Source organism: Mustela lutreola, chromosome 18 (genome assembly GCF_030435805.1).
Source record: "Mustela lutreola isolate mMusLut2 chromosome 18, mMusLut2.pri, whole genome shotgun sequence".
Lineage (NCBI taxonomy): Eukaryota > Metazoa > Chordata > Mammalia > Carnivora > Mustelidae > Mustela > Mustela lutreola.
Window position 1 is genome coordinate 16,084,708 of NC_081307.1, and position 144,179 is coordinate 16,228,886.

General features: G+C 37.8%; 1 long non-coding RNA gene across 1 annotated transcript; it reads right to left on the minus strand.

Annotated features, from left to right (window-relative positions):
• Positions 1-34,346: 34,346 nt before the first annotated feature.
• LOC131820548 (uncharacterized) lies at positions 34,347-120,084 on the minus strand. The gene is made up of 3 exons (XR_009349684.1): positions 119,887-120,084; positions 107,321-107,446; positions 34,347-35,166 (listed from the first exon to the last, which is right to left on the minus strand). It is a non-coding gene; the product is annotated as an uncharacterized LOC131820548 (long non-coding RNA).
• Between the last annotated feature and the right edge of the window lie 24,095 nt (positions 120,085-144,179).

The following is a 144,179-nucleotide window of genomic DNA, read 5'->3' on the forward strand; positions in this document are numbered from 1 at the left end:
TCAGAAAATCACCATTTTGTTAATTTTAATGAAACATCTAGAGGAAGAAATTTTATTTTTTTTATTTTTTTTTTTTTATTTGTTACATGAGTGTATAATAATAGTCACAAATGTGCCAGATCACAGAATGGTGGGTAGTAGAAGTAGGATTCCAAGCCAGGTTTCCAGAGGCTAACATCATCTTGCTCTATCCCACTAGAGGAAGAAATTTTAATGAATATGAACACTTTCTGGTGAAATGTTGGGAAACAGAACCTATAATGCTGGGTATCTCTTCACAGATCACTTGTTAATTGCAAAGGAGGAAACATACATTTCCAGTGGAAAGTTCTGCCTGTAACAAAATTAATCCTGTAGCACTACTTACTAGTGAACCACTCAGACATTCTGTAAATGAAATGCAACAAGAAACACCAATTTTCTCCATGAACTATTCTTGCCAAGAGTGTTTTACTTATATTTAATCAAGATGCTTGTTTTAACTTTTGGTTTACAAAAAAAATACAGGGGATAGAGAAACACACAAATTACATCATGAAAACGCAATCAGACAAATGCAGAATGTAAGACATTCTAAATGGCATCTGGTCTGATGCCTTTAAATGCTATTACTCCTGGAGAGAAGAAAAGGAGGAAGCTATACTTGATTTAAAAAGACTTAAGAGACATAAACAAATATATCAAGCACTTTGTGATTGAATCCTGATTAGAAAAAAAATAGTTATAACAGACATTTGGGAGAAATTTGCATATAGACTGAGTATGTGATATTATTAAGGAATTGCTGTTCATTTTGTTAGGTGGGATTATGCTAGTGCGATCACAGAGGAGTGAAAAAGACAGGGATTCTGAGGTGGCTGTCTGGAAAAGCACACCTTGGAATAAAGTTAATGTAGGCCCTCCCTGAACACCTTGCAATTTCGGCCTATTTTATTTTATTTTATTTTAAAGATTTTATTTGTTTATTTGATAGACAGAGATTACCAGTAGACAGAGAGGCAGGCAGAGAGAGAGAGAGGGAAGCAGGATCCCTGCTGAGCAGAGAGCCCGATGCAGGACTTGATCCCAGGACCCTGGGATCATGACCTGAGCCGAAGGCAGCGGCTTAACCCACTGAGCCACCCAGGCGCCCTCGGCCTATTTTAAAATGAAAGCTCTTTAAATATCCATCTGCCTGTTTGTAGACCTCTTTTCTAGGCATTTCTTTTACAGAATGAGAATTTGCAGAAAACCTCGGGGTCTCTCAGATGCCCATTTCCCTAGCGGGTGTTACATCCAATCAGGAAGCCAAAAGCCACAACCATGAAGCAAACTCCAGGGCCCATCTTACCTAGGTGGTTGGTTTGTTCCTGCAAAGGGAGGACCAGCCAAGTCAGAGCCACCATGAACCCAGCCCTGACCTTTTCACTGACTTTTCTCCTCATTATAATGCCCAAAACCACAGCGTGGTGAAGACCTAATGCGCAAATAAAATGCACAATTTGAGGAAGAGTGTCCTATCGACTGCACCTGCCCGCCCAGCACCCTGTGCCTCCCCACCCCCACATGCCTAGACACCACTCCTTTCCTGCCTCAGCCCCTTTAAAACCTTTCCCGGACACTGATCAGGGAGCAGCCCGGTGTCCCCCTGACTAAGGCTGTCGACACCCTCATGCCTGGACATGACCTTGCAATAAACACTATCCACACCATTCTTGGCCGTGTCTGTTTCTACACAGGGGAGTCAAAGGATCGGGAGATTGCTAGCAGGAGAGCATTTCTTTTCATACTGGAGAATTTAGAGGAAAGTGCCATGATATCTATAAAAGATTTTAAATGATAGAACTAAACAGATAGACATAAGTAATGGTCTAAGTATTGATTTATAGAGTATAGAGTTAGATTGACACAAAATGCAAACTATTAACCGTAGTTTAATGTGGATAGTGAGTTGATGTCTTTTTTGTAGCATTCTATTTTTCTATATGTTTTAAAATTTTATGTTTCACTTTTGTTTTTGTTTTGGGAATGTGTATAGTCTTAAAAGCCTGAAAAGTACAATAAAAAGTGTTTTAGCTCCATGCCCTCAGGGCCTTTGCATCAGAGATTCAAATACTTTGCTTCCATGATTGAAGTTCAAAGAGAAAAGAAATTATTTGGGGGCAAATCAGTAGTTCTAAAGGGAACTCCATTATTACATAGTCTGGAATAGATATCTGTAAAATAGGTAGTATATAATTGCTTCCATATGTGTCATTAGGAGTTGAGAATATCCTGGAGGATTCTGGAATCCAGAAATTCTCTGGGTGTAGTTTCAAAGTGGGATAGCCCAAATCAATCTATGACCCTCTCTCTGAGCTATTTTGGGGCCAGCAGTGCTTGTAAAAGTCCTCCAAGCCCATACATGTCTGGGATCCCACCTCCCAGTCCAGATACTTTTAAGCCAAAGTAAAAACACTGTCTTGGCATTTGCTTTGCTTCCAGGAGGGCAGAGGAGGACCACTAAAGTTCTCATCACTGGGCCATTCAGTGTCCCCATATCAAAATTCCTTGGGATGGCAGGTCAGTTTAATAAATTCATCAGCTCAGCAACACTTGGCTAATCTGTAAATGCCCTGTCACTGGGAAAATGCATGACAAAAGATGTCTTGTCCATAAACTTCCACCTTGAGTCCAAGCCCTATAAATCAATGGTGCTTTCAACAGCCTCTTTTCAACCATTCCAGTCTTATGACGGATTCTCTGCTTCTTAGTTCATTAAAAATGAATTTCAACGAGAGTCAATTATTTCATAGGGAAAAATGTTTTTCACCAGGCAGGAAATACTTTTTATCTTACAAAAGTTGGACATAATAGTTTAGACATTTCCATTCTCTAAAACATAAAACATGTATCTAGTGCATGGCCATCATGCTAACCACTAAATCAAAATGCTCTTCTAAGGTAGAATGTGTTGGTACTTAGAAAACTCATGAAATCAGAAAGTATTCATTGAGCTCCTACAGCCTGAAAAGTACAGGGCTGGTCACTTAAGGAAATTGTCAATATTAGCCTAACTCCATCTCCTTAAGGACTTAAAAATATTTAGGGGAGAGAAGGTAATCAATGTAATAGGTTTTTCTTGAATTTGGCTATAAACTACTAATTTTTGTCATATAGATTTTATGCATCTTTTCTTTAAAACCTAAATTCTAAAAGTGAAAACAATGACTGTCATTTCTGATCATGGTACGTATACACGCTCTATAATCCTTTCTTTTTAAATGTTATGAATGAAATCTTAACAAGTATTACATTTACTAAAAGAACCTATGAATAAACCATCAGTTTCTGGCATGCAAAAGCGTGCATTAAAAAGTAAAATCTGAGTCTTCTAGGCCAAAGTGGTTGAGGTGAGGTTACAGACTCAGAAAATGGATTGCTTCATCATTACATGTTGCCTTTCAAATAACATAACTCTCAATGTTTGCTAGATCCTATTTATCGAAGCTTCTAAGCAGTGTCTATTCAATATCTAGTGTAATAATTTCTAAATAAAGACAATAAATTGTTAATGTTAAAATGCTTTCATGGATTTCTACTGATAGTGGGATGGAAATAAACCTCTTTAACGCAGTCTGTGGATATTCCGCCATAGCTGTGTCCCTGACCATACCAGGGACACTCCCCCCTCTCACTACCCGGCTTCTCTCTGACAAAGATAAGCACAAGGTCTCTGAACAGAATGTTTTATCTGCTTGGAAGACGTGCCTCTCCTTCCTTCACCTCCTTAGTTCATGCTTATTTATTTGCTATCCACTGAGTTCTCTTTTCTTCCAAGAACCTTTCTCTGACCACTCTAACTGGATCAGTCCCCCATAATACATACTCTCAGAGGACTTTATCTTTGTGTCATACCAACTTTTCATACTTGGAGTTTTACTTTTCTATTGTGTGATTGTTAATAGGTCTTCCCTGCTGGAGCACAAGCTCAATGGGTAGAGAGCCCTGTGTCCAACGGGTTCACCATTGCACCCAGCCCCCAGCATGGAGTATGGCACACAGAAGACAGTCATAAATCCTTGTTGAATGGATAAATTAAGAACCCTACCCATCTCCTTAAACACACTGAGCTTATATGCTCTCCACACTTCCTCATGTCCTGCAGGTGTGCACCATTTTCTTCTTTTAGGCCAAGAGAAGGGATTTGGAGTGGTGGTGATGGTAGTCATGGTGTCTGTGATGAAGGTTCAAAAAAAAAAGCCCTCAGTTATGGCTTGGCAGGAAATGACATCATATGACACTCATGGGTTTAGAGGGTGAGACACCTCTGGGTCTCCAAGGAAGCTCATAATGTCACAAACAAAATTCTCGTCCTGAGTCTGCTTCTCTTATGGTTTATATCAATTCCCATTTTACTATATTTAGATTCCATCATACATCATTTGGGTTAAATTTCAAATTCTAAATCTGACTCAATCTATAAACTTCTTGCAAGAGCCTGAATGTGTAGATGTCCCCCCAAATCCATGTTTTGGAAACTTAACCCCCAATACGACGATATTAAGAGGTGGGGTCTTTGGGAGGCAAATAGGTCATGAGGGTTGAGCTTTCACAAATGGGATTAGTATCCTCATAAAAAAGCCATAAAGTTATTTTGTCCTTCCTCCATGTGAAGGTACAGTGATAAGACAGCTGTTTATAAACTAGCAGGTAGCCTATCACCACAGATCAAATCTGACAGCACCTTCATCTCGAACTTTCCAGCCTCCAGAACTGTGAGAACTAAGTGCTCATTATTTAGAAGCCACCCAGCTTGGGTATTTTTGATAAAAGTAGCCTGAATGAACAAAGATCCTTAAATAATACATACATAACCTCTCAAATATTCAAGTTATTATATTAAAGCTCAGTGGCTTTGGGGTGGGCAGCTGGAAATCCTCTTTAAAATCTTGCTTAAGACATTTCAAATATTATATATTTTGGCTAATATTGTAGTGTTGGTGATAAAAGTCTTTGAGAAACTCTCCATTTCTAAACACAAGTCAAATATCTTCAATTCTATCAGTGAAGAGTCTATAAAAATCTCTTGATTATACTAGAAATTGGCTCTCCCAATTTTTAAAAAAATATTTTATTTATTTGAGCACGAAAGAGAGCACAAGGAGGCAGAGGGCAGAGGGAGAGGGAGAAGCAGAATCCCTCCTAAGCAGTGAGCCAGACTTGAGGCTTGATCCTAGAACCTTGGGATCATGACCCAAGTGAAGCTAAAGGCAGGCTCTTAATCATTTGAGCCACTCAGGCACCCCTGCTCTCTCAAGTTTTAATCAAGCATCATTATAGTGAAAATAACTTTGACATACAGAACTTTGCTTTGATATTATCTTGATAACTATTATGTAGTATCTGTCTCCCAGAATTTTTTAAGTAAATAATTTGAAATTGATTTACCATGTGGTTGGTCACTTTGTTCCAGGTACCTCACAAATTCAAAAAAAAAAAAAAAAAGTTTTCTGAAGGATGATATGAGACACGTCAATCAAGAGTGCTTCTTGGGAAAGTTTTCCATAGAAATGCCTTGTGTTGGGAACTTTGGGCAGAAGTTGTCTGTATAAGGTATCTGTTTTTTAAAGGAATAGTTTTATTTGAGAAAAATTCTTCAGTCAGTAGAAAGGATATTCCATAAGACCCTATAGAGACAGGAGTTGATAAGAAGTCCTGTGAGACTCTGTCCTAGATAGAAGAACTTGTTTTATCCACAACGTAACTCCTAAGGCCTGCACTGAGATTGCTTCCCTGGAGTCAGGGAGCTGCTGTTCATAGGAATTACCTCTGAGGGAGGGCACCCCAGCTTTATGTAGAGGCACTAACGCTGACTTTATGGAAAGCTTCTCCTTTCTGTGCTGCTGTTGAAAGACTTTTTGCTCCCCCACCCCCAACTTCCACTATAATAAAATGAGAAATTTCAGGTCCAGTTCATGAACGCAGTTAATGACAGGGATAATTACTCTGTTGCATTCCAAATTCCTCAAGTACCTAGTGAGAACTTAATGAAAAGCAGAATTATTCTCGATGACAGATACAATTGTGATCATCTTGAGAATATCTAATAAGATAATATCTACTAGGATACGTCTATAGGACAGTATCTAATAGGATACTTGCTAATCTTAATTGTACAGCAAGAAGGAGAATAAGAGAAGGGAACTAATGATAAAATTAAAATTTAATTTTGAAATCTACATGTGCTTTTTTAAAAGGTGAAAGGGAAACTTTAGTGCTCATCAGATGAATTTCTCAATCAAGAATTCAATGAAAATATGTATGGTTAATGTTTTGGATTTTTTGGGTAAAATAAAATATATCCACACTTCTCAAGAGTCTTAGGGGATGCTTGGGTGGCTCAATTGGTTAAGCATGTGCCTTTGGCTCTGGTCATGATCTCAGGTCCTGGAATTGAGTCCCACATTGGCAGAGAGCCTGTTTCTCCCTCTGCCTGCTGCCACAACCCTCCCCCAACCCCCGGCTTGTGTGCACTTGCGCTCTCTCTCTCTCTCTCTCATTCTGACAAATAAATAAATAAAATCTTTAAAAAAAAGTGTCCTAAAAGATATTTTTCTACTGCAAAGCAAATATATAGTATTCTGCATGCATTTACAGTGTAAATAATTTCTGTACTGTGGAAGAATGTTTGATTTTTATACCAATAGGTTTATAAATTTTTTATTCTTTTGAAATGTTTATAAAGGTTTGTAAGAATTCAATTACTTTAATCATTAGAAAATCAACCGAAACACAAAAATTTTATCTATGATTCTTAATAATAACAGCAGTTATACTTTCCTACTCCGCACGGACATTTAACTCTATTTCATTCATGTCATTTGACTGTTAATGTCCTTGTTTTCTCCTAATGTGTCCTTCATTATTAAGATCCTCTTTTTTTATATTTTATTTATTTATTTGACAGAGAGAGAGATCACAATTAGGCAGAGAGGCTGGCAGAGAGTGGGGGTTTGGTTCTTGCATTCACCATAGCCCTGTGGTGACCAGGAGGGTGACGAGGCAGGGCGATGATTCGGCTCCACGAAGTTACTCAGGGACCTAGATTCCTTCTATGCAGTGAATCTGAAATCTTTAGACTCCTGCACTGGAAGGTTCTACCTCTGCCCGGATGTAAATGAAAGAGGTACCCTAAGAGGACCTCGTAAGATCTTTAGGGGCTGGATGTAGAAGCAACATCAATCACTTGCACACACATTACACAACGAGAATTCAGTCATATGGCCCCACCCTAACTGTAAGCAAGGCTGGGAAACAGTCTGCTTGTGCCCAGGAGGAAAACAAAAGAAGGTCTGGTGAACATATAGCTTTGTCTCTGCCCCAGCAGGCAAAAGACGTCATCATCAAAATCGCAAGTGGGGACTAGAGTTTTTATGGTTGACACTGAAACCCCAGCAATTAGGGATAATGTAAGAGGTCAGCAAAAATTCCTCAGTTTGAGAAGAAACTGGTTCCAAAATTATGAGCAACCAAGGGTGATTCATTTATTTTAGTATTAGAAATATGTCTTACTAGCTTGCCTCTTTTGCCATGCCAGGGTGAGCAAAGCCTAAGTGTTTTCATTACAATAGTGATTTTGTGGCAAATTTAAATATAACTGGAGTGTTTCATATATTTCCAAATTATGACACCATTTTAAGGCACTATGAATTCACACCTTATTAAATGTGAAGATTATGAAATTAGACTCATTTTTAGGAGTAAAGAACTAGTTTTCCTAAAACTGTAAATTGTGTCATTCTTGAAGGGAAGAAAAAGACTAATGATACTATCTCATGCCCAAATATAGTAGAAGCAGCAGTTGAAAAATTGTCTTCCTCCAACTTTGCCAATGTACACGATTCCTGAGATATATTACCACATCCTATTTACTGTCCTTGGCTCGACTTCAACTGGAGACTGCCAATTCCTTTTGAAACAGCCAGAAATTTGTGGCAATCTTATTACAAATGGTCTATTTTTTTCCTCATGGAAATATTTTACTTCCTCTATTTTTCCATACTATGACTTTGAGAAGGACTTCTTCCCAATATGGTGGCTGTTTGTCAGTTCTACCGTTACACCTAACCACTAAACTCTCAAAAAATAGTTTCTAGAAAGGAATTTGTAATTTTAGTACTGTTGATATTTTAAATTCCAAATCCAAATTTTATTCATCCATGCATTTACTCATTCACTCTAGAGTGTTTTTGGCTTATCCTCTAGATGACCAGCATGGCACTTAGTATTAGGAATCAAACTTATAACAAATCTTGACTTCCAACTCACATTCTTGTGGGGGAGACACACAAGTAATCAGATAAATAAAATCCAGACAGTGTAAAGTGTTACAAAGAGCAAAAGCGGGGCTTCTGAATTTCTATGAGATAATAACCAAGTCTCTGAAATAGAGAAAAAATTAAAGAGCTTACTTTAAGATGGTTTAGGGTGATGACCTCTTTATTGTAGTGAAGTTTAAGCTAAGACAATTGTTGAGAAAAATCCACTCACACGAAAGGACAGGAAAAGAATAAATTTGAAGGCTCTGAGATGGGTGTATGACTAGTGCAGTGAGTCCAGGGGCTGGAGAACTAAAGGATTGGAAAGGGAAGCAAGGGCCAAGCTATGCAGAGCCCTTTTAGTCATGGAAAACCAAAGATTTTATATAGGAAGTGTCTTGCAGCATTTTGCTCCTGTAACAGGATTTACATTTTCAGATCATTTTTGTGGCTTCATGGGAGAGTAGGTTGAAAGGGTAATAGCAGAAATTGAGAGACCAATTAATGAGTAATCTAGGCAAGGCATCACTGTGACTTGGATCAGGGTAATGAGAGCAGAGATGGAGAAAGGTAAGGATGTATATGGAAGCTCCAAGACACGATGGTGAGTGGAACTGAGGGTTAAGCGAAGGGAAGGGTCAAATGTGAATCTTAGGTTCTTGGCTGGTAACTGAGTATATGATGGTACCATTTACTGAAATGTGGATGATTACAACAGGAATATGACTGGGAGGGTCAAATAACATATTTGGAACAACCAAGCTATATGAGATGTGTAAGAGTCATTCAGCGTAGATTTCAAATGACAGCTGCGTGTAAGCCTGGATCTAGGAGGAAAGTTTGGGTTAAAGGAACATTTATCATCTCATGGATGGTATCTACATTCGTAGAAATGGTTGAAATCAACTGGGAAAGGGTACATATGAGTAAGAAAAGAGTGCTTAGAACCCAACTGGGAGAGACCTCAATATTTAAAAGGTGAGTAGAGGAAGAGGCTTATGCGTAGAGTCTATATCCTCACGGTAGTACTTGAAAAAAGGATTAAAATCAGTGAAATGTTCTCTTTACCAGGAACTCTCTAAATTGTGGACACTTGAAAAAAAATAGAAGAGATGTGATCATGCGTCCTTACCAGATATTTGGGTCAGGTTCTTTAGTGCAAAATTCATATATAAGATGCCATTTTAATGTTCATAACAGACTTCCTACCAAGTGTATCTTATAATGTTCGTGTACAGAGATTTCCACAAAACTATTGCCATCTTTATTTATTTTGTCTAGATGTAAAACAGACAGCATGTCACATTACAAATATTGCTAAAATTCCTGCAGCTTAATATATACAGATTGGTGAATTTTGAATGATTTGAAGTTCATGAATATATTGAAGTTTTTGTTTTGTCTTGTTCAAACTCTGGATTCATGTTTTTGCAGTTTAATACATTTCTTGAGAGGAAAGAAATGTTTAGATTTCCAGCTAGACATAAAATTGTCAGAGAGAATAGAAGTTAAACATAGGGAAACAAAGGTAACACATCTTGGAAAATATTAGGAAAACCTTTAAATGGTCTAGGCAAATTCAGTCAAGGTGTTTTATTTTTAATCAAAACTCTAGAGAAAGAAAGGTTAGCTTTTGGGAAAATTAATGAATATTGTGTACTTAGGTGAAAAATAACTGCTAGGTCCTCTATTTTTCAGAAACTTCTAACAATTTTTTTTGATCAGCAATACCATAGTAATATCATATAGAGATAAAAATGTATAGACATTTTTATAATTATTTTTATACCTTATGCCATTTCCATAACAACATGATTCTCCACATCTGTCAGGCTTGTGGGTAGATAAATCAACATGCCCTTAAATGCTAAAGATTGTTTTCAGACCCTGGAGTTGTCCCATTAATTCAATCCATTTGCATGCCTCTTACATGCCACTTGGAAGGCCAATTTTGCTTACGTCTCTTTCTTTCTTTCCTTTTTTTTTTTTTTTTTTTAAGATTTCATTTCTTTATTTGACAGAAAGATCACAAGTAGGCAGAGGGGCAGGCAGAGGGGGAAAGGGAAGGAGGCTCCTTGCTGAGCAGAGAGCCTGATGCAGAACTCCATCCCAGGACCCTGAGATCATGACCTGAACTAAGGCAGAGGCTTAACCCACTGAGCCACCCAGGCGCCCAACTTACGTCCCTTTCTTAACAACTATTAACTAGAGTCCTCATCTTTTATCTTGGCATTCAAGGCCTTCTACAATCTTGCCATATCTAAATCTTAAATCTATTTCTCCCACTACCCCTTACATTGGGAATGTAATCCCTATGTTATGACTAATTTACCCATGCCTATTTATGTATTTCATATAATTCCTATCTGAAAATGCTTTCTATGTATTTCTAACTCTACATTGTGATTACCGCATTGTGTCTTCTACTCAGTGACATGTTTCCTTCTTTTCACAAGAGGAAGGTGGGTTTGAGTTTTACGGTTTTTTTGGTCTCCCTTACACTGTCTGGACAAGGGACATATAAACTGTATCAATAAATGTTTCTTGTTTAATTAGATGATTCATATACAAAAAGCCCTGATAAAAAGGATGAATAAACATGATCAGAGAGGTTAATGTAATTAGATTAATTCTGCCTTCAAAACTCACATCTTTGATATTATTCCATACTAAACCCCACAAAGAAACACAGTGCTGTCAGTAGTCACTTTCCACGGTCTTTTTTTTTTTTTTTCCCTCAAATACTTTCATGAGTAAAGATTTCTTGGTCAGCCCCTCGTGTTTTACGAACAGAATGATTTTCTAATGTGTGTGATATACATAAAGAGAAGCTCATTCGAAGATTTAGTGAGTTGGCAATCATAGATTCCTGGGAGACTTTCAGGAGATATATCTCCTTCCCCACTTCAGGCTTTCCAAATACATTTGTTTATGACCGAGTTTCTAGTGGCTAGGTAGTAAGGAGACCCACCTCACCAAGAGATGGACTGTTTAGCAGATTCTGTGGAGACCACCCAGATCCCTCGTTAGGATGGAGAGAAATGATTACCTTAGTGGCTGGGGCTACTGGGTGCTGACATCTCGCAGCTGAGTCCTGAAGTGAAAATCTGTCTTGGCGGAAGGAAATCACTTGGTCCAGTGCTGTATCTGCAGCCCAGGGAGAGCCTGCATCCAATGCTGGTCAGTGGAGGGATACAGAGGCCTGCCCCGCTGCCTCAGTAAGCAGCAGGTCTGCAGGGGAGCTCAACTCTAGGGCTCCCTGAGGAATCGCTTGAGGTCTGTGTTGCAACTCCATCGCGGTTCAGCCTTACCGTGTGCTTGCTCTTGCTTCGTTCACTGCTTCACATGTATAATCCCCAAGAACAATCCCCAATAAATCTTGAGCACACAAATCTCCAATTTACACTCCGTTTCCAGGGAACCAAGCTAAGACAGCATATATTCATAACAGGCCTTAATAACAGCCTGTCCTCACTCTCACTCCTGCGTGGAGAGAGATTTGTAGGTGTGATATTTGGAGCCTTTCAGAGCTCCGTTTCTTTCTGTTTTCCGCCAGCTTCCTCAAATTTACTGGAACTGATCTCAGCATTGTAGGGACGCATTCAATGTTTCTTTAAAAAGTTATTTATGTTTCTCGTACCTCAGAAGAATCAGCATGGCACTGAGAGTCAGAAAACTTGGATTTTGCATCTGGGTCTTGTACTTCTCAGTCTTGGAGCTTTTCCATGGCTCAGTGTCTACACTTAAAGTTAGTTTAATGACATCTACCCTCCAGATAGCTGATGATGTTCCAAATGAGATTAGATGAATAAAAAATTAAATTAGAAATGCATTTCCATTTATAAATGTAATATTTTAAAAAGAAAAATGCCATTATTAAAAATAATCAGTGACTTTTTCAAAATCATACCCTCTTTAACCCTCCTGTTTGTTTGTTTATTTGTTCTGCAATGGAGTTTTTAAAATTGACTTAAATGTACATACCTTCAGGGTCTCAGAAGACTTTAGACATCGTCTCATTCTCCTTTTCCCACATAAGAAAGTGGTGGTAGCATACAGCTGAGAAATTTGTCTATCATATGATTAATTAGAAAAAGATACACAACTAGTACCTAGGGCTCCCCATTTTCTTAATGCTTGATAGGTATTTTTTTCATTTGTAAGGCTGACAGAAATTGAGTCCGATTAATTTTGACTTGTAATCCCCCCCACCCCGTACCAATATTTGTTGTTTGGTAAAAACTTATTCCATCCTTTCCATTTTGAGTAATTCAGCTTTGTTTTCTCTCTTTTCATTTCCATTTTTCCTTTTTGATTTAAATGTAGCCCATCAAAATGAGCTTACATGGGATTGTCCCAAAAAGAACATGCAAGCCCCTTTAATATAAGATGGAGGTCGTACTAAATATAGACTTAATTCAGTAAACTGACATCTCAGCAAATGGTCTTTTTACCTCTTGTAGACAAGTGTGTGCCTGTGTGTGCATGTGTTTTAAAGGATGGCATTTTCACATTGCCACCAAAGCACTCTCTAGAAGAAAATAACTCACATTTGTCAGGTAGAGTTGGGAGCTATGGGACTGGTTATGGCTGACTTCTGTCTCTGATTTTTCCTTTCCCATTATTCTGTTTGACATTTCTGAAGCCAGTTTTACATTTTAGTAGAGCCATAAATAATGGTGATCCGCTGGAAAGGCTGGACTATACAAGAATGGAGAAAAGAGATAAATAACATACATATGTTCTGTTACATGAAAGGGCAAGGGGGCATTAAATGTTAGGTAAGCCCAATTCTAAGCAAAACACTCTGAGTGACCAGGAAAAATACAGGTCAGTTTCAAGCTCTTCAGTTCAGTAATTGGAAGTAGACTCTTCCAGTTAGGAGGCTTCTTTCTGGGTGTTCCAGAAGGGTCCTTCATTAATTGTCCTTCAGGCAAGGTTAGGTGAGAAGGTATCCATCCCCACCTGATGACTCCTCTGGCAGCTCTTCCCCAAGACTGCCCCAAAGGGGAGGCCACTGCTCCCAGCACCTCCAGTGAGAAGCACCCGTGCCCCACGAGACCAGCGCCTTCTTGCCTACGAGCCCGCAGCCACAGCACGGCTCTGCTTGAGACCTTGTAGGAAAAAAACAATGAACTTCCTTCACCTTACACTTTTTATTTTTTCATGAGTATTCTTTCTCCTGCTTATTTCTGAGGAGTGGATATTTAAATGCTAGGTCTTCCTCATCCATGACCACGCAGAACATACACAGGTCATTTACAATTTATAAACTCAGCCAAGGTCGGCACTTCCAGGCATTGCCAGGCTTTTGTTTTCAAAGGCGCTTCCGGTTGGGCTTGGAAGGCAGCAGGATCTCTCCTCTGTGCCCCAACAATGCAGCTAAAGGTTTTAGGGCTTCTAAGCTCCATGCCAAGAAGTGAGGGATTTCGGGGCAAGTCGCTGTTTCCGTGTGAGAAATAATGGCAAGCAGATATACAGCTAAAGGCAGGCAGGGTGAAGGCTTGGATTTCCTTGGACTCCAAAGGTCTCACTTGCCAGTTGTTTACAGAGGGGCTGGGATCAAGATGGTGGCCGATTTGCAGATGGCCCGAGGAAGAGCCTGCCAAAGTAGAGGTGATGAGTAGGGAGAGCCTGCGAGAATCTCTGACTGGTAAGGATGAAGACCTTCCTGGTAAATCTCAAGACTGACTTTCCAGGATTCCAGAGTAGAAGTCAATGATTATCAAGATTATAGACAAATCAGGGGTTCTGCTTTAAACAAACAAACAAAACCCCCCAAAACACCGCTACTTTCCTGCCTGAGTAATGCCAAGAATATTAAATCTGGAGAATCGACCACACTGACATTCCTGTCCTGGCGGGCGGAAGAGGACATGGATTCAAGTTCCTGCCAAGCTTGGCCACTGTATCTTCACTGCACTGGCCTCTGAGGCCAGAGAATTCTACTCCCTCTCTTCTTAACCATTCGTCTTTCATTACAAAGCTGCATGACCCATCCTGTCACTAAAGCCAACCAACATGGCCGGGAAGGAAGTGACCAGACGTTGCAAGCCTTCCCAAACCGAGGAAATTATATATTTCAACAACTAGTACTGGTTTTTTTGTGTTTTTGTTTTTTTTTTTTTTTTTTTTTTTTTTTTAATGCCAAGCTATGCAGCTTAGCTGTCAGAGCAGTGAAGTGAAAATAAAATTAGGGGCCAAATGCCTACGCCCTCAAGAAATGTCATGGAGAAGAAGCAAAAACAAGGAAAAGGCTTACCTTATCATTAATTTTTTAAATGTTTAAATATATGGATTTTGTTATCAGTGCACTGAAAATGGAATCAGTGACCCATTGGACCCAATGCTTATATTTAAGAAATGCCTTGAACTTTAAATAAACACCGTTTCCCTTTCTCTTGGATTAATTTACTTGCAGATGTGTGACATAGCTTGGGAATATACACCCAGCTGAAAAAGACAGACAAGGGCCGTGCAGAGCCCTGTTTTCTTACCATTCAGCTTTATTGAACAGACAACATAGCTTTCAAAAGAAACATGAACTTTTTTCTTATCCACTTCAGGGACAGAGAAATTGAACTGAAGTCAGAATTCAGAGTTACCTCCAGTAACTTTTTAAAATAGCATTTTAAAATCTTGTAGTGTTTTGTTTTTGCTATTTGTTTTTTTTTTTTTTTTCTTTCCTTTTCCTTTTCCTCTGCAGGCTTGTGAATTTCTAAGCAGCCCAGTCCTGCTGCCTCCTCATTCCCGCACTTATTAGCAGTAAAGATCTATCAAGCAGCTACGCAGCTGTAGGGAATTCACATCACCTTGCTGGGCCTGAGCTTTTTCTCTGGAAACCAAGAGAGTTCAATTAAATCATTTCCTGCTCCGGTGTTTGGGTTGATTTTCTAGGTCTAGGTGGATTTGATGTTTGCGTGTGTGTGTGCGCGCGCGCACGCGTGTTTTGGGAGTGGAATCTCTTACCATAGCTGGAAATACTAGAGAGCGGCCCCTAGCCAAAGAGAGCATTCCCATCCATGTGTGAAGGAGACGGTGGGTGGTGATTGCCACGGACAGTCTTCAGAACCTCTTGCCCCAATTCTCTCTCCTGTCAGAGGAGCTTTTTCCTGTTTTCAGCTAAGTATGCTATAGATTTGTACTGCACTTTGGTATATAAAGAAAAAGCAATTATTCCCATAGATGATTAGAAAATATCACTTTGAAAAATGACATTCATGCAAGAATATTCACGCCTTTGAATAGGAAGGAAAATAATGGTATTGGATGTGAAGCTGGTGTCAAATGGCCAAACCCACAATCAAAGGAGGTTACCGTTCCAGATATAGATTATCTCCTTGGTATGATTCAACAGTCGACTAAATATTTTAACACCACGTTGAAGTTTTTAATAGTTCTACAATAATTTTCATTGCCTCCATAATATAACTTATTTATGCATAACCTCTGTCTTAGTTAAATAGCTTTTGTTTACTGGTAAAATTAAATTTAACTCATGTTAGTCAGAGCAGGATGAATTACAAGATGTACAGGGTACATTAGCTTCTCCAGGCTACCGTAACAAACCAGCTGACTTAAAATGACAGAAATATATCCTCTTCCAGCTCTGGAGGCCAGAAGTTCCACACTGTGTGTCAGCAGAGTGGCACTGCCTCTGAGGACTCTGAGGGAGAGTCCTTGCCTGACCCTCGCCTAGCTTCCGGTGCCTGCCCAGCAATCCTTACTTCTCTTGGCTTATCTAAACACCACTGTGACCTCTGCCTGTCTTTACACGTCTTCTCCTCAGTCTCTGTCTTCTCCTTTCTAGGCTCTTAACAGGACACCCATCGGTGGCTTTAAGGCCCACCCTAAACAAGGATGTTATCATCGCAACATCTTTACCTTACTCATATTTGCAAAGGACCTAATTCCAAATAAGGCTGCATTCTGAGATTTCAGGTGGACACATCTTTTGGGGGTCACTCTATCTCTTGATAAGATTGGGCTGCTATAACGAATTACCACAGGCTGGGTGGTGTAAACAACCAACATTTATTTCTCACACTTCTGGAAGTTGGAAGTCCAAGATCAAGGTGTTGACAGATTCAGGGTCTGGTGAGAACCTACTTCCCGGTTTGGAGATGGCCATCTTCCTCACAGGACAGCGAGCAGATACAGAAAGCAAGTTCTGGAATGACTCTTATAAAGGCACCAGCCCCATCACAAGGCTCCACCCTCATTACCTAATTACCCCACCTACCGATGCCATCATGTTGCAGACTAGGCTTTCAACACTGGGTTTTGTAAGGGGCACAGACATTCAGTCCATATGTCATTCAACCCGCCACATAGGGGACAGTCATGGAGCTCAAGCACAGAAATCGCTGCCGGGCCTCAGAAGCCACTGGAAATATCAACTCGGAAGCCCTGTGGAAACAAAATTCATTCTCTCAGGCATCCTCTCTCTCTCCCTCTAGGGCTGCCTGGATCCTGATTCTGCTTCTCCATGCATATTAGCTTCAATCATTTTTCTCTGCAGAAGTATTTCCTACAGATCTTTGACTTCTCTGCCTTTAGCTCAAGAAGCCCATAGGGGATGACTAACCTCTCAGTCTCCATTCTAAATGCCTACAAACAAAAACAAAAACAAAACACAATAACCTCATGGACCAGTTTAGTTCAAGCCTCTATCATGAGTCCTTCAGATCTAGTCAGGAGAAGGGTCAGGTAAGTGAGATCTTAGAAAGGAAAGGCACTGAATAAATCACAATAACCTGAAGATGATTAGTAAATAAGAGATGTTTATGCTATTTCCAATGTTGCTTGAGAAACCATTTAACCTTTTAAAATAATTCTTGAAATACCTCAGAGCCATCTAAAATGACTTCTAGGTTTAGACTTCTCAGACACGTAAGATCTTTGTCATAAACTATCAATTTCCATGTTCTACCATCACAGTAGCACCAGCCAGGCCTGTCAAGGTAGTTTGCAGTTACTTTTCTGGAAAATCTTCAAGAAAGCCCCAAGCTATAAGTCCTTCAATTAGGACACTAGTCCTGGATCTGACAGCTTCTCTGAATTCTGAGAAATTTTCTAAATATATATAAGGGTGGAGGTCTATGTGGTCTGTGAGATATGGTCTCTTTCTCCTGAAGAGAGGTCACTACATGGCAGTAAGGAATGAACAGACCCTGAAAGGAGGGTGTTTATGTGCTTGGAGGAGAAGGGATGGGGGGGGACTGTGCATGTGTTCATGGGCATGACAGGACAGGAAAGACTTCGTGGTAAGTGGAGGAATGATATACTGGTTGGAAAATGAAAAACCTCAGAGAGAGTGAGTAAATGCATTGACCACAATTAAATAAGTTCTCCTTTTCCTTGACAAATCAGGGAGCTCGCAGAAGTGTGGGAAACTGGGCTTCATACATGAAATGACAACGTGGATAGAAGTGAGGTGGCCAACACGTGTAATACGGCTTCCACATCTCAGAGACAACATCAGAGATCGTAGTGTGGGGGGCACATACCGTGGGTACTCCTGAAGCCTGAATAGGAAGAGTGCCACAAGGTCCAAGTGTCATAAAATAGAACTGGCAGGTGCAAGGTAAGAAATTGGCTGGTGTGGGAAAGGCAGGATTGTTGATTTTATATACCCACCGCTGAAATAATGCTGGATGTGTTCACTGAAATCATCAGAGGAATACGTGATAAGAAAAGCTATCCTGTTACTGAGATGATACACCTAGAAGTGAGAGAGTGAGTGAGTGGTACGGGCTATAGGGTAAATAGGATGACTTCAGGGGCGCCTGGGTGGCTCAGTGGGTTAAGCCGCTGCCTTCAGCTCAGGTCATGATCTCAGGGTCCTCGGATCGAGTCCCGCATCGGGCTCTCTGCTCAGCGGGGAGCCTGCTTCCCTCTCTCTCTCTCTCTACCTGCCTCTCCGACTACTTGTGATTTCTCTCTGTCAAATAAATAAATAAAATCTTTAAAAAAAAAATAGGATGACTTCACAGTTGATTATAATAGATTATGTTAATTTCCTGAACACATTGTTAGGAGTGATGTCCGTATTATTGTTATATGATCTGGATAAATTTTGCCCCTCCCTCCAAAGCCCTAACCTTCAATGTGACTGTATCCGGAGATAGGGCTTTTAGGTAAGGTGAAGTGGGGTCATAAGGGTGGACCCTCATCCTGGCAGACTGGTGGTCTTTTTTCCAAGAAGAGGAAGAGAGATCTCCATGGGCACACACACAAGAAAGGCCATATAAGGACACAGTTGTGTGTGTGTAAGACAGGAAGAGGGTTCACATCAGACACCAACCCTGCAGGTCCTCGATCTGGGACTTCTCAGAAGTCATCCAGTCTATGGCATTTTGTTACAGCAGCCCCAAAGGACTAATACATCTAACCACAGTCATAATCATAATCATAATTGCATGCATGTATAACATAAGATTACATATTATTTCTTTAGGACATGAAATTACCCTGGCCAATGCTTCTATCTGCAGTAAAGATATCACCTACTGCAATTTTCTTTTTGGATGGGTATAGCATTTTGTGGATAATTGGATTTTTGATTGGACAAAGTTCAGAACCAAACTGCCAATACCATGCCAGAGTAAGAGATAAATAGGGGTTGGGGCAGGGCAAATGGGTATGCTGTGAAGCTGGAGATAGAAATCAGGAGCACCGTGCTGACAACTCTTTGTTCTCCTCCTAGATGCCTGTGGAGTCTTGTTGGTCATTGGTTTCCATCAAGAGCCAAGAAGGGCACTACATCTGCCTACCCATGCATCAATGTTCAGCATGTTTTTCCTGAATGGGTAGGAAGAAGTTGTGAAACAGAGAGAAGCTGAGGTGCTCTGGTTCAGCAAGACCCCACCTGCTATGAACTGCATCTACCACTTCGGCTAAATATATCAGGAACTCAAGGTAACTTTATAATGGTTGTTTATTATTTGTAGCTTCTTCTGGTGAATGCTGAGCCCACCTTACATAATAAACCTTTCAAATATTTTTTCCATTCTGGATTCAGTGTAGGGCCAAACAAGTGTTATTTTAATAAAGATAATGTAGGTGTTTTTTGGAGAAAAGTGAAATATTTGTTTTGCATGAATTCTGGAGATATTAGTTTCTAAATTCTCCTCGTACTAAAGACATAGGAGGAAAATGGGGATCGCTCAGGTGGATTGAAGAAGGGTTGGGAGGCACTGCAGACTTGGTACATGTGAGAAGTTGAGAATAAGGGACAAAAGAACAAGTTTGTAAAACCTGTTTCAGAAGTTAAGCAATGAAAGAGCCTAAAAGAGAAGGTTTACAGCTTTCTGATACTAGAATCTGAGTAGAACACAACTTACTGAATAAATTTATTTGGAATTTACTGAATTTGCATCTCCCATTTGTGATTTAGATATTGAAAATATCTGCCATATTCTTACTCTATGAAGATAGACTGAATGTGCTTTTCTTCCAGCATATATCTTTACTCACCTTGAACCCAGTCAGTTACTCTTCTAGCAATGATTCATGCTGATTCATTTCATTGTTATTTGCTCCAGTAATGGTAGCATGTAGGACTTCTTGAGTGCTTTTATAATCACATATTAATTCATTAAATCCTCACAACAATCAGAGGGAAGAGTCAGCATTATCATTTCACAGTTAGGGACACTGAGGCTTGGAGAAGTTCTGGAACTTGCCCAACATCATAAATATGTAGTAAAAGTAGTAGAACCAGGATAGGAATGTAGGTAGCCCAGTTCTAGATTTCTTCCTCTTTTTTTTATTATTATTTTTTAAAATTTTATTTGACAGATAGAGATTAGAAGTAGGCAGAGAGGCAGGCAGAGAGAGAGAGAGAGAAGTAGGCTCCCCACCGAGCAGAGAGCCCAACGCGGGGCTCGATCCCAGGGCCCTGAGATCACGACCCAAGCCGAAGGCAGAGGCTTAACCCACCGAGCCACCCAGGCATCCAGATTTCTTCCTCTTAACTGCTTTACTAACCAACTGTCATTGCCCAATATTTTCCTGAAACTATACAAGAATTTGCAACTTACATTCAGGATGCCATTTCTTTTTTCTTAGATCGTGAATTTTTACATTTCTACACATCAGCATCCTCCTGTAATAATGTCAGTGCGGCATCTAGGCATGAAGAATGTATTGCCTTGAGCCACCCAATTTTGGCCAGTGAGTTGAACAATAGTATGGCTATTTCCCTGTTTTCTTTTGACTCTCTAGCCCAGTAATTTAAGGTATAATAGGACGTCGGTGTTGGCATATAGCCAACTCACAGATGTCTTACCTTTTCCTGAATGCTCTCTAATGCCTCAACCTTGGCCAGAACACAACGTGAGCAGAGTGACACTGCAGGCATGCCATAAGGAGCGGGCAGGAAGTGTGAGAAGGCTGATGTGTATGTGAAATGTACACCAAGAACGAGAAGCCTGGGGTCACAGTCGACATCTGGGGTGGAAGTTTGCCGCAGCTCCTAGAGATAACAAGAAGGCAATCATTAGAATGGAAGTCTGTCATGTTGTTCTATGACCTGCAAACACAGTTTGGGGTCAGAAGTTCTGGTTGGTGGGTCAGCCCTGGGACCCTCTTAGGAGGGCAGTATTATCAGATCTGTGCTTGCTTTGGTGCTAGGGGAGACTTCTTTGTTAGTCCAAATCTCATCTTCAGAGATCTCGAGTGGATTCCACTGAGAGTTTGCATGTGCCAGTTCAAACTAGAAGCTCCTGGTAATAAAAAATGGGATGACATGACTGGGGGACTGGACTTTTTATTACACAACAGACTGCTTGGTATCCACCAGCTCAATCTCATCCTCTAGTAGGTCAGGTAGGCTAGAGTGCGTCTTAAACAACAGGATCTGTGTTCAGGACATTTTCTCTTGCTCCTGATCTTCAGATGACATACTTCCTTTGGAACCACAAATGCTATTTGGCATCTTAGGTCATGTGGACATAATAGGTAAGGATGTAGAGTGGAAGTTTGGGGTTGAAGCCATGTAATATGGCTTCTGAGTTTTGTTTCCTGGTTATTCATATTTTCAAGGTTGCCACCAGAATGCCTATCTGGGGAACAAAAATAGGGTGCCAAGGAAGAAATGACAGTGACAAGTCCTTATAAAAGTCTAAAGTCACTGACAATCCAGTGGGATAAAAGACATTATCAGCTGCATACATTAACAAACACCCACTCAGGTTTTGAAATATCTACTTATAATAACTTAATTGAAACCCAATTATAGAAACTTTCTACACTAATGATGAAACATCTATATTATCATCATTCTGCATGTTAGTGGCCTTTAAATTTTTGAAATGAACTGCAGTGCCTTTTGAAAAAGGAGCACTAAAAGGGAAAACCTACATAATAATCATGGTTGCAAAGATGTGTTTCCCTCAATTTGAGAACATGAATTTCAGTTGTCCCTTGCAATATGCGAATAGAGGATGTCTGTGTATTTGTCCTGTTTAAAGAAATATTAGTCATTGGCACATTAAGCAGGTAAACTACAAAATCTGAATTTTGAGAAACTATAAATTGATAGAATAAAACTATCTAAAAATTAAGAAAAAATACATATTTGCCTGATGTTTTATAAAATGCTATCCCATTTTAACCTTTTTAAAGTACTCATTTATAAACAGTTAATTTATTAAGCATTTTAGAAACCCTGAGAAATGTAGTAACATGAATTTAAAGTAAGGTTTTCAGAAAGTCATCTTCTATTTTTCATCTTTTGGCCAAAGTCCTCTTTCAGCAAATATAAGGTTGAACCAGGCCATACAGTGTGATGGTGACGTGTTTGTTCCGGGCTCACAAAGCATTTGGTCCTCCTGCTCCCCTGCCGATTGTAGCCCTAAGTTGGGTCCAGCAGCCACATGCATGCCCTACGACAGCTCCCCTCCTGGGAACCTCTGTCCATCCTGACTGACATGAATGGCAAGGTTTTCCAAGGCTCCTGTCAGATTCCATGATGTTGTAGCCACCTTTAGATTTCCTTAGATCGTGTGTCTTAGGACCTCAGAAATAAGGTTATAATTTCAAACCAAAAAGAGCGAACTACCAGTGGCTATCTCAGCAAACCACCCACAGATACGATCACTGCCTGGCTGTCTACCTTTGCCATTTTCATTTTGTAGATGGAGCTGTGGCAGCCACTGCTAGAATTAACAAGCGACTGGAAGAATTATGAGCACACTTTGAAAGGAAGAGCCTATGCTGTTAATACAAATGTTAACACAAATTGAGAGATTATGAGTTTCTCGCTGCAGCATGTCAATAACATCTTCATTGATTTACACCTTCCCCCAAACAAATCTGTAAAATGTGAGCGTACAAGCACTTCCATGTTTACACACTGGAAAGTGGAGGTTTGAGTATTAATGCTGCCATATGGCTTATCATCAGCTTTTCCCCCTACTGGAGTTTTTCCCGTTTTCTTTAACTTGAAACCCAGACTCCTCTGTTGCTGCGCAGTGTCCTCCGCAATCGGGCTCTATCCAACCCATGTGGCACATTAGACAATATACTCTTTGAGTTTCCCATGTGGATGCTCTAGTTAAGAACCCCTTCTCTTCATCTATGCTAACCTTAACTAATTTTGAGGCAACTTTCTCAATTTAACGATCAGTCTCTTGACTATATCTCAGTCCTTCCACACTCAACTACCTAATATTTTTTAAGATTTTATTTATCTATTTGACAGAGATCACATGTAGGCAGAGAGGCAGGCAGAAAGGAGGAAGCAGGCTCCCCGCTGAGCAGAGAGCCTGATGTGGGGCTTGATCCCAGGACCCTGAGATCATGACCCGAGCCGAAGGCAGAGTCTTAACCCACTGAGCCACCCAGGCACTCTCAACTCCCTAATTTAGCACTGAATTTACTACCTAGGTATACACTACCTCAATTTGTAGTGGGATGCTATTCTTTATTTTCTGTGTGCCACTCTACTCCCTTCAACTGTTCTAGAGGCAGGAAACAACTAAATAAGGAAGTCCAGAAACAATTAAATGCCATTTTCCGGGTCAGACACCAAGTGGATTGGGATGTCTAAGAGTCAAAACAACTCTAGAACCAGTTGATTTCTAGCAAGGATAGCAAAAGCAACCCATCCTTTACCAAAAGCCCCATCCTACAGGTCCTCAAGCCCTCACCCTACTGAGAGACAGTTTCTGCTGCGATAATCTCTCTGTCCTAGCTGGGAAATCAGGGCTGAGAAAGTAGAGAGGAACAACAGTCTATAATCAACTCAGGACTTTCCATTGTTATAATCTCATTACCTGAGGAGTTATTTTCAAAATACAGTTCACTGGAATGAAACTGGCCCTCATTTGCAACCCAGATTTTGAGAGGGAAGAAATAAGTTAAACATTCATGAAATACAAATTTAAGACTATTTTTTTAAAGTTGTATTTTCTTTCTGGAAATGGCAGAGCAAAATCTATAATAAGATGTTTTCAGAATTTTAACGTATTAAACTGTAAGTAAAATGCTTTCAATTGAAATGCTTTTATTGTAATTTTTTATAGTTTTGTAAAGTTAAGCATATCTATCTCTGTATTTATACAGATTTCTTTGCATGGATCTATTCAGCAGATACTACCCTTTAAACTTTTATATATCTTAATCTCCAGTGAGAAATACCAAAGTGAAATAGGTCATTTCTTTCCATGGTGGAGCTGATGGCTGAACCCAAGCTGTGACCAAATGATCTCTCTTTGACTCCAGATGAGAAATATGAACATAGTCTTATTTTTCCTTATGTGTATGTTCAAGAGCCCATTAATAATTCTATTTTCATGATCATGAGAGTTAACTTTTAGGACCATTTATTTTATGCCAAAAAAATAAAAAAAGACTAAGAGAAGAACACTTTATCTCTTAAAGATGATATAACTTTGGCTATGGAATTTTTTAAAATCTTAAAGGATGATTATACATTTGGAAAGATATATAGAGACTGACTTGGACTCTTATAGTTAAAACATCTCCAGTTTCCTCTATAAAATCTACACTCTGAAGACAAGGAAACATGTTCCAACTGTTTTAACTTTTAATTGAAACCAATTTGTATTTTTCTGTTCAAAGTCATTAATTCAGTTTGTAGAAAAAAACAAACTTTTTTTTTTAAACAAAGTAAAACATAAACAACTCAGCCTTCCCTAAGAAAATTAAAGAGTGGTAGAAGGTCCTTCTACATAATTCTAAATATTTATTGATGCTTGCTCTATATCCTGCATTGGGCCAAATTCTTTGCATGAATCATCTCATTTAACCTTCATAGAAATCCTATGAGGTACATACAATTACCATCACCATTTTCTGAGGAGAGAACTAAAGTTTAGACAGTTTAAATTGCCTGTTGTCATGGAATTTTGGCAGATCCAGAAGTCACCCCTGGGCATTCTGACTCCAAAGCTAAAGCTTTAAGTCACTCTTCTATTTTGCTCTATTTTTGAGTTTATATTCAGCTAAAGATGAGACTTTTTTGGAAATCAACAGTTACAGAGTGATAGCCTGGATAGGAGCCCAAGATTTTGCACCCAATTTCCACATCTGGGTTAATTATCTATCTATCTATCTATCTATTTATTTATTTGTCTTTTATACCAAGCAGTTTTCTGACACTGGCTGGGTTTCCTACCATTCAACTCAGTTCTGATGCTACCTATTTGGAAAGTCTCAGATCCCACAGGTTAAGGCTCAGTCCTATAAGACCGCCTCCCTCCTTCCGGATACCACTGCAAACCCATCCTGTCACCTGTGCTTCTAATGCCTGGGCTATAGGTTGGAGGTTTCCATGCCCCCCTCCTTGGGTTTGGTTCATCAGCCAGAGCTCTTCACAGAACTCAGAAATGCAGTTTACTTACTAGACTGCTGGCTTATTATAAGAGAATATAACTTAAGAACAGTTAAATCAAAAAGACACACAGGCACACAGGCATGGGACAGCGTTTCCATACTCTCTTAATGAATGACTCTCTTAATTAATGACTGCAAATCTCCATGTATTCACCAACCAGAAGCTCTGCAAACTCCAACTTTTTTGAGTTTTTACGGAGGTTTCATTACATAGGCATGGCTGATTAAATCACTGAGCATTGGCAACTGATTCAACCTGCTATCCCCTCCCTTCCCTGGAATTCAGGGAGTAGGACTGAAAGTTCCAACAACCCTCCAATCTCGTGGTTGGCTCTCCAGGCCGCCAGTCTCCAACCTCAGGTTTGTCCAAGCTACCTCATCAATATAGCACATGGCCTTCACTGTTCTTATCACTTAGGAAATTCCAAGGGTTTTAGGAGCTCTGTGCCAGAAAAGGGACTGAAGACTATATATATATATATATATATATATATATATATATATATATATATTGTTATGAATCACAATATCAAAATCACAGTATCCAAAAGCCCCATGTTTCCTAGTCTTGAGCACAAGAAACTTTTTCCCCTTAGAGAGGATGAGAGGCAGCTGGTTAAAGACTCTCCAGCACATAGACCTAATGGTCTGCTTGCTTGAGACCAGGATCTTTGGGGAATGGGGTGTCTCTCACTGAGCTCACTGATTTTGGGGGTAAAGATATGTGACCTAGCCTGTTTGTTTCTCCTCACCTTTAACTCCTTGGCACAGGGGTGGAGGGGTAGAGGGAACTCAGGATATTTTACAAATTTCTTGAATCTTTAGTGTCCTCGAGCACTGAGCCAAAATCTCTCTGTTCTTCCCTGAGTGGATGTAATGACACGTTTGAAGACTTTTTGAGAGAACAAACAAAACCAAAATGCTGTCCAACATTGATTTTCTTTGATATTCCACTAAATTAGGGGAGTAAGGACAAGACCATTATAAGAAAGCATCAAATATGGTCCATGGAACTTCTTAAAATGAGGAAATTTCACAGAATGCACACTTTAATCTTTAAATGGCTCAAATACGGATCATGGCAACACGTCAGTGTGATCACTTGTTTTTGTGTGATAGCTCCAAGGATGACCTAAGTGAGAATATTTCAGATGAAGAAGGATCCTGTGCTGCCAAATAAAGTACCAGGGATTCTGGAGTTTGCTAACGGAGGTAGGCAGGTGTGGTGAGGAGGACTCTGGAAGGGTAGATGGACGGAAGGAAAGAGGGACAGAGCAGGATGGCAGGACTCTGGACCCCCGGCAGGACACTGGCAATGACATTTCCTTTAGCAGAGACTGATCAACACATAAAAAAATAAATTGTTCATTCCAAACATTCCCAGTAAGACACACAGGGTAACCCACTTGCCTTCTATTGCTGGGACTTTGGGGAGGGCAGGAAGGGGGCAGGACTCCTTGAGTCAGACCCACCAGTAGCTAAGCCAGCAGAGGCCGGAGGCTGGACCTAGGGCAGTGGTCAGGGTGCAGGTAAGAGTGGAAAGGCTAGCCGAAGATGACTCTCAAGTAGATAATAGAAAACCAATCCTATTCTCAGGTCCTCAGGGAGGATGATCCACTACAGAGGAGTGAAAAAAAGATTTTATGACGTGGAGGGTTGAACTTTAGTTACTGTGCTTGGATATTAAAAGGGAAGGGGCCATCCATAAGGAAGACCTCGCATGACACCTATTTCGGGCCCTTTGTCCTGCCTGTGTGGCATTTGCAGCCTCTGCATTTATAGTGACTCACAGTTAAGCACAGATGCTTCTACTGTATGTCTACAGCTGTTTCTAGTAACAGTTGCTGATGTGGGCTCTGAAGTGCTATAAAGGCGTTCTTTCTGTGCACCTGCAGATCTGGGCCACAGCTTCCGGCTCCCCTGGTAGAGATGGCTTTGTCCCTCTAACCTGGGAAGAGACTGCCACAGTCCTCTGCTCTAAGCATCTTCGTTCCTGGGGGTCACCATGTCACCAGGAGTGACTCTATGGGCAGTCTTGCTGTTTGGGGGCAGAAAGCTGAGCCATTTAGGCTGAGGACAGCTTGAAACCCTGGTGGTCGAGGTTGTTTGCTACAGCACTTGGGTGAATGACTCCCATTCCGTCTTCACCCATCAGACTACTGGCTCATGCTGCACAAGCTACACCAGTTTTGTTTGCATTTATTCCTGGCACTCAGCTCTGACTGCCTTAGGAAAAAGAACAGTCTTTTTCCTCCAGTCTTTGTATATTTGTGTGTTTTGTTCTTTCTCTGTCTGAAGTATTGCGGTTTCTAAGTTATCTTTCTGTATCACTTTATCTACAGTAGATTTTTTTTAAGTTGCAGATCTTTCATATATGGCCTTTATGATATTGAGGCATGTTCCCTCCATCCCCATTGAGGGGGTTCCTGGGTGGCCCAGTCAGTTGAGCGTGGGACTCTTGATTTTGACTCAGATCATGATCTTGGGGTCATGGGATCGAGCCCTACCTCGGGCTCCACACGCTTAGCATGGAGTCTACTTAAAGACTCTCTCTTCCTCTCCCTCGGCAACCCCTCATCCATGCACACACTCTAATAAAAACTTATTAAAGTCATGAGTGAGTAAACACATTTCCGATCCTTAACTACTTGGGTTTTTCTGCTTTGTGATTGTATTCCTACAATATGTGAGCTACGGTTAGTCTCCTCATTTTGAGAACCTGCTCAAAGGAGACAAATTATTAAAATGAATATTATTCATGGAAGAATGAAAATTACATAACAGAGCAAGATAGATCATGCAATGGATAGGTGATGTTTTTGAAAGCATCTATTACATACAATTCTGTTTTCCCTTTCTTGAAGAAAAGTTTGTTAATCAAAACCAAAAACTTACTCGTAGAGCAGATAAAACTGGACTAGCAAATGCATTTTTTACAAGCTTACAATAGGACTTCGGGATGGGTGTTATCAATAATTAATCAAAGTTCTGACATTATTTAGTAGTAAATAGAGAAAGGTCATTGTATTTCTCTGGTCCAGAAAGTTCTTCCACAGATTTCCATTTTATTTTTTAAAAATTTGTTTGGACTCCTAGTGATCAATAAAAGTACAGCTTGGATATACAAAGTAATGGAAATGCCACAGTGCCTTTTCTTTCTATTTTGGCCTTTCTTTTAACCAAATAAGTAGGCCTTTTATTATTCAACAAGCAAAAGTCAATTAGTCACACTAAAAAAAATTAAAATTAAAAAGTTCTTGAATTATAAAAATACTTACAAACACGTGAAAATAAATTTGGAAGACCTGAGGAATTTTCATTCAGATTCATTGCATCAGTCTGCCTTTCAATTTTGGATCATTGGTTTATTTAAAAACTCATAATCACACTTATTAATGATAAAATAAAATAAAGATATGTTTTTAAAAGTAAATCTCATGAACCATTCATCACCATAGGAGGCCCTTGTAGGAATCTATATTCTAGAGTCAAATTGTCGAGCATTCTATAACAAAGAACATGTGTAAGTGGAGGTAGGAAAGATAGGGCAGATCTCATGACTTAGGATATAATCTTATCAGTTGGGGGTGTCAGGGAAGCATTTGTCTTCACTCCTGTTATTACATGATGACTATGCTATTTGCATGACAATTCTTTTTTACCTAGTCTCAAATTTCAGGCACTGCTTGTATTTATCAGATATCTTTAAACTAACAGTAGCTATAGTTAAGAATATTAAACTCATCAATGACCTTACTAAAATTAATTCATTTGTGAAATGTGATCATTTGTATTTAGAAAAGAGTTGTTTTTTAATAAATAGAAAGCAATTTCAAATTTAGATATGGACAATTAAGTGAAACGTGAACTATTTGGTAAAAGATACACTGAGATTTATTTGGACGAGATGAAGTCTGTCCTTAAAAAACCTCTTTTTGATGTGTATGACTAATGAAATATCTTAAGATATTTTTAAACTACATGGCCCTCCATAAATGTTAATTATATTTATTTATACTTGATAAAATGGGCAAAAGTAAATGAGTGATCTTAGAATATATTTTATTCCATTTTAATAGTTTAATGTGAGTACTTTCTGATAAATCACAAAAAAATATAAAATTTCATCTATTTGATATGAAAGGCAGTAACTTTAATAATAGAAAAAATTAAATTTCCCTGCATTATAAGGGTGGCTAGAGTCCTTTCAACTAATTTTGTGAGTTAATGAGCCATGATATTTTACCTTAAAGAACCATTTTTAGAAGCATCAAGTGAGTTTAGGTGATGAATTATTTTCAAGCAGTACAAAGAGTTCTCAGCACTAAGTGACTTTTTGATTGTCCTCCTAAGAAATGAGCAATAAAACTGAAATCAAGAGAGAATGTTCCAGTCCTTGCTTTGCAGTATTCTGTTATTTTGTTGTACTGTTTGAGCGTCACAATCCCAGCTAAGATTCTGTGGTTTCCAATGGGTTTAGGGTTAGGTTGAACAACTGTCCTGTTTTTTTCCACTAAACGTCTGATACCCAAGGAAACTCTCCAATGCCACACAAATTTAGATGGTTGATCTGGCATTGGAGGTATTCAACTCCATGCCTCATTTACTGTAGTCTTGGCAAATTTATTTTAAGGACACCTTTTCTTACCACTTGCTATGTTCTTCCTGACATACACCTCTCTTATGCTTTTGGTATTCTTTGTTTAAACAAAATACCTCAGTGTAGCAATCTACTTAGGAAGCAATCTGTGACGAGTAATAGCCTTATTTCCAACAGTCACCTGAAAACTTACTCTCTGCCCCAGGACCTCACTCTCTGTGAGGGGACAGCAAATCGGCAAATTAAACTGTGCTAGTTAAAGATAATGCATGGTAATCATTTGTATTTCTGGAGAAACTAGCTGCACACAAAGAAGTTCCTACTACACAGTAGGCATATTGAAAAAAAGCTCTCTAAAGTGAATGTCAGAGGAAATAAAAGACTGGACTGAATGGGAATGGGTGCTAGGATTTTAAAGCATGGCATAAGAGGCCTGTAATAGGAGTTATTTTATAGAAGTAGATGTACCCATGAGCTAAATTCATGACAGAAACCTGCCACTGAACTCGAAGATATTTTCAAAGTGGGACATCACCTCTCTTAACTTCCTGACTGGAGGGGGAAAAAAAAAAAAGATTATTTTGCACTGTGTTCATTAATCTTTTGCTTAACTAGCTAGGTTTGACATTTGGTATTACGGTCTACATGGGAATCTTGAGTAGAATACATTTTCTGGGTGGTAAAATTTGAATTAATGTAAACATATCCCCCTTCCTCATGACCATTTATTAGAAAAGTACCTTAAAAAAAAATAGGTAATGGAGGAGAGGGTGGCAGGTGTTAAACCAAAGCTTTGTTCCCCAGAAAATTCAGATGTGTTTGGTCATGTTCCAGAGACTGACAAAGATGTTTGTTGTAATAGAAGGAGTCTCTAGGGGCACAAGACAGATCCTGGGACAATGAGTCAATGTGGGAGATCTTGCTTGGGTAGTTTACTTTCTCCACTTTCTCTCTGCCTTACCCACATCAGAGACTTGCATTAGAGCTCTTGAAAGTGGGGACAGCCACAGAACATATGGAAAAATTAATTCACCAAAGCTCTGTGAGGACTTCTGCATTCAGGGCAGCCTATGTAGGATAACCAAGGCCATGCTGTGTAACCAGGGTGGCCCAGGGACTGGGTCTAGTAAAATTCTAATCTGTGATTAAGAAAACCTCAAAGCCAATACCCAGAACAAAAGTGGGACCCCTGAATGGTGAGGAACATCAGCCACATCATACACAAATTAAGGAAAGTCATTATGTCATTCACATAATCTCTGAAGGTCATATCCCTGGCTATATATTGGCCTTGTTCTCAGTTTTGTTACAGATGTTTGAGATAGAAGCACCATCCAGGAAATAGTGATTTATAACTATTTATGGGGATATTTTTAATCTCCTTAGATGGAGAGCCTGTACAAACATAGGTAATGTATATATAATCCATTATAAGTGTATATAATGGATTATATATACATTACCTATGTGTATTTAATTTGCCTGGTCTTCTGATTAGGGGAGATTAGTCCACAGAAACTACCATCAGTGTCACAATGATGTTCAGAGGATGTCATTCAAAGTAAGAAATAATCCTGTACTTAAAACACAGAAGAGTGCTTCCAATGTGAGAATAAGCAAACAAAAATTGCCAAACATCAAAACCTCCAAAATACTACCCTTTGTGCATTGTTAATTTCTGTTACAATCATACTTCCATTGTTATTTCAATTAGGTATTTAATCACATTTAAATTTTAAAATTAGTTCTATATCAAGCTCCTTGAGGAGGGGGAGAATGATTGGTAGAGAATTAAAATATAATCCTCAATGGAATCAGAAATCTAATCCATTTTAGATTTTATTAGAAGTTGACAAGATATTCGTTTTCAAACTATCCCTGGTGGTGGGTATTAAGGAGGGCATGTATTGCATGGAGCCCTGGGTGTGGTGCCTAAACAATGAATTTTGGAACCCTGAAAGAATAAAATAAAATTAAAGAAAAAACCACGCCAAATGAAAATTTAGTAACTCAGACATTTTATATTAAAACAAAAATGAGTAGCAACTTTGTATACCTGATAGCCTTCAAAACACACACACACACACACACACACACACACACACGGCTATACAGATGTATGGGAGGTACACGTGGTGATAACACGCAAATGTTAGCAAATATAAAGTCTTTCCCACGTCCAAAACTGCCTTCACCTTCCTCTTTTCTACTGCTTTGAACACGGATTTCACTGAAATTGGATGGGACGAGATTATGGCTGTCTCTTAGGAGCCAACTCTGTTCCATCTTCATCAAGCCTCCTGTTTATTAGCTGGTACCTTGTTCTCTTTGAAATGTTTCACACATTGATTTTATGTTGATTTCCCTCCTTCCCACCTCCCAGGATTTCTCTTAGGTAAAGACACCAAGTTTGTTAAGTCAGGCATTTCAAGAGTCATTCCTTTAGGCTATCAAATGATAAACACGTTAATAGAACACAGGGAAGCAATTTTTTCACCATGAGGGCCCTGCTGTGAGTTTTCAAATAAGTCTGCTTTCAAAACATTGACCTTAAAATTTGCCATGTTACCCTTTTATGCTCTCCATCCCCATCCATGCAACCAACCTCCCTCATTCAACAGCGCCCCCTCCCCGTCTTACCAAGCCAGAGTCAATCGAGGAGATCCTAACACAAACAAGACAGAGATGTACGTGTGAGGACACAGCTGAATAAATGCAGGGATAAATCCAACGGAGATAGAGCTGCTCACCTAGCTCAGAGTAGGATTACTTGAGCTACTTAACATATCACCCTCCTAGAGATATTGTAGTGGAACCAAAAAAATCTTACTGCATTTCAACTAAACGATTCATTCATCTAGTTGCTACTGTTTTAAAATACACTCTTCCATATTAATGCTTTCCATTGCCACAAGTAGATTGCGTGACAGAATACAAAATTGGGGGAATAATTTCTCATCACATATACCAATCTGTGCGAGTTTTCTTCCAGGCATGTTGCTGACGATTCTATAAAATTGGTGTATAATTATAAATGTAGTAAAAGAGTATCTCTCTGTACATCTTTGAAGGGAAGTATGCAAGAGAGGTCATCTCATTAAATTTGATCTAGCCCGAGGGAATCCTCACTTAAAAAGGGTAGAAGTGATTTTTGCAAATCAGGAAAAATGGTGATGATGTATGGCTCACAGATGCTTCGTTATTTGAAAAACAAACATGACAAAAGAGGTCAAATGTTAACTACTGAGTTTATATGTAGGATAACTACATTACATGTTATATGTGATTAATAAAATAACTCATCCTAACATCTACGCTGAGATAAACACAAAGTGAGAAAATCCTGGGACTTCTGTAGAATTTTGTTGCTACCACTCGATTTTAAGTGAAGTATGATGTTCAGAAATGTATTGAACACCTCAGCTAAATCAGCTCCTCAGTGTACACATACAAGGCAGAAAGATGCCCCCTATTTCTCTGCAAAAGTTTGTAGGGGCCATTGCAAAGAACAAAGCCTACATCTCCCCTAGGAACATGGCATGTGTCCCTTCCTGTTCCAATTTTTTTTTTTAGAACCATGAATACCTTCTATTTTCCAGGGAGCTTTTGGTACTACCCATGAGCGTCTGTGGCACCAGGGAGAAGGAGAGAAGAGATTATCTTTTTGGCCTTATGTTTTTTTTTTTTTTTTAATATTTGTCATTAATTATTTAGCCTTATATCTAATGTTAAATTCAGTCTACTGATTTCAACAAGGCTGAAAAAAATCAAAGATACACCATGTTATTACCAAAATTATGGCTGCACTGACTGAATAGTGTCTGTTTCAGGATACAATTTACGAAGTGATACGTATTTGTATTTGGGAAGCATATACATCTTACATGGATACTTACAGTGGGTAATGGGGAGGGTTGCTGTGGAAACAGGCCTGAGAGAGAAGCTGAGCAGTGAGCCAGTGGTGGCTGGTAAGAGACAGCTTTCCTTTTTCTGTTCAACCTGTGTTCCCATGTACTACCCTTCTCCACCCACTGCTGTCCCTGGGATTGCACTCCCTGAAAGGAAGAATCATATATGCCACAACAGACTTTGATTTATGGGGACTCAAATTAAAACAATGATTACACACACACACACACACACACACACACACACATATACATATACATATATATGTATCTACATATTTGGATTTTGTGCTTTGGTCTAGGGGAGTGAATAGTTAAAGTAAATCAAAATAAGCATAGCCAAATGTTGTATAGCAAGCTTGGCGTGATGATTAAATTCTCTTTCATACTGAAAGTTTCTTCTCTGGGTCATGTGAAAATGGAACATATCCTCCCACATAGATCGGGACGTTTATAACGCTTGCCTGGCAGCCTGCCCACCGTCCATTGCAAAAGGAAATAGAAGCACCGTAGAGAATCACAGAGGATGACAGGAAATTTTACAAGAGAGAAGAGAGAAAAGGGAAAGGATTGAAACTCAGGATCATTAAAAACATCAAGGTTTTTTAAAGTGCCTTTTAAAAGTATGAACTTATTTTCCCAGACTCAGAGCAGACTCCTTGAGGGGTTTCAGCCTCTTCGGGGTACAGGGGACATTTCTGGCACAGAAGAGTAGCCCTGCTCAGTGAAAGCTCTGAGAAAACTCCGTGCACATCCAGAGAAGTCTCAGCAATGCATGAGAGGGAAAGCCTTTCACTTTGTCCATCAGCACACTTCCCTTAAAGACGAAAGAAGCCAGCAAGGCACGGAAGAGGCTCTAAAACCTGGGGTGGCTTCAGCCAGGCAGCCCACATGGCAAAGGTTCTGTCGGCTTGGGCCGTCTGCTAGAAAAGCCACCAAATGCGTCCCTCGTGTGGATTTGTCAGCCGCCGGCAGCTGGAACGGAAAGATCCAAACAATGTCTGCAGACAGACACATACGAAACTGCGCCTTCCTGGCCAAGCAGTATCCATCTGTGGGGGCATCCTGATAACTTGAGAACACCTGATTGGGGATAAAAGAATCTTGGGGCCAAGCGTTTCTAAAATGATTCCTTGTGACCGTTTGCTCCTGGGAGCCCCTGTGAACAGGCTAAGTGTCCTGAGTACAGAGTAGGTCAGTCATTGTACAGATGGCCTGCATTCTCCAAAGACAACGGTTAGACGGGTCCAACTTCCAGAGAGTCAAAGGAAGTTCAGAGGAAAACCTCCATGTGGCCATGGCGTTCCTTATGTGGTCAGCTGAGGTCCACTGCAGCGTGGAAAGGAGAGGAACGACCTGATAGGATGACGGGACATAACCACCTCCTACAACGGGAGCATGAGCAGACATGGTGATTGAGCGTAGTTCCGTGGCCCGCGTGGATAGTTGTTGACTCTCAGAAAATTTAGATGACGATTGCTCTTCTTTACTTCATACACATTGGTGAAGAGAGTAGCTGATTTTTGTGGGATGGAGATAAGGATGCATATTTGGAGACAAGAAAAACATGGTTTGAGATCGTCAGACAAAGTTAATAGGCAATACTAAGATATCGAACAGAAGTTTAAACTTTATGCATGCCAAACTGCCTAAGCCATTTTAGGGGTTTTATTTTATCAGTGTTACAAAGATAAATGACTGTTTTCACATTTTCCCAAGTCGATCAATATTGTATCAAGAATTTATTTGGCGATGCTTAGTTGTCCTCGAAGGGTTATTGAAAAGAATAACTAAAATGATGGTTGTGAACGGGTTTTGTAAAAATAGGTGCAGTATACTAATGTTGGTTATTGTTACTGCTGCTACAGTGATACTTTTGATTTCATTCCAATCTTAAGGGGAAAATTTCAGAATATGAATTGCATTTATTTTTAATAGCCTAACAACAACTTGTGTGTTAGAAGAATCCCTTTTCAATCACATTCTACCCAGTCTTGCTATTAAATACTTGGTAAATTGAGTTGAGAGTGTGCTAATTGGATTTGTGGACAATCCAGAGCCAAGAATAAATGCTTTAGGAGAGGATTAAAGTATAATAGGATTCTGATAAACTTTAGGAAATAGGCCAACTGTGCACCAAATGAGATTTCCTAAAGATGTCTACAAAGGACCAAAGCATAAAATAAAATAAAATGAAATGCCTGAAGTAACAAAATGCATTCTTCTCTAGAGCAATTCTATGTACATGCACGCACACTGAATTTTTATTCTTCTATTTCGTCTTTTATTCTAATTTCAAGTGTTCCCCTCTTCCATTTCCCCTCTTTGGTCTTCCACATCTCTGAGTATTTCTCCCATTCCAGATTTTCTCCTTTGTTACTGCTTGCCCTATTTGAGTTCAACCTGGATTCTGCACAGATTATGTTCATTTAATGAAGGATTGCCTTGGCTATTTCAGGGAAAGCTGTCATATGGTTCTTAACTTAGAGATGCAAGAAGAACTCGTGGAAAATTTATTGGAACCTTTCTGTGCATCATATGATCTGGAGAGAAACAGACCATAAGACATTCTCATGACAGAGGGAGGAAAAAGCCATCTCACCATCTTCTTCTTATGCATCTTTGACATCAGGGTCTTAATCATTACTAGGGTGAATTCTTGAGTCATCTTGCCCTTTTCCACAGCCCAAGATCTTCACTTTTTTCTAAGTTGCTTGAGACACTTTTGTCACAATTCTTGATTGTCAATGCCTAGACCATCAGAATGGCTTTAGCTTTCTCTTCTACACTGTTTTTGTAGGACTACTGTCCTCTCGCAATATAGCCACTTTGTGTTGTTTTTAATTATTTCTAAAGGGTTTTTGATAATGACAGCTTACACTTCTAACAGTGAGGCCATACTCTCAGAAATAATCACTAAGTTGGTGGTGCAATCTCTGCCTCCTTTTTTCACTGATAGGTATCTTCTATAATTATCCAAAAGTATTGTCAACTGAGGTTGCTTTAGGCTCATGTGTTCTTTCTAAGAGAATCTTACTGTGGGGTGCCTGGCTGGCTCAGTCAGTTAAGTGGCTGCCTTTGGCTCAGGTCATGATCTCCAGGTCCTGGGATCAAGCCCCATGTCGGTCTCCCAGCTCAGTGGGTAGTGTGCTTCTCTGCCTCTTCCTCTCCCACTGCTCATGCTCTCTCTCTCTCAAATAAATAAAATAAATAAATAAATAAAATCTTTAAAAAAAAAAAAGAAAGAAAGAACTGAGAGGGGTATAAAGGACATGAGGTTCCATCATCCAGGTCCCCCCTCCAAGGAATGTCTTGATGCTTCTTTTGCTGGGATGCTGATATGAGAGATTTGTCAGATCTTTCCCACTTTCAGGGATAGATGCAAATGTCTGTGTCCAATTTTTGGACCAGGGCCCCTTTTCAGAGTTAGAGTCCCTTTATGAAAAGGAACTGAGTCTCCAGGACAAAGGACCCTGCAACATTTCCTAGTCCTTCCTTAGGAGGGCTGATGGCCATTCATTAAAGCCATTTCATACTGGAGAAATGGAATTATTGTGCCTGCAGAATGCCAGGAAGACCCAAGTTGACACTGATACCTGGAGACCTAAGGTATCATTATAGTTCCTCTCTTGGTGTGGTAAAATGTGGGAGGGCAGATAATAAATAATGTTTTGGCTGAGACAAGTTCCATAAAGGGGCTACATGGTCTGCTAACTACTCAGAGGTCATTTTCCTGGCCCTCAAATATGTAATTGGGATCTATACACTCTGTTTTTGGTATAGTCCACACCAGGTCATTTGCTTACAAAGTAAGAGCTATGATAGTGGGAAATCCAGATGAAAGACCCTGAGAGATGTCCCTAAACCACCAAAACAGTAAATGAAAACTAATATTGGACCTCAGGGTAAGGAGGAAAAGGACAGAAACCAGTGCCTCCCTTAACGATTTAAAGGATGGGTTTCATCATGTTTCATCATGTTTCCAATTAATTCAGTGGTCTGGTTCTTCCAGGAACAGGAAGGATCCTAAGGATGACAGCAGACTATAAGTAGTAGTCCCACATAGTGTCAGGGCTGGATGTTTCATTAATATGATGGTCCCTGGCATGTGGACTTTGATTTGGTGAATGATTTTTTTTTCTGATCTTATCAGAAAAGAGAATCAGAAGCAATCTACATTCACCTGTAAAGTATAAAACTATACATTTGTAATTTTGCCCTAGGGCTATGTGAAATTTCTCTCCCCTGTCATAGTGTGATCTACAGTGTTCTGAATTGTCTGAATGTCCTGCAGAACATCACACTCTTCCACTGTATCATGCTAATCAAGTTGGATAGGCAAGACGTGGCCAGCCTGTTGAAGGCCTTGTTTAGATATATGGGTGACAGAGGGTAGTACATAAACCTTATGAATAGTCAGAATTCTTCCACATCATTACATATTTTAGGCAGTCCATCATCATGAGCAAGCCAAGACATACCAACCAAAATAAAAGATAAATTATTGCATGCCTCCCACCATGAATTTGAAAATGCGATGCCTGGTAAACCTCTTTGGGTTTTGGAGGCTGCATCTTCCACACCTGAAAACAGTGATTTGGTGCCTGTACTTAGTGACAAAAAGGGCTCCAACATAGAGTGGGGCCAAAGTAAGAAATAATTCTACATCATTTTCAGATTCTGGTGTAAGCATCCCTGCCATTTGGGTCAGACCCTATGGTCTTCGAGTTTTCTGTGAACTCGAAGGAAGGACTGGGAGTTTTCATGTGAATATATGGAAAGCCAAGCCATCTTCAGTGGAGAACTACACACCTTTTGAAAAACAACTCTTGGCATATCCCTGAGCCCTGATACAGACACAGCCTCTGACCATGATACATGAAGTCCCACATGCCTGGAACTTTTCTCCGTGATCTGGGTCAGATGGACCCCAAAATGACCCATCAAAAGATGGAAATGATATATGCAAGATCTAACATGAGCAGAACCAGAGAATACAAGCCAATTTTGAGACCAGGTATCCCAGATCCTCATGTCATCCACTATCCTGTGGTAGCACCTCTCTCACAAGACACCTGCAGCTCTATGGAGAAAACAATTCTTATAAATATCTGACATACGAGGGTGGGGGAATAAACTGAAGGTTGATTTGTTTATATGTTGGCTTGGAATGTGGATGCATCCAAGACAGGACAGCTTTATTCAGGGAGTGGCCTTGAAAGAATGTCCTCAGGAAGAATCCCCACGACAGGCAGAGCTTCAAGCAGGCAGGAAAGTGGACCAAGGTGAGAATCTATAACAGATTCATGCACAGTGGCAAATAACCTGACCGAGGCATTCAGGAATCTAGAAGGATGAAGAGTGAAATAGCAGGGACAAGAAATCTGAACCAGAAGCATGCAGATGGTCATATGAGAGTGGACACAAAGCATGAAGATCTTCATAGTATCCCACATTAACTCCCATAAGAGGAGTCCATAGAAGGGCAGTAAAACACCAACTATATAAAATGACTTAGTTAGTGGGCATCAGCCAGATTCTATCAGTAGCCAGATCTACCCTGGCACAAAGAGCACAAATGAAAAAGTAGTCACAGTGGAAGAAATGGAAGCTATGTATTGGCTCTTGTTTATCAAGGCTGATTAAACTGCTTCTGTCACCTGACGTCCAGCTTACCAGCAACAGAGGCTGACGCTGAGCTCCAATTATGGCACCATCTCTCAAGAAAACAAACTGTCCACTCGGGGGTGAGTTGAGTACCCTGGGCACCTTCCAACTGGAAAGGCAAACAATTCATTATCACAGAAGCAGACATACATTCCAGATTTAAGTTTGCTTCTCCTATTCCAAGGGTTTGTACAGTGTTTGATCTACTGGCATGGGATTCCACATAGCATGGCATCAGATCAGTGGACTCACTTTACAGCAAAGGAAATTTGAAATAGGATGAGACCCACTGGTCAGATTACATAATATCCCAATCATAAGCTTCAGATAGGATAGAACATTCGAATGGCCTGCTGAAGGTACAGCTAAGCATCAGCTCAGTGGTATTACTTTATAAGGATGAGTCATGAACCTACAGCATGCAAAATCCACCTTGAATCAAGTTTTTAAATAGAACTCTGTGCTAAACAGGAAAAAATACATAGGCTGGGGAACCAAAGGGTGAAAGCAGTGGTGACCCTGCTTACCATCGTTCTCAGTAAATCCCCTAGGAGACTTTGGGCTTTCTCCCCTGGCAACTTTGGGCTCTATCAGGTTAGACAACCTAATCCCCAGAGGGTGATATTTTCATGAGAGGACACAATGAGAATCCTATTCAGCTAGAGTTATCACTGTTGCCTGGCCACTTTGGGTTTCTTTTGTCCAAGACTAGCAGTTAAGAAAAGAGAAAACAATTTGGTAAGGTAATTGACTTGACCATCAAATGGCAACAGTGCTGCTGTTAGACATGAGCCATGGAGGACTATGTGCAAGACACAGGTCATCACTAAGCCAAGGCTCCTCCCTCATGTGGCGACAATATGGAGGAATTTCAGAGCCCGAAGCCAGAATCCTGTGGATGCTTCTGAAGCCCTGTCTCAGCTCCTTCTTTTAATCCAATTGTGAATGCCTCTATCCAGAAGCATTTGGATAATGAGAGAACCTATTTATGTCTTGCAGAAGTGCATAGAAGCTCACAAAGCTTGGCAGGCCAGGAACTGAGCAAGGAGCTGAGGGTTGCTGGAGCTGAAGATGGCAGGCCTCTGGAAGCTGCCAAATTATCTCCAGCCAAAATCTCTCCGGATACTACAGCCCAGATGTTAGAGAATTTCTCCGTGTTTGATCTCAAGCCTTGGCACACTCATATATTTCATGCACAGCCTTTTAGATCCTTAAATGTGTGGACAGGAAAAAAGCAGCAATGAACTTAGGAGTCAGATATTCTGGGCTTAAGTCTCACTCTGACTCTTTAGAGCTGATGAAATTAATACATTTTCTCACTGGCAAAAAAAAATAAATTACCCAGCCAAAGAATTTTTAAGGAAAAGTTGATGAAAAAAAAAAAAAAACTGTTGGTAAAATTACCTGTCGCAGTACCCAATACCTATTAGAACTCGATGTTCGCTAGTTTCTTTTTAGTTTTTATTTGGTATTTGGCTTTTTTTTTTTTTTTTTTTGGTGAATTTGAATTCTCAACCAGAGAAATAGATACGTTATTAATTTTTCCCTAGCTTTATACCTCCACCACCCAAGTTATTTATTCAGCTTGACTACTTTTGAAATTTAAGTCAGGCCCAGACTTAAGATTTATCCATCAAGATTTATGTAATAGTATGAAAATGAAAACAGTTTTAGAAGTTAAATAATGTCTTTTCAGCATTAATCATACTATCGTTTTATGATATAATCAGTAGACATTTTTAAAGCTATGATTACATTAAATTGCACTGAGTTTTCATGTGTGCCAATAGTTTTAATGATTTGCATAGCAAAATCACAGAAATAATTTATTCATTTATCCCAGTGTTCTTTACTGGTGAACTTCATAATTAGGTTCAATGATGTACACACTTGTGATTAAAAGTATTGTTTAAAATTCTCGCAGCCTTTCTCTGTAGGGATTAAAATTAGACTTGAACATGTGATTTATTTTTGCCAATGGAAAGTGGTTAGAAGATACATGTCACTTCTAAGAGAGAACCTTAAGGTCCAGTGAGGGTTTTCCCATTTTATTTCTCTCTGACAAGGCCATACATTTTCCAGATACAGTTACATCACCCTGAGCCTAATAATGAAGGAGGCATGGGAGGGAACTGCCCTCAGTGACTGTGTCCACATACCATGTAGGGAAAGAACACTGCTACTGTAAACCACTGTGCTTTTGATATTGTTTCTATAGCATAACTTTTATTGATTGTTCTTTTCTACTTTTTCACTAATAAACATCTAAATAGATTTAAAATTATTTTTCCTTTAAGATCATATAGTCTTATGCTTTTGATCACAAAATACCCATGGTATTCTCATTCATTTATACTGCATGTTCTGGATGAGGGCTCCTGTGCTAGTAAAGGATTTCTGATTTTATTGAAATCACTTGTGAAATGCTTATCTAAGCTTCATTAATAGGATTTTATTCATTCTGTCCTCTTTCTGAATTTTAGGGCCAAATTATCTACTAATTACTCTCTCTTTCTCTCTCACACACACACACACATCCACACACACAAATGTGCTCCAATTTTAGTTCTAGTTTTCTTTACTAAATAGCCACTGACCACTTGTATTACTACTTGTAACCCCACCCCATGTCCATTGTAACAGGTATTAACTCCTGTTCCTCCCCCTCCACCAATGGACGTTAGTATTTAATACACCATTGTTCTCCATGTAACTATTACCATATGTAACAGTTGAAGCTGTGGCAGTCTATGGATTAGGAAAATTGTGAAAATACTGGTTCTTTGTAACTTTCTCTAGAGAAGTATTTTTTATATCTTATTTTATAGTAATATATTTACTTAAAAATGAAAAATAACAGAAATGTATGAGATAAATGAAGGATACTTATAATGCTACTCTTTCAGATACAGCCTCTATTAGATATTTAATAGACATTTTTCCATTTTCCTGTGCACATATTCATAAATTTTAAATAAAAGTAGTATAATACAATAAGTATATAGTTCTATTTTTTTTCTGTATTTATCAATGCATCTTGTTCATGCAGGCATTCATAATGCACCCATTGTTACTAGTCAGGGTTCTTAAATTTGAAAAATGGAAACAGGAACTGGCTAATTTACAGAGGAAAGGAAAAATGTGGGAAGGATATTGGGTAGCTCATAGAATCAGTCAAATTTGTAAAGATTTTTTTTTTTTGAGATTTATGTATTTATTGCAGGGGGAGGGGCAGAGGGAGAGAGAGAAGGAGAGAAGCAGACTCCTCACTGAGTGCAGAACCTGACGTGGGGCTCCCATGAGCCATGAGATTGTGACTTGAGCTGAAATCAAAAGTCCCACGCTTAACCAATTGAGTCACCCAAGCACCCCAATCAAATTTGAAAAAAGGTCTGGGCAGGAATGGAGGAAGAGGAAGACCAGATGAGAACCAACCTTAGGAATCCTATCCAGACATGTCTGCCACGCCACCTGGGTTGCGTGGCTGCCCTTAGACACAGATGGCTTTGTCAGGACTCTTGAATGCACTTGGAAATGTGAGTCTAATGAGTGGCTATGCAGTGCTTATTGTATTCGCTCACTTAGTCAAAGGAATTATGTCCTTGATGTTGGAGGTGAATTATCTTTTCAATAGTCTCTCAAGATATTTTAAGGACCTCTGGATCTTGAGTGCTTCTCAATTTGTAGTTTGGTGGCAACAGGACTTTCCTGCAAAATGGCCTTAAGTATGGGTTACTCCTTAAGAATCACTGTTAGTTTTTGAGGTTTTTAAGTAAAGTGGACCATGTAGTCCGTGGGATATTTTTAGTCATCCTTGGGCCTGACTTTGGGGAGGTTCAAGGTAAGTGAAAGTGGCTCTTTACTTGAGGATGTTTCACAAAGATGATCCGGGAAGACGCAACTCAGCAACTAAGAAGAAAGCACTTCGCTCTGAGAGTTAGATATTTTTCTCTCAGGACCAATTTGATTCTGTGCTGTAAAATCCTATATTCATTATCAAGTAGCACTGATTAAATGTTCCAATGTGTGCAGCACTGTTCTAGGAGCCAAACAAAGAGAATTATCCTGCCCTGTAGGATCTTAAAATCAAAAGCAAAAATTTATTACCTATGGGGTGTCATTTGGCTCTCTGGGTAAGAGAAGTGAGTGCTCCAATCACTTCAGAATGCTTTATGCTCTCGAGCATGTTGTTTTAGTTGCAGAATTCTTCCAGATTGTTCTCTGATAGGTTGTTGGAACTCCCCAGCCTGGGGACAAGCCCTAAGTGTGTGGAGAAAATTCAAACTAAATGCTTTTTATGATTTTATCTGTTCAATTAATCTATTTTGTTTTCATAGACTGTAATACAAAAGACTTTCTGTTTTGGTGATTTTGACCCACTAATTTCTTGAGCAAATCACACTGGGTAGGTTTATGGCACCAAGATGGACATAAAAGGATCTCTGTGGGCTTTGTCCATTAGACAATCATAGCAGTCTTATGTGGTCTGAATCTCTATCTATGGAAGCTATAAAGAACAAATCCCACAGCAATCCTCTAATAAACCATTGTGCTATTTACTGCACCCATAGCGACCATATGCTCTAAATATTCTGATATGACCCACGGTTTTCTGAAGTACTATCTTCTATTTTCTGTCCCATCAACCTTAATATTATCCTGGAAATCCCAATATTTTGATGCTCAAGCTTCATCTGATGAGACTTATTTTTGTACTTAGAAATGACAGAAAGTTTCTTCATTACATCATCACTGCTGGTTTGGGTTCCGTGACAGGTACAGAACTGCGACTTCATTATGACTAGTATTCCTGCAGTAACCACCCTCTGTCCCCACTGCCACAGCAATGAATGTCCAGCCTTCAGGAAAATCCATGAAGTAAGCATAGAAGAAGAGGGTTGGCAGAACTGTGGTTACCCGAAGAGATTTCAGGATGAGCTGGTCAAAATGGCATGATCAGATTATGATGATATTATGCCTCAAAGTGAAACACTTTGCTATGTCATTGATTGTCCCTCGTAGGGAGATATTTGACTTGATTTTTATCAATGTGAAAGTTCTTTTCATTACCCCTGTCACTGAGGTGTCGTGTCTGTTTGGTCTTATGAACAAATAGCCTAACTGTTGTGACAAATGGCAAAAAACAATGACAAATAACTTAAAGTTTGAGATGAAGGGCTCTTCTATCTCCCTAGGAACGGGGCCCCTGTCCTTTTATCTTGTCAGAGACAAGCACCATGACAATCTTTGAGCTGATCCAGAAAAATCAGTGAAAAGGTAGACCCACAATTCCTTCACAAAAAAAGTAGCAGAAACTGTCTGGCACTTGGTATTTGAGAAGTCTGGTCATCACTTAGGTTCCAGGGAGAGCTTCCATTTTATTCCTGGGCACAGTTTGAGGCTAGGCATTATGACTCTCAATATAAGGACTCTGGCTCATCACTATACTAGCTCTAATATCTGCTCTCAGGAATCTGACCCTGCCCTCTGAACAATCCAATACTTTATGATTAGGAAGAAAACTGTTATATTTGCATTTTTCAGAGAGCCCCATTCTCTCATCTGTCCTGTAGAACATTATCAAAATCATTCAGAGTCTTTCAGGGCATGGTAAACATTTCTAATTCCATCCTTGGGTTTAACAGGGATGGACCACAAGGACTTAAGGATTTGTGCAAACCAAGATGACATAATTATAGATAAAAAATTTACAGAGTTTATAAATAGGAGTTACAAATATATTTAATAATCTATAAATAGTTTTACCATAAAAGGCAAACATACACTAGATAGTGTTATGTACATTTCTGTTAGAATTACTGATTGCAATTTATATCACTTTAGACCTTGAAAATTTGTTTTTCTAATAAGTTACCATAAATAGTTAAGGAGACTAATTTACTCCTTCACTTTTCCTTAAAGTCCCCTTGACTCCTTGGACAGAAATTAAAGGGTATTTAAAGTATCAGTTATGCTTCCCAACCATCTGAAATCTTTATAATCTGGCTATTTACTTAACCAAGTTAGACTATTTTCTACTAAAATCCACATCAGGTTTAAATTTATCCAAAATCTTGCTCTACTTTTACTCAGAACAATTTCAAACTTATCCTAAAACTCAAACTGCATTAACACAGACGTTAACTATCATTTTCAAGACATATTGAAGGTGGCTGACAACATAACAATGTCTTCTAAACTGCTTAAATAGTCATATACCTAGTAATTGGTTTATCAGTTTTGAGCACCTAATACATGCCATGTGTTTGGTTAAAATCTGAGCATAAAAATTCAATTAATAGAATAATGACAAGGAACTAGTATCAGATTAAACTCTTGGGGCAGGGTGGGGAAATATTTTTAAAAACTATTTAAAATATTTCAATACCATTTGAAGTCACAGGAGAGTGACCAATTTCAAGGAGATAATGAAATGGAAACAACCCTTGACAGAGGAGACTATACTGGGTGACATTTGCCTTTATGTGGCTTTTGCCTGAGGACATTATCTTGTCCACTTAGTATGGGACACCCAAAATTTGAACATATAGCCACAGTTTACAAACTTAAAAAAGTCAGATAGCAAAGGTCTGATTTGGGGGACTGTTATAGGTGCTTCAAAATGAAGTGTAAAATTCTAGAAGGACAGAGCAAAGGCAGATGTCCTCAAATCTGCTTCCAAACTCCACTTAAACCCTTGGCTGGTCTCTCAACTATACATAAGAGGGGAGAATAGGAAGGTTGGATTTCAGCTGCCACACTGCCGGGAAGACAAGCCTTGTCCAGCTAAATTAACTGTCTTCTAGAATAAAAATCAAGATAACTGAATATACAATCACTAAAAACTATTATTCACAGTGTCCAGAAACAAGAATATGAGACCCATAGTCAAGAGAAAAGCAATCAATAAGAACAGGCCTCCTGATAACCAAGATAGTGAAACTGACAGATAAAAACACTATACTACCCACTAGAAATTTTTTAACAGATAAAGGGAAAATATAGCCTTGATGAATAAAGAGATGGGAATCTTAGAAGAGTAGAAACTGCCATGAAATGGAAATTCTAAAACTGAGAAGTACAATATCTAAAATGAAAAGAAAAATTATAGGATGGGCCTAACAGTTAATTGGTGATTGCAAAAGAAAGAAAGGGTCAGTGAACTTGAAGATGGGTCATCAGAAAGTATTTAATCTGGGGTGCCTGGGTGACTCATTTGTTAAGCGTCTGCCTCCAGCTTAGGTCATGATCCCAGGGTACTGGAATCGAGTCCTGCATCAGGTTCCCTGCCCATGGGGAGCCTGCTTCTCCCACTCCTACCCCCCTCTGCTTGTGTTCCATCTCCTGCTGTCTCTCTTTCTCTCTCTGTCAAATAAATAAATAAAATCTTTAAAAAGAAAGAAAGAAAGAAAGAAAGAAAGAAAGAAAGAAAGAAAGAAAGAAAGAAAGAATGAATGAATTTAATCTGTAAAAGAGAAAATTGGGGGAAAAAATGAACAGTCCCAGTGACCTCTTGGACAACAACTGAATATTCTTTGTGACTATGCTTCCAGAAAAAACAAAGAGAGGCCAAAAGAAATATTTGAAGAAACAATGAGCATGATTTTCAAAAATTTGATGAATGACAAACATAGGGATCCAGCAAATTCAGTAATCTTTAAGCATTTTGGAAAAAAAACAAACAAATACAAAACAACAACAACAAAAATGGGACAGATAGTCAAATTGCTGAACACCAAAGACAAAGAGAAAATCTTGGAGGCAGCACAGGAGAGAAACATGAAACACTCCCCTCTAGTGGGACAATGATACCAATAAAGCTGACAACTCCTCTCAAATATAGTCTCTCTCTCTTTTTTTTAAGTTTATTTATTTTTTTAAGTAGCCCCTACACCTAATGTGGGGCATGAACTCACAACTTCAAGATCAAGAGTCACACACTTTTCCAACTGAGCCAACCAACCAAGCACCTCTAATAGTCCCTTCTTGTACAGAACTTTTTTTTTTCATTTATTCTCACAAATTATCATCGTCATTATTATTTTATATGGGTTTTTTGTTTTTTTCTTTTTTTAGGGAGCATGTCTTTGTTTACCATTTATATTTGTATCCTAGACCTTCCCTCTGAGATGGCACTCCTTCTAGAGGTATAGTCTTTACAATTTGTAAAGGTATGTTGGTTATAAACTCTTACAATTTTTACTACTGTATTCTCAGTGTGTAAAGCCCTCAATAAATATTGGTTGAGTAAATGAAGAGCATCTGTACTCAAACTTAATAACTGGAAGTCTCAATGTCTCAATCCCTCACACAAATCAGCTCTGCAATTTCCCTGAGTTTTGTTTTTTTTTTTTTTTTGTACCCACCCCTAATAAAAGGCAATCTCTTTACCAACATTGGACCTGAGGAGCCCCGAATACCAGTTAAATCTCCTGGCTTCATCACTAGGGTTGGGAATCAGACCAATGAGTGAAACACAGCAAGAAGTATGTTACATGGTTTGTTATCCTGATAGTCTCAGTCTCGATTCACAACAACTAACTTCAAGTAGGTTTTTAATACTACTCAGGAATTGTAACACATTCTTCCAGTACATTCCCTCTCATACTCAACTAGATCACTATTTCATACTTTCCATTCTCTAGTCAAGCCTCCAAACTTCCTTTCTTACCCTTAAATTCATTTCATAACCTGGATTCTTATTCAACTGATAAAACAGATGCCACCAGGAGAGATCCTCCACAAGATCTTTCCAGCACAGATGTTCAGCCTAGTATCTGTTCTGTGCTCTGTTCTCCCTGTAACTCTGTTCCTGAAATACTCGTGCTGCTGTTTAAGCCCAGCTCCTCCACTGGAATACTAAAATATGGCTAAAGCAAATTTTCCTACAGTCCCTTGAATCATCTTTTCTTCCCCTTCATACCCATCAGCAAACATGGTATTTCTCCCATCTAAAATCAAAACCCTCTCTTAGATCTATTTTCTTCTCCTGGTCCCATTTATTTGTCTCTTTCAGTAGCAATAGTCCTTGCAATCCTTGGAAATTCTATTTTCTCCCACCAGCCAACTTTTCCACTCTCCACCCTTCAAAGCAATCCAACCAGGCTTTTACCCCCACTTACTCCATAAAAACTACTTTTGTCAAGCTCCCCTATAAATGTGCCATTGTTACATCCTACAGTTAATTTGCAGTTTCCATGTTAATCTCTTGGTAGCATTTGAGGCAGGTAAGCATGTCTTCCATCTTAAAAAAACAAAAACACAAGAACACCACTTTTCTTCCTCAGCTTCCAAGACCTGTCCCTCGCCCCCTCCTCTCCCAGGATTGATTTTCACCTCACCAGCCACTTTTTCTCAGCTTCCTTTACCTGCCAGGCCTTTTATGGCTGCACTGCTTCAAGTGTGGTTCCTGAATTTCTTTACTATCTATATTTTCTCCAGTAAAGATCTTATTTAGTTCCAAAGCTTTAAAACAATCTATATATGACTACTTCAAAATTTCTATCAACTTGGTCCTCTTCTGGGACTCCAAGTTTATATCTATCTATCATCTATTGTGCAACATGTCCAAAAATGAGCCCTGGGGTTATTTCTATCCCCCTAACAAAACAAACAAAAAACCCCAATTTACCTACAGTTGTCCCCATCTTGGTTGATAGAGATCCCACCTTTCTAGTTGTTTGGGTTTGAAATTCCAGTCTTGACTCCCCTAATTCTCACACATTTAGTCCATCAGCAAACTTGCTGGCTCTGTCTTTAAAATATATCCAAATCTGACCACTCTTTACCAACTCTGCTGATTGTACTCTGGCCAAAAGACGGTATGATCCCCTTTAACTGGATTATTTTAATGTTCTCCTGCTTCTAGTCATTTTGCCTTCCTGTGGTTTAGTCTCATAGTCAAGAGCTAGAGTGACCCTGTTCAAATGAACAGGTTGTGTCACTTCTCTGCTCACAGCCTCAAATCATTTCGCATCTCAGAGTAAAAGGAAAGTGTGCTTTGATCCCATGTTACTTTTTTTTTATTTCATTCCCTACTGCCTTGCTGCTCACTCTTTCAGTCCTGATCATACTGGAGCCATTCCTTAATCATCCTGGGTACACACCTCAGGGCCTTGACTCCAACTTACCCTCTACCTGTTGAGGTCTTTTTAAATATATGCACAACCATAAGATTCACTGTCTTTCTGTTGATAATGATATCTCAACTTTTTTTTTTTTTAAGATTTTACTTATTTATTTGAGAGAAAATGAGTGAGAAAGAACACTAGCAGGGGAAGGGATAGAGGGAGAAGCAGACTTCCCTCTGAGCTGGAGCCTGACGCGGGGATCAGTCCCAGAACCCTGGCATTATGACCTGAGCTGATGGTGGAGGCTTAACCAACTGAGCCACCCAGCAATGCACCCCCGCCCTGCCCCGGTATCTCAACTTCTAAGTGAGGCCATTCTTCCCCACACAGATAAACATTGCTATGTCACTCCTGATGCTTCCTTTCACCCATCCCCCATAGCATTTATCATAATATTAGATAACTTGTGAAATCTTGCATATGTTAATTACTTTGTTTATTATGTGCCCTCCTTCTTCCCAAACCCCCTTTAGTACACATATGTACATACAACTTCACAAGGACAGAGAACCTTATTTTGTTCATGGCTCTATCCCAGAGTCTAGTTTAGTGTCTGACCATAGTTGGGCTCAATAAATATTTGTTGAGTGTGGTATCATTAATTCAAAGCATTACTACACACAACTTACTAGTATTTTTATCATGAAATAGTATTATTAATTTAAATCAATTAAATTAATTAGTCCATCAATAATTAATTTAAATCAATTAATAATTGATTTAATTTATCAATAATTGATCAACTTACTAGTATTTTTATCATGAAATAGTATTATTAATTTAAATCAAAACAAAACAAAAATAATACTTAGGAAACAGGAAGTAGAATGAATTTCTAGATTTTTACCTCTGATTTGATAAAGTCTTATTAATAAAATTTTCTCTACCTATTTGCATATATGTAGTTTCAGATATAGTTATATCAGCTTATATACAGTCCCTTTCTATTTCGGTAGTGAAGTAAATTGTTGCTTAGGTGTTTATATTGCTTCTATCAGAAAATTTTGTCTCATTAAGACTATATTTAAAATTTTCATTTTTATAAACATTTAAAAAATGTTTATGGTCTGGTATAAAGATAGGCAGTTGATTCTTGTGTTTTATTTCATTGCATTTTGCTCTCTCATTACAATGTAAATTACATATTATAACATATCTAACTATCTGGGAATTAAATATTCATTAGTATCTGAAAATCTATATCTGAACATTTGAAACTTGAAAATACACCCTGAAGTAATATCAAAGATGACAATGAATATAATGGAACACTAGAGGAAAAATTAGGTGATAAATATAATTAAAAGTATATATCATATATGTATAATTGGGTATTTGAAGAATTTTATTATAAACATTTCTAGAGTCAAGCTTTAAGATGTTTATTATCACTGAAGATGCTGACTGCAGAATTAAATTACATAATTAATAAAGGATGATAATATAACAAAATTATATAAAATATCTGAATCTTTTCTAAGGATTGAGAATACTAATAGTTTCATTTAACTGGTAAAATTTTATTTTAACTAATGAACTAAAAAATAATTTTACTTTCTACTTTATTTCATACCTATCTTTTACTTTCTAAGTCATTAATCTTTATTTAGCTATCACTGAGGTACAGAAACAATTCACAATCCATTAAAATAAATAGACATTTTTAATGTGGCCACTCCTCATAATTTCATAAGAATCTCACATGAGCAGCAGTTAAAGGAAAAAATAAATTAAGTCAGAATCTCAGCAAACCTTCCCTCTCTCTCAATACTGGACAATAGTACACATGTGTTTAGTCAGCAGTAGGTTGTAAAGTGGGACTTGTAATAAATGGGTAATTGTTCCTAAATTATTTTCCTGAAGCATTTTAGGCCCTGGAATTTTTAGTACAAAAATATTTTCGTTGTCAATAAACATTAAGTAGATGAAGGAAGATTCTGAAATTATCTCTGTATTTAAAAAAAAAAAACTTTATTTTTCTAAATCATTGTGTGTTTTTTGCTTTTAATTTGAAATTAATAAGGTAAAAAAGTAGATATACATTTCTAATATGATATCATAGAAATATTTATTAAAATACAATTATGCAGACTATTCTCTCAAAGACATTTGAAAAAATGAACTGTGTAGGAGAGCTGAGATAAGTTTTGTTTTGAGGAATTTATTTTTTTAATCTAACTGGAAGTGGTAAACATTTGACAATTTATTTGTGCATGGCCTTGTGCTAAGTGTTGTTGAGATAAAGATGCTATGGTCTCTACCCTCAACAAGAACTTGATTTTTTTTTTTAATTCCAGCAAGTGTACCCCTTGAATTATGTAATTAAGCCCACTGAGACAACGATTATAAAAAAAGTTGACTTGAGACAGTAAGACTGTGAATAATTGGAAGTGGTTAGCCACTATGATAAACTATGAATGTTACTTGAGTTAGACTCTATATTATAATAATTGGAAGTGGTTAGCCACTATGATAAACTATGAATGTTACTTGAGTTAGACTCTATATTATATGACCATAAATTTAAAATGTAAGCTGTGAGACATATTTAACCTAAGTTATAAGGAATATCTCAATCTTCCTGAAAAATCAAGGAAAAATTTGGGGGGAAATTTTCTGCCCCAAATAAGATATGTGGAAAAGACCCTCTTTGAAGAGTTTTCAAGGCTCAGGTAAGTTGATCTGAAATAGATTTCTAAAATTCTTTCTGTAATAGATGGAGGAAATGGGACAGCTTATAGGAAAAATATTCAAATGTTACAGAATCATTTATATGTTGAGAATCATTTTTCAAACCCTTAGTATATACCAATGGTAAAGTAGCTTGATAAAACTGTTTATTAGTGATCTTCCTTTACTTCACAAAATCATAACATATGAAATCAGAAATAAGAGAACAATATAGAAAGTGATCTTGCTTTGTTATGGTAGGAAGTTCAAAATTATCTTTTTTTTTTTTTTTTTTTTTTTAATTAGATTGGTAAGGGGAGAGGCAGATAGAGATAGAGAGAGAGAAAAACTTAAACAGGTTCCATGCGCAGCATGGAATCTGAACTGGGGCTCAACCTCGTAACCCTATGATCATGACCCAAGCCAAAAGCAAAAGTAAGATGGTTAACCAACTGAGCCACCCAGGTGCCCCTCGAAATTACTTAATAAAACAAGACTGTAAGGGATAAAATACACAATATATAAAGAACATACCTAAAAAAAAAAATCTGGGAAAGTTCATATTTAATCACCCAATAATGAGCTGTGGGCTTGAGTCTGTAACTTGTTTGTCATTCAAGTAGTGGTAATCTCTCTCTGGGCACCCAGTTCATGACTGAATTGCTAATTAGATCCCTCAAGTTTATAGTGCTTCTTCTTTTATTCTCTAGCTTTTAATAATTCCTGAATAGCATTCTTAGCTTCCCTACAGTCAACATACTCACGCACACACTAAAAAACTTACATACCATTAAACATGACAACTTAACAATGACCTGAGTTAAAATCTTGGCTGTGCCCTTAGCCAGTTTTCTGAAGATGAACAAATAAAATCAACCTCTCTTGACATTACTTCCCCATTTATAAAGTAAATGTGTTGGACAAACTTTATCCAAAATGGTAATTGTAAGCCTGAGCTGGTTTGCATTTGGCTCTGTGGGTTTCATAATGTATGCAGTGAGATCCTCTGTTTTAAACAGTTCCTCTGGTGATAGTGATGTGAAAATTGACAACCAGTAATGTAACTAACACATGACTTTTGAAATGGATAAAAACCGAAACACAAATGCAAGTGAAAAGATTTTAGTTATCCTGCACATAAATATTTTTCCCATCTACACTAAGTAACTATGTTTAGTTACAGTATTATAGTTACTAACATATGTATATTTAGTAACCATAAGAAATTATATATAGTTAATATATAAAAATGGTCATTACATAGATGTGGGTACTATTAAAAATAAGCAAACATAATGCTCAATATATAATATTCTTAAAAATCAACAGCTCTGGAGAAATGGCAATTTCTTATTTGGTTTAAAACAATTTAATTTTTTATTTCTGAAAAAAAATTTTACCATATGGGTGCTGCCAGTTTCCAGCAGTGATTCTATATGAGTAGATAAAAATAGCCAACCCTCACATACAGAAATATACTCTATGGTTTTTCATGTGGAAATGTGCTTAATAAGAATTTCATGAGGATCAACCACATGCCAGATCCTGAATGATGTATAAAGACCTAAAGATAAATAAGCAAATATTTCTGCACTGAGCCACTTATTACCTGGTCTACCAATCACATTGCCGTGGAATAAAATCTCCAAGTTGAAACCTATAAACTATAAAGTTGAAACCTATACTTTTTTTTTGTAATCTGACTATAATTCAAATTGTAATCATATATGAAACTACACCATTGTTCCTTTCGTTAACTTTGTCTCATTTATGACCAAGTAATTTTCAGTTAACTGAAATCACATTAATAAACCAAGTTATTCCACTGAATACACAGGGATTCTATTAGACTCTGGGAGATAAACCCAAATATGTTCGCAAACCATGTCTTCAAGAAAAAAAAAGAGTCCTGATATGTGGTGTTGGTCAATTTTGTGGTGTAAATACTCATTCCATAATCAATTTCAAGCTACTAATAATTGAACAAACAGCTTCCAAATTACTGAATATTTTATGATCATTTCTCACAAGACGATGATGAGATAAGATGCTGGTATTAGCCGGTGGCTAGCAGACCACTAGATAATACATACATGTGTTATAGTCTTCTCATCTTCTTATGGAGAAATAGGAAGATACTTTATAGGATCGTTGTTTTACTAACAGCAAACTATGTTGCTGTTTTTAGTATGGCAACCTAAAAGGAAGGAAAAGTAAGTGGCTGAGGAAAGCTTTAGAGAGGAGGTGATATATGGACTATATCTTGGGAGATGAGTAGAGGTTCTCAAAGTCACCAAAGTTCCCCAGTTTATGGTAGAGTGGAGTCATAGGGGATGGGATATCTTGACGAAAGAGGCACTGTAATCCAGAGGCACTGGAATGGGTAAAGTATGATATAATCAAACAATGGAATAGTATGATGAGACCAGAGAGATGGGGGGCGGTTAGACAAGGGGTACATATATATTGTAGGAGTAGGGAGGGTGTGTGAGGGAGTCTGATTATGAAGACGTGTGTGTCACATTCAGGAGGTAGGTAGGATTTGACATTTGCCTTCATTTGAATAGTGGAGTGAAATGTCTGGCTTCTTGTTTTAGGGGGGAAAAAAAACCATAGAATAAGTGTGGAAGATATATTGGAGGTAAGGAAGAATAGTGAGAGCAAAACCACTTAGAATGTTCCTGCAGTATTCTATGAGAAAAAAAAATAATGAAAGCTTGAATAGAAATGTTAAGTTTGAGGTGCCTGTGAAGATCCTACCTCCCTCCTTCCCTTCTTGGTAATCATTAACATAAAACACTGTATAAGTTTAAGATGTACAATGTGATGATTTAATGCCTGTGTTATATTGTGAAATGTTAACCACAGTAAGATTAGTTAACACATTCATCACCCTACTATGTTGTTTGTTCTTGTTTTTATGGTGAGAACATGAACTCTCCTCTCATAGCAACTTTTGAGTAAACAACAGTGTTAACTATAGTCACCATGCAGAACATTGTATCTCCAGGCCTCACTTATTATATAACTGAAAGTTTACATTTTTTTGACCACCTTCACCTAGCCCACCAATATCAACCCCACTTCTGGAAACCACTGATTTGTCCTCTGCATCCATAAGTTTGGGTACTTTTAGATTCTACATAGAAGGGCAATCATACAGCACTGTATGATTCTGACTGATTTTGCTTAGCATTATACTCTCAAGGTCCACCTGTGTTGTAGGAAATAGCAGGATTTCCTTCTTTTTTTGGCTGAGTAATATTTCACTGTGAATATACCAAGATTTCCTTATTCATTCATCTTTCAGTGGACACTTAGTTCATTTCCATGTCTTTGTTATTGTGAAATGCTACAAGGGACTTGGGAGCACCAATCTCTCTTTGAGACAGTGATTTCATTTTTTGAAAGTATACCTAGAAGTGGGGTTGCTAGATCATATGGTAGTTCTTTTTTTAATTTTGAGAGGAACCTCTGTATGGTTTTCCACAGTGGCTGCACCAGTTCGCCTTTCCACCAACGGTGTATGAGAGTTCTCTTTTCTCTGCATCCTCACTAATACTTCTTAGCTCTTGTCTTTTTGATAATAATCATTTGAACAGGTGTGAAGAGCTAGATTTTATCATGGTTCTGATTTGCATTTCTTGACAATTAATACTACTGAGCACCTTTTCATGTACTTGTTGACCATTTTTATGTCTTTGGAGAAATGTCAAGTCTTTTGCCCATTCTTTAATGGGATTATCTCTTTGCTATTGAGTTTTATGAATTTTTCAAAATATATTTTGGATATCAACCCCTTATCAAATCCTTTATTATTTAAAAAAAATCCTAAGGTGGGGTGCCTGGGTGGCTCAGTGGTTTAAGCTTCTACCCTCAGCTCAGGTCATGGTCCCAGGGTTCTGGGATTGAGTCCCACGTCGGGCTCTCTGCTCAGCGGGAGCCTGCTTCCCCTCTCTCTCTGCCTGTCTTGCCTCTCTTCCTACTTGGCGATTTTTATCAAATTAACAACAACAACAAAAAAAAATCCCAAGGAAAGGAAAATAATGAGGAAATATTTTAGTGATCACAACAATAATAAAGAATATAAGCATTATACTCTTGTATATGCTTTCCCATTTCATTTTGAGATTATTGTTAGCAAATAAATCTTATTGTGTTCTCTTTTTTGTAATTAAAATAATAGGTTGTGTAGAATGTTCCTTTATTGTCATATTTCTAGATAATCTTGTTTTAGTCAACTAAAGTCATATTTGATTTTAAATGTAAGTACAAAACAAATGTGGGTAGACAATATGAACAAAAGAGCATATCTGATTCTAGTAGACATTTCCAACTAGTCTAGTGTTCATCAAATTAGACATTTTATGGAAATTCAATAATCCTTTTTATTTTAAGATTTTTATTTATTTATTGGAGAGAGACAGAGATGTGGGACTCCATCCCAGGACCCTGGGATCATGACCTGAGCCAAAAGCAGGCGCTCAACCCACTGAGCCACCCAGGTACCTCTCGAAATTCAATAATCTTGCTAAACATGTGCAAATCAAGTATTAATCCTACTTTAAAAGCATGTTTTATATAAAGAACAACTGTTCCTCAAAAACTAATTCGATGTGCAAAGAATTTAGGTCCTTTTCTTATCACACATTTGTCTTCTCTTCCACATCCCACGCCCTGCCTTTGAACTAACATTTGTGTATTTCTAATGCAGTGGCAATGCTTTATTCTCTATCTCCGATCTGTGGATTGTCTCGGAGCAATGATAATGTCAGCACACATATAAAATTTCAAACATGCACCACTGGTACATGTCTATCATGGCTTCTAGAACTGTGGGGTGGTTATAGTAAATGTTCCATGCAGAAAGTTTAAACTTCAGGCCTTAGGTATTGCATTCCCTTGTGGCATTCTGCCAAACTCAAATGCAGCCACTGTTTCTTATGACATATTAGCAAGAATTTTAGTGGAAAAAGTAACCTGAACACCACTGGCATATTTGTCTATTTTGTAAAACTGCTTTCCTGCTAAGGATAAAAACATTTTTTAAAAAATCATAGAGAGGAGGTAAACATAGACTTTGAGCTGAGAAACAAATTTTAAACCGAAGCAAAAATTACTCCATGGTCATATCTAGATTAAAGAAATGAAATTAATGAGGTGGTTTATAATTATGTAGTCACAAACTGGTGACCCTCAGGGCAACTCTCTCCCCTACCCTCCTTTCTGGGGCATACTTAATGTTTACAAAATCTTTTTTGTACTACTATTAGGTAGGTGAAGCACTATAATCTCCACTCCCCCACAACTTGAGAATCACCAACGTGATCTGATCTTTCTGCTTTTTGACTGAGTCCTATACACCTTTGTATTTGTTACCTTGGAAGAATAAACATATAGAGACCTAAGGTATTAGACAATGCTGGATTCAAAGCTTGATTCTTCTAATTACTATATCAACTCTCAAAGAACTATTTCTTCAGCGTCATTCGAGAATAACATTTTTCAACTTATAGATTTTTAGAACACAAAAAGTCAGCAAAGAGTGTAAAATGTTTGTCCCTCGGGGGGAGTTAAAAATGTACCTTCCTTAGCAAGTATAATTATTAATAAATTCCATGTTGAACTATGAGAATTAGAATCCTCTTATATCTTCAAAAGTTCACTTACTTGTCTTCTCAACCCCAAATTCCCTGTCCTTTCTATTTTTTGGATCCTTTATTATGAAGTCGCATGAGTTATTTTAAAGTATGGAAAATAATCCTTGGGCGGAATAATCTTTCTCTTGTGCTCTGGTCTGAATGTTCCTCCAAAATTGTGTTCCTCCAAAATTGGTCTGTTGATTTAATACCCAAAATGATTATAGGAGGAGATGGGACATTTGGGAGGTGATGAGAACAAAGTCCTCATGAAGGAGACTGGTGCCTTTATAAATGAGATCCTAGAGAGCTGCTCATCCCTTCCACTGCATGAAACAAAAGGACAAGTCTACAACCTGGAAGAGTTTGTAACCATTCCAGCACCCTGATCTCAGATGCCCAGCTTCCAGAACAGTGAGAAGTAAATTTCTGTTGTTTACAAGGCATCCAAGTCTGTGTTTACAAGGTATCTTTTGATAAAACAGCCTGAATGGAATTGAAAGATATCCTGTGTTCTGTGTTTGTAGGGGGACTATCTCCAAGCTCTACGTGCAACACTTCAAGGATGCAATGTGATGTTGCATGTCTGATTTCCCAGGTTAATATAATCTGCATATTTTTGAAAGCACAGGAAGAGAAGACAAAGTCAGCAAGTGGTAAATGTTATCAAGATAAACTAGTTTTCAAATGGGAAAATGTATGCATAAGAAACTGTTAGTGGGGCGCCTGCATGGCTCAGTTGGTTAAGCAGCTGCCTTCGGCTCAGGCCGTGGTTCCAGGGTCCTGGGATCGAGCCCCACATTGGGCTTCCTGCTCAGCAGAGAGCCTACTTCTCTCTCTCCCTCTGCCTGCTGCTCTGCTTACTTGTGCTCTCTATCTCTCTGTCAAATAAATAAATAAAATCTTAAAAAAAAAAAAAAAGAAAGAAAGAAACTGTTAGAAAGAGGCAATCTTGAGAACAGATTTAAAAACTGATGGTCATTTCCTGTATACTTTGAAGAGTACTACAGACTAAGAAAACATTCTTTCTTGCTCACAGGTGGAAACTCCTACTGTCCCTGGGTTGCCAACTTTTCTTGTTTTTCCTTCCCAAACCAGATGACTCCATACTCTTTTCCCCTAAGGCATATATACCTTTCTAAACTTATTTCTCTCCCTTTTTCCCTTAGGTTATTTTCTTGTCCTGTCTTATTTCACCTCATGCCTCAGGGGATCCTTTCAACACACTTGCAAAGGCCAGGTAGTCCGAAAACAATACTCCCTTTTGTGTTCCATAAACTCCATGCTCCATTCAAATAAGTCAGTTCTAAAATATGTTGAACTTCAGGTTTACGAACATTGTTGGAGGGAAGCAGGAGAGAAGGAAGGTTTGTCAGGGAGCTTTCAGAAGCCCACGGCCTGAAAGCAGGGAGAGGAGAGAACAAAAGGTCATGGCTTCTTTCCTTCCAGGGTACATCAAACACTAGTGGGCTCCTGCTTCTTCAGGTCTGACCGATTACCTAGGGCTTCATTCAACTATCTCACACTCTCCCCACCACAGTTTGTAATCACCTTTAACATGGTCTCTGGGTGGGGGCCCTGAGTGGCTCAGTCGTTAGGCTTCTGCCTTCTGCTCAGGTCATGATCCCAGGGTCTTGGGATCGAGCCCTACATCAGACTCTCTGCTCAGCAAGGAGCCTGCTTCCCCCTCTCTCTTTGCCTGCCTTTCCGCCTATGATCTCTCTCTGTCACATACATAAATAAATAAATCTTAAACACACACATACACGCACACACACAAAACCAAAAACATTGTCTCTGAGTGGAGAAGACTTTGCCACACGAAGCCTACTTCTACAGGAAACAGAGACACCAAAAGAAGAGTCCTATTTCTTTTAAGCAATGCGTAGAAGCAAAGAAAATCTGTATTGTGACTCCTTTTCACCTTCTCTTGTATATCTCCTCTCTCAGTCACCATATCACAATCAGGCTCCTTCATTGGTATAGGACTCCTTCCTTTGTCCCTGCCCCAGAGCACTTCCTGTTTCTCTAAGGACACACATGTAGGACAAGATGGAGCGCTTGCCTACCCACACTGGACTGTCACAGCTTGGTTGAATTTAATCATATTTTCTTTTTTCATGCTAAATATAAATTATTTGAGAACAGGGACTGATTCTTCCCATCGGTATATAACTTTCAATGCTGAGCACCCTACACTAAGCATAGGATACCTTACAAATTTTAATTGAATTGGATTGTAGTTTTTGCTTTGATGGGAGAGGAGAATAACAAAGTCCAAATCCATCATGTCAGTCCTTCCATTACAATTGCCATTTCTTTAAATAATTCCCATTAAGGCATTATGGCATTAAGTCAGATATAGTGGCAAAAATCCAGTTTTAGGAGTCGGAAGATAGGGTTTAAATCTCAGTACTCAACTGGGGTGTATATCTCCCTGTTTGAAACTGTGAAATGAAGTTAAAGCCCTCTCCATAGAAATGCTGTCCAGAATGAAAGGGTTTCATATACTAACGTATAACCCAATCCAGGGAGGATTTGGATTTTAAAAGGGGAATCCGAGACAGGCCAAATATTCACAATAGAGGAATAAATCAAAGGGAAAGGTCTTGTTTTAGAAACCCAGCTGGAACCTTGTCTTCTTCCACATTTAAGAACTTGATTTCCCTCTAAGTTATTTTTTTTCTTATGTAACTAGAGATATTAATTGTAAAAGCAAAAGTATACAGTACATGATATTTTGGGATATTTTCTATCTTTTCTAGTAAGTGGGTCTGAAACTTGCTTTAATTGAAAAGGATCCAAGACTTATTCTTCATGGATTTTTTCTGAGAGAAGGCAAAGGAGTCAAGGAAGAAAGATTAAATCCCAGAAAATTAGGCCAATTCCCATATCACTGCCTACTTTTCTTAGTTTTTACATAACTCCAAGAGTCAACTGAAGTTATTGCATCACAGGAAAAGAGAATTATCCACGTAATTCTTATAACTGTTTAGCAAATGGATGACATTATATTGCAAGCTAGATTGAGTTATGCTAGCAAAGGAGCTATGGCTAGAATTTATTCTCAACAATACTCATTTACCAAATTCATAGGAAGACTACGTGACCATTTTTATTAACATAACTTTATGTTTAGATTCTTGCTAATTACCGTGTACTTTGACTGCCTGAGAATGTCACTTTAGGTTCTCACAGGTATTTGAAGAAAACATGAAAGATACTCCCTGTTAAACATAGACTAAACGCCACACCAAAGTAGCCATTCACAAGCTCTCTGTATTTTACTGCTTTTTTTATACTCTTACATATATTACATAAGAGGTAAAAGCAGGTAAATCCATTAGTTTCTTGCTTTTGTAAAAGACTCATTAAAAATGATTTGAGGAAATTAAGATAGACTTGCACATTTAAAACATCTTTAATGAGATTGGGACTTTAAAGTAAATTGACCCAGAAAGTCCTTTATGTGGAGACAGTTGGGATTCTAATGCAGACAGTGAAAAGGCTGGGGAGCTAAGCTGTAATCATATACTCTATTTTAGCTGTTGGTAATTTACTGAGTGTCTGACTGTTGGTAATTTACACCAAAAGTACTTTGATGTATAAATAATCCAATTTTCTTTTCACTCATGGTTTAGGTACTATGAGAAGCACATGCATTATTTCAAACCATTCAAATAAATTATTGCAGCTGGGCTTCAGGGCATAATTTATTCTTGGGGAAATTTTGGTTGAGTGTTTTGAGCTTTTGTTTTCTAAGGATCTCTTTGTAGTCTAAATTTTTGTATCTCTGTATCTTTCTAGAATGCATGATGTATTGCACAGAAGCCACCAATACCAAATACCTTCATAACCTATAAAGCTCTTAAAATTGTGCCTAATCTCAAAGTCTTTCAAGCTCACTCCAGATGAGGAGCAGTTTCTTTCCTCTTACTCTACATGCTCCTGAATTACTCATGAGCCTTCATTTCTATCTTCAAAACATTGACTAGACTGCTTGTATGTTTCTTGGATACTGGTCAGAAGCTCCTTTGTCTAAGGATATAAATATTTCTTTTATGTTCTAGACAATGTTTCTTGATTATAAATACCATCTAACACATTTAACTTGATCCCTTCTGAGCTTCCTTTGGGAATTTAGATATTTTAATGCTAAATGGGAAATTTAAGCCATTTACTATTTCTCAAAGGCTGGCAGGTTGGTATTAAGTCCCCAGTCTTTTAGATATTTCTTTTAATTACCACGAAAGTAAACACACTTCCCTTTTGAGTTGTGTTTCTTCAATTAATGAGATAATAGAATAGTGTTTATAGGACATTAGCTGCTCCTCAGTGATAGCAAGCAAACTGCAGAAGCTACATCTGTAATTGGTTTTCTGATACAGCCTTAGCAAACACATAAGAGTGAAGTTCATGGAAGGGATAAATGGATTCAGTTACCTTCATACACTGCCTTCAAAGAGTGGTTTAATTATGTTTCCTTATAGCAGTTTCCCTTCCCCCAACCCTTTAGGGCTTCTTGATTTATGACACAGTAGTTGTAGCATTCCCAGTAAAGACAGGATTTTCTCCTGTCAGAAAGCATGGCTCCCTGGTGATACTGCTCCAGGAGAGTAAATGAGATTCTAATAGCTCTGGGTTATTACCAAAGGCAGGATCAAGGAAATAACTTTTTTTTTTTTTCTGTTAATCACACATACCAATGAAAATTCTCAATAAGTTAATTTGTATAAATCATGTTTCAGTATATACAAAAATTGACATATGAGACATCAAAAAAGCTTTCTGGTAAGATCACTTTTCTATAGTATCTAAACCACTTTATAGCCTATATGATTGGTTATAATTAGGTATGCTTCTTACTTATGTGGATCAAAATAATGTTTGAAAGACCCAAGAGTCATTTATTTTTACTAATGATGCACACTTTTCTCTTTATCAGTGTCAGGAATTTGCTTCCTTGGTCTTACAAAGGCAATTCATTTACAATAGAATTTATTGCTGTTTTCTAACTAGATCGTATGTCCAAACCTCCTGATACATGGTTTGCTACTAGTTAGTAATGAAATAAGCATATGCTACAGGCCCTTGTCCTTTAAAAAAACTTCAATGACTTTCAAATTTGTGTCACATTTTGTATCTTATTAATACGACTTATGGGTAAATATCACATATGTATATCTAGCTGAATAAAGCATAAAATCTGTTCCCAAGAGGTCTATGGTCTAAAAGGGGAAACCGACAAGAAATCAGATTATTATAATCTACAGTTGACCATTGAACAACATGAGGGTTAGGGGCACTGGCCACATGCAGTCAAAAACACTCGTATAACTTTTAGCTCCCCCAAAACTTAACTGCTAATAGCTTACTGTTGACCAGAAGCCTTACCAATAACATAAGTAATCAATTAACACAAATTTTTTTGTGTTACATGTATTACATACTCTGTTTTTATAAAAAAGTAGGCTAGGAAAAAGATGTTAAGAAACTTGTAAGGAAGAGAATATATATTTACAGTACTATACTATAAAAATCTGCATATAAGTAGATCCATGTAGTTCAAACTCTTGCTGTCAAGTGTCAGCTGTAGTGTGGAAGTAGTATAATCACTGTATAAATATTTATCATGGTATTATAAAGCAGGCATGAGTGTATCTTTGAATAACATTTAAGCCAACACTTTCTGTTTACTCTTTTTATTGCGGATTCCTTAAGTTTAATCACTGGTCATGGATAGCATTGGAAAAAGAGATTCTATGGGTAATTCTGGATTTACAACAAAGATCCACGTTCTTAGAGTGACTCTTGATAATTCAGTGATCAGAAAAGCACTCTGATTGTGTAACAGTCATTCTCCAGAGGCCACCAAGAACCACAAAACCTCTCCTCTGAGTGGACTTATTCTATGAAGTAAAGATTAGCTTTCGGCCTCGGCTGGGGAGAAAAGTACCCCAAGAATCCTTCATATGTACCTCCCTTAAACACATTTCCCATTCAGGTTGCAAGAATTCCCTGAGCCATGTAAGAAAGAACAGCTTTAATTTATAAATTTTTAATCTAATTATATCTGTTATTCTCCATTATAAGTTGTTGGGCAGTGTATTTAATTGAAAATTCACTCTGAATTATAGAAACTAAGAAAACATCCCCAAGATTTAATTCTGATGACTGAAACATTCAAAAGTTCCTATCACTTAAAAGTTCCTGTTCTTTGCAAGAGATAGTCAATTTATGTTTACCCATGTGCACAGCAACATTATTCATAATAGACAAGAAGTAGAAACAATTCCAATGTCCATCAATGGAGGAATGGATAAACAAATTGTGGTATATATATAACAATGGAATATTACTCAGCTTTAAAAAGGAAGGACATTCTGACACATGCTATAACAGGGGTGAACCTTGAGGATATGGTGAGGAAAACATGACAGTCACAAAGAGACAAATACTGTGTGATATTACTAATATGAGGTTTTTGAAGTAGTCAGATTCTTAGAATGTCGAATGGTGGTTTCAAGGGGCTACAGGGAGAGGGAAAAGAGGAATTGTTAAATGGGTATGAACTCTGTATGACAACAAAGTTCTGGAGATCCCTTTTACAACCATGTGAATATATTAAACACTCCTGAACTGTATACACTTACAAATGGTCAAAGTGGCAAATTTTATGTTTTAACCACAATAAAGGAGATAGTAAGTCTACTATTTTCACATTTGAAAACATTATAGTATCAAAAACCCTGAATTATAAAAAAAAGATTGACTTTGTGAGAATTTTACCAGCAAACCAGTAGTAGATGGCAATTTTGAAAGACACTGCACAGAAAAGGCAATATTAACAGACTAAATAAAATCATGTATTACTGTCCTGGAAAATGACTTAGATGAACACTCAAGATTCTCTCTCTCTCACTTATTCTATGATAGCAAATTTGAAATCTCTTTATAGGCAAAATATAAACTCAATAAGGAAAATAAAAAATCTATTGTTTGGTAAATCAAATCTCATAATTAAATTCGGGAGGGAAAGAAATAGGGAGGAAGATATGGAGGAAGAAAGAAAGGAAGAAAATAAAGCCTAAGTGCAAAACTCAGTTCTTAAGCAAAGCTTTATGGTATTCTTGTTACTCCTGCAGAGCCTGTCATGTGAAAGACCCACACTGTAAATGATGTGGCACTTAAAAGATTAAGGAAGAGACAAACTTTCTGAGATCTAAGTATAATTCTAGAAGCCCAGTTATATCATTCTCTACAAAAGGGAACCAGTGTTATCCATTTGCATTTTCCCCAGGGATGTATTTGGCTCTGAAGGCAAACTCTACTACGTACTTAAAATGATTGGTATTAATATTGACTTTCAGACAGGCGAGAAGTTAGAGATGTAATAGGGAAGGACTGGCATGCTTCACACTCTGTAGTCATTATATTTGTGCAAGATAGTTTTTTGTAAGATGAAAATCATCAAAATGAAATCTAGGAAAATGTTTCGAGCCAATCTTGAACATATGCTTATGGTACCTGTTGAAAACATTTAAGTTTGAGGAGAGGAGAATTAAGAGAGCTATTCCAAGAAGAGTGCCTGTGACTATCAAATTTAGGCACATTTAGTTCTACCAGAGACCAATCTATTAAGAGAAGCTGCTTAGAAATTCTGAGACTATCATCCTTTTCATGGTCACTCCACTGAGAAAAGAATAAAGAAAATGGCTGAGAAACAGATGACTGTAAATAAGTAGAATGGAATTTCGGCACTACAGAAAACAGATCTGTAATTTGAAGTCTATGAATATGTATACATTTTTATCTTGGAGTCAATGAAATGATGAACACCTTGAGTTTGTGATCTATAGAAGCATCATTCTGGCTCTATGTGATATTTTTCCTTTTATCTATTAGAATAAATACTTTTTTACACTTCCTCTTTTTAAAACTAAGAGTGGCCGTTCTTTATTTTTTCCTGATTAAAGAAATAAAATCTGATAAATGATTATTTGATTGTATTTTTTAAATTTTGATTGTATTTTTAAAATTTTGGTGTAAAGACTTACCATGACTAGATGACAGAACAAAGCAGTCATTTCGCATTCTTAAAGACTGAAACATTGGTTTTCTGTTGCCAAAAAGACCCACAGATCCATAAAAGCAAACAATGACTTCTGTAGTTATGGCTTAAATGACAGAAGGAATGTGAATGAACCTGAGGAAAATACTTTTTGTCTGCTTTTTGTGAAGCAGGTTAAGACCTTTAGTGAACTTTCCAGAATTTATTATGCTCTCTGTTTGATGGTGTTGTGTTTTGCGATATAGTTTGGTTTTCAAATAGCTCTCAGCAAATATATGTTTTAAGAATTCAATTCTAAATATTTGTTGGCAACTGAAGCTATAGGGAAAGATGCTTTGCTTTTGGAATTTTCTTCATCCTTCTCTTTTTTTAATTTTTGAAAAATTACCTGGCATACAGGACACTTTCTAGTGTTTTTCTTAGAATTCCATAAATGGAAGAATTTAATTTTTCTTTCCAATAAACCTTGATGTGTCTCTACACAGGAAGTAACTCTACTGTTCTGGAAATAAGAATCATCATGGATCTGGGGAGCAATTTATATCTGGACTGAAGAACAAAAGGGTAGGAGTAACAATACAACATTGTACAGTACTTGTAACTTTTCACAGTTTGGGTTTTTTTTAAATCATGTGTGACATTTTATCCTTGCTAAAACTCTGTGAATTAGGATGGGCATACGGTGAACATCAAAATGTCTAAATGCCTTAGGTTGCACACATATGTACCCAATAAGGAAGCCAAGACTTCTAAATCTAAGTAAGAATATGGACTTAGCTAGAATGCAGGGAAACCTGCTTGCACCCAGGCACACACACACACTCAGGAGCTCTCTCACATGATTTGCCATCTTACTGTGCCCCTCCTCAACTCAAAGTTTACATATGTGCATTCCTGTGTTTGTATTCCTTTGGTAATTGCACTATTGTTCCCATTACTTTTTTTAATGTTTTTAAAATTTAAATTCAATTAATTAAGATATAATGCATTATTGGTTTCTGAGGTAGAAGTCAGTGATTATCCATCTTCTGTAATATCAATGCTCATTATATCACAAACCCTCCTCAATGTCCATCACCCAGTTACCACATACCTTCCTCCCTCCTCCCTCCAGCAACCCTCAGTTTGTTTCCTATGATCAAGAGTTTCTAATGGTTTTTCTTCCTCTCTGATTTCATCATGTTTTGTTTTTCTCCTCTCTTCGCCTATGATCCTGTTTTTTTTCTTAAATTCCACATACAATTGACGTCATATGATAGCTGTCTTTCCCTGACTAACTTATTTCACTTAGCATAATACCTTCTAGTTCCATCCATGTCATTGCAAATGGCAAGATTTCATTTTCTGACGGCTGAGTAATATTCCATTGCATACAGATACAACATCTTCTTTATACAATCATCTGTTGATGGATATCCAGGCTCTTTCCATAGTTTGGCTATAATGCTGCTATAAACATTTGGGTGCACGTGCCCCTTCAGATCACTACGTTGTATTTTTGACGTAAATATCCAGTAGTGCAATTTCTGGGTCCATAGGATAGCTCTATTTTCAACTTTTTGAGAAACCGTCATACTGATTTCCAGAGTGGCTGTACCAGCTTACATTCCCACCAACAGTGTAAGAGGCTTCCCCTTTCTCCACATCCTTGCCAATAATTGTCATTACCTGACTTGTTAATTTTAGCCATTGTGACTGGTGTGAAGTGGCATCACATTGAGGTTTTGATTTATAGTTCCCTAATCCCAAGGGCTGTGGAACATTTTTCCATATGTCTGTCGAACAGTTGGATGTTTTCTTTGGGAAAATGTCTATTCATGACTTCTGCCCATTTCTTGATTGGATTATTTGTTCTTTGGGTGTTGAGTTTGATGAGTTCTTTATACATTTTGGATGCTAGCCATTTATCTAATATGTTATTTGGAAGTATCTTCTCCCATTCTGTTGGTTGTCTTTTGGTTTTGTAGACTCTTTCTTTTGCTGTGCAAAGCTTTTTACGTTGATTAAGTCCCAATAGTTCATTTTTGCCCTTGTGTCCCTTGCCTTTGGAGATGTGTCTAACAAGATTTTCTGGGGCCAAGGTCATAGAGGGTGCTGCCAGTGTTCTCCTCTAGGGTTTTGATGGATTCCTGTCTCACATTTAGGTTTTTCATCCATTTTGAGTCTATTTTTGTGGATGGTGTAAGAAAATGGTCCAGTTTCATTCTTCTTCATGTGGTTGTCCAATTTACCTAGCACCATTTACTGAAGAGACTTTCCTTTTTCCATTGGATATTCTTTCCTGTTTTGTCAAAGTTATTTGACCATAGAATTGAGGACCCATTTCTGTGTTTCCTGTTCTGTTCCACTGATCTGGGTATCTGTTTTTGTGTCAGTACCATACTGTCTTGATGATTACAGCTTCCTAATAGACCTTGAAGTTTGGGAATGGGATATCATTCATTTTGGTTTTCTTTTTTCAACACTCCATTGGCTATTTGGGATCTTTTGGGGTTCCATACAAGTTTTAGGATTACTTGCTCTCTGAAAAAAGTAGAAGGTATTTTGATAGTGATTGCATTGAATGTGTAGATTGCTATAGGTAGCATAGACATTTTAACAATATTTGTTCTTCCAATCCATGACCATGGAATTCCCCTGGGAATCTGTCTGGCCTTGGACTCTTTCTTGGTGGGAGAGTTTTAATGATGGCTTCAATTTCCTTGCTTGCTATGGGTCTTTCCAGGTTTTCTATTTTTTTCCTGTTTCAGTTTTGGTAATTTATACATCTCTAGGAATGCATCCATTTCTTCCAGATAGTCTAATATGTTGGCATCTAGTTGCTCATATTATGTTCTTATAATTGCATTTCTTTGGTATTGGTTGTGATCTCTCTTTTTTCATTAATGATTTTATTTACTTGGGTCCTTTCTCTTTTCTTTTTGATAAGTCTGACCAGGGGTTTATCAATCTTATTAATTCTTTCAAAGAACCAGCTCCAATTTCATTGATCTGTTCTGTTGGGGGTTTTTTTGTTTTTTTTTGTTTTTTTGTTTTTTTGTGTTTTTTTTGGTTGCTATTTCATTTATTTCTGCTCTAATCTTAATTATTTCTCTTGGCCTTCTGGGTTTAGGCACCATACGCTGTTGTTTCTTCAGCTCCTTTAGGTTTAAGGTTATGCTGTGTATTTGAGAAGTTTCTTGTTTTTTTAGAAAGGTTTGTATTGCTATATGCTTCCTTCTTAGGACCTCCTTTGCTGCATCCTAAAGGTTTTGAACAGTTGTGTTTTCATTTTCATTTGTTTCCAATGCACTTTTTAAATTGTTCATTAATTTCCTGGTTGACCTATTCATTCTCTAGTAGGATGCTCTTTATCCTCCATGTATTTCTTTGGTAGGATGCTCTTTAGCCTCCATGTATTTGAGTTCTTTACAAATTTCCTCTTGTGATTGGGTTCAAGTCTCAAAGAATTGGGGTTCAAAAATACGCAGGGAATGAGCCCAGTCTTTTGGCCAGTTGAGACCTGATTTGTGATCCAGTAGGTGATCTGTTCTGAGGAATGTTCCATGTGCACTCGAGAAGAATATGTGTTCTGTTGATTTGGGATGGAATGCTCTGAATATATCTGTGAAGTCCATCTGGTCCAGTATGTCATTCAAAGCCCCTGTTTCCTTGTTGATATTCTGCTTAGATGATCTGTCCATTGTAGTGAGTGGGGTGTTGAAGTCCCCTACTATTATTATATTATTGATGTGTTTAATTTTGTTAATAATTGGTTTATATAATTGGCTGCTGCCATGTTAGGACATAAATATTTACAATTGCTAGATCTTCTTGTTGGATAGACCCTTTAATTATGACATAATATCTTTCCTTCTCTCTTATTACAGTCTTGGTTTAAAATCTAATTTGTCTGATATAACAATTGCCACCCCAGCTTTCTTTTGTTGTCCATTAGCATGATAACTGATTTTTGATCCCTTCATTTTCAGTCTGGTTATGTCTTTGGGCCTAAAATGAGTCTCTTGAAGACAACATATTGATGAGCCTTGCTTTCTTATTGAGTCTGATACCCTGTGTCTTTTGATAGAGGCATTTAGCCCATTTTTCATCCAGAGTAACTATTGAAAGATATGAATTTAGTGCCATTATTACCTATAAAGTCACTGTTTCTGTTTATCGTCTCTGTTCCTTTCTAGTCTGTATTACCTTTGGGCTCTCTCTTTGCTTGAAGGATCCCACTTCTCTGTGAGTCTTCAGAGAAAAGCAGTCAATCACTCCTGTCTCTCTGGTTTCCTACCACACTCTGATCACCCAACCTGTGACCAAGCATTTCCCAGGTACACAACCCCATTTGGAGTCTTTTAACCCTGCAGACTTCTATGGGTCACTCCCATGCAGTCCTCCCAGGGAGAAAAGGAAGTCTTGCCATTCATTTTGCCTGTTGGGTCCTGCTCAGAGAGCAGTCACCTGACTGTACTATGGTTTGAGTTTTATCACAACCCTGAGCTTAAATCCCAGTACTGGGTTGACTGATTGCAGCCAGCTTCCCAGTTCCAATGCCCAGGAGCTCTGCCACATTCAGGCATACCTCGTCTTTCTGCAACCCCATGGATCCTGAGACCACACTGCTCCAGCTGATTCTGTCCCACTTAAACACCTGAGTGTCTTTCAGGTTGGGATGTCCTGCATAGGAATAGTCTTCTAAAAGTTCTGATTTCATGTTCTGTTGCTGTATCACTTTCTGGTAGCTGGCTTATGGAGGCTACCTCTTGCCATTGTTTATCTTCCCATATGTAACCTCAGATTCACCTCTCCACACCTCCTACCTTGCAGAGAGTGGTCAATTTTCTATTTGTAGAGTTGCAGCCAGTCTTTTCTTACATCTCCAGTTGAGTTTGCACATGTTGGGAATGATTTGATAGCTATATAGCTGAGTTTCTGGGACCAGATGATACTAAGGTCTCCTACTCCTCCACCATCTTGCATTCTCCCTCCCCCAATTACTCTTCACAATTCTCTGCCCCTCTTGGATCCACACCTCTTGCCATTTGACTAGAGACAGAATGTTTTTGCCAGTGTTAATGAAGCTAGGCTTGGCCATATGATTTGCTTTGGCAAGCAGTCAGTAGATGGAGTCAGTTCCAGTGTGCTGTTTATGCACATTAGCTCAGGAAGCAGTGCATGTTATGGCCAGCCCTTATTGTTCCTGGTTTGGGATGGCCTGCTGGTCCAAGAGAATGAAAGATCAATGGAGCATAACTGAATCCAACTTGAAGCTCAGAGCCAGACTAGCTGAGCTCAGTCTAGATGGGTTGATTCTCAGATATCTCCCAACCATGTGTTAGAGAGTACTGTTTGCAACAGGAAGCCACTAAGTTGTGTGTAGTTTGTTTCACAGCATTGCCTTTGCACTAGCTAACTTATAACCTGTATACTATCAGCAGTCACAAAACATTTTCTAACCCACCAAAGGTTGTGAACCTAAATGTAAAAAAAAAGTCTATTGTCTTTTCTATTCTTGGGATAGAGTAAGGTAAAGTAACCTCTTGGATTTAAAGGAAATGAGCTCAATAATATACATTGTTACATAATGAATAGCTCTGTTAAATTCTTGGTGTCATGATTTAATCATACTTTGCTGACCTTCAGTATTCTTTATAAAATGGAAAAGATGATACCTCTTAATTATTAATTAATAATACCACTTAATTCTACCTCTTGGAATTCACCTGATCATTTACTAACTTTTTCAATTAATAGTTATTGAAAACCTATAAAATTTCTAGAATATACATACAACAATGAATAAGATACAGTCCCTGATGACTAAGCTTTCTAAACTATGAGGTACTAAAGGGGAAAAAGTTACTTTTCAGTACAAGAAATACTATAATGAAGTAAAGTGCTTGGGAATTTAGGTATATAGGGAAAGATATGTCAGGTAGGAGGAGGAATATTTGAGTTGAAATTTAAAGGAGGGGAGATATGTTATGTCCACAGAAGCTTAATAAATACAAACAAAAAAGTAATAATTTTGCATTAAATAAAGCTTTCTAAATAACCTTAACCATGTGATCAAAAGTGATATAACCAATAACAGTACAAATAAACATCTTTTACCTCCTGATATGAAGCATTGAGAAGACCAGAATATTACTTATGTGTTTTTTTTGTTTTTATTGTTGCTAAAAATGCATAAGCTGAATCTAATCACAAGGAAATAGAAGACAAACCTAAATTAACAAAGATTCTACAAGATAACTAGCATATACTCTTAAAAAAAAAATGTGAATGTTATGAAAGACAAAGGAAAACTGAAGAAATGTGCCAGATTAAAGGAGACTAAAGAAACATGACACCTGGATGCATTTGCCACTGGGTCACTGGCAAAATCTGAACAAGGTCTGTAGAGGTTATAACAGTAGTTTTTTGACAATTGCACTACGGCTAGAAAAAACCCCAATGTCTGCTTTGAAACAAACACTGAAGTATTTAGGAGGAAATGGGTAAAATGTATGTGCCTGCATGCGTGTGTGCATGTATGTGTGGAGATGGAGAAAGAGGTAGAAAGAGGGATAGATAAAGCAAATATAGTAAAATAATAATGTTTGACACATCTGAGGAAAAGGTATATGGGAATTCTTTGTGCAATTCTTATACCTTGTACAAGAGCCTGAAATTTTGTAAAAATAAATATTGACGCAAAATGAGACAAAAGGATGAGAGAAAGGATTGAGCCTGGAGTGTGGCAAGGGTAGAATTAAAGGTATGGGAAACATTCAGGCTCAGTCAAAGGTACTTGCCCAAGTTGGGCATGGCCAATGAGTCTTTCTGTCCTGCATTTTAAATGCAGTATATCACTGTAGAATTAGAATACTGACTTTCTTACACAAGAATAAAATCCAGGAATCAGCTCTGTGGATTGCATCAGTGTTGATTTCCAGGGTTTGATATTGCGCCATAATTTTGTCAGATGTTACCACTGGGGGAGACTGAGTATCCCCTATACATCTCTTTGTGACGTCCTGTCAATCAATAATCACTTCAAAATAAAGATTATTTAACTGCCTTTATAAGCCTTTCTTCAAAAGAAGAAGAAACCTCATATATTTTTTCAACTTCATATTAAAGTGAATGACTGCATATGCTCTAAACCAAACTCTTTAAATTTATGTTAGCAATCAATTTAAACAGGTTTTAAATTTAGTATAAAACCATTTCTCTAATGTTCCTTTTTGAGGTCACAAAGATTCTCTTCTTGATGAAACTTAGGTAGGATCCTTTAAACCCTCTTCTCAACTAGGTCTCAACCTTGACCTATGAAGACTTAAACAAATCCTAATATTGTCTCTAAGAGCCGGGGCCATGACACTCGGCCCTACCCTCCCACCCCAAGTTCCCGCCTGGAAAAGCTCAAGTTTGTCAAAAGAATCTACTGTTTGCTCCAGCCAACACTTGGAGATGGGGCTCTGGTTTCTCCTTCTCTGTGGGAAGGTAGCAGCCTCACTTCAATAAGCACCAGCTACCAAACCCAGATGGGTTTCACATGAATGAGTCCCCTTTCCTGCTTTTAATTCTTCACTTCTCTGACTTTATTCAAACCACGGGTCACGCCTTCCCTAATTCCCTCATTTTCTCTTTAAAACACCCATTTACATCTGTGCAAATCAAACTTGAGTTCAGTTCACGCTGGACTCTTTTCCCTATGATGGTAGTTATTTACTGATTAAAATCCATCCTTCCCATTTTCACTAGTCTCCAACTTTGTTTATTTTTGGCAGAGGTTAATTTTTTTTTTATTTGCTTCATAATGAGAGCACCCAAATTGCCATAAATGCCAGACGACTCAATGTTTAAGAAAACCTCCCACAAAACACACTAATAGTTACTGGTATTGGCCAACTATTGTGTGCCAGATATTTTGTGCCCATTTAATCTCATTCAATGCTCATTATAGCCGTGTGAAAAACAACCAACCAACACCAACAGGATTCATAGGTGAACTCAACATGTTTATAACCCAAGCTCCTGCTCGTGCTGCTATGACTGGTCAGGCTGTAGGATGCAAATGATTGTGAATCCCCCATGGGAGCTCCATATTAAATAGAGACAATAAAAGGCATGACTGTATTAAAGATTCTTCCTTGTGTTTTGAAACTGGATTGCTGACAAGGTTTAAGCCTAACCTTCCCCCACCTTCCTTTAAGTCCCACAGGTATGCAAGCTGATGAGAAAGTTGGGGAGCTCCGTCCTCTTGCACCAACAGGCTGCACATACCACACTAGAGCATCTCTATCCCAGTGCACCCTCTAATCACCTGTCAAAAAAAATCCAAACCAATCTCTTTTCTTGCACTCCTAAGCTATCATGGGGTCTACTTGAGAAGTTTTCTTGCTTCCCCCCCATGCCTCACTATATGAGAAATCAATCTTTTGATCTTTGTGTGTCACAGGTCATCCGTCTTTACACCCAAACCAAATATTGTGTAAGAGAGTTTATCTTAGTCCTTCAGAATAGCCACAATGATGACAGACCCCTTAAATCTTTAAATTTAAATCAATATATTTTAAAGTATTTTCAATTTGCTTAATAGTAAAATCATAGGAGAAACTTATCTCTAAAATGGAGCCCATCAGTAATAGATATTTAGTTGACATAAAAGCAGCAAGAATTCACTGTGCATGTGGATGTTGACACTGTGCATATTGTCCAGTAACTGGGCAAACTCCAACCTTCATTGTCAAAGATGCAAAGATCTCTGGTTGGTAAAATCAGCTTAGAATGAATGCCCTTCCTGTGAAAAGAACACATTTACAAAAACACAGTTGGTGTGTATTTTCTCCTGGAGGGAATATATATTTCTTTAGGGAACTTAGCAATGGTTATGAAAACAGTATAAAATCTGTCAGGATTCCATTATGGCCCCATTTTATACTTTCATTTCCAATAAATATTTTGTACTCATTATTGACTTTTGACTCTGGGTGTGATAGAAAGAAAACATAAAAGCATGAAATAGGGGTTATAATTTTCAGTTAAAAATTACTTTAATGTTTCTTTGGAATAACATCTCTTCTAATAAAAAGATCATAATTAAAAAAAGTTAAAAGTCAATGCTGTCAGGAAAACTAAATTCTCTCAAATTCTATTAAAACAAAGACAAATAAACTTTTACACATTCTTTGCTTTGGCATTCCCATAATTGCCTATGTGGTGTTTTAGACACAAATGATCAGATAGAAGGAGAAAGTTAGTAGAAAGTCAAATTTGAGGCAGCAATTGAGTAGCACAGTTCAGTATTAATAGAAGTCCTGTAATAAAATTCCCATGCCGCATTCACATATTGCTCTCAATAAAAAGAAATACCAGTTTCAGAAGCGGTATAATTGCCATCTGCTTTAATTTTGCCCCTTGTGGTGAGATTAAGAGCATGTTCTTCACATGCATGAAGCAACAAATATGGATATTTCTGTGTTAAAGCACAAGATGGAAAGAGCTGCTGATGAAACTCTCACTTACCATTAGTATTTAAATTATTTTCCTCCAGTTATGTTTGAAGGACTCATGCACAGTATTTCCATCAAATAAGCTGAACAGATTCAGTATCTCCCCTCTGAGAATTTAGGCTATAAATCAGCCCATATTCAAATGTATATGCTTTGAATGGGGTAACTCAGCTTGAAAACAGCCATAAAACATCTGTAAATACTGTTTATGAGGGTGGGAAGTTTAATGCTCTACTTCATTCATTGCTGGACAACACTGTCATCCAACAGCACTACTATTTACATGCAGCTGGGAAGTGTATCAAATATAAAGAAGACAAGAATAATAGAAAGTCAATGGGCAGCCATGAATAATTTCCATTCACTCATTTAAAATTTTATTAAGTAATTATTATTCATTTCTTAGACACTGGACAGCAAATGGTGTACAAGGTGTCTGCATTTAAGGAACCAACACTCTAGGAGAGGACATGGAAATCTGCATGCCTTCCTGCAATGTGGGGCAACCAGTTCAGCGACAGAACTGTGTACCAGGTGCAGGAGAAATAGTTAACTTGGCCCTGGTGGCCGAAGGAAGGCAGGGAGGACATTTAAGCCTGGGGTGCAAGAAAAGGAGTCAGGGAGGAGGTGAGAAGAAGGGTGTGGGACATGGTTAAGGGTCAAGGGTAAGTCCAAAGCAAAGAAACATGGAAGAGTGTGACAGAGTCTGGTGCCACGATCACACTGTCTGGTGAGTTGCTGAGAGCTGAGATTGTTTTATAGGAAAGACTGGTGGTCTGGAAGTTTCTGAAAGTTATATAGTCTATATAAGCATGGGGGAAATGTATCAGCCAAGGTTTGGTATGAGAACCACAAACAACTCCAGATATTTTAAGGAGAAAGGCAGTTAATACAGCCAGTTAGATGTTTGTAAGATCTGTAAAAGATTAGGTCTGAGTTTAATGTCTTGGAATTATACAAAACAACACACACAGAACAGAAAATAGAACTACTATCTCTGAGGTGACTTTGCTGGAAATAAGAAGCTAAAACCACTTCCTCTGCCACCACTGCCTCTAAATGTCCAGGAGTCCACACACTGGACCCTGACTGGGTGCTACGGGGACTTCATATTCTTGTGAGCTTGCCAGCTGGAAGCACCATCCAAAACTTTCAGGAAGATGGACTCTGTTCACCTCTGCCTGTCAAATTTCTCATGATTATATCAGTCCAGAATCCTGGCATCAAAGAAGTATGGAAAGTACAACTTTTAGTTTTCCAATCTTCTTCTCTCCCAGATAGGGAAAAGACATAAGGGAGTTTGAGTGAACCAAAACAGAGTGTCTAAACTGTTTAGAATTGCTAGAAAAATGAAGAAATGAAGAAAAGAGAAATTGCTCTCCTCTACTTAACCAGGAAAGCTCAAGAATGGAGAGCATGAGAGCTCTCTGAAGAAGGCAAAGAAAGTTCCTGAGCAAACAAAAAAGAAGAATTTATTTCAGTCCTGCAGATGTGTATGAGAGGAGAAAAGAAGCTGAAATTCATAATAAAAATTTAAGGGAGTTGTAAATATACACTTGTCTGCCACTGAGTGGGACCCAGTCACCTGAGAAGGCAAAAGATGGGGAGGTAACTGGGCAGCCCGCAGCAGGTAGATTCTGGAGTATGTAGCAGATACAAAACTATGTCAATGGGATACAAAAGCTATGTCAATCTCATTTATTGCAAAAACATGCCCACTAGACGGGAATGGTTAGTATAGAAGAGCAGAAGTCAGCGTGTCTGTGAGTGTAGCTGTGGGAGCAGAAGTGCACCCAGGCCACTCACTCGGAAAGTGTGCTATCCATGCAGCAAGAGTGCTGTAGTCCGTTTTCACAACCCTTTGATGACATTCATACACCTCACTTATCTTCCCTTGACCCGCATTGAAAACCACAAGGAGTCTTTGAGAAAAATGCTGGCCTTCTGCTAACTCAATATCAGGAAATACATGCTTCAGATAGGAGTGAGAGGAAGACATCCCTCATTATAAATATATACCTTTATATTCTGCCTTATAGACCTTCACGCCATGCCCATGCCAGAGGAACTCTCGTCTGTGATCAGGCGATGCTCAAGTGTCCAGGAAAAGGAGACTGAGATTCAGATAGTAGAGAGTGATGTAGGAGTCCTGAGAGGCTGAAGACCTAAGCAACAGGCTGATCTGTATTTCCCACAAGTATGAAGTGTCCAAGGAAGGCTTAGAGACACAGTGTTACCTCTAAATTCACAGTTAAATTATTCCGCTATAATGTCTAGCTAAGTAGGATTTACCCATGCCTTTGACAGGAAAGAACCTCTGGGAACTGGCTCTTAAAATAGAAAATTTATTCATCTGAGAGAGAATAAGAGAGAGGGCACAAGCAGGGGGAGAGACAGAAGCAGACTCCCGACTGAGCTAGGAGTCCCACGTGGGGCTTGAGCCCAGGACCTGGAAATCATGACCTGAGCAGAAGACAGAAGCTTGACTCCCTGAGCCACCCAGGTGCCCCACCCTCCCTCCACTCATGCTCTCATGATCTCTCTCTAAAGTAAATCAATCTTTTAAAAATACATAAAACAAAATAGAAAGTGAAATTAGATGGAGGAATCTCCTCTCTCTGTGTTAGCTTCCTTCTGTAACTTCCAGATCATGTCCACACATACAGGCAAGTTTTTTACCCTAAATACCACACCATGATTTTATTTTTGTTTTGTTGCTCTTTAGGAATGGAGCATGATAGTTGGAGTCTACAAAGGTCTGTTAGAGTAGTTGCATATGCATTTAGCAATGCTGCATGAAAATATGTTCTCTGAGTAAAGGCACTTGCTTTATGGAGACAACACCAAATTGTTCAATTGTTTCATGAACGTTTCTTTCTATCAATCTCTCCCTCAAAATGTACTGACTGTGCCTTATATCACGGCATCTCAACAAACCCATTTATTTTACTTATTTTTTTAAAAGGAAATTTGCTGAATTTCTATAGACAAGGCACAGCAGATTAAACATGGTATGATAAAACATGCCTTTATGGCTAGGGCTGAGAAATTAAGGAAGGAACAAAATAGCTCTGAGGAGGATAATGAATGAAGAATGTCACAATGAAAATATAGAAGAACTGTTGTTTCTACTTAGGACAACTGAAACACTTGCATATCTTTTCAGCCATGAAGGATGGGCAACATTCAGTCAGGCACAAGCATGAGTCTTAGCAGCGAGCCAAGAAGAGCATGAGTCTGTTGTGGCAAACAGTGAAATGATTCGTTGGCTAGTGGTTAGGATGCAGAAAAACTAATCATGAAGCCTTTTGAAATGTTTGTAGGTGGGTGTATTTTCGTTGCTTTTAGGTGCTCAGCGAGTATGACTGTGCAGCATCATTTAATGATGCTTTACTGAAACATTTCAAAGTAGACCAGCACAAAATCATTCAGTGTGAGCCAGATCATCCTACCTAGAGTGAGAGGCATTTCTGAGCCAAATTACTGTGCCAGTTTGTTGCACTGCACACTATGCTGGAGGAAGGATCTGGGCCAATAAAAGTCTAGATTTCTTCAAACCGCAAGCACCTCTGAATAGGAGCATTCTGGGCTGAAACCGAGCCTTGGAGAGAGTTTGGGCTAGTGAACAGAAGCAAGATTTCTAGAGTCAGACCACCTTTATTTCAGTTCTGGCTCAACCTTTTATTGGCTATGTATTCCTGAAGAAGTCACCTATTTTCCCTAAATCTCATCTTTAAAACAAGGACAATAATAGCCCCTACCTCTCATGTGGTTATGATTAGAAATAAACAAATTAATGAATATAAAGCAACCAGTATAGAGTATGAACCCAATGAATATTGGGCTATGCTGGTGTTGCTGGTGGGTCAGCTGGCATTTCAGATGCAGGCTAGTCCTTGGGTTTGCAGAACAAACCGGGTTTACCTGGGAATTCCCAACAGTGACTCCAATCTTCGAAATTGATTGTATTTCCATAATTGCACTTAGAATAAATACTGTCTCATGAAGCCCCGAACATCACTTCCCTGAGTACTGTCCTAAGATTTTTCTAAGTTTCAAAGACAAGTCTGGAATAAAAATCTATCCAGGGTCCAGGTGATGGGTGTACTAATGAGGAACAACTGGAATATTGGCCCGAAGTTCAGGGGTCACAATGGGAGGTTAAACAACGCCCCTTGAGGAAATTTGTAAAACATTTTCTTTGCTCATATAGAAAGTGTCTTAGACATTCTTTAAATTTAAACTGAAAATTGCCTTGACCATGCACACACACACGTGCACACAACAGGGTTCACCCTTCTATAATCAGCTGCATAAAATTTCATTGTATGGCTATACCATAATTTAATATTTTCTCTGTTGATTGACATCTGAGTTACTTCCAGTCTTCTGCAAGCAATATTATAGTGTACAAATTGTATATACATAAGAAAGAATAAGTTGGCTATTAGTTTTTGTAGACAAGCATCTTGGTGTTTCCCTCATCTGAGTAGCACTTGACACAAGCTAACAAGGCCCATGGGGCTCATACTTCATTCCCCATGCAGTGCCTTCTGAAAAGGCTTGAAATTTTCTGTTTAGAGAGCAAAGATACTATTATTTGCTATTTCTTTTCATCTTTAAGTGAAGTTCTAACGAATTATGTATGGAATATATAAATCATTCGAAGGTGAAGAAGTTTCAGAAATAAGGTTTGAACAGGTTCTGATATTCTTATTGAGTGTTAAATACTATTAACTTTTTTTTTTTTTTTCTGTAGCTTCTGTACAGGGAAGAGGAAGGGGCCCCCAATCAAATCTTCTATCCCTTCTCCTCTTGGAAGTCAATGCTCAGCTATTTGGGCATGAGAAAATTTGGAAACAGGAACAATGATTCTTAATGTGCTCTTTTGTCCCTGAATTAGAAGAAGATTTAATAAAATCCCTTTCACCATTTGTCTACCTGTCACGTTAAACCACTGTAATATTTTCTCTCAGTGATTACAGAACTGAGAATTATGGAACGTAGTATCAGGCTTGGTAATTTTTAAACTGGAAAATTTATTACACTGATGTAGCAATGAAAAGTTGCTTCAAATAAGTTGCCAAGAAACCACACAGTATAGTGCTCAAGGACATCAGGTTTTCTACTGTCCTATTCAGTAACTTAAGAATTTAACATTTTGTAAAGTAGGGACACATAATATGCTGATGGGCTTCCCATTTATTTTAAAGTGTTTCAGCCGATCAGCTCCATGTTTTCTTTAGCTAAATTCCCCACAATGGAATTTTTTTTTTTTTCTCATCAATACTTTACTTGTTCTGGTTCTTATCTTTGAGTATCTAGGAATACTAGAGCTAATGTTATGGTTACCATTCAGCCATTTAGGCAAACCTCTCCTTTTAAGATGAGAAAGTGAGCTCAAATAGATTTAGAAACAATGAAAGTCTATGTTTTAATTTCTATTCTATAGGAATGTTCAACTCTTGGATGGCAAACTCCTTGAGGGTTGGAATTTGTTTTACTTTAATAAATAAGTCCCCTGTGATACAATGTTGGCAATATAAGAGATGCTGAAACAGTATGCTTAAAAAACAGGTATTTCTGCCCCTAGTCACACAGTGGCAAGGTCAGTGGCAAAACCAGGATAAGCCCTAAACCTACTGATGACTAGTGAAGAACCCTGCCACTGAATTCTTCTTCTACTAGGAGACTGTCTTCTACTAGGAGAAAAAAAAAAAAATCTGTCTTTGCTTTCCATATTTAAAAAAATTGAAACATTTCTGCAAATACTAGCTAAACTATTCAACTTTAAAATTTGGCTTCAAGAAAATCGACCACTTTCTGAAAGGTAGGACGTGTGGAGAAGTGAATCCAAGGTGAAGGAAGATAGACTGTGGGGAGAAGGGCCAGCTCCCGGCAAGTGGCAGAGCAGTGGAGCACAAAATCAGAACTTTTAGAAGTCTGCTCCACTGAGGACATCACTACAGAGGCTAAGTGGGGGTGGTGCCCTCACAGAGCTGTGTGGTCTCAAGACCTGCAGGGTCACTGAAAGACTGGGGGTGTCTGAGTGTGGCAGAGTTGCCAGTCATCGGAGTGCGGAAGCCAACTACAGAGACAGAGCCAAGGAGTGAGCTCTCAGCTCCTGGTTACCTTAAACCATGATCTGCGGCACAGCCAGGCCACTGCTCTTTGAGCAGGGACACCACAAGTGGCAGATCCTGGGCGACTCACCTTCCTTCTCTGGAGACAGGAATCTGCTGGGTTTGGAGACTCCAAGAGGGACTTTGTGTCAGAGACAGAAACACTTGGTTGCAGGCTGGGTGAGCCGAGAGCATGGCCAGAGACCAGGGAGATAGGAGTGATTGCTTTTCTCTGAAGGCGCACTGAGAAGTGGGGCCCTGAGCTCTCAGCTCCTCTGGGCCAGAGATTGGGAGGCCACCATTTTCATTCCCATCCTCCAGAGCTCCACGGAAAGTATGCAGAGAAGAAAACGTCCCAAGAGCAAACTAAAGCAGATTTCTTAGCGTGGCCACTGGCAAGGGCGGTGCAACCTGCCTTGGGAAAAGACATTTGAGAATCGCTGTAACAAGCCCCTCCTGCAGAATATCAACAAGAACATTCAGCCAAACTCACTGATCAAGGAGAACAGCAGAATGCCAGAGGAGGAGAAACCAATGCTTGGAATTTATGGCTTTCTCCCCATGGTCCTTTAGTCTTGCAAAGTTAAATTAAAATTTTTAAACTTTTCCTCTTTCCTCTTTTAACATTTTTAGCTCGTTTATCTTAACAATATCTTTCTAAAAAAATCCTTTTAACCTTCCTTATTAAAGTTATATTTTATCCTTCATCATATTTAACCTTATTTTTGTATACATATAGGGTTTTTTTTTCCTTCTAAAAATTTTGGGACACAATTTCTTCTAATAGGTCAAAATATACCCTAAAACTAGCACAGGGCTTTGTTCTAGCCTCCTGCCTGAGCACATTCTCTCCCTCCTATTTTCTTCTTTCTTTTTCCAACCAACTTATCTTATCAATTCTTTTTTTAGAAATTTTTTTTAAATTTTCATCTTTTTTTTTTTAAGATTTTATTTATTTATTTGACAGAGAGAGATCACAAGTAGGCAGAGAGGCAGGTAGAGAGAGAGATAGAGGAGGAAGCAGACTCCCCGCTGAGCAGAGAGCCCGATGTGGGACTCGATCCCAGGACCCTGAGATCATGACCTGAGCCAAAGGCAGCGGCTTAACCCACTGAGCCACCCAGGCGCCCTAAAAATTTTCATCTTTATAGTCATATTCTATCCCTTCATCATGTTTACCCTTATTTTTGTATATATATAAGTTTTTTTTTCTTTAAAATTTTGGGAGGTATTTTCTTCCAAGACCAAAATACACCCAAAATCAAGTGGGTGGCTTGGCTCTGTTCTATTCACCAGTCTTATATATGTGTGTGTGTGTATATATACACACACACATATATATACACATGTATATATACATATATGTATACACACACACACATATATATATATATTTTTTTTAATTTCTTTTTAACCCCCTTTTTTCTCCCCCCAGTTTGAGGTCTCCTCTGATTTGGTTAGTGTATATTTTTCCTGGGGTCTTTGCCACACTTTTAGTACTTTATTCTATCATTCATTTATTCTTATCTGGGTATAATGACAAGGCAGAAAAACTCACCACACACACAAAAAAAGAACAAGAATCAGTACCAATGGCTAGGGACCTAATCAATATAGACATTAGTAACATGTCAGATCTAGAGTTCAGAATCATAATTCTCAAGGTGCTAGCTTGGCTTGAAAAAGGCATGGAAGATATTAGAGAAACACTGTCCGGAGAAATAAAAGTTCTTTCTGGAGAAATAAAAGAACTAAAATCTAATCAAGCTAAAATTAAAAAAGCTACTAATGAGGTGCAAAAAAAAAAAAAAAAAAAAAAAAAAAAAGGAGGCTCTTATTGCGAGAATAAATGAGGCAGAAGAGAGAATTAGTGATATAGAAGACCAAGTGATGGAGAATAAAAAAGCTGAGCAAAAGGGAGAGAAACAACTACTGGACCACAAGGGGAGAATTTGAGAGATAAGTGATACCATAAAATGAAACAATATTAGAATAATTGGAATTCCAGAAGGAGAAAGAGAGAGGGGGCAGAAGGTATACTGGAGGGAATTATTGTAGAGAATTTCCCTAATATGGCAAAGGGAATAAGCATCAAAATCCAGGAAGCACAGAGAACCTCTCTTAAAATCAATAAAAATAGGTCCACACCCTGTCATATAATAGTAAAACCTACAAGTCTTAGTGACAAAGAGAAAATCCTGAAAGCAACTCAGGACAAGAAGTCTGTAACATACAATGGTAAAAATATTAGATTGGCATCAGACTTATCCACAGAGACCTGGCAGGCCAGAAAGAACTGGCATGATATATTCAGAGCACTAAACGAGAAAAACATGCAGATAAGAATACTATATCCTGCTAGGCTATCACTGAAAATAGAAGGAGAGATTAAAAGCTTCCAGGACAAACAGAAACTAAAAGAATTTGTAAACACTAAACCAGCTCTACAGGAAATATTGAAAGGGGTCCTCTAAGCAAAGAGAGAGCCTAAAAGTAGACCAGAAAGGAACAGAGACCATATACAGTAATAGTCACCTTACAGGTAATACAATGGCACTAATTTCATATCTCTCAGGAGTTACTCTGAATGTTAATGGGCTAAGTGCCCCAATCAAAAAACACAGGGTATCAGAATAGATAAAGAAAATAAAGCCATCAATATGCTGTCTACAAGATACTCATTTTAGACCCAAAGACACCTCCAGATTTAAAGTGAGGGGGTAGAAAACGATTTTCCATGCTAATGGACATCAGAAGAAAGCTGGGGTGGCAATCCTTATATCAGATCAAGTAGATTTTAAGCCAAAAATTATAATAAGAGATTAAGAAGGACACAATATCATACTCAAAGGGTCTGTTCAACAAGAAGATCTAACAATTTTAAATATCTATGCCCCTAATGTGGGAGCAGCCAACTATATAAACCAATTAATAACAAAATCAAAGAAACACATCAACAATAACACAATAATAGTAGGGGACTTTAACACCCCCCTCACTGAAATGGACAGATCATCCAAGCAAAAGATCAACAAGGAAATAAAGGCCTTGAATGACACACTGGACCAGATGGACATCACAGATATATTCAGAACATTTCATCCCAAAGCAACAGAGTACACATTCTTCTCTAGTGCACATGAAACTTCTCCAGAATAGATCACATCCTGGGTTCTAAATCAGGTCTCAACTGGTACCAAAAGATTGGGATCATTCCCTGCATATTTTCAGACCACAATGCTCTGAAGCTAGAACTCAATCACAAAAGGAAGGTTAGAAAGAACTCAAATACATGGAGGCTACAGAGCATCCTTCTAAAGAATGAATGGGTCAACCAGGCAATTAAAGAAGAATTGAAAAAAAATCATGGAAACAAATGAAAATGAAAACACAATTGTTCAAAATCTGTGGGACATAGCAAAAGCGGTCCTGAGAGGAAAGTATATAGCAATACAAGCCTTTCTCAAGAAACAAGAAAGGTCTCAAGTATACAAATTAACCCTACACATAAAGGAGCTGGAAAAAAAAAAAAACAGCAAAGAAAGTCTAAACCCAGCAGGAGAAGAGAAATAATGAAGATCAGAGAAGAAATCAATGAAATAGAAACCAAAAGAACTGTAGAACAAATCAATGAAACTGAGAGCCACTTCTTTGAAAGAATTAAGAAGATTGATAAAACCCTGGCCAGACTTATCAAAAAGAAAAGAGAAAGGACCCAAATAAATAAAATCATGAAAGGCAGAGGAGAGATCACAACCAACACCAAAGAAATACAAACAATTATAAGAACATATTATGAGCAACTAGATGCCATCAAATTTGACAATCTGGAAGAAATGGATGCATTTCTAGAGACATATAAACTACCAAAACTGAAACAGGAAGAAATATAAAGCCTGAACAGACCCATAACCAGCAAGGAAATTGAAGTCGTCATCAAAACTCTCCCACCAAGAAAGAGTCTGGGGCCAGGTAGCTTCCCAAGGGAATTCTACCAAACATTTACAGAAGAATTAATACCTAGTCTTCTGAAGCTGTTTCAAAAAACAGAAATGGAAAGAAAAATTCCAAATTCATTTTATAAGGCTGCATTACCTTGATCCCAAATCCAGACAAAGACCCCATCAAAAAAAGAGAATTACAGACATATCCTTGATGAACAGATGCAAAAATTCTCTCCAAAATGCTAGCCAATAGGATCCAACATTCCATTAAAAGGATTATTCACCACAACAAGTGAGATTTATTCCTGGGCTGCAAGCTTGGTTCAAAATCCACAAATCAATCAATGTGATACAATACATTAATAAAAGAAAGAACAAGAACCATATGCTACTCTCAATAGATGCTGAAAAAGCCTTTGACATAGTACAGCATCCTTTCTTGACCAAAACTCTTCAAAGTGTATGGATGGATCATACATACTTAATATCATCAAAGCCATCTATGAAAAACCCACAGCAAATATCATTCTCTAGGATATTCTATGAATAACTTAGAGCTTTTCCCCTAAGGTCAGGAACATGGCAGGAATGTCCACTATTACCACTGCTATTCAACATAGTACTAGAAGTCCTAGCCTCAACAATCAGACAACAAAAAGAAATTAAAGGCATCTGAATCAGCAAAGAAAAAGTCAAACTCTCACTCTTTGCAGATGATATAATACTTTATGTGGAAAACTCAAAAGACTCTACTCCAAAACTGCTAGAACTTATACAGGAATTCAGTAAAGTGTCAGGATATAAAATCAATACACAGAAATCAGTTGCATTTCTATATACCAAAAACAAGACAGAAGAAAGAGATATTAAGGATTTGATCCCATTTACAATTGCACCCAAAACAATAAGATACCTAGGAATAAACCTAACCAAAGAATCAAAGAATCTGTACTCAGAAAACTATAAAGTACTCACGAAAGAAATAGAGGAAGACACAAAAAAATGAAAAACCATACCATGGTCATGGACTGGAAGAACATATATTGTGAAAATGTCTATGCTACCTAAAGCAATCTACACATTTAATGCAATCCCTATCAAAATCCCATCCATTTTTTTTCAAAGAAATGGAACAAATAATACTAAAATTTATATGGAACCAGAAAAGACCCCGAATAGCCAGAGTAATGTTGAAAAAGAAAGCCAAAGTTGGTGGCATTAAAATTATAGAATTCAAGCTCTATTACAATGCTATATTCATCAAGACAGTATGGTACTGGCACAAAAACAGACACATAGATCAATGGAACAGAATAGAGAGCCCAGAAATGGACCCTCAACTCTACAGGCAACTAATATTAGACAAAACAGGAAAGAATGTCCCATTATAAAAAGATGGTCTCTTCAACAAATGGTGTTGGGAAAATTGGATAGCCACATGCAGAAAAAGAAACTGGACCATTTCCTTGCACAGAACATAAAAATAGATTCAAAATGGATGAAAGACCTCAATGTGAGACAGGAATCCATCAAAATCCTTGAGGAGAACACAGGCAGCAACCTCTTTGACCTCAGCTGCAGCAACTTCTTCCTAGAAACATCAGCAAAGGCAAGGGAAGCAAGGGCAAAAATGAACTATTGGGACTTCATCAGGATCAAAAGCTTTTTCACAGCAAAGGAATTAGTCAACAAAACCAAAAGACAATTGACAGAATGGGAGAAGATACTCCAAATGACATCTCAGATAAAGGACTAGTATCCAAAATCTATAAAGAACTTATCAAACTCAAAAACCAAAGAACAAATAATCCAAGCAAGAAATGGGCAGAGGATATGAACAGACATTTCTGCAAAGAAGACATCCACATGGCCAACAGACACATAAAAAAGTGCTCAACATCACTCGGCATCAGGAAAATACAAATCAAAACTACAATGAAATACCACCTCACACCAGTCAAAATGGCTAAAATTGACAAGTCAAGAAAGGACAGATGTTGGAGAGGATGCAGAGAAAGGGGAACCCTCCTACAGAGTTGGTGGGAATGCAAACTGGTACAACCACTCTGGAAAACAGCATGGAGGTTCCTCAAAAAGTTGAAAATAGAGCTACTCTAGGACCCAGCAATCACACTACTGGGTATTTACTCTAAAGTTACAAATGTAGTGATCCAAGGGTCACATGCACCCAAATGTTTATAGCAGCAATGTCCACAATAGCTAAACTATGGAAATAACCTAGAGGTCCATCAACAGAAGAATGGATGAAGAAGAGGTGGTATATATCCAATGGAATACTATGTAGCCATCAAAAGAAAGGAAATCTTACATTTGCAATGACATGGATGGAAGTAGAGGTTATTCTGCTGAGCAAAATAAGTCAATCAGAGAAAGACAATTATCATATGATCTCCCTGATATGAGGAATTTGAGAGGTAGTGTTGGGGGATTTGGAGGGTAGGGAAGGAAAAAATGAAACAAGATGGGATCGGGAGGGAAACAAAGCAGAAGAGACTCTCCATCTCACAAGGTGAGGGTGCTGGGGTGAGGGGAGGGGTTATGGAGAGGGTGCCTGGGTTATGGACATTGGGGAGGGTATATGATATGGTGAGTGTGAAGTGTATAAGCCTGACAATTCACAGACCTGTACCCTGGGGCAAATACTACTTTATATATTAATAAAAATAATTAATAAATTAAAATAAAATAATCTAGGTAGATGTTACCACAATAGTTGACACAGAATTTCCCAACTCCAGTAAATAACAAAAATTTAAAACTCAGGAAAAAAAAACTAATAGGAGTTAAACAAAATGGGACAACTCAAGGCCACAAATTTCAGAGAAAGAGAAGGAGAGAAAGAGAATGAAAAGAAAAAAATATTAGAAAAGAATCATGAAACATTGGTTTATATCCTAAATTGGTCTTTACTCTTTGATAGATGGTAATGACAATATCAACAAAAGACAGACCGAAACAAACAAAAGAGACTCCACATGAAGTGGTTTTAAAGCTGAAGGCAAATTATGCCCAGGGAATATACTAATTCCTGGAAGAGAATGTGTATGTATATTTTTAAATTTTATTTATTTATTTATTTATTACAGAGAGAGTGTTCATGAGTTGGGGGAGGAGAGCAGGAGAAGGAAAAGCAGACTCCTCACTGAGTGGGGAGACAGGTATGAGGCTCAATCCCAGGACCCAGGATTATGATCTGAGCTGAAAGCGGATGCTTAATGGACTGAGCCACCTAAGAGTCTCCAAGAGTATATTTAAAACAACCTAAAATTCATATGGAAATGTAAGGGTAGAGAATAGCTAAACCATTAAAAAAAAAAAAAAAGGTTGGAATACTTATACTTCCTTATTTCAGAATTTACTATAAAACTATAGTAATTAAGATAATATGGTACATAAGGGTAGATATTTAGATCAATGAAATAAGAAATGAGAGTCCCCAGAAGTAGACTCCCATATTTATGATCAATTGGCTTTCATCAAAATACCAGGACAACCAGTAGAGGAATTATTTCTTCAACAAATCTTTTCAAAGTGCAAATGACAGAAGAATGAATTGGCTTCATAAAAGTAAATATTTTTGCACTTTAATGGATACCATCAAGAAAGTGAAAAAAACAACACATAGAATGGGAATAATATTTGCATATTATATATCTAAGAGACTTGTGTCTAGAATATATAATGAACACTTGCCCTCTTTAATAACAGAAAGGCAACTAATGTAATTAAAATAAAGATAAAGAATTTGAATAGAAATTCCCCCAAAGAAAATGTACAAATAGCCAATAAGCAAATGATAAGATGTTAAACAATATTACATACCAGGGAAACAAAAGTCAAAATCATCATAAAATACCAATCACATGCACTAGATCCATTATACCAAAAAAGAGATAATAATAAGTATTGACAAGGATGTGGAGAAATTGCACTCTGATACACTGTGAAATGTAAAATAATGTAGCCACTTAGTAAAAGAATCTAGCAGTTCTTCAAAATGCTAACTGTAGATTTACTATATGGTCCAGAACCCCCATTCTTAAGTCTGTATGGAAGAGAAATGAAAACATGCCCATTCAAATATCTGTACATAATGTTCATGGTAGCACATCTATCAGAGCAAAAAGTAGGAATAAGTCAAATGTCCTGATCAATGGATAAGTAAAATATAATAAGTCTACACAATGGAATATTATTTGGCAATAAAAAGGGATGTGTTTTAATATACACTACAATTATGGATGAGCCTTGAAAACATGCTTACCCAAAAGCCAGTTAAAAACCACATATAATCTATGATTCCATTTATATAAAATGTTCAAAATCCACAAATCTACAGACTGAAAATAGATGAGTGGCTGCCTAGGACTTCAGGGGATACAATGTTTGGTGGGGAGGTATGATAGCTAAAGGCTATGGGGTTTCTTTCAGAAATAATAAAAATGCTCTAACACTGATTATGGAGATGGAGGCCCAACACCGCAAACATACCAAAAGCTATTTATGTACATATGAAATGGATCTGTTTTATAGGATGTAAACTATATCTCTGTAAAGCTGCTTTAAAAATAGAATAGAGGACTCCCAGGGAAGATGGCAGAGGAGGAGGACTCTGAGCTCATCTGATACCTTGAATACAACCAGAAAACACCCAGATCAGGGTAAACAACCCAGAAAATGATCCCAAGACTGACAGATGGAGTATAGAGACAAGGCTAAATGTCGAGAAGAGACCATATCAAAGAGGGTAGGAGGTGTGATGAGATTGGGAGATAAATGGACCCTTAGGACTATGCATGGGAAGAAGGGACACTGTGGATACAGAAGCAGGATAGAAATAGACCTCATGCCAAGCACCCCAGGCCCAGAGAACCCCCATGGGGAAGATGAATCCTCATAACATTTGACTTTGAAAACCAGAGGGGCCTACTGTTGAGAGTTTGTTTTTTTGTTTGTTTTTTACAATAGTGGGGTTTAAAAATTAGAACCTTAAAAATCAGCTGGCTCAGCTCTGGAAGATCCAGAAAGGCAAGAGGAAATGGAGTCCTTGACCTTAAGGAGACAGCTCAGCAAACAGCCCCATGGAGATACAGCATAGAAGAAGTAGTTCGAGAAACACCTGGTATATATAGGAAGATTTATTTACTAATCTCAGAGTATGGACTGGATGGGCAGGGATCTTTAGGACACTCCTCCAAGAATAAAGAAGATGGCAGGTGTCATTCCCTCCCCCATGACAATCCTAGACACGCAGATACCTTCAGGAAGCTGTGTATCTCCAACACCCACTACCTAAATTGCTAACAGAGCACCACACCTTCATGTTCTCCTATAGACATTTCCCTTCTGGCCGGGCCTCGGCTCCTGGTCTCCTCTCATAGGAGACCCATGCAAACCGTGCTGACACCACATACCTGCTTCCCAAGTTCTCCTGCAGACTCACCAACTCTAACCCTGCAGCAGGAGTTTTCTAACACTGCTCCAGGTTGCCTCCCATCAAGAGACCTAAGCAAAGCTTGCTAATATGGTGTGCCCCACCACTGCATTCTCCAATGGACCTACCCCCTCCAGTATGGCCTTGGCCAGCAACCATCCAAGTGATGCCTCAAGCCTGGCAGTGTGCAAGCAGCTCCGACAGAGGCCTGTACCACATGATGCAAACAAAAGCTCAGACAACCTATCTCTATACTTAAAGAGCTAGAAAAACAAGAACAAATAAAACCCCAAATCAGTAGAAGAAAGGATAAAATAAAGATTCAAACAGAAATGAAATGGAAAACTGAAAACACAATAAAACAGACCAGTGAAACCAGAAGCAGATTCTTTGAAAAGAACAACAAAATTGTTAATTCTCTGACCAGACTCAACAAGAGACAGAGAGAGAGAGACTCAAATAAAATCACAAATTAAAGAAGAGAAATAACAATCAACACCACAGAAATATAAACAATTTTAAGAGAATATTATGAAAAGTTATATGCCAACAAACTGGATAACTTAGAAGAAATGGTTAAATTCCTAGAAATATATAACCTCCCAAAAGTGAAGCAGAAAAAAATAGAAAATTTGAACAAACTAATTACCAACAATGAAACTGAATCAGTAATCAAACAACTTCCAACAAACAGAAGTCCAAGACCAGATGGCTTCACAAGTAAACTCTACCAAACATTTAAAGAAGTCAATACCTATTCTTCATAAGCTATTCCAAGAAACAGAACAGAAACCCCCAAATTCTTTCTATAAAATTGGCATTACCCTGATACCAAAACCAGATTAAGACACTACAAAAAAAGAGAACACAGGTCAATATCTCCAATGAACACAGATCCAAAAATCCTCAACAAAAATTAGCAAACTGAATCCAACAATACATTAAAAAAAAAAAAAATCACTCATCATGATTCAGTGGGATTTATCCCTGAAATACAAGGGTGGTTCAGTATTTACAGATCAATCAGTGTGATACATCACATCAACAAGAGAAAGGATAAAAATAATATGAACACTGTAATAGATGCAAAAAAAGTATTTGACAAAATGTAATATTCATTCATGATAAAAACCTTCAACAGAGTAGGTTTAGAGGGAAAATACCTTAATAAAGGCCATATCTGAAAAACCCACTGCTAACATCATAATAGTGAAACACAGAGCTTTCCCCCTAAGATCGGAAACAACACAAGGATTTCCACTCTTAGCACTTTTATTCAACATAGTACCGTAAGGCTCAGCCACAGCAATCAGGCAAGAAAAAGGAATGAAAGGCATCCAAACTGGTAAGGAAGAAGTAAAATTTACACTATTTGCAGATGACATAACATTATATACAGAAAATCCTGGGATTCCACCAAAAAACTACTAGAACTGATAAATAAATTCAATAAGGCCAGTCACATGACACAAAATCAATGTACAAAAATCCATTACTTTTATGTACTTTAATAATGAAGTAGCAAGAAGAAAAAAGAAGACTACAACCCTGTTTACAATTGCACCAAAAATAATAAAACACCTCGGAACAAACTTAACCAAAGTAAAAGACCCGTACTCTAAAAACTGTAAAATCATTGATGAAAGAAACTGAAGATACCAATGAAAAGATATTTCATGCTCATGACTTGAGATAACAATATTGTTAAAATGTTTATACTACCCAAAGCTATCTACAAATTAAATGTAATCTCTATCAATATATCAATAGCATTTTTCACAAAACTAGAATAGATAATCCTAAAATTTGTATGGAACCACAAAAGACCCAGCATACTCACAACTATCTTGAAAAAGAACAAAATTGGGGCATCACAATCCCAGGTTTTAAGATATACTATAAAGATGTAGTAATCAAAATACTACTATACTGGCACAAAAATAGGCACATAGATCAATGGAAGAGAGCAGAGAACCCAGAAATAAACCTACAACTATATGGTTAATTAATCTTCAACAAAAGAGGCAAGAAGAAAAAAGACAAGGGAAATAGCCTTTTCAACAGCTGGTGTTGGGAAAATTGGACACCTACATGAAAAAGAATGAACAGGGCCACTTTCTTACACCATGCACAAAAATAAACTCAAAATGAATTAAGGACCTAAACATAGACCTTAAATTATAAAAATCCTAGAAGAGATATGAATAGTAATTTATCTGACAATGCCCTTAGCAACATTTTTCTAGATATGTCTCCTGAGGCTAGGGAAATAATAGTAAAAATAAACTTTGTGACTACATCAAAATAAAAAACTTCTGCACAGTGAAGGAAGCAATCACAAAACTAAAAGGTAACTTATGGAATGGGAGAAGATATTCACAAATGACATATCTGATAAGGGGTTAATAACCAAAACATGTAAAAAACTTATTCAACTCCACACACACAACAACAATCAAAAAAAAAAAAAAGGAAAAAAGAAATAATTCAATTTATAAAGGGCAGAAGACATGAACAGACATTTCTCTAAAGAAGACATACAGTTGGCCAATGACAAGATGAAAAGATGCTAACGTTACTCCTCATCAAGGAAAGGCAAATTGAAACCACAATGAGATATCACCTCATACCTGTCAGAAAGGCTAAAATAAAAAACAAGAAAAAATCGGTGAGGATCGGAGAAGGAGGAACACTTTTACACTGTTGATGGGAATGCAAACTGGTGCAGCTACTGTGGAAAAAAGTATAGAAATTTCTCAAAAACTTAAAAATAGAATTATCATATGATCCATTAATTGTACTACTGACTATTTACCCAACAAATATGAAAACAATAATTTGAAGGGATATATGCACCCCTATGTTTACCACAGCATTATTTGCAATAGCTAAATTATGGAAGCATCTCACATGTCCATTGATAGATGAATGGCTAAGATGTGGAACACACACACACACACACACACGCACAGAGGGATAATACTCAGTAATAAAAAGAATGAAATCTGGCCATTTGCAACAACATGTATGGATCTAGGGAGTATAATGCTAAGTAAAATAAGTCAGAGAAAGATAAATATCATGATTTCACTCATATGAGGAATTTAAGAAACAAAACAAATGAAGAGAAAAAGAGACAAACTCAAAAAACAGACTATATTGAGAGTAAATTATTGGTTACAGCTGAGAGGATGGGTGAAACAGCTAAAGGGGATTAAGAGTAATTATGATGAGCACGGAATTATGTATAGAATTGTTGAATCTCTTTATTTAATACCTGAAATTAATATAATATTTAAAACTTGAAAACAAATAACAAAACAAAACAAAAAAAAAAATCAGAACAGAAGAATTCTTGGGAAAAAAATTCTCGTAACAAAAATCTCAAAAATTCAGAAATTCATGCATCATCAGATTTTTTAAACAATTGTATTAAGGAACACTATTTCTCAAAAATCAAACATATTTCAAAAAATCTGAGGCCTGTTTTGCTAGATTTGAATAATATAAATAGCCCCCACATAAAACTAAATATTTCTCATTTTTACTATTACTTCTTAATTCCTTTCTTTGTTTAATTTTCATTCCTTTCACTTATTGCTGAGAATCACTAAACTTAATTTTAGAAAATAATTTTAGATAGATTGTTTATAGTGTTAACCAAATGCAGTGGGGGAAAGATGATGTTTTCTTTCTTTGAAATGCAATCCTTTTTTGTTAACTTCAGAGTAAATATGCATAAGGAATAACTCACATTTAAATAACTACAAATAAAATCCAGGAACGATATTTGAGGAGCGTTAGACCGTCATCCTGTAGATCTTCTAAGCTCTGAAACTGCAGCTGGGGTTATCCTATTATTCCCAATATCTTAAAATGTAAAAACTATCCCTTCATATTTTTCATAACAATCACCCACCACAAAGCATATTTGTTTGGAGACCTCCTCAGTGACATTTCACAATAGCGAGGGTAAATTATAAATTTTTATCATTTAAATGAACGTTTCATTCCTAAGGGTGGCCTCCGAGTGTTTGAATATGACCAGACTTCTTCATTACTGTCTATTTTAACCTTATATTCTTGCAGATAACATGAAATTTTCTCTCCTTTTGGAAAATTTGTTTGTGTGTTTGTGTGCATTTGAGTCTTCTTGGAAGGGCCAACATCAATGGTTGGTCTCATATCCAGTGATGAAAAACATGTATTACATCTGCATTTTATTATGTCATATGATAAAAGCTAAGGTAAAGTTCTGGATGATGAGCAGCAAAAGGGGTCTTAAAAGCTGAGAACAAGTTATGCTCAGAATGCATGAGTTTCTGGAATGGATATCAAAAACAGCTGCTATAGAACCATCATTCCATTCACTGTGGGTACTTGCATTTTTGAAAAGGAGTATCCCTAAGTTAAAAACGGTATTTGAATCTAGCCTCCTACATAAATTAGCAGTTACCTCTCACACTATGGTGGGAAACCACATGGACTTTGAGATCATGGACCCCTACCTCTAACTCTGTTCTAACTTCTTCTATTCGTGCCACTTGAAGCCAATGACACCAACTTTCCTCAACTTAGTATTCTCACCTGTAAAATGCATATAATGTTACTTATTTGGTGGAATTGTTGAGATAATTATTTGAAACTGCATATGTAAATCACCTATCACAGTGCTGAGAAACAAGCTGACTTTAAGAGTGGAAGTAGGATGCACAATACCAGAAAGACAGAAGCTAGATACTCAATAACATTAGTTTTTGCTTCTCTGCTTCTCTGACATTCTAATGCTACGGGTGCAGGTAATTTGTATAAATCCAAGTTTATACAGGACCAAACTGATTAGTATTATATAATCCTTTGAGCATGGCAATCATAGGTTTTGTGATTAAGAAGGGAGCTTTCTCCTTTTTTCAAAATAATTTTTAAGACAGAAATTTCAAAATAAAAGTAGTGAATTTCCAGGCCAAAATAATAAAATATCACACTATGCTAATAATGTGCTTTTGCTCAAAATTAAAATATTTGAAGAGATGAGAATTCTTAATATTAGCCTCATAGATTAATATGAATTATTAAAATTATAATATTAATTTATACTCATTATATCTCTCATGATAAAAGTTTTATACCTCTTAAGCAACTCTATTTTTTATCTCCAAAGAAGTTTATTAGCATGGTTAAAAACATTTTTTGAATAATAACAGAAAGAATTTCTAAACATGAAAGAATATCAGTGGCTATACCTTTTATAACCAAATATTTGCAACTGAACGGACAGCTTTATTGACAGTCTTCCCTTTATTAAAAACAATCCATATTTATTGGTTCCATATGACGTCGTGACTATTGCTTTGACTGGGAATAAGTCCCTACTGTAATTAAGTATAAAAACTATCTTCCATACTTGGGAGTGTGACCTATATACTGAGTAAAGAGTTGATAAAAATCCTCAAAGAGTTGGGTTTTGTTTTTTTAAAAACATTCCTTTTACACACTAGAAAGAAATAATTAGTATTTTGGCTTTTTAAATTCCTACATGATATCATGACATTTAGAATGGCAGTCCCCAAAAGTCCTCCCTTCACATAATCGCAAATGCAGACCCTCCTCTGGAGTGTACATTCTTGGGGTGGGCTCTGAAGACTAGGGCCTCCACGTGGCTATACTGGTTTGAGAACAAAAACAGCATCGTCCAGAACGTAGTAGTCATTATACATGTCGCCTTCACACAGGTATGTATACCTCTTAAGCAAATCTTAATTGATACTTAAAATATAATGTTTTAGCACCTACTATGTGCCAGACAATGAAGTGCTTATAAGACATCAGTGAACAAAGCAAAAATACCACCTTTGAAGAGTTTACGTTCCAGAAGGGGGAGACAGACAATATATTATGTACATAAAAATTAAGCAAACTGTGTAGTATATTTGAGGGTGATGAATTCTTTAGGAAATAAAAAATATATTACAGGGCAAGGAGAATTAAGAGTTTAAGATGATATGCTTTTTAAGAGGCGGTGAAGGTAGACCTTACTGAGAAGGATTTCAAGTGAAATTACTTAAAGGGTGTGAGGAGTTTAGCCATGAGAATTAACTAGGTAGAGTTATATCCCGAAGGAATGGTCAGTGCAAAGGCCCTGGGGCAAGGATGTGCTGAGTATATTTGAGAAACTACAAGGGGCAGTATCTGGGAAAATACATGAAATGGAAGTTATAAGAGATGTGCTCAAAGAGGTAACAAAGAACTATCATGTAGGACCTTGTAGGCCATTGCAAGCTTTTACAGTTTTACTCCAAGTGAAAATAGGAATGTTTTGGGCAGAATGACATTTTCTGACCTACATTCAAAAGGAACACTGGCTCCTGTGTTGAGAGAGCTGCTATGCTATGGGGGGGAAGTATGGACATAGGGAAACCTGTTATTAGGCCATCCAAGTCAAGGGAATAAAATGATAGCTTAAAGGAGGTGGAAAGAAGGTGGTGAAGATTGAGATTCAAGGCATATTCTGAAGGCAACCTGATATAATAGATGAGGGATGTGAGAGAAGGAGAGAAATCAATAATTCCAATGTTCTGGACTTGAGCAAGTGGTAGATGGAGTTTTCATCAACTTTGATAAGGAAGGCTGCAGTTTGATTACATTTGAGGGAGGTGGAGATGAAGAAGTTTTGAGTTTAGCAGACCTACTAGTAATCCAAGTGGGGTCATGGAGGAGGGTGGTAGGTATGTGACATGCAAGTTCAGGAGAGTGATACTGACTGTTGAAGCAACTTTGGGGTCATTGGCCTATAGATGGTATTTAAAGGAATGAGACTGGAAAGATTATCTAGAAACTGAAAGTATACAAGGAGTAGAGGACTTAAGATATTCCAGCATTGGGGGCGCCTGGGTGGCTCAGTGGGTTAAAGCCTCTGCCTTCGGCTTAGGTCATGATCCCAGGGTCCTGGGATCGAGCCCCACATCGGGCTCTCTGCTCAGCAGGGAGCCTGCTTCCTCCTCTCTCTCTGCCTGCTTCTCTGCCTACTTGTGATCTCTCTCTGTCAAATAAATAAATAAAATCTTTTTTTAAAAAAAAAAAAGATATTCCAGCATTAAGAAGCAGAAAGGAGAATGAAGTTGGTGGAAAACCAGAGAATGTAATATTCTGGAAGCCAGGTGGGGAATAAAGTATGGAGAAAGAAATATACAACTCTATCAAACATGGCTGAAAAGTCGAGAAACATAAAGACTGAACATTGACTGCTGGATTTAACAATACAGAGGTCACTGGTGACCCTTAGCAAAGCAGTTTAAAGGGAACTGATACCTGGATTCAAACACATTAACAGAGACTAAGGGGGATTTGAGTAATGAAAACAGGTAATTCTTGGAGGAGTCATTCTGAGAGATAATAAGTGAATGTAAAGGATTTTAATGAATGAAATGCCAGTAGTAAATGTAGCACTTTGGTAAAGAAGAAAAGGATGATGATATAGGCTAGAGAGTACTGCTTTCCTGCAATAGACAAGCAAGAGTAGGCTATAATACATAAGTGCAAGGTTTGTACCTAGATGGGATCATACATATTCTATGGTTCTGGACAGGAGGACAAAGTTTATGAGTAGAGGAAGGTGAGGTGACATGGGTTTTGGGCTAGTTACAGCCTATAATAGCCAATGTTGTGATGAGACTGGCTCTTGTGGTTCTTATGACTGCAAGATGCCCTGAGGAAAACTTTGATGCAATCAGGAAACTTTGGGGGGATAAAACAGTTTATTACTTAGAAGAACTGGAAATTACATAGCAACACCTGGGGACCCACATGGAGGTCAGAGAGAGAGAGGGAAAGAGAATGAGCACAAGAGTGTATGCACAGGGGCCAGGGTTTTAGTGCAACAGAGAGTGGGGGCCAAGGGGTTTGCAAGCTCACTCCTTATTGGTGAATTTCAACCATAAACATGGAAATTTAAAGTGCAAGAGAAAGACAAGATGTCCAAATGGTCAGTTTATAGAAATCAACCAAGATTTCAAAATCAAAGGAGCCTCAGTGCAGGAAGGTGACCTGGCTCTTTATCTAGTTACATGGCTAGCAACTCATTTATTTGAGATGGAGGTCTCTGAAATAGAGGTCTCTTTGAAATGGATGCCTCCACAAACAAAACTCAAGCCAGGCACGTGCCTTACAAAAAAGAAAAAGAAAATCTGTCAGGACTTAGCCATAATAACATTCAGTAGAAATTTCATTCTAGTCTGAATTTTCTAAGTGAAGTAAGAAGATTGTCAGCTGAGAGTACAGATGGGGGTGGGAGTATTGAAGATTGAGGAGTCAAAAGGTGTGCAAGTCACCTAGATGTCTGGATAAACTAGCAGGTAGAATAGGACTGTTGGAAACATTGAGGACCTACTAGCTAATTGCAGACAGGATCTGTGTCTGAATTTAATGTATCACCAGTCAACTTGCTTGCAATTTTTACCCAATCACATTCAGTTACATGGATGTAGATGTGGAATACACAGGTTGGATTTAACCAGGATTATAATTTCAACCAAATTACCACCAATATGGTGATGTAAAGAAACAGGAATCTCTTCTCTCACAGTACCACTGAGCTGAAATCAGGGTGTCAATAGAGCCATAATTTTTCTAGAGGCAAATCCACTTCTTGCCTCTTCCAGCTTCTGGTGGCTGCCAGAACTCTTTGGCTTCTTGTGGCTGCATTACTCCAAATTCTGCCATGTGGCTACATTGCCTTTTCCTCTTTGGTGTGTCACATCTCTCCCTGCCTCCCTCTTATAAAGAAACATGTGATTGCCTTTAGGATCCACATGGAAAACTCAGAATAATCTCTTAATATCAAGATTCTAAATTTAATCACATCTGCAAAGTGAGTTTGTTTATTTATGTCATTTCAAGTGCCATTCACAGGTCAGGGATCAGGAGATGGATCGGTTTTGTGGGGCCATTATTCAGCCTACCTCACTGAGGAGGGACAGGTGTTCCAGGAAGAGATTATAATGACTGGTCTTGGAATTTAGGTTCATTAGAATTGCTGTTATAGATTGAGTGAGCTGAAAAATAAGATATGATGGTCATGGAATGTTAATTTATGAAATACATATAATGACGTCTGTACATGATGATAATTGCTAGGTCTAGCATGTGGAGGATGAAGGACACGGTTATTGAAGAACAAGTTAGGAAACTGAGAAACCAAATAGTTGTAAAGATCACACTCAGATATGCTGAAATGGTCAAAAATTAAGATAGTAGATAGAATGAATACATAGACAGAAGTTATAAACCAAAGAATAAATGATTGGATGTGGTGCAAAAATAATGAATACTGTTAGGCTGAAAATAAATAAAAATAAATTATAAAAAAAAGAATAAATGAAAATAGCATTGAATTAAGTTCATAATATTCAGTCTTTATATGAGGGATGCATATGTGCCTGTAAATTCTGATGTAAATTTATTATTCCCTGGAAAATGAAATAATTCTACTTAGAGAAAAAGTTTAACAAGCCATCATGTTTTGTTTTATTTTCTAACACATATTGTGTGCCTGTGTTCTTAGGCATAGTACAATGTAGCTTGGGATCATCAAATGGACAGGAGTTCATCCTTTGGGTTAGAGGGCAACGATGCTTCCAGTGTCTATCAAGGTGTCTAGAAATGTTTGCTTTTCCTTTTGCTCTAGACAGCTGTGTTTTTTAAGGCTTGTGTCTTCTATTTATATGTTCTGTCACCTTTCTTAGTGTTTGGCTGTCATGTCGCTAAATTTTGCTGTTGGTGTGTTTTTTTTTTTTTTTTAATATTTATTTATTTATTTATTTGAGAACGAGCCAGCAAGCAAGTGAGAGAGAGTACACAGATGGAGAGGGAGAGAGAGAAGCAGAGTCCCCACTGAGCAGGGAGCACAATGTAGGGCTAGATCCCAGGGCCCTGGGATCATGACCCAAGCGGAAGGCAGATGCTTAACTGACTGAGCCACCCAGGTGCCCCTGTTAGTGTGCTTTTAAGCTCTTGCATTCCAATTTGTAGTTCATAAAATGTCTTCGCTATGGCAAACACAGAGACAAGTTAATTATAATCGTGTTCTAAAAATGAGAAATGTGACTCTGAATGAGATACTCTGCTTCTGAATAAAGTTTATAGAGGACAAAGCCTATAAACAGACAGTCCATCTCGTATGGCTATTTCTCATTTGTACTTGTGCCATGAATATTCAGATATTCTATTTTATTCTATTATTTATTATTTTTCTATTGATATTCTATTCGGATACCATATGTGAACACTAATAAATCTCCACATAAATTAAGGGACTGAATTGCAACAGATGATATGCAAAGGTAGTGGATATACCAGTCCGAGTTCTGTCTGGAAGCAGACAGCTCACTGAAATTGGGCATTCTGAGAAGAGTTTAACAGGATAATTTACAGAACTGGAGGCAGGGTTCAGGAAAAGCAATGAAGGGTCTTATAATAGCTAAGGCTAGTAACAGGGAGTAGCTTCTGATCTAAGCCTGAAGGGGCAAATATGAGACGTTGTTACATAAACTCTGGAGACATCCTGGTCCTGAGAGGGCTGCCTGAGAGGAGCTGTCATCTTTGCCGGACAGATCAAGTCAGCCTATGCACACCTGACAGGGAGACGAGTTAAGAGCCACAACTCAATTTCCTTCTACCATCATGTCCTTCAGATGGCTCCCATTAGACAAGGTTGACCAGAAATCAGAAAACAAACCCACTTATTTAATTTGTATACTGGGACTCTTGGAGGCAGAAGGCAGGTAGAACTGCGTGGAGAGTGGGTGTGGAGAGGCCACCAGAAGATATCCAGAGTATTTAAGAAAAAATTTGAACCATTCCACCAAAGAGAAGCATATTAAAATATTATATGTAATAATTGGAATAATATTGTTTTTACATTAATATTATAAAAATGTAAGTAATGTAATTATAGTGACGTCATCTCTTATGGGTTTGCTGAAAGTAAATCATCTCTACAATTTAGGAACAGAAAGAAGCAAACAACAAAATGTATTGTTGATGTTACTATTTCAGTTAAGGTGAAAAGTTAGGATTACTCTTTTATTACCTATGAAATTTAAGAAGACACCAGATTCAAGACTGACTTTTCTCAATATCAAAGAATTATTATTTTGAGAGGCCATTCATAACAGAGAATTTATGAAGAGGGTTTAGGTATAAGCCAAAGTGATACAGTGGTCCTATGGAGGAAAAAATTTTGTCTTCATTATTTTTTGGCGAACAACTTTACCTATATCCTTCTAGAAGGAAGTACATGGTTCACTTCTACCACAAAATTATTACGTGTAGTACTTTCTTATATAGCATATTCATATTCAATCCAATTTTAAAACAGAGAAAGTCTACATGCTGCTCTTAAAAATATGTTTCTACTATTCATAGTTTACAGACCAGATGTTATTTTCTGAAGTTCAAGTAATTAATGCAAGAATTTTATAAACTTCATGAGGGTATTTCAGAGTGGGTAATATAATACTTAGGCAGAAAAAAATGAAAATCTTGCTAAAATAATCAAAGAAAATCACATTCAAAATGTCCAAAATCCATAAGAATTCAATCTACTAAGAACAATTTTTATTTCTTTTCTCAATGTTCTAAGTATAGGAGAGCATAGACATCTTTCTATAATTCCTTAACTTTTTTTCTTTTTAAGAAAAATTTTTGTTCTTTGAATCAGAGGGAAAGTTCTACATTCTATTCAACTCAACGAATGAGAACCCTTCAGAATTCTTAACAGAATGACCTAGAAAGAATACTTTAACTGCAGGCTATGAAAAAGAGATAAACAAAATCTTATTATCTCTGGGTAATGTGCTATTACTATTGTATTTCCAAACCCATAGGGTCTGTTTCATATCCATTTTCTATAACTGAACAATTTTGGTAAGATCTTTTCCCCCCCGCATAACATTAAGTAAAAACAGAAGTATCAATGCTAAGTGAAACTAAATAGATGGTAATGCCCCTTTTAGCCTCTAAACCTTTCAGTTCAGGAAAGATGCCTGATATCCTGTCTCTATTTACACGTTTGCTAGGCATATTGGAACATAAAAATGAATGTGACACAATTAATAATCCATATGTACAACAACTTTTCAATGCATCTCCTGCTGGGTACTGTGTTCAGTTGTTGAAGGTACTGGAAGGAGTGGCACAGGCCTCCAATTAGACAGGAGTAGGGCAAACAATGAGTTACTCCAAGTGGTTAAGTGCCTAGACTGACCTAAGCACACCATGTTTTTTTAATGTAAACGAGAACCCCCTCATTCTGTCCGCAAGGGGAGTATATAAGAGGATGTTATTCAGAGAAGGAGAGCAAGAGGTCAGTGTTAGAGTGAATTAACCAGTGGGAGGAGACTGTCCTAGACAGAGGGTAAAAGCACATTCTGAGAACCACACATGACTTTATAGAAGGATCCATGACGTTGGACATTAATTCATCAGGGTTCTTAAACAAAATCAGAAGTTGTCCAAAAACTAAATATATCCTTCAGTAGAATGTTTGATTTAGAAAACCTTGGTGCAATTTCTTTTGGACAGAGAGGGCAACACTAATTAATAGGGAAAATGTTTGCTGGTAGGAGAAAAGGAAGACGTTCCCAAATTATTTTATACTCTGGGGTTTAGTTTGGAAATTCCATGAGAGGGAAGTGCTTTAAAAAAACCTTAATACCGAGCACAGTTGAGTAAATATATTCTCCAAATATGAACTCAGAGAGAGGGAGTTGTGGGATTCAAGGAATATATTTTTATATATTACCATAATATTTAAATGTCTCCTTAAATAATAATCAAATTTTAATTAAATTTTAATTAAAAGAAAATGACCTAGTTTGTAAGTTACCATTGCATAATGAAGTACAATGTAATACAATTGTACAAAAGGAATGAGGACCCTCTTTATGAACTGATATGGTAACATCACCAGAATATAACATAAAAACAAACGAACAAACAAAAATCAAGATATAGAAAAGTATGTACAGTATGCACACAGGTGTCATAAGATCAAACCTGGAGACAGGCTGTATGCTCAGCATGGAGTCTGCTTGAGATTCTCACTCTCCCTCTGCCCCTCTCCCCATTCATGATCTCTCTCTCTTGTTCTCACAAATAAATCCTTGGAGAGGATGTGGAGAAGGGGAACCCTCTTACACTGTTGGTGGGAATGCAACTTGGTGCAGCCACTTTGAAAAACAGCATGGAGATTCCCCAAAAAGTTAAAAATAGAGCTGCCCTATGACCCAGAAATTGCACCCCTGGGTATTTATCCCAAAGATACAGATGTAGTGAAAAGAAGGGCCATATGCATCCCAATGTTCATAGCAGCAATGTCCACAATAGCCAAACTGTGAAAGGAGCCAAGATGCCCTTCAATAGACAAATGGTTTCACTTATTTATGCAACATAAAGAATAGCACAGAGGACATTAGGAGAAGGAAGGGAAAAATGGAGGGGGGCAAGAAGAGGGGGAGATGAACCAAGAGAGACTATGGACTGAGGGAATCAAACTAAGGGTTTCGGGGGGTGGGGCGGGGATAGGTGAGCCGGTGATAGATATTAAGGAGGTCATGTATTGCATGGAGCACTGGGTGTTACATGCCAACAGTGAATCAAAGAACACTATGGCAAAAACTAATGACCTACCATACATTGACTAACATAATAAAAATATTTAAAAATTAGATAATTAATATCAGCATATAATACAATATGTCAAAAATAAATAAATAAATGTTTAAAAAAAGAAGCAATGTAGTGCACAAAAATATTGCAATGTACAAAGCAATATTTAACCCTGCTTTGCCTTGTTAATGATAATAATGGTGAGAGTCTTAAGCCAAATCATAATGTTGAAATTTAGGTGATAGAGATAAATTATGTTGAATGTACAGTTGTAGATTATAAGCAGCCACAGCTTAAAATGTTGGAAGTCTTGCCAGTAAAAATAACAGAGGACTCCTGAAGAGAAAGGTGGCAATGATTGGGCCAAAGTGAAAACTAACAAAAGCTATAGAAAAGGTGGTAGAAAATAGAGAGTTCTCGTGTCTCACAATGAGCTCACTTTCTGGCTTTTTCTTGTCTCTGTCCTCCCATATGTGTACTTATACACACACATGTGTGCGTGCACACACACAGTCACACATGCTTGCACGCACAATAGTCTTAGAACTAATAGAAACAGCAGCTTAAAATAGAGCAGATCATTTCCAAGTAAGGCTGGCAATGGCGGGATGGTGCAACTCAAACACACAAAGCACAACATAAAAAATAGAGGATTTCCATAAAAATCAAAGTCATGATACATTCTTTCCTTACTTCACTGCATCCCCAATCCTGGCTTGCATACAGTTGGCTTAAAAATTGCAGTGAATCTCTTTTCTTGAAAATGTATTCATGCAACGTAATCCTGGCATCCACTCAATCTCTTCGTACTATCCAGTATTAACACGTTTTTAGAAATAAATAGAAGAAATCAGCAATGAAAGAGGTACTCAGTAGAAAAGTCCCTTGGGATCTAATTTGTATGGTCCTGGAGAAAATGCCTGGAAGGTCTACAAACAAACAATGGGCAATACACACAATGCTCAGAATAGTATAGCAGATTTTAAAAAGGAATAGAGTCTATAAAAAGGCTTTCGTGTTTAGAATGCCAAAATCCCAACATAAAGACTTCAAAAAAATAATTGAAAAGGAACCTCTACATTGATGCTCTAACAAATTTTATTTGATAATAAGATTTAGTAAATGAAGATGTGAGTTCAAAAAAGTAAAAATATTGTATCAGGGACATTGAATAGCTTTCTCTTTTCATGTGAACATGTTTAAAAGGCAGGAATAAGTATCTAACTGAAAAAATTATTTCAAGGTTCCTGGATTCTTTTAATATGCATCTTTTCATTCAAAGACAAACATGTGCATTACTTTACAACTTAACAGGCAAGAAAGATAAACTAGAAAAGTGATTATGGCACCATGTATAGATATACAGAAATTATATCTTTTATATTTTACATAAAAAACTTTAGTAAGTGGTTTTAGAAATTATATTAGAAGGCATTCTATATTGACTTGCTATCTTCTAATATTCACTTCTGCCATGCACGCAAAGCTCCAAAAGATTAAAAATCGGTAGCCACTGTAGCTTGGTGCCAGCTCTGAAGTTCAAAGTGCGAAGAAGTTTTTATATTAATGGAAATAGTGTGAAACTTAGAATTTGTTGAATTTGTTACACTTCAGTATGCCCTTGTAACCAGTTTTCCTATTTAAGAAAACCGAGAAAAAAAAGCAACATAAAATGTTTTTCTAATACATGCATGAAATTATTTTCTCTTGGTCTTGCCATTCTGATGGTTTTGTCAACACATGGAGGTCTATTCTCTATACACATAGAGAAGTAAGATCTATAATGTGAAGAATAAGCCAGAATGAAGCTTTTTCTCTACCCATGAAATGCAAACACAAATAGGTCAGAAGATCAGTAAGACAATCAGGACCCCAGTAGACCATGGGGAAGGCGGACACACAGGTGTTCAAAGCTGATTTAGTCAAAAGGAACAGTTGTAATAACTTATACACATTTAAAAAAAAATGATTTCCCAAAGCATTTCTTCAGATAGCGTGACTGATTTAAAAGTAGAAACAGTCTGACATCCATGCAGAATTAGGACCAAGAAAGTACTGCATTAAATAATTCAATGTCAAAATGTCTTGTTTTTGATGGCATGAATTCACCAAAACTCACCTTCTTGGAGCCCTTCATTTTGAAAGATCATCCTGGATAACTTATTGTGGTGGCATCATAAAGGGCTGCAAGTCGGGGCCAGCAAGTTAGATCTCGTAGACCTAAGTGCCTGTCAGCATTTCCATTGTAAACCTATATTATCTGCAGTTTATAGGTTGACTATAAAAGTCAGGCAGGATCTAAGCATTGAAACCTTTTCGGAAAAGTGTTGTATTTTTAGTCCGTGTAGATGACAAGGGTGGTAAGAACACAGGGTTTTCAGGCCCAAATATAGCTGTACATTACACACATTTAAACACATCAGAATAAACCAGAAATGTCCTATTTCTAAATTGACAGAACACAAAAAGAACACATAATTTTAGGCTACTATCCAAACTCTCTAGTCTGATTTTGTTCAAAATCTGTCTTCCATCAGGATTATGCAGAGAACACTGAAAGCATTAGAAAGTTTTTAGAAACAAGCCTTAAAAAGTTGAGGTTTTGTAAACTGCTCATCTCTGAAGTGTGGCTTATGTTCCAGCGCATTCACATGGAATAGCTAGGGCTCTTTGTTTTACCCTTTACTGTTCTTTCCTTCTCATATTCTTGAGCTTAACAAAAGTTTTATTTTTGTTAATAAGTTTTCATTGTATAAAGTAATTCAATATGCAGTATTTCATTGAAGTCCACAACAAAACTGAGTAACCAGTAATATTACCTTCATTTTACAAAAGTAGTTATGACTCAGCAGATGAATGTTCTATTCAAGGTCCCACACAGGGAATCAAAATTCAAACCCAGGTCTTCTGAATACCATGTTCTATTTAGTGCTGTTGACAGTACTCTGTAATAGAGAAACAAAACCAATACGACGGATATGAGTAGAATAGATAGATAGGTAGATAGATGATAGATAGATAGATTGATTGATTATAGGAATTGGCCCACACAATTATGATCTGCCATCTACTGGCTAGAAGACCAGAAAATCCAGTGACTTAATATCATGCCAGTCCAAAGGCTTGAGAACCAGGGACCCATTATCCAAGGTCAGAAGATGGATGTACCATCTCAAGCAGAGAGAACAAATTTTCCTTTCTCTAACCTTTTGTTCTACTCAGGTCCTTAGCAGATTGGATGAGGCTCACCTACATTGGTGAGGACCATAATTTTTATTCAATCTACTGATTCAGGTACTAATGTCTTCTGGAAGTACCTTCACAAACATCCCTAAATATCTGGACATCTCTTAGCCAGTTAAGTGGACATGTCAAATTAATCATACATCCCTATTGTTTCAACTCTTCTACCCCCTCACTCATACAGAATCTGATGCTCACCATCATTATGGCCTTTTCTGCCTGGACCCCTCTTCATCCCACATATTTCCAGTTAGCTTCTTCTTTCCTCCACACTGTGTCTCTGTCAGCCATATGCCTGACATTTCTCTAGCTCATTGCTTCTCTCTTTGTCTTTGTCTTCTAGGATGACTTTGTCTTATAGGGAACATGTGATAATGTCTAGAGACATTTTTTGCCCTTAGGTTGTAGCCCCTTGATGGAGGAATGTTATTGGCATCTAGTGGTACTGACCAGCAATGCTGGTAAACCTCCTACAATGCACAAGATAGTCTCTCACACAAAGAACCAACTAAACCTAAGGGTCAGTGCCGAGGCTGAGAAACCCTGCTCCAGCTAGAACTCAACATTAACAACTCAAGATATTTTCAGCTTCTGTCGTAATTGGCTGTTGAACCCTCCAAGACGTCACCTTCAACTTTCTTCAGTAGTTATAGCAATGCCATTAAATGTCATTCATTATGCTGTTTAAATGTTACTTGATGCCACTGGATTCTACCAAATAGATCTCAGTGCATATAAAAACTAGAAGGGGAGGCCTATGAAGGAGTTTCTGGTCCATTTTTCTATTCAGTGTCTATTTTTTAGTGCTTCCCTCATTAGTAAGTGTTCAGTAAATATTTGCTGAAACATAGAAAAATGAGAATCTTCTTTCTCTGGGTCATAGGAGTATTTGTTGTATGTGGCTGATCCAAATCCTTTCCAGTCCTGAGGTCTCCATCCCTCGCCTGTAGCCCCTCCTGCATCCTCTAGGCCATTACAAAAATTATCTTTCAGTTATTACACTCTGCTAACTTCATCTTCACTATCTTCAGATAGGCTCCAAAATCTTGCTTTTGCAATAAATCCTGCTACCAGCCTTTTTAAAAAATGCATTTCTTTTATTGCTAAGCGCCTGGAATAATAACAGGCTCCAATTCCTCAACACATACAGAGTGTAACCTTTTGGAATCTCAGTGGATTTCCCAAATCTCTACAAATACTGCTCATCTAAAATTCAATAATGGCTTTCTAATTGCAAACTGAGAAAAAGCCATTGTCTTTTCTGCACCCTTGACCTTGCCGAAGCATTTGATGTGGTTTCTGATCTATTTGAGGAGACTCTTTCCCCGAGCTTCTATAAGATTGCATATTCTATCTTCTTACCTATATCCCCAGAGAGCTGTTTTGAACTTAGTGGGAACTCTTCCTCTTCTGGGTTCCTCAGTTGGACGTTTTCTAAGGTCTTGTTCCTCTCTGGGGTACTGGTTTTCTTTCTAAGCTTTCTCATTTGGTCTTCTCATTTACTTCTCTGTGAATAGCTAACAAACTTCCATTCTACTTTCTCATTTCTGGCTTAGCCTGTCTGCTGTTACTTCAAGCTCTACATTCATAAATAGAAATGACTATTTTCTTCCCTTTCTCTTCCGTGACTTGGCTTTTCTTGCCCTGTTGCCCCTGAAGCCCAGAAGGTTCTATCTAGGGACAGGGCTGACATAAGAAGCTTCCTTTCCCTGAGCCTGCTCTATATTTAAGTGGATTTCCACCATTTTGTCACATTATTGACTTAAGATCCTCGATTTTCTCTCTCCCATAGAAAATGCAGTTCTGCAGAACCAACAATTTCTTGAACTATTCTTGTAAGGCTACATTTCAAAATAATTATCTTCTGCTAAAGAAAACAATTGCTCCTTAATGGTAATAGCCAACACTGTGGTGTATGTGCTTATACATAGTACTGTTATTTAACACAAAAATTCTATGGGGCAAGTACTATTATTATGCACTTATTACAGAAAGGGAAACTAAGACAGAGAGAGTTAAGCAACTCATCTAACATTACATTGCTAGTAAAATAAAAATCCAGAAAATGAACAGGATTTGAAGGTAGTTTGATTCCTGTTAAAAGACCCCATTTTTGAGGGGGAGGAGTCAAGATGGCAGAGAAGTAGCAGGCTGAGATGACATCAGGTAGCAGGAGATCAGCTAGATAGCTTACCAAACCATTGCACAGACCTATAAATCCAACGGGAGATCGAAGAGAAGAAGAATAGCAATTCTAGAAACAGAAAATCGACTACTTTCTGAAAGGTAGGACCAGCAGAGAAGTGAATCCAAAGCAACAGGAAGATAGACCATGGGGGGAGGGGCCAGCTCCCGGCAAGCGGCGGAGCAACAGAGCACAAAATCAGGACTTTTAAAAGTCTGTTCCGCTGAGGGACATCGCTCCAGAGGCTAAACCGGGGTGAAGCCCACGCGGGGTGAGCATGGCCTCAGGTCCTGCAGGGTCACAGAAGGATCGGGGCTGTCTGAGTGTCACAGAGCTTGCGGGTATTAAAACGGGGAAGCTGGCTACAGAGACAGAACCAAGGAGTGAGTTCTCAGCTCGGGGTTACCTTGAACCGGTCGCAAGCTGGGTGAGGTTGGCACAGCCAGAGGCCAGGGAAACGGGAGTGACTGGGATTTTTTCTCTGAGGGTGCACTGAAGAGTGGGGCCCTGAACTCTCAGCTCCTCGGGGCCAGAGAATAGGAGGCCGCCATTTTCATTCCCATCCTCCAGAACTCTACGGAAAGCGATCAGGGGACAAAAGCTCCCAAAAGCGAACCTGAGCAGCTTACTTAGCCCAGCCACTGGTATGGGTGGTGCAATTCCACCTCTGGCAAAGACACTTGAGAATCACTACAATAGGCCCCTCCCCTAGAAGATCAACAAGAAATCCAGTCAAGACAAAGTTCACCTACCAAGGAGAACAGCAGAATTCCAGTGGAGGAGTAAGCAAAACATGGAACTCATGGCTTTCTCCCCATGATTCTTTAGTCTTGTGGTTAATTTTTAATTTAATTTTTTTTCTTCTGCTAATTTTTTTAACATTTACCCTTTTCTTTTTTAACATTTTTAAACTAGTTTATCTAATATACGTATATATATTTTTCTTTTTATTTGTTTTCCTTTTTAAAAAAAAATTTTTTTTTCCTGAACTTCTTTTTATCCCCTTTCTCCCTCCCACAATTTGAGGTCTCTTCTGATTTGGTTAAAGAGCATCTTCCTGGGGCCTTTACCACCCTTCAGTATTTTATTTGCTCCTTCATATACTCTTATCTGGACAAAATGACAAGGCAGAAAAACTCACACACAAAAAACAACAAAAAGCAGTACCGAAGGCTAGGGACCTAATCAATACAGACATTGGTAATATGTCAGATCTAGAGTTCAGAATGATGATTCTCAAGGTTCTAGCTGGGCTCAAAAAAGGCATGGAAGATACTAGAGAAACACTCTCAGGAGAGATAAAAGCCTTTTCTGGAGAAATAAAAGAACTAAAATTTAACCAAGTTGAAATCAAAAAAGCTATTAATGAGGTGCAATAAAAAATGGAGGCTCTTACTGCTAGGATAAATGAGGCAGAAGAAAGAATTAGTGACATAGAAGACCAAATGGCAGAAAATACAGAAGCTGAGCAAAAGAGGGACAAACAGCTACTGGACCACAAGGGGAGAATTTGAGAGATAAGTGACACTATAAGACAAAACAACATTAGAATAATTGGGATTCCAGAAGAAGAAAGAGAGAGGGGAGCAGAAGGTATATTGGTGAGAATTTCCCTAATATGGCAAAGGGAACAAGCATCAAAATCCAGAAGGTGCAGAGAACCGCCCCCCTCAAAATCAACAAGAATAGGTCCACACCCCATCACCTAATATTAAAATTTACAAGTCTTAGCGACAAAGAGAAAATCCTGAAGCAGCCCGGGAAAAGAAGTCTGTAATATACCATGGGAAAAATATTAGATTGGCAGTGGACTTATCCACAGAGACCTGGCAGGCCAGAAAGAGCTGGCACGATATATTCAGAGCACTAAACGAGAAAAACATGCAGCCAAGAATACTACATCCAGCTAGGCTATCATTGAAAATAGAAGGAGAGATAAAAAGCTTCCAGGACAAAAAAAAACTGAAAGAATTTGCAAACACCAAACCAGCTCTAGAGGAAATATTGAAAGGGGTCTTCTAAGCAAAGAGAGAGCCTATAAGTGGTAGAACAGAAAGGAACAGAGACAATATACAGTAACAGTCACCTTACAGGCAATACAATGGCACTAAATTCATATCTCTCAATAGTTACCCTGGATGTTAATGGGCTAAATGCCCCAATCAAAAGACACAGGGTATCAGAATGGATAAAAACAAAACAAAACAAAAAAACCCATCAATATGTTGCCTACAAGAAACTCATTTCAGACCCGAAGACACCTCCAGATTTAAAGTGAGGGGGTGGAAAACAATTTACCATGCTAATGGACATCAGAAGAAAGCTGGGGTGGCAATCCTTATATCAGATCAATTAGATTTTAAGCCAAAGACTATAATAAGAGATGAGGAAGGACACTATATCATACTCAAAGGGTCTGTCCAACAAGAAGATCTAACAATTTTAAATATCTATGCCCCTAACGTGGGAGCAGTCAACTATATAAACCAATTAATAACAAAATCAAAGAAACCCATCAACAATAAAACAATAATAGTAGGGGACTTTAACACTCCCCTCACGGAAATGGACAGATCATCCAAGCAAAAGATCAACAAGGAAATAAAGGCCTTAAATGACACACTGAACCAGATGGACATCACAGATATATTCCGAACATTTAATCCCAAAGCAACAGAATACACAGTCTTTTCTAGTGCACATGGAACATTCTCCAGAATGGATCACATCCTGGGTCCTAAATCAGATCTCAACTGGTATCAAAAGTTTGGTATCATTCCCTGCATATTTTCAGACCACAATGCTCTGAAGCTAGAACTCAATGACAAGAGGAAATTTGGAAAGAACCCAAATACATGGAGACTAAACAGCATCCTTCTAAAGAATGAATGGGTCAACCAGGAAATTAAAGAAGAATTGAAAAAATTCATGGAAACAAATGATAATGAAAACACAATGGTTCAAAATCTGTGGACACAGCAAAGGCAGTCCTGAAAGGAAAATATATAGGGTACAAGCTTTTCTCAAAAAACAAGAAAGGCCTCAAGTATACAACTTAACCCTACACCTAGAGGAGCTGGAGAAAGAACAAGAAAGAAACCCTAAACCCAGCAGGAGAAGAGAAATAATAAAGAGCAGAGCAGAAATCAATGAAATGGAAACCAAAAAAACCAATAGAACAAATCAATGAAACTAGGAGCTGGTTCTTTGAAAGAATTAATAAGATTGATAAACCCCTGGCCATACTTATCAAAAAGAAAAGAGAAGGGATCCAAATAAATAAAATCATGAATGAAAGTGGAGAGATCACAACTAACACCAACAGACAATTATAAAAACATACTATGAGCAACTCTATGCAAACAAATTTGACAATCTGGAAGAAATGGATGCATTCCTAGAGATATATAAACTACCACAACTGAACCAGGAAGAAATAGAAAACCTGAACACACCGATAACCAGTAAGGAGATTGAAGCAGTCATCAAAAATCTCTGAACAAAAAGCCCAGGGCCAGATGGCTTCCCAGGGGAATTCTACCAAACGTTTAAAGAAGAACTAATTCCTTTTCTTCTGAAGCTGTTCTAAAAAATAGAAATGGAAGGAAAACTTCCAAACTCATTTTATGAGGCCAACATCACCTTGATCCCAAAACCAGACAAGGATCCCATCAAAAAAGAGAATTACAGACCAATATCCTTGATGAACACAGATCCGAAAATTCTCACCAAAATACTAGCCATTAGGATTCAACAGTACATTAAAAGGATTATTCACCACGACCAAGTGGCATTTATTCCAGGGCTGCAAGGTTGGTTCAACATCTGCAAATCAATCAATATGATACAACACATTAATAAAAGAAAGAACAAGAACCATATGATACTCTCAGTAGATGCTGTAAAAGCATTTGACAAAGTACAGCATCCCTTCCTGATCAAAACTTTTCAAAGTATAGGGATAGAGGGCACATACCTCAATATTATCAAAGCTATCTATGAACAACCCACTGCAAGTATCATTCTTAATGGAGAAAAACTGAAAGCTTTTCCACTAAGGTCAGAAACATGGCAGGGATGCCCATTTTCACCACTGTTATTCTACATGGTACTAGAAGTCCTAGCCTCAGCAATCAGACAACAGAAGGAAATTAAAAGCATCCAAATTGACAAAGAAGAAGTCAAACTATCACTCTTCCCAGATGATATGATACCATATGTGGAAAATCCAAAAGACTCCACTCCAAAACTGCTAGAACTTATACAGGAATTTAGTAAAGTGTCAGGATATAAAATCAATGCACAGAAATCAATTGCGTTTCTCTCCATCACCAACAAGACAGAAGAAAGAGAAATTAAGGAGTCCATCCCATTTACAATTGCACCCAAAACTATAAGATACCTAGTAATAAACCTAACCAAAGAGGCTAAGAATCTATACTCAGAAAACTATAAAGTACTCATGAAAGAAATCGAGGAAGACACAGAGAAATGGAACAATGTTCCATGTTCCTGGATTGGAAGAACAAATATTGTGAAAATGTCTATGCTACCTAAAGCAATCTACACATTTAATGCAATTCCTATCAAAGTACCATCCATCTTTTTCAAAGAAATGGAACAAATAATCCTAAAATTTATATGGAACCAGAAAAGACCTCAAATAGCCAAAGGAATAGTGAAAAAGAAAGCCAAAGTTGGTGGCATCACAATTCCGGACTTCAAGCTCTATTACAAAGCTGTCATCATCAAGACTGGTACTGGCACAAAAACAGACCCATAGATCAATGGAACAGAATAGAGAGCCCAGAAATAGACCCTCAACTCTATGGTCAACTAATCTTCGACAAAGCAGAAAGGAATGTCCAATGGAAAAAAGACAGCCTCTTCAATAAATCGTGCTGGGAAAACTGGACGGCCACATGCAGAAAAATTAAATTAGACCATTTCCTTACACCACACACGAAAATAGACTCAAAATCGATGAAGGACCTCAGTGTGCGAAAGGAATCCATCAAAATCCTTGAGGAGAACACAGGCAGCAACCTCTTCGACCTCAGCTGCAGCAACATCTTCCTAGGAATATCACCAAAGGCAAGAGAAGCAAGGGCAAAAATGAACTATTGGGATTTCATCAAGATCAAAAGCTTTTGCACAGCAAAGGAAACAGTTAATAAACCAAAAGACAACTGACAGAATGGGAGAAGATATTTGCAAACAACATATCAGATAAGGGGCTAGTGTCCAAAATCTATAAAGAACTTAGCAAACTCAACACCCAAAGGACAAATAATCCAACCAAGAAATGGGCAGAAGACATGAGCAGACATTTCTTTAAAGAAGACATCCAGATGGCCAACAGACACATGAAAAAGTGCTCCATATTACTTGGCATCAGGGAAATACAAATCAAAACCACAATGAGATATCACCTCACATCAGTCAGAATGGCTAAAATTAACAAGTCAGGAAATGACAAATGCTGGCGAGGATGCAGAGGAAGGGGAACCCTCCTACATTGTTGGTGGGAATGCATGCTGGTGCAACCACTCTGGAAAACAGCATGGAAGTTCCTCAAAATGTTGAAAATAGAACTACCCTATGATGCAGAAATTGCACTACTGGGAATTTACCCTAAAGATACAAATGTAGTGATCTGAAGGGCCACGTGCACCCAAATGTTTATAGGAGCAATGTCTACAAGAGCCAAACTATGGAAAGAACCTAGACGTCCATCAACAGATAAATGGATAAAGAAGAGATGGTATATATATATACAATGGAATACTATGCAGCCATCAAAAGAAATGAAATCTTGCCATTTGCGATGATGTGGATGGAACTAGAGGTATCATGCTTAGTGAAATAAGTCAATAAGAGAAAGACAACTATCGTATGATCTCCCTCATATGAGGAAGTAGAGATGCAATGTGGGGGGATTTGGGGGTAGGAGAAGAATAAATGAAACAAGTTGGGATTGGGAGGGAGACAAACCATAAGTAATTCTTAATCTCACAAAACAAACTAAGGGTTGCTGAGGGGAGGGGGGAAGGAGGGGTTATGGACATTGGGGAGGGTATGTGCTATGGTGAGTGCTGTGAAGTGTGTAAACCTGGCGATTCACAGACCTGTACTCCTGGGGATAAAAATACATTATATGTTTATAAAAACATAAAAAATTTAAATTTAAAAAGGCCCCATTTTTAACTACTATGTTCTAGAAAGATAGACTGATAGATATTATCTATCTGTGTGTATATATATATATATATATATATATATATATATATATGAGATGGCCAATGATTGGATGTACTATAGGACAGAAAGCCATGCAATTTTAAAATTTTTTTCTTTTAAGATTTTTTATTTATTTATTTGACAGAGAGAGAGAGAGAGATCACAAGTAGGCGGAGAGGCAGGCAAAGAGAGAGAGAGAGAGGAGGAAGCAGGCTCCCCACTGAGCAGAGAACCTGATACGGGGCTCAACATGGGGCTTGATCCCAGGACCCTGGGATCATGACCCAAGCTAAAGGCAGAAGGCCATGCAATTTTAAAGATGAGTGTAATAGATTGGACAATGGCCTCTAGAAAGGTACATCCAAACTCTAATGCCCAAAACCTGTGAAGATGATATTATTTGGCAAAAAGTCCTTTCAGATGTAATTATATTGTTGATCTTGAGATCATTCTGGATTTAGGGTGAAACCAAATCCAATTGTAAGTGTCTTTATAAGAAGAGGAGACACAGAGACATAGAAAGGGTGATGAGCACAGAGCCAGGGACTAGAGTAATGCATCTACAAATTAACTCTGGTAACCCTAGAAAACTGGTAAAATGGGAAAGATTTCTATGAGGTGGAGCAAGACATAGAGTAATAGAGCTCTGCGGAGCACTGGAGAGGTCTTGATAAAATGCATCTCACCAATAAAATGCTACCTGAAGATGAGATTTTCTTATCTTTGTTTAGTATATCTTATTAATAAATTTTAGTGGTCAATATGTAATGATTGGAATAAGTGAAAAAATTAAAGATTAACATTCTTTTTTACTGTATTATAAATGTGGAGTTGTGTCTTTTAAAATTTTATGTGTGTTAAAATGCTGGCTAAAATATTTTCCTCTACTTTAAAAACCTAACTTTTTAGCTATCACTCTAGTTTCATTTATTTTATCACATTCTGGAATATTTTCATACCTATACAAAATACAGAGTCATCTATATATGTTAAGATTTTAAAATAATTTCAATTTTTTATAGACAAAGACGTCCAAAAAACTTATTTCAAAATCTTAACCATTTAGAATTAAGGTAATTCCTGGTACCTTGGGATTCAGAGTTATAGATCTTGGAATTTAGATTTATGTGTGTCAAAGAGGGTATAATTATTTCCTCATATCAGGTTACATCATTGTGAGGTAAAAAGTGAGGTGAATATAGTTTTCATAAATACACTTTGGTTCCCATGTGACTGTTCTTGCAGAGTAGCATACTAACATTCCAAAAAGACCATGCTTTTCCAAAAAGGAATCTTTAAAAGAATTATATTAATTAATGAAAAAAATGAGTAAATGCAATGGTTAAATTATTGATCAGTAGAGATCCTGGATTCTAAGACAGTGAAAATATTAACCATAGTTTTCTCAGATGAAACCTCTTGGAACAACAATCTATATTTATATTTATATAATCCCCCATTATTTCAGGGCTTCTTCAGGGTAGAATAAAAAGTACCTTGAGAATGTGAATTGACTGAGAACTTAGCTTTTGAAATTCAAATATCCCTCACAGGGCTCCTGGGTGGCTCAGGGGTTAAGCCTCTGCCTTTGGCTCAGGTCATGATCTCAGGGTCCTGGGATCGAGTCCTGAATTGGGCTCTTTGCTCAGCAGGGAACCTGCTTCCCCCCCCCCCCACCCCCATCAGCCTCTCTGCCTACATGTGATCTCTCTCTGTCAAATAAATAAAATCTTAAAAAAAAAAAATCCCTTATATCATATCAGTTATATCTGTTTCATATATATTGGATTCACACATATATATGAATAGATGTATAGCCCTCATATATATATGTGTATAAATAAAATAATCTGAAATATATATAGCTGTTTCATATATATATATATATATGAAATCTATGTATAATCCTGAAGTGTTTTTTCAGATGTACATATATTTATTACAGCTTTTTAAAAATTAATTTCTTTTAACTTAAGTTCAATTAACATATAGTGTGTTACTAGTTTCAGGGGTAGAGTTCAGTGTTTCATCAGTCTTACAGAAGACCCAGTGTTCATTACATCACATGTCTTCCTTAATGTCCATTACTCAGTTATGCCATATCCCTCCACTCCCCTCCCCTTCAGCAACCCTGTTTGTTTCCTATGATTAAGAGTCTCTTATGGTTGGTCTCCCTCTCTGACTTCATCTTGTTTTATTTTTCCCTCCCTTCCCCTCTCATCCTCTGCACTGTTTTTTAAATTTCACATTAGAGTGAGATCATATGATAATTGTCTTTCTCTGGTTGACCTATTTCGCTTAGCCTAATAACCCTCTAGTTCCATCCACGTCATCGCAAATGGCAAGATTCCCTTTTCTGATGGCTGAGTAGTATTCCATTGTATATACATACGGTATCTTTATCCATTCAACAGATTCTTTAGTTATATTATTCAGGTACATAGTTCACATATATGCACACACATATAGCCCTATCTTCATTCTATTTATTATTATTATTACCTTAACTTGGAATTACTAGAAATAAAGTATCAGGTGTCTCTATTTTGTGATACTTAGCTACTTTGCAAAAGTAATCATGATCAACACATGTAGGAGTCAGCTAAAAGCAAGGAGGTGATGGAAACATTTCTAAGACCAAAATACACTTAATTATCAAAGCAATCCCACTTATTTCTAATCAAGAAGAAAATATTATTTATTTATTAACTAATTGGGTTAAATTCTTCTGAAGTAATTTCAGGATAGAATCTCTTCCAAATATGAAAAAGAAATAGAAATGCCTAGGTATCACACTCTGTTATAAGTCTCATTTTCTTATCTGAAAAATGAGAGCAATAATGGTTATGCCTCTTTGTGTTTGTTTTTAGGACAAGACAGTAATAAATTTTAGCAATAATATTTGAACATAATTACTACATACGTTATATATAAGTAAGGCACTGTGCCATGCTCTGTAAAAATGTAAATATAGATATATTTATTTATATAAAATATTTATGGCATATATATTGAATTAGATATAAAATTTATATATTAATATAAATATATAAATAAAAATATGGACAGAGTATAATAATTAAGCTTACATAAGTTTCCTATTGCAAATTGCCACAAGCTTAGCATCTTAAAAACAACACAAATTTATTATCTTACAGTTCTGCAGGTCGAATGTCTGTTGCTCACCCCACAGGGTGAAAATTGAGATTGGCGCGGCTGAGTTCTAATCTGGAGTCTGGTTCTTAGCTCAATTAGGTTGTTGGCAGAACTCAGTTCCCTACAATTGTGGGACTGAGGTCCCCTTTTTCTTGCTGACTGTAAACCGAGGGTCAGGCTCAGCTTCCAGAGGCCACCACCTTCCCTACCTCCCTGCACCCTCCTCCATCTTGAAGACCAGCAGCTTCCCATGGAATCCCTGTCCTATCACTTCTCTCTGACCCACCAGGAAAGGGTCTTCCCTTTTAAGGACTCCTGTGACTAGATTGGACCCAGCTGGATAATCCAATTTAACCTCCCCATCTACAAGACCCTTAATCCCAACTACACAGAACATTTTGCCCAGTGATATAACTTATTCACAGGTCCCAGGGATTAGGGCATAGACAGATACGGCAGAATCATTATTCTACCTACCCCAAACCCAAAACTTCATGTGTACAGAATTTTATAAAATGTATAAAAGTGAAAAAAAAACAAGCAAATAAAGCAAGTACATACCCAGCAATCACATAAGGCAGAACAAGCATCTTGCTGCAGGAAACCATGCATCTGATCGTCCATTTGGGATATTAAGTGCAGTAAGGAAGTAATGGAACTATTCCTTTGCTTGGGAATAAAACAAAACAAAACAAAACAAGACCTTAAAACAAGCTTTTTTCTTTTATAAGAAGCTATTTTCTGCTACCCTGATCTCCTTTTGCCTCCTCCATGTTTCCGACTGCAGCAGTTATAGAGCCCTAAAGAAGAAATGGAAATGCCATTTTTATCAGGAGGCAAGCCATCTCCCATCCCCAAGAAAGGCAGCTCCTAAACTGATGGGCTTGGGCATCCTGGGTATTTTGCTGATAATCAACTGTAAGCCTTTTTTTTTTTTTTTAAGTGTTATTTTGTGGAATATTTGTATAGAAATTCTCCAGTTCCTTCTTTATTTACTCTTAAGAGATTGTGATCAGAGGTTAGTTATATGACTTTGGTTCTCCTCTGTGTGGCTGAATTCTTGGGAACATGGCCAATATTAGCAGACCATATTGTATTTCTCCTATCTTGTTTATGTTTCCTTTTCATATCTCTATCATTATCAATCGTTGCCCTTGATCACAATGTGATTCTCTTCTTCAGCTCAGTCCCTGCAGAATGGTGGGGGATTTTTTTTCTTGACCTTTATCTACTGTACTGAATTTGTGTATCTTTAAGTATAAAAGTACTTCCTTCCACTACTTGAGTATAGTAATCCACTTCTAGGCCTTTTCAATTTAAATTATATATACATATATATGAGATATATATAAATATACATATATATGTATATATATTTCTTTTTTATGTATATGTGTATATATCTATATATGTGTGTATCTTCTTTTACCATAGGGTTTCACAGAAAAGCAACTGTAAAAATCTGCCCTAGATTAGGCTGGTTAATATCTAGCTTGTCTTAACCATAAGTGACTCTTAATCTCACAAAACAAACTGAGGGTTGCTGGGGGGAGGGGGTTGGAAGAAGGGGGGTGGGATTATGGACACTGGGGAGGGTATGTGCTTTGGTGAGTGCTGTGAAGTGTGTAAACCTGGCGATTCACAGACCTGTACCCCTGGGGATAAAAATATATGTTTATAAAAAATAAAAAAATAAAAAATAAAAAAAAATCTAGCTTGTCTCACATAAGTAAAATAATTTTAACAGCTTATGAAGTGATAACTGAGTGACCATGACAGACTTCCTTTCACATAACACAATATAAACCAATATGTCCAAGCTCAAGGTAAAATAGTACATTTTAGAGCAGTATCTAATTAACAAAGGCAAAGGAAGACTAGATCATGCAGACAGAAGAAATAAAGACTAGCATGTTTGAGAGCATAGACTGAAATCCGACAGCCAGGGCTTGGATGCCACCGCTCTCATTTATGATCTGTTTGAGCTTGGCCAGTAGCAAACAGTTTTAAAGCTTGAGGTTTTTCATTGAATAGAAGAAAGAGATAATATCCATCTTAGATGTAGTCTTAAAAATTAAATGAGATAACACACCTAAGATATTTGACATACACTAACTACTCAACAACTGGGAGTTTATAATATTTGCTCAGACATGGTTTTAATAGGGCTAGACCTCAGTCTGCAGTTAACTGAACAATATGGCAGCCTTACGAACTGGGGGAGGAGGTGCCCCCTGACAGTGGGACCTATTTAGTGGATCCCACTAATGGGGAATGTTTAACTATGTTCTTTGTCCCTGGAATCCTCTTAAGCCCTTAAATGCATTCTCTTTAAGTGATACATTAATGGCATGATACAAGCACGGTACACATTTAATAGCAGGGGGAAACTCCAAGTGAATAAGGAGAAGTAACTTCTATTACACACTGTGAGTTGGAGGGATAAACAGAATATACAAACCCAGGCTTCTGACCCCAAAAACTATGTTCATATTTCAAATTGAGCTATCAGCTTTCCCTGAAAGCAACCCCTTCTCCAGGCACCTCTGGTCCTCCCAATGGAATGGAATTAAATTCTTGGCGGTTTTTTTTTTTTTAAAGATCTTATTTATTTATTTATTTGACAGGCAGAGATCACAAGTGAGCAGAGCAGCAGGCAGGCGGGGGAGGAGGGAGGGGGAGAAAGCCGGCGCCCTCATGATGCAGGGCGATCCCAGGACCCCGGGATCATGACTTGAGTCCAAGGCAGAGGCTTAACCCACTGAGTCATCCAGGTGCCCCTATAATTTCTTTTTTTAAGATAAATATAATAAAATATGCATATTCCTTGACATGAGCAAATGCAAGTGGTACGTTGTCTCTGTTACCTACGGGAGCACAACAAACAACCCCCAAACATACAGCTTAAACCACTGCTTTCTTAGCTGTTGTTTCTGTGGGGCTGGGGCTCAGCAGGGGCTCCTCCTGCCTTACCTGGAGCTTCTCACCCTTCAGGAAGACGAATGGGACTCCAGGTCCAGCTCCCTCCTGGTCCTCTCAGCTATGAGTCTTCCCCACTCCTCCCAGGAGAGTTTATATTTTAGAACAATTTTACATTTACAGAAAACTTGAGATAGTATAGAAAGTTTCTACATCTAGTCTTCCCTTATTACTAATATCTTACATGAGTATGGTACTTTTGTTACAATTAATGAACCAATAAGGATGCATAATTATTAACTAAAGTCCACATCCTTCCCCCTCCCCGGATTTCCTTAGTTTCTACCTGATGAGTTTTTCTGTTCCAGGATCTCATCAAAGATACCACTTTATGTTTTGTTGTCCATTGTGTCTCCTTATGCAGCTCCTGGCTGAGTGCACTTGTGGTCTTGCCTTTTCTTTCTTTGGTGCTGTCTTGTCTTCCAGGTCATCTCTAGACAGTATCCACCCTGCCCCGCCCCCAGTCATATATATAGAGGCAAGATAGTTTGAGTTTCATACATAGAGGCTTAAGAGTCGAAGAGGAAATGAACGTTATCACACTCCAAGGTCTGGGTTCCAAAGTCCCATTACTTCCTCTGCATCCTCTTGGTCAAAACATCACGGAATTCAGGTAGAGAGAAAAGTTCACCTCTTCATGGGTGGAGCAGCATGTGTGTGTGGAGGGACCATGGGCAGGATTGTCACGGAACGTCTTCAGAGGCCAGCTGCCACATGTACGCCAGGCGAATGTCATCAGTTGTGTATTGACTTTTAAGCAGATGATGAAGAAATCATTATGACAAAGTGAGAACAGAATGGCATATTGATATGGAATTCAAATTCTTATTTAAGATATATATATCTCCAAATCCATTGTTGTTCTAGGATATCACATCTTGACACAAATATACATTTTTTATGGAATTAAATCACTCATAAAATATTTCATTTGCTATGTGTAAAAGTGATACTTTTATTCTTTAGTAAATACAAAAATCATATGTATACCTTAATAAAATTAGTCTTTACCTTTACCATAGAATAGGAACCCTGTCTTCTCTACAGAAGTTTAGGTTGTGTCCAGGCCTAAGAATGGAAATACTGATACTATGACAACACAGCCTAAATTTTCTGCTTTGCAGATGCCAAGATTTATTTTTAAATGGTGTGAATCATATCTGTGCTGAGAGGCCAACTTCAAAATATAAAAGAAAAATTGGCAATGGAAGGATTTTGCTGGTTTGGCTGAAGTGAAGCGCTCTATAGCCTTTCATTCTAGTAGAGCGTCTGACTGTGAAAATCTTTCCAATCATAATACTCTTTGGCTTGCCAAAAGGGGATTAGTAACTAAAGTCAACGTTGCAGGAGATGTCACCTGTCTTTTGAAAGAAAATAATAAATCAAAATGGCTTTGTTCATCATATTTATTTATTTATTTTTCGTTCATCATATTTAAAAGGAAAAGTAAGTGTTGTTCTACTTTAGGGTCCTCCCTCATTCCTTGATAAAGTAGGTAAATAAATAAAGCAGAATCTTATCGTAACTTTTAATTTTCATCCTTGCTCATTTCCAAACAGAGAAAAAGGAAATCTCCTTTCAACACAGATTCCTAAAAAGAGAAAAATAAAAACAGAGGCGGAGAAAGGACAAACGAGATGAATAGTGAGATATGACCATGGAAATAGAAATCTTCGAGTCAGATATTAAATTAAGAAAGAGACTTTTTAAAAATATATATATATTTATTTATTTATTTGAGAGAGGGACAGAGAGAGTGAGCTTGGAGAAGATCAGAGGGAGAGAGAGAGAGAATCCTCAACCCGACTCCTGCTGAGCATGGAGCCTGACTCAGGACTTGATCCCAGGACCCTGAGATAATGATCTGAGCTAAAATCAAGACTCAGACATTTAACCAACTGAGCCACCCCGGCGTCCCAAGAAAGAGACACTTAAATTATGTTCTGTTCCTTTCACAGATACCACGGTACAAATTCAAGAACAAGAAGTCAATAAAAACAGAATCTAGAGACTGATTCCTCAAAGATTGGAAGTATTTGTATATTATGTTTCAAGCAAGTAAAGGCAAACCTATAAAACAAACAAGACAGAACTTGAAATCATGTGTATTTTTTGTGCCTCACTATTTTTTCCAGGGGTTTTAGCAATTACATTATGTGCGATTACACTCCAAAGAAAGAAAGTGATATCTCTGGCTTATGTAGACATTATGCCTATGAGGATACAACTCCTTCTTTAAAAAGGCAATTAGTAATGCTACTGCTTATATATTACTTTGAGAATGTACAAGAGCAGTTTTGGAACTGACACCACTATATGGGCCCCATTTGCTGTGGTGTTGTTTTAATCGCCTACTACCAATAACATTTGGAATGCTAATGTGGTGCAAAACTTGGAAATGCCCACAGACTGGAAAGATGGAAGATAATGGATTATGACATTTGCTGTCTAATGTTGCAATGATGTGATTTATTTAGTCAAAGAAGCCAATAAGCCCCTTACAAAGGATATATGGAATATTTGTAGAGTGTTACTACTTTGTGCATTTTCTGGTGTGGTTTATTATAGCATAAACAGATTTTAAGGATTTTTTTTTTAATCAAGACATACTGCATTGCTTGATTATTATTTATTGTTTTTTAACTGAATAAAATAAACCGAATAAAACGCAACCATGGAAATTTGGAAATTTGCATTTGAATAATGTACAAAAAGAAAATAAACATCCTCTTTTTTTTTAAATCAAGCCAATATGATGACTCAAACAAATCGCAACACTTGGGTGTGGTGATGACATAGCCTTATAGTTTTATTCTATTACTTCTCTGGCACTGATAACTAGAATATTGTCTTCATGATTAAATTGTTACCATATTGAGATAGACCACAAAACAATTATCAGGTTAGGGGGAAGTTAACATTTTATTTAAGTTCTGATTTTGAAAGTAAAAGGTAGAAAAATAAACAGACAAAAGCCCTTGCAAAAATTTGCATGAATTCACATAGTTGTTATGTCTATTTCTTCCTTGACTCAGATTTTCAGATACAGAGAGCAGATTTTACTTTTCTATTTTTTTGCTTTTACTTTTTACTATTCAACCTTATTAGCATTGAGTGTTGGGATTATCCGTTGAAATTTTGTTATTAGCTATTGATTCTGGGTCAGCTTCTCACATCTCTGTTACCTCATCTAGATTCGTACTAACATCAAAAGGACTCTTTCCTTTATAGGAGCCTTAGTAAACCAGAGAATCTTTCCTAGACTAGATGGATATATTGTCCAGTTTTTCAACACTTCTGCATATAATCTAGTCCACTGCCCACAGCATCCAGTGGGAAGCCAATAAATGCTGTTGACTGACTGCTTCCTATCAGGTTAGAAAATGGGGGTAAAAATTAAACATATTTTTGCTACCTTTCCCAGCTTCAATATTTTAATTTCTCAAGGAGCCAGATGTGGTTAGAAATGTAAGCCACTTCAATTTTGTTACCGGAAATGCCTGAGAACAATAAACTTATTTAGAGATAGGCCAGAAAGTATTTAAAAAAAGAAAAGAAAAGAATAAGCAGCACAACTTTAAAGTCAGATTACCTGCTGTTTCTCTATCAACACTTTGACCGAGTTTAAGGCATTAAATCTAATTTTAAAATATGATTACATATGGAAAGCACCAAGTATAATCAGGCATAACAATAGAGGGGTTAGACTGAAGGACACACCATTCTTCACTCAAAATGAAAGTTAATTTTAAAATGCACGTGAATAAAAGAAACATGGCATGGGGAAGTTTTGAAATAGGATATTGTGAAGTCAATGTGTTATTTTTCTACTCTTTTCAACAAACGTAATCATTTAAAACACTTATTATTCAAGTAACAAAAAATATGCTTTCTCAATAGTTGTAAAATACTAGGTCTTGGCTATGCTTCTTGAAAATAATGGTACTGATAAATAGAAAAGGAAAAAAGAATAGCTCATGAGTATTGATCCTGGATGTAAATATTTTATTCCATTTTTACCTTACATGTTAATATGTTCTTCCTTTATTCATATTTAAAATTACATTCTTGGGAAATATGTTTATATTACATTTTTAAAGCTTGATTTCTGCTGGGACCTCTGGATGGCTCAGTCAGATAAGCATCTGCCATCAGCTCAAGTCATGATCCAGGATCCTAGGATGGAGACCCATGTTGGGCTCCCTGCTCCCAGTGGAGAACCTGCCTCTCTCTCCACCTTCTGCCCCCCACTCCCCTGCTTGTGTTCTCTCTCTCCACCTCTGAGAAACAAATAAGTAAGTAAAATCTTTTTTAAAAAATAAATAAAGGCTTGGGGCACCTGGGTGGCTCAGCAGGTTAAGCCTCTGCCTTCAGCTCAAGTCATGATCTCAGGGTCCTGGGATCAAGCCCCGCATCGGGCTCTCTGCACAATGGGGAGCCTGCTTTTCCCTCTCTCTCTGCCTGTCTACTTCTCTGCCTACTTGTGATCTCTCACTCTGTCAGATAGATAAAATCTAAAATAAATAAATAAATAAATAAATAAATAAAGGCTTGGTTTCTCCTTCTTCAGAACATAAAATATTGTCTGTTTCTAATGATTTCATCCTTCTAGTTCAAATCTGCTTTAATAAGACTGCAACATATATGTTCTATTTATTTATGCAAATGGCTTAAAGATTTGAAATAATTCAGATTTAAATGGTCAAATACTGAAGTTTAAGACACAAGGTGCATGACACATTTAACTACAGCGCTGTTGGAAGACATGACCAAATATGCAGAAATTACACCTCCATGTGATACAATTTCTGTCACCTTCCTTGTTTGAAAAAATCTAAACTTAAAAGTATATGGCTTTCTTAAGGAATCTCCACACTCTTTTCCAAAGTGGCTGCACCAACTTGCATTCCCACCAACAATGTAAGAGGGTTCCCCTTTCTCCACATCCTCTCCAACACTTGTTGTTTACTATCTGTTAATTTTGGCTGTTCTAACTCTTGGAAGGTGGTATCTTAATGTGGTAATGTGGTAATGTGGTTTTGATTAGAATCTCCTTGATGGCTAATGATGAGCAACATTTTTTCATGTGTCTGTTAGCCATTTGTGTGTCTTCTTTAGAGAAGTGTCTGTTCATATCTTCTGCCTGACGTGATTATCTGATTTGTGTGTGTTGAGTTTGAGGAGTTCTTTATAAATCTTGGATATCAGCCCTTTGTATGTAGTGTCATTTGCAAATATCTTCTCCCATTCTGTGGGTTGCCTCTTTGTTTTGTTGACTGTTTCCTTTGTTGTGCAGAAGCTTTTGATCTTGATGAAGTCCCAAAAGTTCATTTTCGCTTTTGTTTCCTTTGCCTTCAGAGACATATCTCGAAAGTAGTTGCTGTGACCCATGTCGAAGAGTTTATTGCCTATGTTCTCCTCTAGGATTTTGATAGATTCCACATCATGTTGAACTCTTTTATCCATTTTGAGTTTATCTTTGTGTATGGTATAAGAGAATGGTAGATTTTCTCTCTTCTATACATAGCTGTCCAATTTTCCTACCTCCATTTATTGAAGAGACTGTCTTTTTTCCATGGTATATTTTTCCTGCTTTGTCGAAGATTATTTGACCATAGAGTTGAGGGTCCATATCTGGGCTCTCTACTCTGTTCCACTGGCCTATGTGTCTGTTTTTGTGCCAGGACCATGTTGTCTTGGTGATCACAGCTTTGTAGGAAAGCCTGAAATCAGGCAATGTGATGCCCTCAGTTTTCTTTTTCTTTTTGAACATTTCCTTAGCAAGTTGGGGTCTCTTCTTGTTCCATACAAATTTTAGAATTGTTTTTTCCATTTCTTTGAAAAATGCCGATGGAAGTTTGATTGGAATGGCACTGAAAATATAGATTGCTCTAGGCAATATAGACATTTTAACAATGTTTATTCTTCCAATCCATGAGCATGGAATAGTCTTCCATCTTTTTGTGTTTTCTTCAATTTCTTTCATGAGGGTTCTGTAGTTTCTCGAGTACAGATCCTTTACCTTTTCAGTTAGAAATTAAAAATAGAGCCACTCTATGACCCTGCAATTGCACTACTGGTTATTTACCCCAAAGATATAGATGTAGTAAAAAGAAGGGCCATCTGTACCCCAATCTTCATAGCAGCAATGGCCACAGTAGCCATACTGTGGAAAGATCCAAGATGCCCTTCAAAAGATGAATGGATAAAGATGATATGGTCCATATATACAATGGAGTATTACGTCTCCATCATACCCAAGTTTTTGGGTTGGGTGGATGAATACCTAACTTTTGTATCAACATGGATGGGACTCGAGGAGATTATGCTGAGTGAAATAAGTCAAGCAGAGAGTCAATTATCATATGGTTTCACTTACTTGTGGAGCATAAGGAGTAACAGGAAGACATTGGGAGATAGAGAGAAGTGAGTTGGGGGAAATTGGAGGGGGAGAAAAACCATGAGAGACTGTGGACTCTGAGAAACAAACTGAGGGTTTTGGAGGAGAGGGGGCTGGGGGGTTGGGTGAGACTGGTGATGGATATTATGGAGGGCACATATTGCATGAAGCACTGGGTGTGGTATATAAACAATGAATTTTGGAACAAAATTTTGGAATTTTTGAAAAAAATAAAATAAAAAATTTTTAAAAAGTATATGGCTTTACCAAAAGGAGGTGGAAACAACTTTAAAAATGAAAGATTACATTAGATTAGTGATTTGGCACTACCCTTGAGAAAATTTAAACATTTAAATTCATTTAAACAAATGAATTCTTTTTAATTCAACAAATTTGGTTTGTGTAAGCTGAGGTAGGGAATATCTGTTTGCTAAGAAATTAGCAGTCTTTACCCATGAAGAGCTACTAACATTTCTGCTGATTGATCAGTGGATTGTAGATGTTTTGGGGTCACTCGCTTCCAATTCTCTCCATTCCCTTGCCATTTTTTTCCTTTTGGTTCCCTCCAATTCACTTTCCATCTGTGTTCCGGAATCAAGAGAAATCATAACTCTAGACGAAAATAGCTTTCTAAGAACTGGATACCCACCTACAGTTCATTTTCTGACAGTAGTTGCCAAAAACATTTTCTTCAGCAACTGAAATTAACATTCCAACAGTAACAGAAATTGCTAAGTATTTCATCAGCTTCCCTAGAACTATGTCTGCAGTCCTTTGAGGCCATGCATGAGGGCCTCTCTAAAGAAAGAAAATTGTTCACCCCTACTCTTGACTGCTGGGTGCCAATGAAGGAATGGGAAATACTGAGGGAATCTGCTGTCCTCAACAATGAAGCAATTGCTGTTCCCAATACTTAGCTCTCTTTCAAGTGCTTGAAAAGCTCTTGTCTGGCCTCGTGTGAACGATTTGTCTGAAGACCTCATTCTCATTTTTTCAGTTCCTATCCTCTGCTCAAATCCCTCCCTTATCTGGGCAGGGCACAAAGGTACAGTTACCATACCCACATAACCCTGGAGGGACACTCAGCCCCATACCACATACCCACCTCAGGAACCACATTCCAAGATGAAAGACGTTCAAGGATTCCTTCAAAGATCTTAAAAAAAAAAAATCTTTAAAAAAAAAGATCATCTCACTTTCCATTTTAACCCTCTTCATTTTGCACATAACTAAAATAGTTAAAATTCATTATTCAACATTTGTAATGTGACTGTTTTCAGCAAATATTACATTTAACCATTTTCTTTATGTCATCCTTGTGAGAGAGATTATTCATTTTGTGGCTTCATCATGACTTATGGATTTGGAGAGGGCTTGTTTTTTGTTTTTGTTTGTTTGTTTTTTTATAGATTTGAAGTGGATTCTGGGTAGGTTTTGAAGGTATAAATTAGCTTTTCCAACCTGGAATTATTTTCCTATTCTAAAGTCTGCAGCAATTATAAAGCCTGAGGAAAAGAATCATTGATAGTTTGGGAAACTATTAAGTAAAAGTCTCATTTCCTGCATTGAAGTAGAGAATGAGTTAGTACAAAGCTCAGTTCCTGGAAAGACTCACTGTTGACGCTGATTTTAAAAAAGAAAAAGTTGTCAAGAGAAAAAAAAATGCTACTTCTTTTCTACATAAATGTCTTTCATTCAAACTGAAACATAAAAACTGGTAATATCCAGAATGATAATTTGGATTATGTAATCAGTGTTAAGTGGATTTTTAAATATGGAAAATTTCACTAACTTTCTTAGCTTTAACTAAAAATAATTTGAACATGGTGAGGAGTTTCATATGTACGTATTACTATGCAGTATGGTTCTGACTCTGATTGCATTCAATATTCCATCTGGTTCAAACCATGTTTACTCATTTCTCCTCTAACTATGTATCCTTCTTGAAAACTTTGCTCACTTCTCCTCTTAGAAGCTTTTAAAGTGCTCTGAATCTGTCACAGAGATAATATGCCTAGGGAAGTTAAATGCAACAAACCTCGAAGTAATCTAAATGTCTATCAATAAGGAAGTGATTCAGTTTAAAAATTATATGCTCATATCATGGGATATTTTGCAATGGGAGGTAGGGTGCTGTTGCTGATTTGCAAAGATGTCAAGATATGTTGCTAACTTTTAAAATATAAAATATAAGGGAAAGTTGCAGAGCGGAGTGTCTAACAATTTCATTCATCATCCTTAAACTCCATGTAGCCATAGAGAAATATAAAGGTAAACAGCCTGAGAACTATAGCTATAGACAAATTTAAAGAGACATAGGTAGATAGGAGGGTATATATGGAAATAGAGATGGAGGTGTGTTCAAGAAGTTTTGAGAGGGAATCATTAGACACTGGTAACAAACTCCCCCCTCCCCACCCTCCACAGGGTTCAAGTGAAATGTGGGAAATGAGACCTTTACTTTCTTCCAAACAGCTTTACACAGTTTCTGAATTTTTTCCTAAATGTGTATTACACTTTAAAAAATTATGTGTATCTATAGTATATAGCATTGACTTTGCATTCCAAATATTCTGCCTCTTTTCTGAGATACTCATATTTACTCAGTCATCTGTTTTCCAATGTAGACACATTACTTATAGTACTCTTTGCCCTTGGTCTGAAGTAGCTTCCTACTCTGATTCTGCCCTTCTACCCTTTTTGGGCTTTAAAGTTTATCTCTCCCAAGAAAGAAACTGATTAAATAGATTTGGGTAATCATTCTCATCTCCTGAGCATGGCTTAAAGCATGTTTTCTCTTAAGCCAGAGACCAATTAACTGCATTTTAAACTTAGATATTCAAATTAAATGCTTCCAACATGAACCACATGACTTTAAATAAAGACCGTTTCTCTGACAACCATGAATGCACATTAAAGATTCAACAACTAGAACTGTCCTCGAAGAATCATGTGATAGGAGAGAACAGAAGTAATGAGAAATGTAAATATAATTTAGAATACATTCTTTCAAGAGGATTGGTGTCCAGCCAGTTACCAGCACAGCGTATAACAAATGAATGAATGCTCCATCTTCCGGGATGCCTCAGGACTGTTGTTCAACTTCTAAAATCTCATTCGATCAATTAAATCATTTTTTGCAGAGGACTGGCAGACTCCTTGCAATGTACGTTCCCTGCTAGAAACCTGGTCATTAGTCATCACCTCATTACCAGCATGTCATACCAACCCCAACCCTTCTGCCATGTGTACACCTTCAACCTAGTAGACTGCTTCAGTGTTAGGTCTCATACTGTGATTCAGTTCCATTCATTCAGCATCCACCTCTGTTTCACAGAGAAGTGGGCACTTAATAAATGCTGCCAACCATGTAAAGGTAATGAGAACAGTTAAATGAGCAGCTGAACTCCATTTATTCAACAAGCGCTTGTTGCATATTTACTGTGTACGGTGTGTTATATGTTAATGGGAGGCTGTAAAGTGATTCCATTTACTTATCGTTACACTGAGGCCATTGAACTGGATGATCTCTAAGGTGAATTGTGGGTCTAATACTCTATGATTCTAAATGTAAGTTTCTAAATGGAAGAACAAAGCCTTTTTCCTTGGTTTAACCTTATGGACAGGGAACTATAATATTTATATATAAAAATACTTAAAATATGAGCACATATTTAAGTCATGCAAAGAAGTGCTACTGGAATGTAAAGTAATTTGAGGTGGATCCATAAAGAATGTCTTTTATTTTTTATTTATTATTATTTTTAAAGAGTTATTTTTATTGGATGCCTGGGTGGCTCAGTTGTTTGAGCATCTGCCTTTGGCTCACTCAGCTTATGATCCCAGGGTCCTGGGATAGAGTTCCAGGTAGGGCTCCCTGCTCAGCTGGGAGCCTGTTTCTCCCTCTGCTTCTGCCCCTGCCCCCTCTCCTGGGTGCATTCTTGCTTTCTCTCAAATAAATGAAAATCCTAAAAAAAAAAAAAAAAAAAAATTTACTTTTATTTAATTTGGGGGGAGGGCAGAGGGAGAGAGAGTCTCAAGCAGATTGCAGGCTGAGCATGGAGCCCCACATGGGGCTCCATCTCACAACTTTGAGCCATGACTTGAGCAGAAATCAAGAATCAGAGGCTTAACAGACTGTGCCACCCAGGGACCCCAAGAATGCTTTTTAGACCAGCTAAATTTTTAGCTGTCTCTTGAAGGATGTGATGAATGGAAATAACAGGAAATTTGAATGAATTCCAAGTTGACATTAGAGAAGTACAAGAATGTTCATTCTTGTCCCTTCCACACTCAGGAATGACACCCCTTCCAGGCTGAATGAGACGATAGAATAGTTTTAACTTATAACAATTTACAAAATACAAGGATGATGTGGTAACTCCACGGCTGGTGAGAAACGTGATCAGGCATCTGGCAAATGGGGAAAGACTGGTATTTCAGAGAAGAAAGAGCTGAGGAAGAAGAGGTGATGTGGAGGAGGAAAAGAGAGGAGGTCAGAAAACGTCTAGAAGCATCTAAACATCTAGACATGAAAGCTTTATGCCTTTGCATGATGCTGATAGGCAAGAGATTTTAGGAGTGGAAACATTAATCTACCACCTCAACTCAACTGTGTACAATTGTGATTTATAAAAGATGACTTGAGTTAAAAGTCACTTGGAATTCTTTGTCTGTTATGTATATATTTAGTAAGCAGTTAGATGCAGGTGTAGGAAATGCTACCCAGAGAAATAACTAGCTCAGCATAGCTGATAAAGATCTTTCTTGGTCAAAAAGGAAAGAATGAAGATAGCATGTCATCTGATTTCCCTCCAAAAGCATCCTAGACCTGCACCCACACAGGGCTAACCCCAGGAACAGAAGCAGATCCAATGACATAGTAGACCCCATTTTAAAAAATCTGTACACCTCTCAAAACAAAAACAAAACCCTAGAAAACACTCAATTTGTTGACCCATTCTCAAGACTTTTTTCTCCAATGACTGCTCATAAAGCTTTAGAAGCTGACACAAACTAATTGATGTATGCTCAATTCAATATAGTCCTATTCCATATGGCCAGTAACAAAGCTTGACTGTGCTCATCTCTCTCTGGTATAGATTAAAAGGACGTTGGTATTTCCTCTGCCGAAGAAGCAGCTCAGCACTGAACACGAAAGAAGTGGGATTTTCAATTGAAAGCAGTTTTCTTGTGTTAGACCTGCTAGAAATTTCGTTTTGTTCACATGTCAGCCTTGGAGAAATGAGTTTTAAGGAGTTCCTCTGGCCAGGCTAGCATAGGAAAAGAAGACAGTGGCATACCTGGTATTATTTCTTAGTTTAGTTGTTTTCTAAAGATGATGTTACAGAACAACAAAGGACTGTAGAAAATGATGACTAGGTTATCATGTGGCTCGAGCTAGAGGGTGCATTTTGGGCTCAGAAAGACTTGTGATATTAGATGAATTGTGATTTTTGAGATTTGTTGGCATTGTGCCACAATAGAATTGGAAAGAAAACATCTATACTTTCTAGTTCAACCCTTGTATGGCTATGACGGATGTGGATACAGCTGGGTTGTTCTGTGAGTAAAAATGCCTCCCTTTAACATGTACCTCAAAATTACACTTGATGTATCTGTCCCGCCAAATGAGTAGGAGTTATTATGGCAAAAACGTAGAACAGAAAGCCAGAATATTTCTTCTAAATAGCCACAATGGGCATAATCTTTCCATGTCCGCTCACCTAGCAGACACGTGACGTCGTTCTGCACCATGTTAAGACTTCAGTTATTTATTTTTGGTCTCTGAATTTCTCATGGAAACTCATACAGCAAGCATGATTTGAAAATGCTTCTTTCTGCTGTGTAATTTAATCAACCAGAACTGTTAAGCCTCTCAAGACCTTAAGGACAGGTTGATGTAATTCCCTGCTAGTCAAGCTTTTACCTTGAAGAACTACTTGATACAGTCCATTTGTAACTGTTCCTTGTCCCTTAATTGTAACAGACTTAGATGAAGTTGGCTTGGCAGATTATAAAATGCTACGAGACAGAGTCCTGTGGTGGTTTTTGCTGAACAAAACCCAAGAATATACTTCCTCAGCTTCTAATACAGAGATGTTTGTGTGTGAAATGTATGTATGTCATTTATCTATCTATGTATACAGTCGATTTTCCTTCATGCTACCACCAGGTGATGAAACTTCAGCGTTTTAAACTCTTTTCTATGATTAAATAACAATTTTGCATTGTCAAAATACAATACTATTGTATCTTATGAATTTCTTATTCCTACCTTAAATATTAAGTCTAAATAGCTCATCTTCAAACTGCCTACAGTTTCACTAATGCTTTTAAAACATGTTCACATTCCTACCCACATCCATTATGATTTATAAGATATTTTTATTGAAATATTCATTCATTCTTTCAGTTATTCATCCAACAAAATGTAGAGTATTATTCTGTGCTGAGCACTGGTCTAGACTCTGAAGATCCTGCAGGGGAACAAAACAGACATTTTACTCAGATGGACGCCAGGCATCACGAGCATAATATAAATGAGTAAAATATATATACCACTAGGTGATGAGTATGATGGAGAAAAGTATAGTAAGGAAGGAAAGGCAGCAGGAAATGCTGGCTGCTGGTGTGTATAATATCAAGCAGAATGGGCAAAAAAAGATCTCAATGAAAGTGTAACATTTGAAAAAAAAAGTTAGTGTAGTGAATGAGAGAGAAGTGGGTTCCAGGAAAGGGACCAAAAATGCAGAAATTCTGAGGCAGGAGAATGCCTGATGATTCATAAAGAGCAGGGAGACTGGTGGCTAGAACAGAGGGAGGGAGGAACGGAAGATGAACTCTGAAAAATGAGAAGATGGGGAAGCAAATCCCATAAGACCTCGAATGTCTTTAGGGACTTTAGTTTGCATTTTGGTTAAGCCAGAGAGCTGCTGGAAGGTCAGAGCAGAGAACTGATGTGGTCTGACTTGTTTTAGTAGAATCACCCTGGCAACTGGGCTGTGACTGGGCCGCTGGGGGCTAAGGTGGAAGCAGGAAAGCCCAGTTAGGACATTAATGAATACCATCATATGCACTCTGTTTAGGAAAAAAGAAAGGAAAGAGGGAAGAATGGAGTTTAAAGGACTCTCAGAATCCTTAAAAAATAAGAATGATAAAAATATTGTCATAAATAGTTGGAGTGAGTTTTGATCACTTAAATTCAGAAATGAGTATTGACACTAGATGACAGGGATGTTAAAGATTAATATCTTTTTTAAAGATTTGTTTATTTAAGAGAGAGCTTGTACGCACAAGTGGGAGCAGGGGCAAAGGGAAAGAGACTCTCAAGGAGACTCTGTGCCAAGTGCAGAACCAGATGGGGGCCTCGAACTCATGATCCTGACAACATGACCTGAGCCATAACCACCAAGAGTCTGACACTGAACAGAGTGAGCCACTGAGGCACCCCTTTGGAAAAGACTAATAATGAAAGCAATCAAGGTTGAGAAACCTTCATATTCCAGTCAGTGGATCCCCAAAATGTATTTTTTTTTAACGAACAAAGAAATGGGACAATAGTAAACAACAGCATAATGGTTAAATGCTTCAGCTTTATGCTCAGATAGATATGAAATTTATTTATTTATTTTTAAAGACTTTACCAATTTATTTGACACAGAGAGAGAGAGAGAGAGAGAGAGAGAGAGAGAGAATGAGATCACAAGCAGGCAGAGAGGAAGGCAGAGAGAGGAAGGGAAGCAGGCTCCCCACTGAGCAGAGAGCCCAATGCAGGTCTCGACCTCAGGACCCCTAGATGGTGACCTGAGCTGAAAGCAGAGGCTTAACCCACTGAGCCACCCAGGTGCCCCCAGATATGAAATTTAATCTGAAGCCTGTGCCTATTAGTTGTGAGATGTCTGAGAGATCACTTTTCATTTTTGAGCTTCTGTCTTCTCATCTGCTAATACTGATAATACTCGTTTCATGCACAGGGTTGTTAGATTCAATAAAATAATTAATTAAAAATACTGAGCCCAGTACCTGCTCAATTTGAGTGCTGGATAATGATAAGTAGTTCTCAGCTTCAGCTTAGTTTACTATGAACAGTACCCACTATTTAAAGGCAAAAGACACTACATTTGGGGGAGTGATACAGTGATACAGGATCCAGTTACCTTGGGCTAGACATAAGCAACCACTTTAGAGATTTGGGAAGGATCCCGGTGCTGGCAAAGCTGGAAGGAGTGAGCTTGTGTAATCAATCCCCTCTTAACCAAGTCAGGCGTTAACTGGTGGTCTCCATTTCTTAGGTTCAACCCTTTGTCACAGCACCCTGAGGTCATGGGGTTAGTGGGCGCCAGGCCATAGGCACCATGCAATTCTGCCCCCATGAGGTGAGCCCTATGCTTAGCAAGGGCTACTTGTATTTTTCCCCAAACCTGTTTAGGGCCGGCTTTCTTTCATTATATAATGATACATTTTAATTGGCTGCTTAATAAACTGAGGAAATAGGAGTGCAGAAAAAACAAGCTGTCATTTCTTTCTAAACTAATACAACTTTGTTTGAAGGTTTAGCAACCCAAACTGTTACATATGCTATTGTTTGTGGGTGAGCAAGATAACCGAAACAGACTGGTGTGGAAGAGAAAGCCCCAGAGGATTCTGCACTCATACTGCTGCCTGATCATCATTAAGTTCTAACTCATCCTCAAGAAGCCATAATTCTACAACTGCAAGGATGTATCACGAGTATGATCTAAAATAAATATATAAATACATAAAAAATCCCATCCCCAATCTGTAAACCTGTATTTAAAAAAATAAGTCTAGTCTCCTATCAAAAATGACCAATTAAATAGATAGATGAGTAAAATATTAAGCTATAGAAGTATCCTATTTTATGATTCCCACTTACACCAGGTAGCGGAAGACTAAGTTGAATCAGGTAAGAGAACACAGCCGACCTCTTTTATTGGAGTCCTTGCCAGTTTCCATATGCATTTAAATGGCCATGGAGAAACTCAAAGAGCAAGCCGTACAACACGGGCATTTATTTCCAGACCCTCACTGTACATGACATTCCATAGTAATCACCTACTTAACCTTCCCTTTCTTTCGCTTAAGGGCTGTGTCTCAGAATAAAAAGAAAAAAAGGCAGGTAAAAATGGGACAAGGAGAGGCATTTCTCTAAGAGAGGCTATGTCTCTTTGGTACTATGGGGGTGGCTGGGGTTCATAGTTCGCTCTCTTTCCAAGAAAGTTGGTCGTATAAGAAAAGATGTGAAAATTACTAGGGACATCTAGACAGACCAAAAAAATCGCAGTAGCAATCAACTATATAAGAACTGATGATTTTGTAAGCTCTAGTGTATGTTTGCAATACTATTTACCATGTGTCCAGGATCAAGAGAAAATATTATCTTTTACATATGGTAGTAATATCAGAAAACTGTTTAAGGAGAGGACCTGTTCAATATAGTCGTTATATTTTCTAGGCTTCTGTCTAGCCATCAATGAAGGCTTGCTACAATTAACATTTAAGTGACTCACCTCACCCAGTTTTATTTTATTTGGAGCCCTCCACGCACACTCTGAAAACTGAATCAAAGAACTAAACCGAAGTAGGGGAAAAATGTTGGAAAGGGACTCACCAACTGAGTGAATACCAGACTGTGGAAGCAACTCTTTTTCTGAAAGATCTGTATGCATTTTTCGAGGCTGTGTAATTGCAATACTATTTGACCAGACTATCCTATTTCATAACACACGCTTGGATGTGAAATATATTGGAGATTTGATTGCATATATGGAAATGAGTGAAAATAAAATATCAAACAGAGCCATTCTGCAAATAACATGGACATTTTAATGTCTTAGATTGTATTTTTGTTCGTGTGTACAAAAACACTCCTGTTCTTTAATCTGCTTTCTATAATGCTATTATATTTTTGTCAGGATTATCTTAATCCTTGTCAGCTCAAGTCTATTGGATTTTATTATGGGTCAGCAGAGCATTTTCTCATCTTTTCTCTAACCTTAAAGCATTATTTATTCATTCAAAAAGCATATTAATGGGCTACCAACAGGCTAAACCTGGTCCTCCAATCAGAGGCATGTATTTGTCCATTCGTTCTGCAGTGTAGATTAACAACGGCAATTCATTACCCGGTGATCTTCCTTCAGCTTCCTTTCCTGCCAAACATCTGCTGTCATAGTCCTTCCAAAATACTCCGGCTCTAACCTAGTCATCTTCTGCTTAAAACTTTAAATGGTTCCTTATGGGCCCCAGGCTATGGTCCAGCATTTACCTTGACCCCACAGCTCCTGTTATGGAGCTTGTACCTATTACGAAGTTGTACCTCAGGGCGCCTGGGTGGTTCAGTCCGTTCAACCTCTGACTCTTGGTTCCAGCTCAGGTCCTGATTGAGTCCTATGTTGGCTCTTCACGGGGCATGAAGCCTGCGTAAGATTCTTTCTTTCTCCGTATCTCCTGCTCGCTCATGCTCTCTCTCTATAAAATAAATAAATGCTCTCTCTAATAAATAAATAAATACGTACACACATAAAAGATAGGAAGGAAGTTGTACCTCACTTTCTGTTTCTTCATCCACATTCACTATATTCCAGCAAAGGCTGTTTTGGTTCATGTAAGTATTTCATGTTCTCTAAACTTAATCAAAGTATCTCTTTTCTCCTCTGTTCTGCGTGTTCAGATTCTAGGCCCTGCTCACACCCCACACCATCCAAGGTTTGAATGTCAGTAGCATTTTACTTCAATGTTTCAAAGAGAATACTTGCTTTCTGCTTACATTGAATGCTCTGGGCGTATACACAGCTCTTCCTGCTGGAAGGTGGTGGGGCGATGTAGGGGGAGGGCGCTGGGACTGGAGAGCAGGATTAACACTTAACTTCTCTCTTTAACTGTTGTAACAGTTGCCATGGTTTATATGCTGAGTAAGGACTCAACAAATATTTATTCATGATAAATGGGGTTTGCTTAAAGGGTTCATTTAAAATGTGAAAGACGGAAGTTTAGATCAAACAAAAACAAACACTGATTGTGTCCCCAGTCAAAGATTTACGTGTGAAAGGGAAATAAAAGATGATTTGGTCTGTTCTTTTTATATTACAAATTGCAAAACTAAGACGCAGACTATGAAGAGATTGGTTTATGAATGTCATATACCCCCGTAGGATAAAATTTTGGAGAGCTTCAAACTACAACCACTTGATGTCATTTTCTTAAGTGATGCCTCCAGTCATACCCAAGTCACTGGCTCCAATAACCTTACTGCTGAGTCTGAAACTCCCCTTTCTACCACATCAGCCTCCCTTTGCCTCTCCCTGACCTAACCGAATGGATGACCCGCTTGTCTTTATGCAGACCTGGAATATGATGATGTGGGAAGGGATATGTGCTTTGTAATCAGGTGCGAGCAGACTGGATTCCCTACTCTGCCACTTTCTGGAGACACAATGTGTGGTAAGTACAGAAGCTCTTTGAGCTTCAGCTTGCTCATTTGTAAATTTAGGATATTGAAAAGATATTAATAGCTACTATTATTGAGACCTTCCTAAGTATATACTGTTCTAAATGTTTTACATTTATTACCTTAAGTCTCAAAACACCTCTGAGGTAGATACTATTATTATCTCTGCACATATAGATGAGGTCGATACTATAATTATCCCCACATTATAGGTGAAGTAAGAGAGACACAGAGAGGTTAATTGATGCCCAGAGTCACTCAATTACTGAGGAGTAGAGCCAGCTTTGAAACTCTGTTCTTGTGACTTCAAAGCCCATACACAAAATGGTTATTGTGAGGATTATTTGCAAAGGTCAGTACCGCTATTCTTCAAAAAGGGTGGTTCTCAGGACTCCGGTTGAATTCTGTTAACATAAGTGTGCCATGTGTTAATTTGACCCTGTTACAAAGACTCCTTTAGTTCAGGATTTAAGGGACAAATGCCATGGTCTAGACTAGGATTTCTCCCCACCTGTTGACAGTAAGAGTCCTTAACCAACTCTTAATGTTGTAACTTCTTAAATTCTGGCAATTGTCTCAAATTTCATAAAACAGTAATATTTTGCTGAAGCGTCTCAGTCACGACTGAAGAGTCATGGGCCCCTCTTCATTGTCCTTGCCCCAAACTCCCTTCTAACTGCCCACCAGCGGAGGGGGACTATCCAACCAAAACTGATTGCAGGGATTTGGGTAGATTTACAGAGTGAACTTTTCTGAACTATTTGGTATAAGTATCGTTACATCATGATATTTTGCCTTCTCCATTGTTTCTTTTTTTTTTTTTTAAAGATTTTATTTATTTTATTTTACAGACAGAGATTACAAGTGGGCAGAGAGGCAGACAGAGAGAGAGGGGAGGAAGCAGGCTCCCTGCTGAGCAAAGAGCCCGATGCGGGGCTTGATCCCAGGACCCTGGGATCATGACCTGAGCCGAAGGCAGAGGCTTTAACCCACTGAGCCACCCAGGTGCCCCCTCCATTGTTTCTTTATTCAAGATTTTATGATAAATACTATAATTTAAATAAATTACATGTCTTAAATTATATATTTTAAAAAAGGTCTTTAATGGACCATTAAATCACTTGTAAATTCATGGGCCATGTTTAGGGAGAGAACAAATCTACCAAATGAACTCATTTACTGACAACGTTTTTCCCCACAAACATCGGTCGAATCACTTCTAAAACAAAAGCGAATAAGGACAACACCAGATTCAAACACTTTTACTGGATTGTATGTGCCACACTTTTATTCTGTGAGTCCTTCAATCATCTGGATATAATATCATCTGTTCTGTATTGTTGCTACATTGTGAAAAGGTTTTTATAGATTTGAATTTTCTAGGAAGATTACTAGGGCTATAAGATGCTATCTCTAGGTATGCTATCTGTCCTTTTGTCTATAAATTTGTCTTTCATCCATAAAAGAGGCTCCTGCTAGGAGCCCAGCACAACTGACAGACATAAAACATTGTGAATCTATGATCCAGAGAGGTAGATGGATGGGACAGACCAGTGAATCACCTAAACAAGAAGCAAGCATCTCTGTACTGAAAAGTAGCATAAATCAAATTGATCATTCTATTCTCTTCTTTTGCCCTTACCTGTCTACCAAATAACCTCCTAACAACAGGCTACACTCTTCTGGTTGTGTTCAAGTCTTCCAGATGTCAGCAGATGCTTTCCAGCCCCTGGAATCCACATAAGATTGGCTCAAGCCCCTTCCCAAATACTGGAGATGACCAAGCCCTCTACCAAAGTTTTCCAAATTTCAGGGTGGGCAGGAGAACATGTGCAAGGAGGCAAGGAAGACATGTTCATGGTTATTTCTGTCTTGAACTATTTCTTCATTTGAGTTCATTTATTCCGTGACAGGTTTCACACGTGGCCTCTTCATGCTGTACACATGGCAAACCAGACATGAAACACAGCTTCTTCTTCAAGTTCTGCAAGAATCTCATCAACTCATCTTCCCAAGTGATGCCTAAGCTGAGACTGAAGAGGTTAATCAAGTAAAGAAGTTGCGGGTCAGAGAGTCTGAGCAGAGGAAGGGAAACTCCATGTGGCAATGCTTGAAGCTACAGAAAGCATGATATATACTTGCTGTTGAAAGAAAATTAAGTTTGGTTTCATATTTTTCCTCCTTTGGGTGTTTTTTCACTCCTCATTTTCATCACAACTCAGTACAGCTGTGCATTTCTTCAGACAAGACAAAAACACAAATATTTGCTGTTGCTATTCTTTTTATTAAAACCAAATCAAAACTACATGTTCACATTGCACCGTACATTCCAGTTTCCAAAGCAATTGTTACAATCTCATTGGAAACTCTCAATGGCCCATCACCACCACCGATACCAGCAAATCATCTCCATCATAGACTCATTTTTCATTGCAATAAAAAAGACTTCTAGAACTTCCTGAAACAACAGACATAAAAAATTACCAAAATCTTCACCCCAGAGCAAAAGGTTAGTTTATCAAAGGCACACCAGTTGCATATATAAATCAGTTCCCTCCGTGGTCTGGGAGTGAGACACACTTTTACTTCTACGGTGAAGAACACGAGAAGTAGCGTTTTAGAATAATTGTTCATATATTTGTAAAAGGTAACAAAGCTTATAACACTTTGAAAAAGAATGACTGGTACATTTTTATGAAGCATTAAAAACATAATGTCTCACTCTTCACTTTTATAACGCTCACTTTGGTTTGATAAATGTGGAGGGAACAGGCAGTGGATTCTGGGTCTGCCCACGCCTTGCTAGGAAGCATTTATTCATTTGGCAGCTCAGACCTGAAGATGAACAATTGCACATTAAGGCTTTCTGACCTGCCTGTGAAGTGTCTGGTTAGAGTTGGTTGTGAAGGCATGGGTCAGCGCTCTTGGACCAGAGGATTTTTGTATACCACAAGAGGCTTCAGAAGTGATGTGTTCTCCCCATCTGACCCTTTGGATGATCCCGGGCCAAGTGCTTCTCTGGAAAGGCTGGTTCCTCTCAACGCCCCCTTTCTGTCTGTGTTTCTTGGTTACCAGACTTGCTTACTTTGTAATATCCTCCAAGCCCATGATTTCTTCCTCTTCTGTTTTTTCTCCAAACAACCTTCATTTTCTCAAAAGTGTTCACAAACTTCTCTATGTTTTAGCTATCACAAGGCTGAGCACATTTCCTGGTGGCTGAATAAGCTCCATTCAACACAAATAAATTAAGGAGGGATAAGCAAATTGCTTTGCCATTATGAATGCTCATTAAAACTTGGAAAAGTGCTCAGGAGCACAGATTCATTCCCTTAGAAGTATGACTACATCAACAGGTTATAGGGATCTTTGAACATTGAGCATCTGCTCTGTGTGGAAGTGTTACATTGGCATTATTACCTTGATTTCATTTTCCCAGAGTTTGATCATCTTATTTGCATTTGATAAAAAGTATTTAAAATTTTTAGCACAAAACTTCTTCCTTGTTCTCTAAAGGGCACCAGACTGAAGTTGATTGTGCAATAGAAAGGAAATGGTAATTAGAGTGCAAAGCAGCAGAAAGATCCCTACAGCTTTGTAGATCAGAAATGGAGTCAGGGGGCCCCCAGAAGATACCAGGTTATTTCTTGACTCTCTATATAGATAGCAATATGCAAAACATGTGGTATCTTGTTGTAAGAGTAAAGTGGCTCTGGAGTCAATGGCTTGGCCTTGAAGAAAACCACACTTGAACATTTTAGATACAGCAGGATTGTGAAAACCACTGGCTGTGAGATCAGAACTTGCTTGGTGACACCTGCCACTAGTAATGGGATCCTGGTGAAACTATCAACCCCCAGCCTTAGTCTTCTCATCTATAAAATGATTTTCATAACATTAGCTTTTTTATACATTGTCATAAGGAATAAAGCAAAAAAATTACATATATATAAAGAAATTCCCCACGAGATACATAAAAAAGTTCCTTATTAGCTATACCACATA